Consider the following 144179-nt stretch of genomic DNA (forward strand, 5'->3'; position numbering starts at 1 on the left):
GCCCCAAAGTGCCTCAAAAATGCACATTGAGGTATGTGGATAGGGGGTCTGACAAATTAACTTGCTGGAAGAAAAGATAGGGCTTGAGTTGCTTGTGGAATCGGGATTCACTCCTTTCCATCCTTTAAGAGAAGGGGTGTTGATTCTATTACATGGGGGCTAGCATGGAAAATTGCCTATCACCTCTGGTGTTCATCCTATACCTTGGTACCTCAAGTAAATGGGCATTAGAGGAGCATATACGTATTTTATGCCTGTCTGGACCAGCCTCTTTCTGAGGTAAAGTGGCCCAGTGCCTCTGTAGGCTTTGTGGGCAAGTGTCAAACCCTTAAATCGGATTTCCTTATGGACTAGGAGCCAATACAAGGTCCGGTGAGCTTGCAACCTCGAGCTCCTCCTGTCAAGCTTTAGTACTGTTCTTGCTGCTGTGTTTTGAGTAGTCTGGAGGGGTCTGAAAAGGTATTTTGGCAAACCCAAGAAGAGGAAATTGCTGAAATCCAGACGCGGGCAGATCAGGGCGATGAAGGTAAGAAAGCAAGAAATGTTTTTAAGGTTCTTAGCGCAAAAAGTTGCTGAGACATTAAAAATATGTGGCATGAATGATAGGTCAGAGTCAACCCTTATCCAGAGGTTTTTCACTGTGGTGGTGGGTGGAGAGGGGGCAATGCCCTCAGGCCACAGGTTTATTGGCAAGAAGGTGCTGGATTTACCAAATAGAATAATATCTATTTCTTCTGCATTGCATTTTAGGTGATTTTAGTTCATTGAGTTGAACACCTCTGTGAGACACTTGTGCAACTTGAGCTCAGACCTGGATGAATGTGGCTATAGTGAGAGAATTACCTGGGTATCATCATATAATATGACCGTGATTCCAAAGGATTTCATGAAGTGAGCCAAAGATGTTGTAAAGATATTAAAGAGACTGGGGCTGAGGAATGAACCATGCAACACTCCATATCTGAGGTGGGTGGCTCCAAGTGTAAAATGTGGTGACATGACCATCTGAGCTCTGTCTGTGAGGAAAGAACAAAACCTTCTCAAGGCAGTCTCTCTATGCCCTTTTCCTCTAGGCATCCCAACAAAAGTATGTGGGGGACTTTTCGAATGCCACCAGTAGATCTAGTAGAATCATGACAGCTTTCTTCCCCCGTCCAACATGATCTTGATCATCTAAGAAACCTCTAACAGTGCAGATTTTGTGCTGTGTTGTGGCCTGAAGCGGGATTGTGATGGGTGAAGTAGATTTTCTGAGTTTAGATTGTATGAGAGCTATTTATCATAACCACGTCACTAGGATACTCATTAATTAGCAATTATATTACTTACAGTCACTTCAACTTGTGTTTTTGTAGAACTAGCAACCAAAGCAGGGGCAAGGTAATTAGCAATCTCCAGAATTGTATTTTGTGAAACCTAAGAGCCAGTCAAAATGGTTACTGCACTGGGGTATTATCAGAGCCAAACCCATCCTACAATTGACAATAGACAATTTGACAACAAGAAGGATCATTTGACTACTCAAAGGTTAATATCTAGATCCCTATTTCTTCTTCTTTTCAATTATGACAAAGTCTGATCAGAAAAGGTTTCAGTATACCATATCTCCTGTGAACAACTACATTACATTGTCTGTGTGTCAAAGGTGATTTATACAAATGTACCAGGTTCAGAGTAAATTATCTTGTGAGATTAAACCAGAAAATTATTTAATACTTGCTTCCTAGTCAAGGGAAATGTTGGGTGTCATCATTGATGCTAAAATGTTACTCCTTACTCAAAGTCAGATGTCAGTACAAATAAGCAGGGCAGATGAATTGATCATAGCTTCATCATGAGCAAACATTTCAAGGCCTATTTATTACAGGCAACTCAGGAGAGTGAAAATAAAACAACTGAAGAAGGTCTGTAGTCAATGTTCTAATTTTCCTAAAACACAAATCTGGAAATAAAGTATTTTTTCTTACAATTTGTCTTCCAGGGAAGCTATTACCCTTTTGATTAGTTTACATAATGTGTGTATATATCTATTTGGTATTTCTATAATGCAACCTAGCCAAACTTTAGTGGAGAGCTGTGCAGGGTCAAAGACAACCATAACGCCAGCATATGATAGGAGAGGTATCTGGTTTGTGGACTGTCAATGCATTAGGGTATAGTGTTCTTTATAGAGGTGTATCTTCAATGCTTTCTGTAATTGAAGCTGCATTGGAGTGGTCCTAAGAGTGACAGGGATGTTGTCCAAAATCCTGGGTGCATAGATAGAAAAGGCCCTATTGCCTTCTTTTTTTTTACACTTCTGAATCTGCTATCTGATAATGTCCTGGCTGAGGGTGTGAAGAAAACCACCAGAGAAGTTGAGATTGCCTGCAAGAAAAGCAGGGGTGCTGGTTGTGATGATTTTTTAAATGATGCAGCTTGTTTTGAATATGGTGTGGGCCGTTGGGGGGAACCAAGAAAGTTATGTCAGGATGGAGGTGATGTAATCATATTTCATAGGTCCTGGATGAGATGTGCTTCAGAATGTAGAGTGCTCTTATGGAGTGTCAATGTGGAATCTGGGAGACCATGGAACAGGTTATTACCAGCATCCAGATGTGAGAGTACAAGGTGTTGAACTGCATTTCTGAAGTCACTTTCTTGAAGAAATCGTTTCATTTTCTCTGGAAGAGAGAACTGGAGCGAGGTCATTTTTGGTTTTTAATGTTCCTTGAGGCTGAGGTTGATGTCAGCAGTTAATTCAAGTGACTTGGCATTCAATTAAAGTTAGGGTTCGAAGCCATCAAGATGTATGCCTTTGAGTCTGTTCTTTACTGTTTCTTGTTCTTGGCAAGCTGCAGAAAGGTTGTTTAGATTGTGGTAGGTAATGGACGGGGAACAACCTTTACAACGCAACTTTTACAACGCACTACACTTACAACGCATTTTTTACAACGCAACATCCACTACAACGCATTCCATTACATAGCATGACGCTACAACGCATTTTTAACAACTACCTTTACAACGCATTCCATTACATCGCATACTACCTTTACAACGCATACCATTACAACGCATAATATTACACTACACTATCCAACACTTACCCTACTGTTGCACCCCCTGGAGTTAGAATAGTAATTTTTACCCCTATACTATCCAACACTTACCCTACTGTTGCACCCCCTGGAGTTAGAATATTAATTTTTACCCCTATACTATCCAACACTTACCCTACTGTTGCACCCCCTGGAGTTAGAATAGTAATTTTTACCCCTATAATATCCAACACTTACCCTACTGTTGCACCCCCTGGAGTTAGAATAGTAATTTTTACCCCTATACTATCCAACACTTTCCCTACTGTTGCACCCCCTGGAGTTAGAATAGTAATTTTTACCCCTATACTATCCAACAATTACCCTACTGTTGCACCCCCTGGAGTTAGAATAGCAATTGTTACCCCTATACTATCCAACACTTACCCTACTGTTGCACCCCCTGGAGTTAGAATAGTAATTTTTACCCCTATACTATCCAACACTTACCCTACTGTTGCACCCCCTGGAGTTAGATTAGTAATTTTTACCCCTATACTATCCAACACTTACCCTACTGTTGCACCCCCTGGAGTTAGAATAGTAATTTTTACCCCTATACTATCCAACACTTACCCTACTGTTGCACCCCCTGGAGTTAGAATAGTAATTTTTACCCCTATACTATCCAATACTGCAATTATGCGTTGTAATGATATGCGTTGTAAAGGTAGTATGCGATGTAATGGAATGCGTTGTAAAGGTAGTTTTTTTAAAATGCGTTGTAGTGTCATGCTATGTAATGGAATGCGTTGTAGTGGATGTTGCGTTGTAAAAAATGCATTGTAAGTGCATGCGTTGTAAAAGTGTGCGTTGTAACGACATACATCCGTAATGGACATCCATGAGTGAATGATGTGCAGACAATGATTGAGGTGTTAGATGTCTGAAGCAGAGGTGACTTTCAAATAGAATTGTGTATCCTTGGCATATTGTTGAATTCTGATGGTGTTATCTGTGAGTAGAGCACTCAGTGGCTCCATGTAGACATTGAAGAAGACAGGGAACAGTATGGATCCTGAAGGACTCCACAGGTAATAGGGATCATTTGGGACCTCAAGATACCCACAAGATCAAATTGGAGTTGAATGGAAAGGTAGGAGGAGAACCAGTAAAGGACATTACCGTCGAAACCTTTTCAAGACCTTCAAGCTGCATATGAGAGTGGAATGGTTGACTCTGTCGAAGGCAACTGAAGGATCCAGCAATATCAGGATGCAGGGGCACCTTTATCTGTGATCCTTTGGGCATTACCTACAATGTGTATGATAGTGGTCTTTGTACAGTAGCATGACTTGAAGTTAGACTAATAGTTATGCAGGAGATGGTTAGCATTAATGTGGCCCTGGAACTGAATTTAGATTGTATTTTCAGTTATCTTCCTGATGAATGATAGATGAGTGATGAGTAGGGATGGGCAGAACTCACAGAGTTTTACTCCACGTAATTCCACAGAGTTACGTAAAACTCTGCAAGATTCCACGGAGTTACCTAAAAACTCTGCTAGATTCCATGGAGTTCTGTGAGTGGCAGAATTTTGGTCCCCCACAGGCACTCCATCTTCATTTTGCCATGACTTGTTTCCTGGGGGAGAGGGTGTGGGCAGCGCAGACTCAAATTGTCTTCTCTTGGTTGCCACTACTGTCTGTCGACCTGGGATCCCCACACTCCAGAGACCGGGGGTTCCTCTTCACCTCTGCAGAGAAGTTGCACAATGCTCAGGCGTGAACCAGTAAGCACGCCCATTGCCAACTGGAGTTGCCTTGCTGTGAACAATGCCACTATTGTCCGTGAGCAGAGGGCTCACATGGCAGCGAAGGAAGGAGCCTTAGGTGACTGCCAGATGCCACTAACCACAGCTCTGTGGTAAGGAACAGGGTGTCACCAGCCAGCCCCTCGTGGGCATTCCTGGGAGTCTACACCGTGGGGGCAGTCTGAGGCCATGTTGACTTGCTGCTAAGTATGCCAGCTCATTCCAATCCTCACCTACCACACAACCCACAGCTTGGAGGAATTGCCTGTCTCAGCAGATTCCAAAGCTGCCAGTTCTCTTCAGATAGTGATATGAGTTAATATATCAGCAGCATATTAGATTCACCACCTGTTGTTCACAAGTAGAAATCTGCTTGGTGGAATCTGCCTTTCGCTAGGAGGTCAATAAAAGGGGTACTAACCATTAGGTTTCACTCAACCCTGCTGCTATTAGAATGGGCGGCAGCTAAATAGAAGTGAAACCACACTGCACATCTAAGGCCTGCACTTGAGAATCAAGATAATCCAATGAAAGAAATTATAAGTGTTTGCCCAATGCTGGAAGAATTTAAAGCACATGGGTTGCTGTGTAGGGCTCCCACTGGTGAGGACATGTCTTCGATGCACAGGCAAGTCTTAATTATGAGATGTACTACAACACATAGAAATGGGAAAAATACATTGTTTATAGTTTTTAATACTGGAGGTCCTACTGTTTCTAAATGCACCCTGTGTATAAGGGACCTGTGGTGCAGTAGAAAGTTCAAATAATGTTCTCAGAATCACACAGGTGAACGTGGAAGCCGGGTTTATGATCCTGCTTTTGCACTCAGCTCATTAATCTGCAGATTGCACCAAGACACCTAATACCCTGGCAAAGGATCAACACTCAGCTTGTTTCAGACTGTCTTAGCAGCTATATGCAGTCGAAATGACTCACATGTACAGGCTTAGGTGACAACACATCAGAAGAAGAGCGGACCTGGCTAAGTTAGCCTATGTTAGCACACGCTTTTGCAAACGTTTCTACATGACTTGTTTTTACAAATCCTCTGCTTGTGCTTGTTCACATGAGAACCGTCAACCTTTCACGTTTCTAGCTGTACTCTGTAGGTTTCGTCTTCACATCACAGTCAAGGTCGAAAAACAATGTCCCTTGTTAATCTGCTTTGGTCAGTTCCCCGCATGGTAGACATAATACACACAGCGCTGCACTACTGAAAATCGAGTGCTTTTAATATGGCATTGTATGCATGTTAGGCACTTCAAGAAAACCTTTCCCGAGAGAAGTGCTGTGTTTGAATGGAGATGTAAACTTTTGCATCTAAACCTAGAGGTATGAGGTCCACCCTGACAAAGCCCAGAGGTCTTCTATTTCTATAATAAACTAGTTCCTAGCACGGGGATGGTGGTAAGGCACGTTATTCCTTTTTCTACTATCTTTATAGAATTATATCCCCGTTCATTTTCTATGAAATTGTAACAATGCTTACTATCTTGTGTTTATGCATTTTGCTGCTAATGTTGGCTCGTATACTGCATTATAAAGCACATTAGTTAAAATAAACATTTTAAACTATACAGTGTCTCTGATTATTCACGTTGTGGACAGGTATGAGTGAGTGAACGAAAGAGTGTTCTTGCTCCCGCGATTCCTGGGAGAATCTGAGTTACATGTTCTAGTATGTCTAATCATTGGTAGCTTTGCTGTAGTACGGAGAACAAATGAGACACTCTAGCTAGTCAGATTGGGGTTCCGGGCACTAAGGTGGGATTTTGTTACACCACAATACACTGAGGTCCTGGTTTCCTGCGCATAGTTCTGTATATGTGCAGAATCCCTGCAACATGGCGCACCTAACGTTTGGTCTGGTTTTTATCTGCGAGACGCTTGAGTAGTGCTTGTGCTTGTCCACAATCCCCTCCCATCTGTTTCCGGAAACAGCTGTGACGGTGTAACCTCCTATATTGATGTTTTTATAGGTTTTGTCAAGCTTGATATTGTTAAAAGGTATTTAATTTTCATTGTTAACCCTTAATTTTGCTGCCATGCATTAGGTTGTTGTACGTTCTTTTTCTTCATGGCTGAAGTTGATATTCCGGCACATAGCCGTGCTGCGCCCCGTCGTCATCTGACCCGTTATGGAGTTCCAGATGTGGGTGTCGCCCTTATCTTTGTGGTTGGAGCTGACCAGGCTTACCAATTTGAGGTATTTTATTCCTGGGTCACCTTTCCGGCAGTGGATGGAACCGACAATTAGTTCCATGTATACACTCCTTCGACCCTTCCTAATGTATATCGGCCTTCTAGGACTCTTGAAGTTCCGTTGTCGGCATGGCAACACCACATTTGGTTTAATGGCGCCCTTTATCAATAGATGTGGCCACTTGGCCCATTTTGGCTGGGTACACATCACATCCACGACATCCAACAGTTTCTATAGCGGAGCTCCGCGTCTTGCACACCTCCTTGATACGGGTGCTCAGGGCTGTTATACAATATGTCTCTCGCAATGTTCAGGTGGGACCTCCTGGAATTGCTGTGCAACTAGCTGGACCTGGCGGTGTGACTATCAGTCCCATTATGGTTAATTCGGTAATGAGCAAGCGACCACAGAATAAGGATGATTTACCTTATTGGCTTGCTGAAAAATTTGGCCAGCTGGAGGCGGTATTTCCGAATACCTCTCCTGTGGAAAAACACAAGATCTAGACTATTAGTTTGCAGAAAGACTTAATCCCTGAGTTAACCGTTAGTAACAATTGGGGTAAGGTGTTTGCGGCGGTATATGCGAAGTGTTTCGGCACTCCCTCAATGACCATACTCCCCTCCGTGATTAAGCGTGTTCAAGATGAGCACGGCCCTGAAGCGGCAGTTGAATTGGGGTTGAGGTTGGTGGGGGTGTTCGACGTGGTTGCTGATCTCATCCTTGCCAACGTAGAGGGAGATGCAGTGAACTTTCAAGTTGCAAATGCTTTGTTTCTCGTCCCAGAGGATGAGGAGCTTCGCGAATTGCCAAACATTATTGCACAGGCTTATAAAACCATTGGCCACAATAGATTGGGTGTTAAGCCTTTTGCTAAAATACCACCCCAGATGCAAACGCAACAAAAGTCTCAGTCTTTTTTCTAAGAAAAATTGGAGAACTAAAAAACAAGGAAAGCAACAACAGAAACAGGGGTCGCATGCTGCGTCACCGACACCCGTGTCTTCTGGGCGCACTTATGATTTGCACGCAAGAATTAAGTCTCCTGATAGGTTTCAGGTTCCTGACCAGCGTTCTCCTCATTCTGTGCAGGAAACATCAGACTCTCAAGCTGGTGAAGTGAATGCCAGGACCGCTGCAGAGGACGGGGTGCACCACACGAACGTGAGCAGCCTCGTCAGACTGACGGAAAGGGAAAACAAGACGATTTTCTGCGTCAGTGCCCACAGTTTCAGAAAAAGAAATTGCAGCTTTAACAGCGAGATATGCCACAGACGGTTAGAACCCGGGCTCCTGAATTTAATATGGGCAGTGACTCTGCTCGACAGCGCAGAGGAAGTTACCATAGTGTGGCAAGCACTACGTCTATTTCTGGAGGCGACAGCAACTGAAACTTTCATTACAGTTGAAACCACTGACACTCGAGAGGCTCCCACTGACAGACTATATGACATAGTTCTTTTAATTGAAGGTGGCGTACAACGTGTAATTAAAGGTATTTTTGGGAATATTGTGCACTGTGTTTGTAATTTCTTTGGTTTGTTCATTTGGTATTTATGTTTTATGTACTGTTCTAAATTGTTGTTCTCCTTGGCTTGATCTAAAATATTGAATGTTCATGTTAAAAAAAAAATCAATTTTCAAAAGTGTAATAAATACACGAAACCACTCTATTAATCAAGGTGGCATTTGCAGAATTGTTACTTTTTGAAAGCACACACCTATACATGTGTTATATTATGTTCTGTTAAAAGTGCTTATAAAGCGCACGTACACCAGGCGGTTTCATGGCGCTGAGGTCAAAGGAGAAAGCGGCATTTACAGTACAAAAGGCTGACTGATATGACTGACAAAATAAAAAAGTCTTTAGCAATTTCCTGAACTGCTCATAAGTGGTTGCCAACCTCACTTCCATAGGGAGCGAGTTCCAAAATTGCAGAGCCAGGACCGCAAATCTGAGCCCACCATGTTTTTTGCATTTAACGAGGGGGTAATCAAGCAATTTGATTTGGAGGAGCGGAAATTCCGAGAAGGAGTATAGTGCTGGATCCTCAAGGAGATGAAGTCTGGGCCATTCCCGGCTAAGGCTTTAATGATGGTACATCCTAACTTAAAAACACAGCGTTTGGCCACCGAGAGCCAATGTAGACTCTTCATCAGGGGTTTGACATGATGACGTATAGGCTGACGGACAGTCAGCGTTGCCGATTGATTTTGCACCAACTGTAAGCAATGCAGTTGGTATGCCGGAATGCCGGCATATAATGAGTTAGTGTAGTCAATACGTGAGATTACCAATGCTAAAATGACTAGAGACAGGGCCCCAGCGGTCAAGAATCTACTGAGCTTACGGATTTTTCGAATGTGGTAAAAACAAGAGGAGACCACTTAGCTGACCTGGGCCTTCATGGATGAGTCACTGCTAATCAGGACCCCCAGACTCTTAACAGAGCTACAGGAGAGTGGGGAGCTGCCCAGCATAGAGGGCCAAAAGTTAGAATTCCATGGGTTAGCAGTTCCACCTGTGAGGATAAGCTCAGTTTTATCAGGGTTTAATTTCAAGTGGTTATCATTCATCCAGTCACTGATAAAACTCATAGTAGATTGAAAGTTAAGCACTGAGGAGGAGGAAGAATTCATGTCAAACACTAACTGTAGGTCGTGACCATTTTTCCACGTAAGGACTGAATCAAAGGTAAAAGGTTCAAGTTAAATAGGAGGTGCGAAAGGGAAGACCCTTGGGGAACCCCACAAGTTAATTTATTTTTATGAGAAGAGAAATGAGTGAGGCAAACTGCTTGGAATCGGTCTCTAAGGTAAGAAGAGATCCACTTTAGTGCCAGGCCCTGGAGCCCGGCGCTGCTAACACAGTCGAGTAGGAGACCATGCTCGACCATGTCAAACGCGGCCGATAAGTCCAGGAGTACCAGAGCCTGGGTGAGCCCCTTGTCAGCTCCCCCTCTAAGCTCATCCACGACTGCAAGAATGACTGACTTGGTTGAGTGGGCAGGTCTAAATCCTGCCTGGTGAGATTCAAGAAAGTAAGATTGTTCGATAAAGGCACAGAGGCAGTCTGTCACGTGGGCTTCTGAAATTTTACCTAAGTAAGGCAACAAAGAAATGGGGCGGTAATTGCTGAGTATCAGAGGATCCAAATTGGGTTTCTCCAAAATGGGGACAATTTCAGCAATTTTGAGGGTACTGGGGACAGTACCCAATTTGAGGGAATTGTTAAGAAATAAAAGGGGAGGATCCAGGGAGGTAAGAAAAGCTTCACGTAGAATGTGAGGCGGGCAGCAGTCAGTGGGGGAGCCAGAGCTGACTCTTTTGAGTAAAGTGAAAAAGAATTCCTTTGAGATGAAGGGAATTTGTTCTAGAAGGAGTGGATTTTTGCATGGATCAGGAGATGACAGTGTGGACATGGAAGGCGAGATGTTGGCCTTGATAGTGGCGATTTTCTCAATAAAATAAGAGTTGAGAGAGTCACATAAGGACTGCGATGGAACAAGTTTCATAGTGACTCTGTCTGGATTGGTGAATTCGTCCACTATAGAGAAAATATCTTTGGACTTATTAGCAGAGTTAGTGATTTTTAAGGAAAAATAGTCTACTTTAGTCTGAAGGATGGCTTTTTTGTATTCTTTTAGTTGTATTACATAGAGAGCTTTTTTGTCCAAGGAGTAATCCTGCCTCCACCGGTGTTCAGCTTGCCGTAGTGCCAGTTGTTTTAAATTTCAAATCATTGGAAAACCAACTTTGGGCTTCATGAGGTCGCTTAATTCTGTTTTTCCTAAGGGGAGCGAGATGGTTACTGGCAGATTCAAGTCACATCTCGATATTTTTAGCCTGAATGTCAAGTGATTCCTGTTCCGTAGGAGCAGTGGCAGTTAATAGTGAACAGAAGTCACTAATATTGACACGGTTCCAATTTCTGGCCAAGTGATTTATTTCCTGTGATTTTTTGAGAGGGGAAATACTAGATAACGTGAATGAAATAAGGTGGTGGTCTGACCAAATGCAGAGGGAAATTGTAGGCTTGGAAATTTCCAAGTTAGAGGATCAAACTTGATCTAGAATATGCCCCTTTATGTGGGTAGCTACCTTCATGTGTTGGATACAGGTCATTCCAGAAAGGAGATCAGTGAATTCTAAGGATTCGGTACTTTCCTGTATGTCGCTGGGCCAATAATTGAAATCTCCAATTATGAGAAGTCTGGCATGGTTTATAGCTAAGTGTGAAATCATTTCAACCAGCAATTGAGGGAATGTGGTCATATGATAGGGAGGTCTATAAAATAAACAGCCGATGAAAGAAGATTGGGATGATTCGAATTTCAGTATGAGACTGTCAACTCAAGGGATACCTGTGCTCCCCAGTACAGTAAACTGAAGTTTCTGATGAATAATAGCTGCAACCCCTCCCCCAGCTTTACCCGAGGGCCTGTTTGACTGAAGAATGTAGTGATTATAAGGTACTGCTGCCAAGATGTCAGGGGCAGATTCATCAGAGAGCCACGTTTCTGAGAGTAGGAGGATATCAGGTTTATCAGAGTTGATAAGCTGAAATAATTCGAGCTGATGTTTTACCATTGAACGGGTGTTCAACTAGCTGATAGCAATATCCTTCACCTCAGGAGTACTAGTAACTGAAGGGGCCGTGTTTTTTGTATTGGTTTCCCCACCATGAGTGACTCCTAACATTGTATCCCCAAGTGCCGACATCCCTAACTCGTTAAGAATGGACAGAGTCTCAGGCTCTAAGGTCCAAGTCCTCTAAAATTGTCTTAGTTCAGCTGCTGAGTAAGTAGTAAAACGGGCATCATGGCTGGCCCCAGACATTTTGTTGTTTACAGTCCTTTGGGGTAAAGCTTGGCACTCCTCTATCTCCTTGTAGTTTTGGGCAGATCTGAGTTGCTATTCAGCTCTCACATACTTATCCAGTGGTCTCGGGTGACAAGCAGGGGGGCACCCCTGACCAATGGGGTACAGGGTGCCACCAAAAAACATAACAGCTTCCTCTAACGTGTGGCATATTCTTGTTGCACAAAGCACTGTACTTTAAAATCAAAGATGGAGAAATTCTCTCCTTGGTAGTAATATCTGGCTAAGCCAACCTACTAGTGTGGCTCATTTCCCTTAACACTCCCCTTACAGACCTCCTGCAAATTCCATTCCTGGGGCTCCTATCTGTCTGGGGGGATACAGGAAGAGCGGGTAGGCCTGTCCTGCTCTCTTTGAAGACCAGTTGTTTACCAAGCCCTCTACTTAGCCTGTTTTCTACAGCTCCAGAGCGCCACCATATGCAGGCCACTTATTTCGTCATCAAAGCAGTTTGGCCAAGCCTGTTAAGGGCTGGCCAATCAGAAAAGGCTGCTACAAGGCTGGATGTTGGCTCACAGAAAAGAAAGTTCTATAACTTCTTTTTGATACTAGTTATAATAAATTCAACTGTGGCAAGTTGTTGGAATTATCATTACATATTTTAAGGCCCTGGAATATTATTGTAGCTCACTACTGTCAATAATTACACTGTATTACTCTATTAACGGTAGCCTGTGGAGCTGAAAATACTACAATGAGGAAAAAAGAAAATGGTACTTTTACCCCCACCAGGACATATAAAACATCTTTTACATGGCACCTTACCTTTGGGCACCTAGGGGAGACCTATATGTAAAAATAAGTAGTTTAATACTTTGCAAGTACTTTTACATCCGAAGCCGAACTTGTATATAATTTCAAATTAAAAGCAGCGTGCAAAGCAAGGCTGACTTTAAAAAATGATAGCAGGCAACACAGCAGCTGCTGGGCCTCTAAACCTACATGTCCTACTATATACTAGGGATTTAAATTTAGGATGTCAGTGCCAATTGTAATTGCACCTAATTATCATATACCTTTTTAGTCATAGGTTTGCCCTGGGCCTGCTTAGCAGAGCCCAGGGTGCAGTCAGAGTCAGTTACCACCAGCATCAGTCACAAAAGGGAGTGATCAGGGCAAAAAGGATGACATTCTCACAGTGACCTTGAAAATTAACTTGTAAGACCTAATCTTTGCCTATCTACATTTAGAGGCACTAATGATGTAGGGGCAGATTTACAATCCCCCTGCGCCACCACTACATTACTTTTGGTGACGTACTGGTGGTGCAGGGGGCTCCTCCATATTTACAAGGAGAGAAAAAGCCACCCTGCGTGACTTTTCCTCTCCTCGTAAATATGGCCCCTTCACACATTGTGCGTGGAAGGGGCGTTCCATGGGTGTTGCTGTGGGTGTTAACGAGAAATCGTAAATCTGGAGATGCTTGTGAATGTTACACCACCCTAGAGGTGGCGTAGCGAGGTGCAACCAGGAGATTTCTCCTCGTTTTTTCCTCTTTCAATGTGTGCTGCATTCTACAGCACGCATTGAAAGAGGAAAAAACCTCCTGTGATTGTTTTTGTGCAGGAAGGTGCGCCTTCCTGCACAAAAACAATCTCCCCACGATGCAGGCATCCTTGCACCATGGTGCAAAGGTGCCTGCGCCGGCGCATGGCTGCAGTTTGTGCGCCAGCGCTGGGGAAGCACAGAGATGCGACATATTCTTGAAACTATGTCGCATCTCTGTGCTTTCCAAACTAATGCAGCACGGCGCAGCAAAATGACTTGCTGCACCGTGCTGCGTTATTTTGTTGTAAATCTGCCCCTTAATATTTAAAGATTTAATATTTTTATATTTTTATATTTTATATTTATATTTTTATTTAATATTTTTTCAGCTATCTATTACCACTCATGAGTATTACTCTGAAATTCACGTTTTTGGCACCGTATCCCTCTGTTTTTGCCTCATTGTTTAATCCTCCCTTTTTGGACTTCTCATTGCAGTTTCCCGGAACCACGTGCATCTCCATCATGTAACTTACCTCTGAGAAGCAGTCCCATTTATATAATTCTCTTAGCTAATATTTATGGCGATCTTACTTCTTTTGTTGTCTACTTTACAGTTTTTTTAACAGACAGTTTAATTCTTTTTGTGCTGATAATGACCCTCTATAGAGAACCAGTATTGAAACGCCTTCTTCCTCACCATAGTTGAACCATGGACATAAGATCATACGTGCATATTGTTGCAATTAGTCTTATGACTGTTTTCCCAAGTGGTCAAATGTATTCATGCACTTTCACACACACTTGCACTGACTGTATAGCACTTTGTATTCCAAAACGTGCACGGTGCACTTTGATTTTTTGTTGATGTATATGGATTTAAAACAATAAATCAAATCATAGGACTATGTCATGAACTGCTTCTTAAGCGTGTTTGAATTTTTGAAAGAATGGGTCACTGTAATTTTACAAGTGTCTATTTTTGTCATTCAATTAATCAATTTTTTTTTCCATATTACATTCACCCTTAGCCGGAGGATGGTGATGGGTAAAAAGTAGGCTGTAAATGATAGCGGGAGCGTTAATTTGTTATGAGCTGGCAGCATGGCCCACTAAGTTAAGAACAAAGGGGCAGATTTACAAGCCCCTTGCGCCTCATTTACGCCACCGTTGCGTCACTTTTGTGACCCAGCGGCGGCGCAAATCCTGCGCCATGGTGCGGGGTATTTACAAAGTGACCCATCTGGAAGATGCCTCACGTTGTAAAGCCCTGCGCAACATGTAGGCGTTCCTGCAAAGGCGGGGGCGTTCCGACGCAGGAACGCCTCCTAAAAGTGGCTGAGTGAAATCTACAAGATTTCACTCAGCCACTTTTAGGCCCATGCTGCGTCAAAACCCTGTGCCTGCCTGAAGCAGGCGTGAGGATTTACGCAGCATTAACAAGATAGGGACCTCAGAGCATTGCTGGAGCTGTGTCACGCTTGCGACGCAACTCCAGCAATGCTCCACTTTTACGGCACAGATGCGTCACGCATCTGTGCCGTTTTTGCCCCATGGTGCGCAGCATTGTAAATGCGGCGCATCCATGCCGGTGGTGCACAATAACTAGCGCATCCATGCTAATATGCAGGGATGCGCCAGTTGTTGTAAATATGCCCCAAAATGTGTGCGAAACGTCATGAGTTCAAATCCTGGAAAGGCAGGCCCAGCCTTCCCTGCCGGCCAGTAAATGGAGTGCCATGAGCTGGGTGTCAGAGAGCTAGAGTATACTCAGCGCAGGCAGAAGTATGCTGTGGAGAGCTAAATATACAGAGATTAAAATAATTACTCTTTGTGGAAACGCCCTTCTTTAACAATGTCAACATCTAAAAATCCCCAAAATGCTGCAGCGTAACTCAAAACATGCGTGGTGAGCACATTAGACAAGCAATCCACAAGAAGGCATGGCTCAAACAAATCAATGGGTGAAGTTGGCTGATCCCGACCCAAAATACAAATATTATTCACATACATATGTTATCTCTACAGGATCGTACTCACTTTCAAATATTCAGCAGGCAGGGTAACACCATGCAAGCCACTTACAAGCATACTTTGGGGCATATCAACAAGGGCGTTATCTCTGCTTTTTTGGCTTTGAGGGGCATATCAACAAGGGCTTTATCTCTGCTTTTTTGGCTTTAAAAGCCAAAAAAGCAGAGATAAAACTAGCGCCCTATCAACAACAGGGTGCTAACACGCAAATTTGCATGTTAGCACCCTTTTACTCTACGCTTCCCCTTGCATCTCCAATGAGAAGCAAAGGGGGCGTTCCAGAGTAAAATAATAGGAGAAATGTCGCTAAGCGACATTTCTCCTATTATCAAGAATGTCGCTAACCCTGTTAGAGACAAAAAAAGCAGCGCTAACCGCGGTTAACGCTGCTTTTTTACGTCTGCTAATTTTCAGACTTAGCCATGATATCCTATGGAAGGAGGATATAATGGCTAAGTTTGCCTGTCCCTATCAACAAGGTAACGTGTGATTATCGCTGGGTTTCCATCGATAATCTCACGTTAGCCTGTTAGCGTGTATATTTTTATCGCTATTGAGATAAGCGTTGCTAATAGCACGCTATCTCAGCGATAAAAATTCACGCTAGCCGGCGATAATTATCCTCACGCTAAGAGCGCTGAGCGATAATTATCGCCGGTTGTTGTTGATATGCCCCTAAAAGTCAAAAAAGCAGAGATAAAACTAGCACCCTATCAACAACAGGGTGCTAACATGCAAATTTGCATGTTAGCACCCTTTTACTCTACGCTTCCCCTTGCATCTATAATGAGATGCAAAGGGGGCGTTCCAGAGTAAAATAATAGGAGAAATGTCGCTAAGCGACATTTCTCCTATTATCAAGAATATCGCTAACCCTGTTAGAGACAAAAAAAGCAGCGCTAACCGCGGTTAACGCTGCTTTTTTACGTCTGGTATTTTTCTGACTTTAGCCATGATATCCTATGGAAGGAGGATATCATGGCTAAGTTTGTCTGTCCCTATCAACAAGCTAACATGAGATTATCGCTGGGTTTCCAGCGATAATCTCACGTTAGCCACTTAGCGTGAGTATTTTTATCGCTATTGAGATAAGCGTTGCTAATAGCACGCTATCTCAGCGATAAAAATCAACGCTAGCCGGCGATAATTATCCTAGCGCTAAGTGCGCTTAGAGATAATTATCGCCGGTTGTTGTTGATATGCCCCCAAGTATGCTAACATTCATTCGTTCTCTCTCTGGTTTCTTAAAATACACCGTGCTTTCTAATTCATGAAGGGACAATACTGTTTTAACTGATTACCGTGCTTCATTTGTTTTCAATTTAACATTCCATTTAACATTACGCTTTTAAATTTGATCTGTCATTTTAGCATTCATGAGGAATGGCATACTGAAAATTCTTCGGCTTTGACATTAATGAACACCAATGTGTTTAATTATTGCAGACTTCAAAATGGCATATATCACTTGCAATGGCACCTTATGTATGTGGTTCGTCGAGCGAAAACTGTTATTTGTTTTTTTCCACATATGAGCTTACATAATCAGCGCCCTGCTTTTAATTGGATAACTCTAGATGCATACTAATTTCTTTGGAATGCTTACAATTCAAAGACATACACTTCTCTGTCAAGTTGCTAAACATCTCTCATGTATCCTAGTTAGTCAGAACGAGTGAATACAGGTATTATAGAATTATAGCGTTGTTTTGAAGAGAATTACCAAGAATTGAGAGACTGAGAGAGAAATGCATACATTGATAATTGGCGCCCGTCTGAAGATACTTGTCATTGCATACACATGGAACGCAGTCATGATGCGGCAGGTGGATGCATGTGTGTTGGATGAGGCAGAGAACAACACACATAACTAGTAAACATGATGCGCTGAGTAGCATACCACTCCATTAACAACATGCACAGAATGCCATGGGAACGGGATCGCTGTATGTGCTTCAAGCCAGGCAGCACCTCAGGAAAACTTTATGCCTCACCCTCCAAGAAAACCTAATGTGGGGTTATATTCATCCTCTGAATGCAGCAAAAAAAGAGGATCACAAAAGACTGCTGTAGGACGACCATCTTTTCACCAAATGTATCTTTGTTCTAGAGGTTCCAGTGCATTTTTATAATTTTAAGAGGTCACTTTAACAATTCGACCCACAAACTGCAGATCAGATGCTCCTAATGGACCCACCTCACATGTCAGATTATTTAGGAGACTCCCAAGTAGTCTCTCCCTGGATCCATTTCACCAGGGGTTGCAAATGAGATTCCAGCCTTCCAGCAGCCCTTTTCTGATTGGCTATCCTCTGACGGGCTGAGCCAATCTGACTTAATGGGGTGTGAAGTGGCCTGCTAGAGAGACAAATGATTTCCTGGGGTTTAGAACTGCAGCTGCAGAATAAGAAGGCAGGATGAGGGAGGGGTAGCTAAACTGGTTTTGACAGGAAGAATGACACTTTAGGACAACACAGGCTCACTCCCCATATCACGCACCCCCAGCCGCACAGGAGCCCCTGTAATTAGATTAGTGAGAGGGCTAGAAGAGGAGTGTTAGGGAATCTTAGCCATGCCAGTAAGTTGGCTTAGCCATATACATATAATCTCCAAGGAGAATCTTTCTCTATTTTGGATTTTGTAAAAATTGTGCTTTCTGGATAAAGATATGCCCCACTTTGGAGGAAGGGGTCATACACCTGGGTAGCACCCTGCATCCCATTGGTCAAGGTTGTCTCCCGCTTAATGCCCAGGGATGCTGCAATAAATATGAAAGCGCTGCGTGTCAACTCAGATCTACCTGAGACTACAAGGAGAAGAAGGACTGCCATGCTGGAAACCTTATCTGCACCCCAAAGTTCTGCACATTCTGGGATACATCCCTAAGGATTTTGTCTTGCTTCAAGAAGAATTAAGGTGTGGACTCCCTGCAAGCTACATGTTAACAGTGCCCACCTGCATCATCTCCACCATAAAGTACCCATCCTGGAGTGCTTCCAGTGGACTTTTAAGGATTGGCAGGTGCATTGTGGGAATTGTAGCCCCAACCTCCCAGGGACCATCTCTGAGCATCTAGATTCCTGGAGTGGGGTTGTGAACACTTTAAACCCTCAAGGAATCCTTCTGAGAGAAAATCCAGAAGTTTGGAGAATATTGGAGAATTTTTGGCACAAATCTCCATAAGGTGACCGTCCTGTTGACGAGAATCAGGGCGCCAATATCAAGCTGCGACTCCGCCTAAAATGCAGGTTACCCCACTGAAAGACCTGGTGCCCTTCTTCATCAACAAGATTTCTAGGAGTTGACTGAGGCATCGTGCTGGGCCATGTCGCCGCCGTCAACTTCAAACCCGGCCTGCCAGAGAGGCCTGCTCGAAGACAATAGAAAATCCTTCAGAAAAGTTTCTAATTGCAATTGAGACACTCAACACCCTTAGGCACTCTATCCCTGACAAAAAGTGTCTTTGAATTCAAAGGTACCTCCAGACCCATGGAACTTCCATGGGGAGTATTTTTGCCCCGAGTCTGGCAGGACTCTATGTTAGCAGTTTTGAAGAAAAATGTCATTCTCAACGAGACAAACCCTTATACCGAGATCCTATTCTGTAAGAGGTATATAGACAACATCTTAATGATTTGGTGAGGTACTGAAGATACCCTCCAAGAATTCCACGTCTGGCTCAACTCTTGCGATGAGTTCTTGAGATTTACATACACGGCTCAATAAAACACATTGGATTTCTTAGACGTCACCATCTTTGCAGAAGACAACTGCCTGAAAACTAAGACATACTATAAACCAACTGTAAAAAATAGTCTTCTTTCCTTTCAAAGATTCCATCCCAGATCATTGAGGGAAAACCTGCCTTATAGTCAGTTTCTACATATACGATGAAACTGTAGCGACATAAAAGCAGTTGATCTAACTAACAAGCTAAAATAAAGAAACTCAACGATCAAGATCATTAAAAAATGTCAAAAGAGAGCAGAAAATCAAAACCGCAAAACACTTCTTGAAACAACAGAAAAAAACCATGAAGAAGATATCCTCACATCTGTTACAAGGTACAAATCAGCTTCCAATATGGTTAAAAAGGCTATCAATAAACACTGGCAAACCTTGACCTCTGGGGCACTGAAATGGCCTAAACCCAAATTTGCAAATAAGAGCAGCAACAACATCAGTGACTTCCTGGCACATACAAGACCCACACAAACATCCACAGAAAACAATATAGTGTTAATCACTTGGGGATTTACACCTGTAACAGGACTACACCCTTGTAGTTCATGTACCGTCAGTCACCTCGCCAAAGTAACAAAAACTCTCCAACTGACCGACAATTTCAAACGGACCCTAAAACGACACACAAATTTCAACACCACACATCAATCTATATGATTATGTGCCCTTGCAACTTGAAGTACATTGGCATGACCTGTCAAGAAGTAAAATTAGGTATCCGGGAGCACAGGAATAACATCAGATGTGGAAAATCGTCCACCCGATGAGTAACCACTCCCTGTCCCTAAAACACAATGCAAATGGGCTGAGTGACGTGATCCTTGAAACTTTAGACATCGTCAGTAGTAATGCTGAGCACATTTTACTAAAAAAAGAACAAAGATGGGTGTACCGCCTCAGAACTTACAACGAAGACCTCAATGACAATACACACTGGCTCTCTTTCAACCGCTAAGGCCTTCATAAAAGGATAGTAAATTCTTTAGACAACTTCTTCACGTACCTCAAATTCCGGACATGTGCACATTTCTAACCTGGATGCCTACATTAGAAAAAAAGAAAACTATCTAGAAAATGCTTGCCACAGCTTCCTGTCCTAGTGCCACTATCCTATAAATGTAACCATCTAAGTTCATCATCAGAATAAACACATCAAATAGTCAGAATGCAAAATCAACCTCCTGAGCAATAGTCACATATAACTTAACAACAACTAATTCATGCAGTAGTCTTCTTGAATGTTTCTTCTTTGTGTTTTATTCCAAGTCTTGTATAAATCAGTTCACTCTTCAGTTCTTTTTCACAACACAGAAAGCCATAATTTGAGCCTTTGAGCCAACACGTGTTTCGTCTGATTGGATTTAACCAAAGACTTCCTCATTGCACCAACTTCAATCTGTGGACAAATCAAAAATGATTGCAACACACCGGTGTGGGACTCGGAGTGCTCTTCGTGCCGCTTACAAGAATTATTAGGATGTTAGCTGACCTCATGATAGCAGAAACTTGGTAGAAGACAACACATCTTCATTCCTACTATTTTGCTCTACGTGGATTTACGTTGACTCCAGAACCTATTGAGGTTGATTTTGGCGGAAGCCATAATTTTTGATTTGTCCACAGATTGAAGTTGGTGCCCTGAGGAAGTCTTTGGTTAAATCCAATTAGATGAAACACTTGTTGGCTCAAGGGCTCAAATTGTGGCTTTCTGTGTTGTGAAGAACTGAAGAGTGAACTGATTTATACAAGACATGGAGTAAAACACAAAGAAGAAACATTCAAGAAGACTACTGTGTGAATTAATTGTTGTTAAATTATATGTGACTATTGCTCAGGAGGCAGATTTTGCATTCTGTTAAAAGTGTTGACTGTGTTTACACTGTTCTGACAACGTAGGGTGGCCGTTGTACAATTTCCTTTGAGCATTGTTTCACTAAGATATTGTCCCTAATTACATGACCACTTAACTTTGCGCAACTCATACCCCACTGACCTCCTTTCGTGAAACCACATCAAATTTATCATTTATCAATACATTTATAGAGCGCGCTACTCACCCGTAAGGGTCTCAAGGCGCTGAAGGGTGGGGGGGTGCTGCTACTGCTCGAAGAGCAAGGTCTTGAGGTGTTTCCTGAAGGTGAGGTGGTCCTGGGTCAGTCGTAGGTGGGCGGGGAGGGAGTTCCACGTCTTGGCCGGCTGGTAGGAGAATGATCTCCCTCCGGCGGTGGTTCTGCGGATCCGTGGGACGGTGGCAAGGGCGAGGCTGGCGGAGCGGAGTTTGCGGGTTGGAGTGTGAAACATCAGGCGGTTGTTGAGGTTTTCGGGGCCTATGTCGTGGAGCGCTTTGTGTGCGTGGGTGAGGAGCCTGAACGTGATCCTTTTGCTGACCGGGAGCCAGTGCAGGTCTCTCAGGTGGGCTGATATGTGGCTGTTGCGAGGGATGTCGAGGATGAGTCGTGCGGATGCGTTCTGTATGCGCTGGAGTCTTTTCTGAAGTTTGACTGTGGTTCCTGCATATAGGGCGTTCCCGTAGTCTAGTCGGCTGGTGACGAAGGCCTGGGTGACCGTCTTTCTAGTTCCGGTAGGGATCCACCGGAAGATCTTACGGAGCATGTGCAGGGTGTTGAAACATGAGGATGAGATGGCGTTGACACCAACGCGCTCCTAAAATCCTCAATTTCAGTGCAACATAATACCATATCATACGAACACACCCACGTTTGGGATTAACTGTTACTAAAAACAATGACCATTCCAACCTTTTTTGAATCACAAGTACGTCCATTTGTCAACAACGATCGACACTTTGCAAAAGTGCACCTTCATGACACAATTACACTTTTGAATGTTGTCTTTACGTTCAGTTCTCTTAGGACATCACCAGGTTTCAGTATATTTGCAATTTCATTATTGTCTATTTAAAACATTCAAAACCTGGTTTTGGTAGTCTTTCTTTCAAATTCTTTGCTTACAGAAGATTTCTTTGTGTTTTACTATGCATGTGGAACGGTGTTGCATTAGGTCTAAATGCCCCTAACAAATAGCAGCACTACGTATTTAAATCCAACTTCTTCCCTCACAGCTTCACATTTGGGTTGAGGAAGACTGCAGCAGTGCCTGTGGAGGCGATCAACAGCATGGTAAAAATAAACCCTGTGTGCTCCGAGACAGTACGTCTCCCCCTGCATGCCGGCCTTAGCCGAGATACTATTCTTTCAATAATCTAACTTTCTGCAGGATGGTCTACTTCTTCCCTGCATCCTATGGAGGATCTGTAGTTCTTATTTTAAGATAAAAGCAAACTTGATTTGTCCTTGATTGTTATCATGTTATTAATAAATATGTTGATACCGTTTTTTCAAACCATGTGTTTAATGTATCACTATAACAAGGATAAACGCTGCACCTCTCAGCTAACATCCCATGAGGGGCACACATATGCATATATACATTCTAATTATGCCAATGAGGGGCACATATGTAGATATATACTACGTTATAGAAACCCTCCCTCCTCACTGTGGTCTAACCTATTTATTTTGCCACTGTTTTCTAAAAAATATTTTTCTTGGCAAGTTGAACAAGATCCTCAATTAGCAGATCCCTTGAGCATGGTCTGAAGACATATTGGGAACAGTTCAGCAGAACTGCCAAGCCAGGACCGGAAACAAGCGTCCTGGGACCAGTTTCAGAGTATAACACCTCATCAGCCAGGCTAGCTTGAATCCATTGGCGGTGTGAGCAAGGGACCCACGTGCGGGCATACCTTTAGCCACAAAGGGTGCACAGAGCAACATCACAAAATAAAATTATGGGCAGAGTGTTTAAACTTTTCAAATACTCACCCTCAGTCACAGATGTGGGTTTAATCCATCATTATTTTGCTCGCCACATCACCCCAGTTTGGACCCATCCATGTGCAAATCAGTCTTGACCGTGCTTTCTGTGGAAACAGGCCAGCCCAAACTGCCAAACTAGGTCCTCCCTGGACTGGAAACAAGTATCCTGGGACCAGTTTCGTGATATCACCCCTCATCAGCCTGGCTAGCTTTAATCTAGTGCTGCCGCGAGCAAGGGACCCACATCTGGGCATACCCTTAGCCAATCAGAGAGCACATAGCACTGTCACAAAAACCTTGGATGAGTGAGGAATTGATAATCCTAGTCCGCAAAAGGAGTAGGAGGTGAGTGAACTCATTGAGGAGTTTGTAGATGAGGGGGTCATTGAAGTAGTTAGAGCATTTCAGAAAGGACAGAAGTTAGAGTTGTCATGTTCATCGAAGGTTTGGAAACCTGACCAGGTGGCGTGGTTTTTGGGTGTGTGTTTCATTTTCTCAGCAAAGAAAACAGTAAAATGTTCACATTTAGGAGGGGATTTGCATTCCTAGTGTGGAGCATTATGATTTAGGCTCATTTGGTTTTTGACAATTTTGAATCGTTTTTTGGTCGATTGGTTGTTGTGTTGAGTTGATTTTAAGAGAATGTTGCTTTGGAGTGTCTGATGTGCCTATTGGAGTCATTCCATCTTTGTCTCATTAGTTTGAGGTTCAATAGAGAGGGGATGTGTCGTTATGATCTTTCAGCAAGTCTGAGGCAATGGCATTCCTCATTTAGGATATGGTTCAACCAAGGGTTGGAACTTTTAACTGGGGCTCTCTTCAGTGGTTTGGGGGTAATGGTGTCTGTGATTTTGGCCATGGAGTTGCAGTAGTGACCAGAGAGGTCCTGAGTGTCAACCATGGTGAGGGGGTGGGCAAGTCGCAGGTACCAATAGTTCACATTGAGTGTGGGTTAAGTTTACGGGTGTCTCTGTTCTAGTGTTTGGCCTTCCTAATTTGGTCAATAGTGAAAGATGCCTTTGCAGTAATTAGGAAGGTGATAAAGGGTGGTCAGTCCAGTCTCAGGGTTGGACAGATTCAATTTGTATGGTGTTATCTTTTGCAAATATTAAATTAAAGGTGACCGCCTTGTTGTGTGTCTGGCTGTTGCAGGCTTGGATAAGGTTGAAGTAATGGAGGAGTGATTTAAAACTGTTGACAAGAGGGTCATTAGCGTTGTTCCAGTGGATGATAAAGTCACCGAGAAAAATCTGGGCATTAAAACCATTAATCGTGGAGGAGATAATGTCCAAGACCTGCTCAATAAAAGTGTGGTCATCACCCGGTGGGTGGTAGAACGAGTGAAGGGAGCATGTTGTGTTGCCATTGGTAGTGATATAGATACTGATTTATTCACAGGGGGGGAATTGGAGAGAAAGTGTTTGTTTCATAGCAATGTGGACCTGTATATGCAGGGTACTCCACGCCTGGAGTGGCCAACTCAGTATAGTCTGATAATGTTGTAGCTAGGAGGAACGTAAGTCAAGTACAGAGTAGGAGGATTTGTTTAGCTAAGTTTCACTGAATAGAAAGATGTCAAGGTTAAGTAAAATATTCAATACATCAGCTACATGTCTTACCACTGACCGGGAGTTGAGTAATGAATATTTAAGGGATTATTTGATACTATTGGTTGGAGTATGGGAGATAGGTTCTTGTTTTAGTTTCACTTTGATGATGTGACAAGAACTAGGGAAGGATTCCCTGAGAGGGTGAGTGATATCAGTCTGAATTTTGTTTTCAGAAAGTGCAACATGGTCAGTCGGAGCATGGTTATAAGGGGCGAGGAGAGACAGGATATCATTATTGGATAGCTGTCTGACTAGCCTATTAGGTCAGGAAGAGTGGCATGGTTAGAATTGTAATTAGGCCTGGGCGTAGTTCGCGAAGTTTCGCCACGTGGAACTCTGCGAAGTTACAAAAAAACTCTGTGAATTTCCACGAGTGGTGGAGTGTAGTGCGAACTGCAGTTTGTGCTGGTATTCATGTCGCTCGGGTAGAAATTCTACCCAAGCGGCACCCTGCGAATTTACAATTCACAATCGCAAACTTACCATTTGTGAGGGGGAAAAAAACTCAATTGCACATAGCGAAGCTGGGTTTTCTGCACTCCGCGAGCTCCGCGGACTGCAGAAACCTCCGCAAATGGAGCGAAGTTCACCGCCCAGGTCTAATTGTAATGCCAGTTAGGTTGATCAGCACAGGTCTCCATAGGGCTGGAGACAGGGTGGGATTTGGGAGTTGATGTAGTGTGGTTTTGAGAATGGTTTTGAGAAGGAACCAGTTATGTTCCGGGTTGGAGGTGAGATAAACACTTTTGCGGACCTATTATATCTTTCAAGTACTTTCAATGTGCTTCCTGGATATTCTTTTAGTAACATGAATGTGTACTTTCACAGGGTCCTGAGTCAGTTTTCTATATGTATCGCATGAACTGAGGTAACAAAGGGATCTCTGTGACAAAAGAAGTCATCCACTTAAAATCCAGATCTGTGATCGCCACGGTATGTGTTCTTTGCAGCAGGCAAATTAACCTTCTGCACTGCTTTATTGCAGCAGGATATTAACCATCTGCACTGCTTTATTGCGACTCAAAACTTCTACTAAACAAAACTCTGATCTTTCTATGTGCCATAACATTAATTACAAGATTTATCTCGATATTTTTATTGCTGCCTGAAAGCAAGTGTTTTAATTAGTAAGTTATTGCTAAACACAGCGTCCCTTCCTGAGGTCAGCCCTCCCCCGCTAAGCACCCAGGGCACCGGTCACATTGCCCTAAAGCTGGCACGGCGCTTGAAAGCAATGATAAAGGTTGCAGTATAAACACTAGACAGAACAATAGGGATCAGAACAAAGGAACATCAAACCAACAACTGGGCTCTGGCAAAAGCAGGACTTGAATCAAAGGTCGGTTCAAGTCTGGAATACACTGAACAGAAGGCAAGGAGAAAACAGAAACATGAACTGGTATCAGCAAAGCAGGACAGGATTCAAGGTCAGGTTCCGGGCTGGAACAAGCGGACCAACAGGCAAGGAGTTACATGTAACTGAACTGATGAGGAAGAGAGGAAGGAACACAGGAGAAATAAACTGAGTCAAAAGGAAAACCAGAAACAAAGTAGCATGGGCGTGATAGATCAGGAGGGGACTTAATAACCATGTCACCTGCGAGAAGCTGTACAGTAGGAATATCACACTGAAATAGTTGAAGGCTCTGAAGAAGAGCACAGATGTAGGGAAAAAAGCCAGGTGCAAGGAATAAACCAGATGCAAAGAATCAGAAAACCACCAACGAAGGGAAACCTGAGCTGGGACTTGGAAAGTGAAAGACCAGCAAACCAGGAGACACAAGACACATTACAGGAAAGCCAAAAATGGAGTGTAGATCGGAACCAAGAGAGAGAAAAGTCCAGAATGTAGGTATAAAGAGGTCAAAGTAGCCAAAGGATCCAGGAGCCAAGCTAGTGAAAAGGAAACCACCACCAAAATGTGATCTTGGAAGGGTCTGAAGACAAAGAGAATTACAAAGACCATAATGCATCAAGGAAGTGGACCGGAAACCTGGACTGGAAAGTGAAGAGAAACTAGGGGGCAGATTTACAAGCCCCTTGCATCATATTTGCACCGCTGTTGTGTCACTTTTTGTGGCGCAGCAGCGGCGTAAACAATGAGCCACATTGCAGCCCATTTACAACGTGACACATCTAGGGAGATGTGTCACCTTGTAAAGCCCTGCATCACATTATACCTGTGTCAGCTATAATGTATGCAGGGTGGGCGTTCTCATGCAGGAAAGCCTTGTAGAAATGAGGCAGTGAAATCTACAAGATTTCATTGCGCCACTTCTAGGACACCACTGCGTCAAAACCCTACGTGTGCTTGAGGGGGGGCGTAAGGAGTGATGCAGCACAATAAGTATAGGCCTCCCCATGCATTGCTGTGGTTGTGTCATGCTTGTAACACGTCTCCAGCAATGCATGACTTTTGTGCAAACAGATGTGTCAGAATATCTGATGCATGGATTCGGCAGCAGCGACGATACAAGATGGCTGATCAGTGAAGTCCTCCGAGATACAGAGAGCACTGCTGATCTCGGAGGGTCGATGGTGTGCGGCGGGCTGGGTATGAGAAAGATTGTCAGAAGCTTCTGGGAGTGGAGAGGCACATTTTTGGACTTTAAACAGGTCTAATTTTATGTTTTCTCCTCCACTCCCAGGGCGCTCTGTGTCCCGGCCGCCATTTTGTCAGTTGGGAGCTCTCAGTTGCCTCAGACGGATGGAGCACATACATTGCCTACATGACAGATAAAAAACGAGATTTCGGTGAAGGTTGGGAGCACTTTCATTGTCTGACATTACTGAATGGCTTTTTGCCTTTTTTTATTACTTGGATGCTGTGTAGACCTGGTGGTGAAGAATTTTCCTTTCTTTTCCTGCAGTAAGGTGTCTCAACTGGTAGTGTGCTGCGTATTCATTAAATTGTTGTATCATGGGGTTGTTACTATATCCCTAGAGTGAAAACATTTTTTGTCCGACCCTTATTTGATTTGGGCTGTCAGCTTGTGGATCTTCGTCCTCCACTCCTGGAATTTTCTTGATCCGAAATGGGTGGTACTTGAACACCTGAGTTACACTGAGAATATGGAACACAGACTATTGGAAAAGGAGCTGCGATGGTTGTACAAACTCATGCGATGGGTGTACAAACTCAAAACAGACACAGAGGGATTAAATGACAATATCCCTTAGGGTCTCTTGGTTGGTTAGTGCATGAGGAGTAGACATTTTTCTTCACTGATCCAGCAACTTTCCATATCCTGTAGGGTTGTACTATCAGTATGAGTACCGTATAGAATGGAATATCCCCATATGATTTGTTAAAACCCCCCTAATAATTGGAGTTTAATGTTTTTTTCAACTTGGAGATAGGGGTCAGGTTCGCTTGCTCTAACAACCAGAAGCAACACTGAGTTTGTCAGTGGTCACGCAAATACACCTTAAGCACTCTACCAGGCTTTGGTCCTGTTTCACAGAGGTGTGGCCCCGAACGCAATGAGACACAAACATCTGAGGTACCACAGTAACATCCCAATAGGACATCTCTGCATGTCGGGCTTGCTCCACATGAGTGGTGCCTGCACTCACACCTATGCCGAACCGGTGTGGCACTATCAGCCATGGGTTGATTGTACTCCTAATAACCAGCTGCAAAATGGTGTTTCAAAGTTTTCTGCTAACACATGCCTGAGGGACACCTTTTGACTAGTGCCTGCTTTATTTTTATTTTTATTCTTATGATTTTTATCGCAACTTTCCCTGTGGTCCCAACTGGCATTAATATTCAAAAACATGGTACTGCCCCAGACAACCAAATGTAACATAAAGCTTTAGATAATGTTCTGCAATGCACTTGTAAAGATTTGTGCCTGGTTGATTTCAGCTATTACTTTCCCATTGATCACTTCTGACAAACAAAGCAGAGAACGAGCGTCACCACACAAGGAAAAGATGTTGTACCGATCTGATGCCACCAATTTTGAAAACAGTGAGTTTTTTAGAAAGACTTGAATGCTAATGAGAGAATAGAGCACCACATTATATGGTCTTTGTATCAGATTTCTTCAATCCATTGAAAATTGCGATACTTCCAAAATGCCCCCCCCCCCCGCCGCTGTCCCAACAGCAGCTGCCATTTTGTAGGTGAATCCACGCTCTAGTGGTTGGATGGTTGGGCACAATGACACAGCACTTTCATGCTGACTTCTTCAAATACAAGCCTGGCAGACACACACACCAAGATGCGGTTGACAGGGACAGCAGTAGGTAATTTACTGAGAGGCGTGCTTTGATGAAGTAAGTACAGAAGGGTACCAGCTCTACTCCGGGGTGTAATCGCTATCCTCTGGTCCCATTTTCTTAATCGGCTAATAAAGTATCTTGTCTCCATTCCAGGGTGTGACTACAAGCCCCTCTCCCCCTGTTATTGACCGTGAGGCAATAGCATTGCCCTAATAGAAGTATATGTCACCATATACTTTGTATATGTTTTATGTTGTTCGTTACATGTTGTCTATTCACATGAGTTTCTTTTATGACAGTTTTTTTCACCATCATAGAGTGTGGGACCTACACCACTCTTCGGGAGGAGCACATGATGTAGACCTTAAGTGCACACACAATATAGAAGTGCATCGATCTATGAAAGGAACTGCATGTATCTACAAGCTCTTATGGCCTGCCAGCTATCCTGACAGGCTGCTGTTGTTTTTTATTTATCTTTTTGCTTCCTTTACAGATACAGAGTACCTTTAAAAAACTGTATGGGGCATATCATCAAGGCCCCGTGATAAAATTATTGCCGCTTTAGCGACCGTTTTTGGGCGAAAAGTGGCGATAATTTTATCACCCTATCAGCAAAGACACGCTAGCGTGTGTTTCAATGCCTTTGCGCCTGTTTCTGCAACGCCCATCTTTGCATCGCTAATGAGATGCAAAGTGGGTGTTCCTTCCCAAAAGAACATGAGAAATGTCGCTAACAGACATTGCTCCTATCAGCAAGCTGCACGCTAACCTGCGTAGCGATTAGAAAAGTAGCGCTAATCGCGGTTATCGCTACTTTCCTTATGCCAGCTTTTAGTCTGACTTACCCATTATATCCAATGGAAGGTGGATATAATGGCTAAGTCTGCCCTGCCCTATCATCAAGCTATCGCCAAACGTTGTGCGATTATCACTGGAGTTCCAGCGATAATCGCACATTTGGCAGCTTGCGCTTGAAATTTTATCGCTTTGGAGATAAGCGTTGCTGATAGCATGCTATTTCCGCAATAAAATCCAGAGATAGCTGGCGATAATTATCCTCGCGCTAAGCGCGCTTAGCGATAATTATCGCCGGCCCTTGCTGATATGCCCCTATGTATTGTTGTGTATACACATTAGGTGTGCACATCACAGCATCCTAAAAATAGGATCAATTCGGAGTGGCATACACGGGACTGGACCTGTCTCCATTCCAGGGTGATAAGGATTTTTCTCAGTGTTATAACTAGAGACCTATCTCATTGATTAATGCGGATTGTAAGATTTTGCCAAATTATTGGCTCTCCGCATTAACTCTGTTATTTCTGATTTAGTTGATATGCATCAGTCTAGCTTTGCAAAGGAAAGAACTATTTCAGACAATTTTAGAACCTTCGTTAACATTATTCACTTAGCCGCTAAACTTAGCTCTCCCTTAGCCGCCATAAAGCTGGATACCGAGAAGGCTGTCGATCAAGTGAATTGGGAATTTATGTTAGGTGCACTGAAATGGCATGATTTTAGCCCTCATTTTATCCAATACATTAAGTTATTATACTCCAAACCTTCTACCTCTATTTGGGTCAATGGTAAACAATCCAAAAACTTCCCCCTTCATAGAGGTATTAGGCAAAGTTGCCCATTGTCTCCCTTGTTAATTATTTTATCGTTAGAACCTTTCCTGGAAACAATCCATCGAGCTCCCAAATTTTCTGTTTTTCATTTCAAGAACCTGAATATAAAGTACACTCCGTATGCGGATGATATTTTATTATATATATCTAACCCCATTACATCCTTGCCAGAATTCCTTTCACTATTGAACACTTACTCTGTTGTTTCAGGTAATAAACGGGACATTGATAAGTCAGAAGTCTTACCGCTGAATAAACAGTGTCTTTCTCATATGTTTGAAGATTCTGGTTTCTAATGGCACCCTAAAGGTATTAAGTATCTAGGCATCCTCTATTCTAATGACATTAAAGAAACTATTAAAATTAACCGTAATGAGATTATGACTAAAGTAAATGCATTAATAGATGGTTGGTCTCCTTTATTTCTTTCCTGGTATGGTAGGTTGTCTATAATTAAAATAATGTTGTTACCTATTGTTAATTTTTATTTGTCCATGCTTCCTGTATCTCTTCCGAATAATTTCTTTACAATCATTAATCATTCATTAATTCAGTTTCTATGGAACAAACCCAAACCTCGAATTTCTTTAGCTCGTCTTCAGCAACCTAAAGATTCCGGTGGGTACATTTTCCTAACCTTAGATCATATCACTCGGCTTTTACATTGAAACATATTTGTGTCTCCCTTTCTGGAAAAAACGTAGATTTATTAACGGTTTGGGAGCAACTAGAGCTTTCACAGTTTTCTCCTTTTGCTTTCAAGGATGTGGTCCACAATAATTACCCATTCTATAGCTATCACCAAACCTTTGATCACCTCCTCAAATTCCACTTCTGAAAATATTTTACACTCCGCAATTTGGTATAAAACAAACATTACATTAAATAATAGGGTTCTTGGGTGTAAATAGTGGATTAATAAGGGTATTATTGTCATCGGTCAGATATTCTCCAAGGGCTCCTTGCTGAACTTTTCTGAGATACAAAGAAAATATCACATATATAGCAAATATGCCTCTCATTTTTAACACCTTAAACCTCTTCTTCTATATACTTCTCAACGACCTGCTACAGTTTCAGATAAGCATCCTCCTCCTTTATCGATAGATTTTTACATTCAATTGAGAGCCTCCAATATATACAAATTATTGCTTGGTTCCTCTAATTTGGCTATAAAGTCTAAAGTAGAGCTTGTATGGGAATCAGAATTTCATCAAGAATTTCCAGCCCCTACTTGGAAATTGATATAGACCAAGATTCATAACTCTTCTTGCTCAGCAAGCACACCACTAACATTAAATTATTTTTTATAAGAGATTATATATCACTCCTACAAGCTTACACACATTTAAAATCTCCTCTACTACTAATTGTTGGCCTTGTGCTTATGATAATAGTGATCATTTACACATGTTTTTTGAGTGTCCTCTTGTTAAAAACTTCTGGTTACAAGTTGGGGATAAATTGATTGACATTTTATCTGTATGTTTGCCCTTTGATGTTATACACATCTTTTTGTGTGGTTCTTCCCCCCTTTAGACTTCTCAACGAATGGTTGGGAAATTTGTTGATTTGATATATGCTTTAGCATTTCAAATAATTACATCTAATTGGAAAGATACATCTAAAATATCATATATGGGATGGTGGTACCTGTTGTGTCATCAGCATCATTTAGATAGAGCTCATGCTAAGTCTCTTCCTTTAAAAATAAAAAATTATCACCTCTCACTTCAATACTATCTAAATGCACAACCCGATCCGTAGCTAAAGTTTGTAATTACAAGCCTCCTCAAAATTAGAATCGTTTATTTTTGAAAGAATGAATCTTAAAACAGAGGCACATCATAATTGCAAACATTCTATGGGCTGTGACTCTCCCTCCCCACGATGTACTCACTGTGGTTTTTGAACTGATCGCCGCCAAGGCGAACATGAATCTTTATTGGAGGAATTATTTTTTAAAAAGTTCCTTCTCAATTGCCGCTCCCTTGCCAAACACGCAGTGGAAACCCACATTTTATTGGAAGATGAAAAGCCAGATATTTTATTTCTTACTGAGACTTGGCTAGACAAAGACTCGGATTATGTTATTTCTAAAACTCTTCCTCCTCATTATTTGATTCAGAGGCAAGACCGAGAGAGCGGGCGTGGAGGAGGTATTGCTATTATTTATAAGGAAGAATTTAAATGCCGGTTCTCAAGTAGCCCTATATCGCAGTGTGAGAGCATTTTGTTTTCAATTCAACTATCCCCAATCTCTACCTTCTCAGGTATATTACATTACCGCCCACCTGGCCCGACTGCTCCTTTCTGTCAAGTCTTGATAGATAGTGTAACCAATTTTGCCAGTTCTCTACCCAATTTTACGGTTTTGGGAGATGTTAACATTCATTTTGACAAAATGCAACACCCCCAAATAATAGAGCTTGTTGAGGGGTTAGATACCTTTCAGTTTGTTCAAAAAGTCTCTGGACCCACACACAATAAAAATCATCTGTTGGATCCTATCTTTTCTAACATCCAGTCTTTGACTGTGTCCCAACCCATCCCTCTTCCTTGGACTGATCATTTCCTGATCCCTTTTTTATGGGTTAGGAAGGAATTAAAGCCGTTAGTGCAGAACATTAAGAAGTTTATCCGTACTTGGACAACCCTCTCATGGAATATGTGGGAAAGTGAACTGGAATCCACCCTTCCCCCACCTCATTCTAATCCCATAATTGCCAATGACATCTTTAATAGCTGGCTGGAGTCCTCGTTAAACAAAATTTTGCCCAAAAAAGAGATACAGGTGAAAACGGGTTCTAAGAAGAATCCTTGGAATTCTCCAGAACAGAGTTAAATATAGGAATGCCATTAGATCTTATAAAACAGAGATAAAATCTGCACAAAGCATTTACTACCATGAAAAAATAACATCTGCAGCAAACTCTCCGAGGGAAATCTTTCAGATTGCTAAATCTCTCTTGGCACCTACCTCTTCTTTACCTATTTTGGAGAATGCCCAATCTTGGTGCAATCAGCTGGCAAACTTTTTCTCTGAAAAAATCCAAACCATCTATAAATCCTTTCCTTTGGAGAGAGATCTACAACTGTTCCACCAAACCGAGTCGAGGCTAGAACAGCCCCTCCTGGAAGAACTTCCTCTCGTAGATGAGCTGGTTGTGGATGAAATTTTAACTCATCTTAAATCGGGGTCTCCTTCTGATCCTGTCCCTCCTACTGCTCTTTTTAAAATCAGGAAAACCACCTCATCAGCTTTGGTTGAACTTATCAATGCCTTGTTTTGTACAGGCATTGTACCTCCCCTGTGGAAAAGGGCAATGGTTAGGGCCCTGCTGAAAAAGCCTAACCTGCACCCGGAAGATTGGTCAAACTACAGACCCATATCCCTGTTTCCTGGTGTTTGTAAAATAGCCGAGAAGCATGTTCATTCTGTGTTATCTAGCTTCCTCGAAAAGAACGGCTTGCTGCATTCATCGCAGACCGGCTTTAGGGCGCAACAGGGCACTGAGACCGCGCTCCTGTCGGTGGTGGAGGAATCCAGAAAGATCTTATATAACGGAGGCTGCGCTGCAATTATTTTATTAGACCTCAGCGCAGCCTTGGACACGGTGAACCACTCACTCCTGATTAACCGTCTCCAAGACATTAGGGTTAGGGGTGCTGTACTGAAATGGCTCTGTTCTTTTTTAGAAGACAGAGTCTTCTCCGTTTTTGCAGATGACTGCATCTCTGACCCAGTACCTCTTTCTTGTGGAGTCCCTCAGGGCTCAGCATTAAGCCCCACCCTGTTCAACGTCTACCTGAGTTAATTGGCAAGTATTGTTACCCCATTTGGGGTGCAAATTGTCACCTATGCGGATGATACTCAGCTAGTCGTCTCTTTGAACAATGATGACAACTCAGGAGGGGCTCTCACGGCATGTCTGGAGAGAGTGGCTAGCTGGATGGAGGCCTCCTACCTGAAGCTTAATGGAGCAAAAACTGAGGTTATGCTTCTCGGTAAAGCAACATCTATAACCATTGATTCCTGGTGGCCGGTTAGCCTTGGACCCCCACCCATCTAAAAAAAATCTATAAAAAGCCTAGGAATCGTGTTAGACACCAACCTTGACTTTAAGGAACAGGCGCGAAAAGTTGCAGGTACTTGTTACGGTCTTCTTCGGATGATTAGGAGGATCCTTCCCTTGCTCCCTTTTTTGGCTAGAAGACTGCTGGTACAGGCGCTTATCCTGTCTAGGTTGGACTACGCAAATGCCATATATCTTGGAGCCCTGATGTCTACCACTAAAGTTTTGCAGACGGCACAAAACTGCGCAGCTCGACTCTTGTTGAATATTCCGAAACGCCTATCAGCCAGATTGGCATTATCCTCACTACATTGGCACCCCATTCAGGAGAGGATCTAATTTAAATCCATGTGTATTATACAAAAATCTCTGAAAGGATCCATGCTGATTCAGGCTGTGATGCACCCTTATCAACCACAAAGAACTTTAAGATCTGAGGGCAAATACTTGTTAACAGTTCCTAAAGTAAAACGCACCAGATGTGGAGGCCGTATGTTCTCCTACTGTGGTGCGAAAACTCTGAAATTTGGCCCCCTTGCATATCCGGCCCCAAACCAAAAGCGTAATATCAATAGGATTGGTAAAATTACCGATCCTACACGACGGTGCTTCGTAACTATGTTGACGACTCCAGTGAACTGTTTGATATTACGCTTTTCATGTACTAAGGGTCTGTTCACTGTTGGAACAATACAGCTTGGACTACTCTGAATTACTGTTGCTTTGAATCACTTTCCATCGTCTACGCTTGTCTACCGGCCGTATTATTATAATTCGACTCTTGCATATTGGGAACTTTCTACATTGCTGCAATTGAACAATTCTGCGCCACTAAGTTCGACAGCTTGATTCGTTGCCCTGAAGAAGCCCATGTTTGGGCGAAACGCGTTGGCTGTGGATATGACAACACCATTGCAATAAAGAAGAAATTTGAAAAACTATTCAGCTCTATGTGTATTATGATAACTTTGTAATATCACACTATACTAGCTACTTTATTGTCGCGTTGCCTCTCATACTTTGTGTTTATCATTTTTATTAGATGTAGTTGCCTTTTGTTATTTAATTTTCTTCAATAAAGCATTTTTAAACTTGAAAAAAAAAAAGAATATCTGACGCATCTGTCAATCCTTGAGCCATGGTGTGCCATATTGTAAATACTAGCCATCCATGGTGGTGCAAGGGTTTTGCTGGCAGGCGCAGGGAAACGGACGCATCTTTGCTCTAACGCAGAGATGCGTCAGTTTTTGTAAATGTCCCCCTTGGTTTGCTAAGTGAAGACGTGTCTTACGTCCTTTAATGATGTAAAGGCTTTTTTTCCAAAAGGCCCTCGTGAGTGACACATAGTTACAGGATGGCAGAATCCTGACACTGTCTTTATCTCCTTGCTTTGTATTTCTCTTTCAATCCATCCATTTTCTCTCTGTTCTTCTCTCCTTCTCTCTTCTTCCTCTTTGATTGCTTTCGCTCTCTACCTTCCTCCTCTATTCCTCTCCTTACCCCTTTCTTGAAGCCTCCTCATTTCTGCGGCAATTACCCCCACAAAAGTGAGGAAAGTGACAGAGGCACCAGGAGCGCCCCCAACTTTTTAAATAAACGTCCTGGGGTTCCAGCCCACTGGTGAAGTGTCCAGTGGAATGAAATGCCCGCCTGGTCCTGGCAGAATGGAATGTATTGTGAAGTCATTCCAAATAAGGAAAGAGGAAAGGGCGATAATAGATGTTTGTATTGTGCTCATTCTTAATCAGAAAACATGAATTGCAGGCAGTTGTTTTATGTTTTTCACTTTTCTGAAAAGTTCAGGAGCATATCAGCAAGGGCCGGAGATAATTATCGCGCAGCGCTTTTAGCGTGAGGATAATTATCGCCGGCCAACTCTGAATTTTATCGCGGAGATAGCATGCTATCAGCAACGCTTATTTCCAAAGCGATAAAAATTCAGAGCGCAAGCTGCCAATTGTGAGATTATCGCTGGAAATACAGCGATAATTCCACAAGGTTTGGTGATAGCTTGCTGATAGGGATAGACATACTTAGCCATGATTTCCACCTTACATAGGATATCATGGCTAAGTCAGAAAAATACCAGACGTAAAAAAGCAGCGTTAACCGCGGTTAGCGCTGCTTTTTTTTTATCAGTAACAGGGTTAGCGATATCCTTGATAATAGGAGAAATGTCGCTTATTTTACTCTGGAACGCCCCCTTTGCATCTCATTAGAGATGCAATGGGGAAGCGTAGAGTAAAAGGGTGCTAACATGTGAATTTGCGTGTTAGCACCCTGTTGCTGATAGGGCGCTAGTTTTATATCTGCTTTTTGGGCTTTTAAAGTAAAAAAAGCAGAGATAAAGCCCTTGTTTATATGCCCCCTAGTTTTTACTTGCTTGCCTTGTTAATGGCCTAACGCTAGAGCAGTCGACCTCGAAGCTGTCGAACTGGGTTCGCGTCCCAGCAGGATGCTCAACATCCTGTGATTCTGGGTAAATCACTTAGGGGCATATTATCAAGCACGGCGTTAAAATTATCACCGCTTTAGCGGCAGAAAACTGCCGCTAAAGCGGCGATAGTGGGCTTGATAATATGCCGCAGAGAATTCCCATAGAAGTCCAGGTTGACACCAGAACATGGGTTTCTATGGGAATTCTCAAGGGCATATTATCAAGCCCATTATCGCCACTTTAGCGGCAGTTTTCTGCCGCTAAAGTGACGATAATTTTAACGCCTTGCTTGATAATATGCCCCTTAATCTCCCTGTGCGAAATAAAATGAATGTGTTCGTCTGTACCGCAACTGGTGATCATGTAGAGCTCTCTGGGTCGAGTTTGCAGCCCGCAGCGGCCGGTGCAGGTAAACGCGGTGAGGTGGGGGATGGCGACGGAATAGAGAAAATTGAATAAATCATATTCTGTCATCTGTTGACATCCCCCGCCCCACTGCCTGACCTACAGCGGCCGCTGCTGTATAATCGCAGCTATATAAAACTCCACCAAAAAATTAAAGTCAATTCATGCTGTCCATAGGTATCATTGTTTCAATTTATTTTTTACTTGGAATAATGCTGCACATTGTTCATTCTTAAAATGTAATAACATATCTCAAAATCATTGTCTTTATTCTTGCCATCGGAAGCCGGACCATGCACCATCACTGACGTGAATGTAGTCACATTGGGTAGCAGACCATCTCTGCATGCTGTAAAAGACCATGCAACGCACCATCTTCAGCCAAACTATCTGGAGGAGTGTCGTTCAACGGGTGAAGTGAGGTGAGAAGGCTTCAAACCATCAGTGTCAGTGCTCTTGGTGCAGGGCATGCCTGTTTGGCTTTTTCCTGAGTTTGCATTTAATTTAATAGGAGAAGGCCAATCAAAGACATTGCGCATATCTGGGCTCAGGAAGCTTTTCTCATTTCAAGCACCGCACAGGCAATCATTTTATTCTTATTTTGACTAGCTTGAGTTGTTGCTAGTGGGAGGTAAGCAGACTGTAGATCACTGATCATGCCGCAGTTACCAATTTCATGCTACTCATCAGGCAATATAATTAGGTAATTTCATTTTGATTTGCAGCAGGGTTGAGAAATGTGCCAACTAGGAATGCGAACTGTTTTGATAAAATCCCATCTTTTCGTCTGATTAGAATAACAACAATAAAAAGTCGTACAGGACACACATTCCCCTTGTTTTCTCCTTACCCTTGTAGGAAAACAATGCATTCAAGTCCTTACTTTGTAGTCACAAAACATTACATCTGAAAAATATCTCCTTGCTATATTATATTTTCTTTCAAGATATGTCTGCCCTATTTACATTCCCTTTTAAATATGTATTCATATTTTCTTTCTCCTGAGGAACATCATGCACATGTATTTCAACAGAAAATGTGATTTGCGTTTCTTATGCAGCCATAGCTATCGTAGTGCACACCCCACAATCTATCGTAGTGCACATCCCACAATCTATCGTAGTGCACATCCCACAATCTATCGTAGTGCACACATCCCACAATCTATCGTAGTGCACACCCCACAATCTATCGTAGTGCACATCCCACAATCTATCGTAGTGCACACCCCACAGACAGCAGAGTTGTCAATCAGGGTTGCAGCTGATTCATGCTTGCGTCGATGACGCCTGCTTAATCCCTCACTGCGGATAAATTGTGCACATTTACGTACATGCCAGGTTACATTGCACCTTGATTGCACAGATTATATCAGCTCAGCTTGAAATATCCACGGTATTTACTTAAGGGCACAGATAGGGCATCACCAATACAAGGTGGGTTTAGTGCTGCTATGAATGAAACCCCTAAACTACTTGCAACTGAACATTTTGCTGTGAGGTGACTTAAACCTGTGACTTGGTGTCCCAGAAGAAGACAAGTTGAGCATCACACATTAGCTTAAAATCTTTTATTGAAAGCTGCACCTTGCAAAGGTTTCTACTTTGGAGGACATGGACAAGGCGGCAAGACTACCTAAAAAAGCTGCACCCTCGATGCGACGCTGTCCTGGTTTGTCTTGACTTGAAAAGGACAGACAGAGCACTGAGGATCCTAAGGTAACAAGGTGACCAGGGGTTTCCACGCCACTGGAAACACATGGCCACTGCCTTAGTGGAGACCACCGTTGGGGTCGGCCATTTCTTTTCATAGCACGAAACTCACAAGTTGGAGCTGCCAAAGTAAGGCGCTTGACTGCACATTGGTATGTTGAACCCTGAAACTTCATTTTTTCTTGTCAATTTCACAACATAAATGTGATGAGTGCTCTACTTCATGAATATATATTCTAGGTGTCTTAAGATACACTTATACATTTCTATCAGTGTCATTTGTTTGAATTTATGTGTTCAAACCCTAATCCTAATGCTTATAGGTGGTTCAAGTAGAATTGTTATTCACACTCTATTTATAACACACATACTCACCCACACATGTGCGCACACACCCCTAATTCAATTTCAAGTGTAGATCACAGGTTGCATTTCATTAAAAATGGATATTAATAAAATTGGAAACTGGCAGTGCAATGCTTTTGAATCTTTACTGACTCTTCCATTGTCCACACTTTCTCTAAGGTTTAGTTTCAAATAGAATGTTTACCAGATTCCTCGTTGGTACCAAATTATAGGAACTAATGTAGTTACTAAGCAGGTGAGACGGAAGAAACCTTGCACACCTTTGCACCAGTATATGAGCCACTATGGACTTTTCTGTCCGGCAGGATGAATAATTAACGGGTAAAATAGTGATACCATTCCACATCGCCACCCTTCTTTATCCGCATCTGTCTGACCTGAGCATAGAGGAGGCCAGGGTAAGCTTGCAAGTGAGAACTAGCAGAGAATTAGGCCACACAATATTTGACTTTTCAGAGAAAGGGACTTACAGTTTTAAATCAAAACGGAAGGGTTTCGTTCTTCTTCACAGCAAAACTCAGGGCATCATTCATGAGGTTTTGCCGTAGGGCAGCGCCGCAGGCCTTCCTGTGGCAAAAGAAGAGGGCAGGAACTCACCCTATCTATCAGATATGGCGCTCTCAGCAACACCCATTGCATGCCCCTTTAATGCAGAAAACTGTGTTTAAGGGAACAATATTTACAAGGCAGCATAAAGCCGAAAAATGTGGCTTAGTACTGACTCCTAAATATGGAACGGGCTCCTGCGCCACGGAACGTCACAAAAAAAGTGACGTTCTGGTGGCGCAAGGGGCCTCATAAATGAGGTTCTCTATATAAAGGTGCATTTCATACGGGAAGTCAAAGTGAACTAATATAGATGGCGGGAATGGCCATCATTATAATCCACCTTGAATGGAGTAAAATGAAGATATCCTTCCAGAGGGTTTTAACACTACTTGTGAGTTGTGTGTCCTGTCTGACGTCTAGGGAAGCACACAGCTTTGTCAAAATAACCCTCACCCACCAAAAGGACTCTTGGTGGCATGCTTCATCATCGGGTTATTCCTGCCACGCTACGGAGCTGGGCAGGCTATGAACAACCAAGACCCAAGAGCACTTGGTAGTGGATACACTATGTGTGATGCAGAAGTAGGAGTGGAAGGGTCAAATGTGTGGATAGTGGAATACCGTTAAAATATACCTGGTTATGTGGAAAAATACATTTTAATGTTCCTTCTAGCTGATATTGTTAATAGTGGGGAATGGATGTTCTATGGGCTAACACCTCCTTAGTCGACATGTTTCGAAGCCATCCCCCTGGCTTCTCTTCAGGACCTTTGCGGATCCCTATACCACTCTTATGACAAAACAACAATGTGGTCTGCTACTCAATCGAGTGGAAATAATGCATATAAAATGACACGCACTTAAATAATATACCCTATTACGTATGTTACATTAAACAGGTATTTATCATACCAAACTAAAGCCCCATGAGCTTTTTCACAGGACGGGAGGAGCGCTTGTAGCCACACAGTCGTCAAGGTCGCTCACTCGCTTAAGGTACTGCCTCGCCTTGGCTCCGCTGAACGTCTTTATGACTTATTGAGGAGAACGAGTCCACCTCTTGTTTTTCTCTACCTCTTCACTCCCTCCTTTGTTTTTGTACATCATTATAATCATCATCAGGTGTATAAAGCACTAACATGCCTATCAGGGCTACTAGGCCAGCTTCCTTATCATGTATTTAAAGTCTAAAAAAAGAATATTTTTAAAGAAGATTGCAAAAAGTTTTGATAACTACATTAAAGGTTGTAAGTATAAAATTAACAAAACAATATTTCATAAATAAATACAACATCTTAATGAATTTGAATATGTTGGATATATATAATTTTTGTATAATATAAAGATCAATGGAAAGGCAGGTGGAAGGAAGAATATGAGAAAGATCAGTAAAATCTATTAGAAAGACAAAAGTGTAGAGTGAAAAAGTAAGTATATTAGCATCACATAACTAATAATATATCATCAATAAAAATTCACAAAGGGAATATACACAAAAAGTAATACAGTACATGGAGGTTTGGGGACCTCTTCCAAGAGAGGCTTGTGGCAAGCAGAACTTTAAGGTAAGCAGACAGTTTGGGATACCTTGGTAGGGTACTGCTCACTGCCAGGACACTCGGTCTCAGGAGCCAAGCTCATAGGGTTAAGGTCAGGGCAAAGGGGGTCCCAGGTTAGCACGAGTCCGCACCACCAGCGGCGCAGGGAGACTGGGTGCAGGGTGCTCAGTAAGTGTTGGGATCCCAGTGCGTTTCAATAGAGGATGTTGGTCGAGAAAAAGGACTGCAGTCTGGAGCCAGAAGACTGGACAAAGGGAACCAATGACTGGGGGATGAAGTTGAAGAGTTGCTGCACACCAGGACACCGTTGGTCAGGCACCTCCAGTCACAGGAGCTACAGAAGCAGGGGTGTCCTTTCATGTCAAGTTCTTTTCACCGGTTCCAGTCGTGGTTGGGGGGACCCTTTCGAATTAGGCTGTAGGCATCAAGGAGAAGGTTAGTGGAAGTTGTCCAACTCTGGATCATAGGTCAGGATTGCCGGATGGACCTTGCTGGAGTGTTAGGCCACTTGGACTCGGGCCGTGGGCACCAGGTGCAGAGTGGTAAGTGCTTGTGGATCCGGCCGGATCTGGTGTCCTAACTTGGGTTGGTATTGGCCAAATTTGGTGTCCACAGGAGGTAGGAATTATTTCCCTTTGAAGGCAGGGCAGGTCTCTGAGGTTCTTGGAGGCTGCTGGCTGAAGGACACACAGGGTTCAGCTTGCAGGGGCTCAGAGCATTAGACAGGCCAGTAGTGCTGGGGCCAAAGCAATTGTCGCCATCCTCTTCTTCTGCAGCATGGCTCCATGGTCCTTCTTCTTCTTGTCACATCGAATCTGAAGAGGCAAGGTCAGGGGTGCCCCTAAATACTAGATTTAGGGGCATTACAGGGATGTGCAGGTTGGGACCAATGGGTCACATCCATGGGGTGTTTACACCCCCTAGTTTGCCACCCTCCATTGAGAGGGGAGCATAAGCCTTTTCCCAATTGTAGTGGTCCTCCTATTTAATAGATGGCAGAGGCTGAGATATGTGATTCACCTCGCCTCCCTCACCTGAGTGGCATGATGGCAAAGGTGGGCACATCTCCATCCTCCCCAAGGACCCCATCCTTGGGGAGGAGGCATGGCACCTCTGCTCAGGATGTGCTATGTTGCTGGACACAGATAGCGGAGGGCTCTCTACCCAGGGGCCCAGAAACCTGTCTGGTGGTGGCAAATGGCTGGGATCCAGTCAGGAACCCCACCAGAGTTGGTTGGTTTTCCAAAAGGTATCTCTAAGATGCCCTCTGTGAGTGTTTTTCATTAAATCCAACACTGGTATTAGTGTGGGTTTAATGTGCTGGGCGGTTTGATACCAAACTTCTCAGACTTCAGTAAAGCCATCATTGAGCTGTGGAGTTCATGTTCACAAACTCCCAGCACATGTATCTAAAAATGGCTCCACTACACTTACAATGTCTGTAAACGGCACAGGCACTGTAGGGGCATATTGCTCATTCAACTATGTTCTCACCTGCGGTATGGGGTACCCTGCCTTTAGGACTGTAAGACCTGCTAGAGGGGTAACTCACCCATGCCAAAGGCAGTGTTGGTGGGAATTGCACAAAGGGGTGTGTGCCATGTCAACTCTTTAGTTTGATCTGCACCAAAAGACACAGTCTGCAATGGCATGGTGGGGTTGCTAAGGTGAGGGGGTCTCTGAGGGTGACATAATACATGCTGAAGCCCTCAGAGGCCCTCCCTAGTCACAAGGCCCTTGGTACCAGGGGTGCCTTTTACAAGGGACTTACAGGTGGTCCAGAGGTGTGCCAATTGGGGGTACAAAGGCACAGTTTTGGCAAAGAACACAGGGGCAGAGGCTTGGTTAGCAGGATCAGTACTTGTTGGCATCAGGTATCTGGCTTACAGTTGGTGGGTAACCATGCAAAAAGAGTTACTTTCCTATATCATATATTTCTGAATACAGGAACAGGTGACCAAATACTATACCTCATAATAACCAGTAAAACTGGGTTAACATATGCTCTATCTTATCAGTGGTTGTAACATACATTACACCACCAAGCTTGTGAGGATTGTTTACAGTTCTTAGTAATCTACTGAAAGGCAACTGCAATTAATAAATCTAGCATAACAGTTTTTAGAAGTGCTGTTTTGCCAAATATCGGAAAGAAATATAGTTGAATATGAAAAATGAATATCTGTATAAAAAATAACTTGATTTGAGACCATACTTTCAGCCAAAACTAATGGTTATATGGACATGAAAAAAGCATGTGGTATAATTCTGCAGAGGTAGTGTTGCATGATTAACAATTCCAGAAGGAATCTGGGTAAAATGTATGTAAATGAGATGGAGTAATCATGAGTCTGTTTTAGATTTAAAAGAGAGTTTGAGTAGTGCTGGCAGATCTAGATGTTTTACGTAATTTCAACCAAATTTTATCCCAAAGTGGGATACGCCATGAAACCTGGAAATCCAGATCTCATTGTAACTCAACTTCCCATTTAGCTCTATGTTCTGCAGTTTTGGATATATTTTAAAATGGATGAGGCAGCGGGATGAGTGGATGAAATTGGAAGGAGGTGATTATTATGAGTTGGAGAAGGAGTATGTGATGATAATGATGTTAAAGTGTGAGCATTGTTTTGGTTTAAGGTATAGAATTTATTACAATATGAGGTGGGGAGGTTGTATAATAAATGTGCTTGTGAAAAGGTAATAAAAGAATCATTTGAACAGAGTTGATGTACCCAAAGCAAACCTTAATCTCTCCATGCTTTCCAAACAATTTGACTATCGTTATTTTTTAGAAGGTTAATACACCAAATAGAAGAATGCAGACATTGTTCTCTGTCTGAAAGATGCATTAAGAGCATTGGTTTTAGTAGCTTAGAAATAGTTTTGTGAATAGTGGATGACAACAAGTGTGTTTTTTGAGAAAAAGAGAGAAAGTCTTTAAATGAAAAGGGGGTTAATAATAATAATTCAATATCTTTCCAAAGAGAAGAGAATTGTACAGGTGACTCTGATAAACGTTTGGACGTTTGTTTAAGTAAAAACACAGTATGATAAGATTGAAAACCAGGGACATTTACACCTCCTTGACATTTACTGTCTTTAAGTTTGACAAGAGACATATGGAATTTTGTATTAGTCTATAGAAAGGAGGAATACATAGAGTAAATCTTTTTAAAGAAGTAAGCAGGAATATTAAGTGGAATGGCAGAAATAATTTAAAGAATGATAGATGAAAGCACCATTTTAATAGTGGCGAGCCTACCCCACCATGACAAATAAAGAGGACGTCAACTAGCTGTGGCAGTGGATAAAGTGGTGATAACTGCATTCAGGTTCAAAGATATATTGTACTCTTAATAGAGGGTGAGAACCAAAATCCTAGAGGGCTCATTTATGAGCCCCTGCGTCACTTTTGCGCCACCGGAGCGTCACTTTTTGTGACGCACCAGTGGCGTAAAACATGCGCCATGATGCGCCATATTTCCAAAGAGACGCATCTACCTAGATGCGTCAGTTTGTAAACCCCTGCGCTACATTATACCTGCGTCAGGTATAATGTAGTCGGTGGTCAAACAAAATGGACAAGTTTCATGACTTAAAGCAAATCTTTTTGGCTGTCATTGTGGGAAACAAATTAGAAAGGAGAGAGAGCACAACTGCTGTGTAGGAAACCCCTCACCCACCTACCTAGTAGGTGGCATGCTTCATCATCGGGGCCCAACTGGATTGTCTAGCACAATCCAGTTGTGCTACAACGCCTGAGATACAGCGGAGCAGGGTTATGAGCAGTGAGTGAGGTGCTATGTGAAGTGATATAAGAGTTAAAAAAGTCTCAGGGAGATGCCCTTTTGAAAAAACTTTAATTTTAAGGGTCCCAGGACTAGTGTAAAAGGATAGAAGAGGATATCGTTAGGAATGTAATTTTCCTGGTATCCTTAGAAACTGAGGTCAACTAGTTTCAGCCTTCGTTATAGTTCTAGAGGCTTTCGTCAGGACCAATTGAAATAAAAATAAATTTAAGTGTATGGCCGTCAAAAATATATGTAGGCCAAGTGTAATTATCAGCACACACCCTAAAGTGTGCTGTGAGTGTGGTGAAGAAATACTCACAGTAACTTCGTTCGAGGTTACCTGTAAATGAAGAGTTAATTTAGAGGTGGGGAGCAGTTGTAAACCATGCATATAGACTAGATGCATGCTCCTTTCGATTAAAAGGCTAGTGAAATATGACTAGACTACTAAGGTGAGGGTGTACGAACACTATAGAGGCTTGCGTGGCTACAATGTGCCCCACGGGATCCGTAGGTGAGTGATTATTGTAGTATCGGGGCACATGGTGCACATAATCGTTATTCATTTTTGCGTGTCTATAGCGCGATCATACCCATGTTGTGTATATGGAGTTGTGACTGTGCAAGTATAGAGGACACTAATAGCTGATGTGCTAGAGTAATCATGTGCACGTGCAGTTTTAAAATGAGCTGATAATATGGTGGTAAATATCAACAATATTGTGTCCGCTGTGAGTGTCGTTCAGCAGACAGTCCTTCGTGCTTAACATTAAAAGACAAACAACGTGACAGACAACACGGAACATAAAAGTACAGTCTCACATGAGTAGAGAGGCAGTGAATCCTCTGGAGTTAGAACGCCGTATGATTCTCCGTTTGCCTTAAGTGGAGAATGAAGGGCAAGGAGAGTGTAAGCGCGCCCTTAATGAGAGGCAAAAGAGGTTAAAGCAGCAAGGTATTCAGGGTCTAGCCTGGTCCATGGTGGACCGCTAAATACTCACAGTTTGAAGGAAGAACAGGTCTGAAGTACCTAGGGCGGCGCTCGGATCCGCTTGTTCAGCGCCGATGGACGCGTGGGGCGTGGTTATGAAGGGTAAAGAACAGGAAGTAGCGTACTGACGCTGGGGAGACTAGAGCGTCTACAGTGTGCATGGAAATAGAAGAAAAACTCGGTGTCCCGTGTTGCGGAGCACCGAGTAAGTGAAATTGACATTTTAATTTGTAAAAATGTCAAAGGTATGAAGAGAGCCAACTAAGGGAAATAACCAGCTATGGAAAGTGGAGGGGAATTCTAAACGGCTAAATATGCCTAAGAAATAGGCATATAAAGTATAAGAGATAGACGTCACATACGGTGTCCCGTGTGCGGGGCCACGAGTGAGTGTAAATAGCATTTTAAATTGAAAATGTGAAATAACGAGGAATTCTAACTATGCCCAAGTGATAGGTTGGGGAGTAAAAAGACATTCATGTGGGGCTACAGGCATATATAATGCGTATACTTGACAGGGGGTTGCAGGCTGCCACTTGAAGATGAATGTTAATGTAGGAAGTGGCGGTGATGGTGATAAATCACAAAAAGGCTACAGAGCGATCAATGTCGATGTATGCTGTTCCAGGGGACATTATCGTTAAGTCCTGAAATGTGGGTTGAAAGTCTGTAGACCCAGCGCTGTTCTTTCTCGAAGAGACGTTCTTGGATATCAGTTGGGCTAGGGTCTAGTTGTTCAATGACTACCCATGACATGTCATTGGTGGTGTGTCCCTTGGCCAGGTAGTGATCAGTGAGTTTGGTGGTGCTGCGTTTGCAGCGGATGTTGCTGCGATGCTCGCAGATTCTGGTTTTGACCTTTCTGGTGGTCATACCAACATAGCGCAAGTTACATGGGCATGTGATGAGGTAGATGACGTTAGCCGAATTACAGTTGGTATGTTTCTTGATTGTCCAGACTTTGTCATGTTCAAGGTTGAGTGTTTTAGTGGTTTCAGTAAGATGACAAATACTACAGTTGCCACAAGGATAGTGGCCTGTAATTTCCGGGAGTCCCCATGCATTCAGAACTGTGCTGGGCATGTTCAGTGTTTTTTTTGGCCTGGTCGGTACTAGGCTGTCTCTGAGATTATGCGACCTCTTGTATGAAAATAGAGGTTTTTCCCATTGTAGTTTGCCTGAAGTGACAATTTTCCAATTGCTTTGAATCAATTTAGCAACTTGGTTAGAAATGGTATTGAAGGTGGTTACGCATGTGAGTGGTAAGGTCGTAGATTGATTCTGCTTGGGTTCCAAGAGACCTTCCCGGTTTTGGTTACGGGCTCTTTTTTGTGCTTTTTGGATAACTTTATTTGGGTATCCACGATTTTGAAGCTTTTTAGTTAGATCTTCTGATTGGTGTTTAAAATCTTTTAGATCACTGCAGTTACGGCGCAATCTGAGATATTGGCCGAACGGTAGGTTGTCCCTTAGAGGTCTAGGGTGGAAACTCTGGAATTGTAGAAGAGAGTTTTTTGCTGTTGGTTTGAAGTGGGTTTTAGTCATCAGTACTCCACCTTTTGCTTCAATTTCCAGGTCTAGGAAGGTGATTTTGGTATTGCTTATAGTGTGTGTGAATCGTAGGTTTTGGTCTAATGTGTTAATCCAATTCAGGAAGTCGTTGAGTCTTTGGTTATTACTTGTCCAGATTAAGAGTACATCGTCGATGTATCTTTTATAGAAAGTGATGTCTTGATGGTAAATGGATTGAGGGTTGAGGATGTGTAGTTCTTCAAAGTTTGACACGTAGAGCCCCGCTACACTAGGAGCGAAGGTGCTCCCCATGGAAGTCCCGTACTGTTGTAGGAATATGGTGCCTTCATATTCGAAAAAATTATCTTTGAGGGCTATTTCCGCACATTCCATTATGAATGATTTTGGGGTGTTATACTCCCAGATTGTTTTGTCAAGGGAGGTGCGGAGCACCTCTAGGGTGTCATCTTGAGGTAGGCTAGTATAGAGGCTCTCAACATCCAGACTTACTAGGATGGAAGTAGTAGGGTTGAATTCTAGGTTGTTAATTTGGCTCAGTAAGTCTTTAGTGTCTTTTAGGTATGCAGGAGTCGACTGTACTAGAGGCTGTAGATAGAAATCAACGAAGCGAGACAGGGGTTCAAGTAATGAGCCAATTCCAGAAACAATAGGTCTGCCCGGTGGTGGTGTTTTGTTTTTATGTATTTTAGGGATGGTGTAGAAGTATGGAATGGTTTTACCACCTGAGGTAAGGAATAATGCCTCTTGTTTGCTAATGTAGCCATTAGATTCTGCTTCATGAACCATGATGTCAATTTTGGTCTTGATTCTGGTAGTTGGATCCTCGTTCAGTATTTTGTAGTTCTTTTGATCATCTAGGAGGCGCGTGCATTCTAGATGGTAGGCATCCCGATTTTGGATAACTATCCCCCCTCCTTTGTCCGCCGGTTTGATGATGATGTCTCTGTTGTTTTTGAGACTCCGGATGGCATTAAACTGTTGGGTTGTAGTATTGTTAAATACTTTGTTCTCCTGAGTGTTTTCTATGCCTTTGTATATCGCTTGTTCGAATGCGATGAGTTCGGCTGGTGTGGTGTGAGGAGGAGGAATAAAAGTTGATTTCAATTTAAGGGTGGTGTCTCCTTTTGCTTCTTGTTGTGATTCCTGATTAGGTGAGTTTTCAAAAAAAGCCTTAAGTTTAAGCTTGCGAAAAAATTCTGATAATTCACAGTGTAATTTGAATTTATCGAGTTTCGCTGTGGGTGAAAAACCAAGACCTCTATTGAGGACCTCTTCCTCCGCTGTAGTGAGAGTATGGCTTGAAAGATTGGTTATTAAGTTCTGCTTGTGCTCGGCTGGGGTTCCTTCGTTCTGCTGCGTGTGTTGGCACTTGGGTTCTGGTTGTCTTCCCAATGTACTTGGTTTCCTCGTTGGCGTCTTCCGCGTCCCCTCTGGCCTGATCCTAAAAAAGGAAACCGTTGGTTGGGGTTGCCAAATTGGGGTTGGGGTTGTTGGAATTGTGGGTTCCAGCCGTAGAACATTGGTTGAGTCATGGGAGGGAAAGGAGCCGGGTAATTAGGTACCATTCCTGGGTGCATATTAGGCCATGGTTGTTGCCAGTGTGTGTTTCTTCCTCTGCCTCTTGCCCGTTGTCTATTTGTGTAGTAGTTTTTCTCTGATCCTGAGCTCTCGTTGGTGCCACCACTGTGTATTGAGGAGCCTTCGTCCGAAGACATAGAGTGGTTGGATCTCGTAGGGGTTTTGTAGTCGGCGTCAGAATAAGGGTAAGTTTTAACGTATGAAAATTTTTTTAAATCTTTTTGAAATTGTTGGATCTTGGATTGTGTTAGCTCTTCTTTGTAATCTGCTATTTCTTTATTGACCTCGTCTAATCTTTTCTTGTACGATGTCAACGTGGTTTTGAAGTGTTGTTCAGTTGCCTGGATGTCTATAAGGATCGCATCTGAAAGTCTCTTAGCTGTTTGAATGATCAGGATTATCCAATCTCTTGTGCAGTGCCATGCAATTTGTGCCCAGTCTCTACGAAATGCAGCATCGTCTAGGAAGATGCGTGGCGCATTGGTTACTATTAGACCTTTAGGGGCTGTATTGGAGCGCAGATATTCCGTCAATATAACCCCGTGTAGAATGGTTCTGATACGTGTTCTTTTTTTCTCAGAGAGATTTTCCCAGTCTGCACTCTGAGAGATTGTTTGTGCCACATTGAAGTCTGCTAACAGAGGAGTAGCTGCTAAGATGTTATTAACATCTTCATCAGTGAAAGTGAGTCCTGCATTTTCAGCCATAGTGTGTCTGAAGCTGTAGTTTGTACTTATAAAAAAGAAGGGAGCAAAAAATGATAAAAGATTGGCTCTCACAGCTGTGCGCTGTAATGATAAATAAGAACAACAAGAGAGCGAGGAAAAGACAGACTTGTCCTCTTCCCCAAAACAATATGGTCAAACAAAATGGACAAGTTTCATGACTTAAAGCAAATCTTTTTGGCTGTCATTGTGGGAAACAAATTAGAAAGGAGAGAGAGCACAACTGCTGTGTAGGAAACCCCTCACCCACCTACCTAGTAGGTGGCATGCTTCATCATCGGGGCCCAACTGGATTGTCTAGCACAATCCAGTTGTGCTACAACGCCTGAGATACAGCGGAGCAGGGTTATGAGCAGTGAGTGAGGTGCTATGTGAAGTGATATAAGAGTTAAAAAAGTCTCAGGGAGATGCCCTTTTGAAAAAACTTTAATTTTAAGGGTCCCAGGACTAGTGTAAAAGGATAGAAGAGGATATCGTTAGGAATGTAATTTTCCTGGTATCCTTAGAAACTGAGGTCAACTAGTTTCAGCCTTCGTTATAGTTCTAGAGGCTTTCGTCAGGACCAATTGAAATAAAAATAAATTTAAGTGTATGGCCGTCAAAAATATATGTAGGCCAAGTGTAATTATCAGCACACACCCTAAAGTGTGCTGTGAGTGTGGTGAAGAAATACTCACAGTAACTTCGTTCGAGGTTACCTGTAAATGAAGAGTTAATTTAGAGGTGGGGAGCAGTTGTAAACCATGCATATAGACTAGATGCATGCTCCTTTCGATTAAAAGGCTAGTGAAATATGACTAGACTACTAAGGTGAGGGTGTACGAACACTATAGAGGCTTGCGTGGCTACAATGTGCCCCACGGGATCCGTAGGTGAGTGATTATTGTAGTATCGGGGCACATGGTGCACATAATCGTTATTCATTTTTGCGTGTCTATAGCGCGATCATACCCATGTTGTGTATATGGAGTTGTGACTGTGCAAGTATAGAGGACACTAATAGCTGATGTGCTAGAGTAATCATGTGCACGTGCAGTTTTAAAATGAGCTGATAATATGGTGGTAAATATCAACAATATTGTGTCCGCTGTGAGTGTCGTTCAGCAGACAGTCCTTCGTGCTTAACATTAAAAGACAAACAACGTGACAGACAACACGGAACATAAAAGTACAGTCTCACATGAGTAGAGAGGCAGTGAATCCTCTGGAGTTAGAACGCCGTATGATTCTCCGTTTGCCTTAAGTGGAGAATGAAGGGCAAGGAGAGTGTAAGCGCGCCCTTAATGAGAGGCAAAAGAGTGTCCTCTATACTTGCACAGTCACAACTCCATATACACAACATGGGTATGATCGCGCTATAGACACGCAAAAATGAATAACGATTATGTGCACCATGTGCCCCGATACTACAATAATCACTCACCTACGGATCCCGTGGGGCACATTGTAGCCACGCAAGCCTCTATAGTGTTCGTACACCCTCACCTTAGTAGTCTAGTCATATTTCACTAGCCTTTTAATCGAAAGGAGCATGCATCTAGTCTATATGCATGGTTTACAACTGCTCCCCACCTCTAAATTAACTCTTCATTTACAGGTAACCTCGAACGAAGTTACTGTGAGTATTTCTTCACCACACTCACAGCACACTTTAGGGTGTGTGCTGATAATTACACTTGGCCTACATATATTTTTGACGGCCATACACTTAAATTTATTTTTATTTCAATTGGTCCTGACGAAAGCCTCTAGAACTATAACGAAGGCTGAAACTAGTTGACCTCAGTTTCTAAGGATACCAGGAAAATTACATTCCTAACGATATCCTCTTCTATCCTTTTACACTAGTCCTGGGACCCTTAAAATTAAAGTTTTTTCAAAAGGGCATCTCCCTGAGACTTTTTTAACTCTTATATCACTTCACATAGCACCTCACTCACTGCTCATAACCCTGCTCCGCTGTATCTCAGGCGTTGTAGCACAACTGGATTGTGCTAGACAATCCAGTTGGGCCCCGATGATGAAGCATGCCACCTACTAGGTAGGTGGGTGAGGGGTTTCCTACACAGCAGTTGTGCTCTCTCTCCTTTCTAATTTGTTTCCCACAATGACAGCCAAAAAGATTTGCTTTAAGTCATGAAACTTGTCCATTTTGTTTGACCATATTGTTTTGGGGAAGAGGACAAGTCTGTCTTTTCCTCGCTCTCTTGTTGTTCTTATTTATCATTACAGCGCACAGCTGTGAGAGCCAATCTTTTATCATTTTTTGCTCCCTTCTTTTTTATAAGTACAAACTACAGCTTCAGACACACTATGGCTGAAAATGCAGGACTCACTTTCACTGATGAAGATGTTAATAACATCTTAGCAGCTACTCCTCTGTTAGCAGACTTCAATGTGGCACAAACAATCTCTCAGAGTGCAGACTGGGAAAATCTCTCTGAGAAAAAAAGAACACGTATCAGAACCATTCTACACGGGGTTATATTGACGGAATATCTGCGCTCCAATACAGCCCCTAAAGGTCTAATAGTAACCAATGCGCCACGCATCTTCCTAGACGATGCTGCATTTCGTAGAGACTGGGCACAAATTGCATGGCACTGCACAAGAGATTGGATAATCCTGATCATTCAAACAGCTAAGAGACTTTCAGATGCGATCCTTATAGACATCCAGGCAACTGAACAACACTTCAAAACCACGTTGACATCGTACAAGAAAAGATTAGACGAGGTCAATAAAGAAATAGCAGATTACAAAGAAGAGCTAACACAATCCAAGATCCAACAATTTCAAAAAGATTTAAAAAAATTTTCATACGTTAAAACTTACCCTTATTCTGACGCCGACTACAAAACCCCTACGAGATCCAACCACTCTATGTCTTCGGACGAAGGCTCCTCAATACACAGTGGTGGCACCAACGAGAGCTCAGGATCAGAGAAAAACTACTACACAAATAGACAACGGGCAAGAGGCAGAGGAAGAAACACACACTGGCAACAACCATGGCCTAATATGCACCCAGGAATGGTACCTAATTACCCGGCTCCTTTCCCTCCCATGACTCAACCAATGTTCTACGGCTGGAACCCACAATTCCAACAACCCCAACCCCAATTTGGCAACCCCAACCAACGGTTTCCTTTTTTAGGATCAGGCCAGAGGGGACGCGGAAGACGCCAACGAGGAAACCAAGTACATTGGGAAGACAACCAGAACCCAAGTGCCAACACACGCAGCAGAACGAAGGAACCCCAGCCGAGCACAAGCAGAACTTAATAACCAATCTTTCAAGCCATACTCTCACTACAGCGGAGGAAGAGGTCCTCAATAGAGGTCTTGGTTTTTCACCCACAGCGAAACTCGATAAATTCAAATTACACTGTGAATTATCAGAATTTTTTCGCAAGCTTAAACTTAAGGCTTTTTTTGAAAACTCACCTAATCAGGAATCACAACAAGAAGCAAAAGGAGACACCACCCTTAAATTGAAATCAACTTTTATTCCTCCTCCTCACACCACACCAGCCGAACTCATCGCATTCGAACAAGCGATATACAAAGGCATAGAAAACACTCAGGAGAACAAAGTATTTAACAATACTACAACCCAACAGTTTAATGCCATCCGGAGTCTCAAAAACAACAGAGACATCATCATCAAACCGGCGGACAAAGGAGGGGGGATAGTTATCCAAAATCGGGATGCCTACCATCTAGAATGCACGCGCCTCCTAGATGATCAAAAGAACTACAAAATACTGAACGAGGATCCAACTACCAGAATCAAGACCAAAATTGACATCATGGTTCATGAAGCAGAATCTAATGGCTACATTAGCAAACAAGAGGCATTATTCCTTACCTCAGGTGGTAAAACCATTCCATACTTCTACACCATCCCTAAAATACATAAAAACAAAACACCACCACCGGGCAGACCTATTGTTTCTGGAATTGGCTCATTACTTGAACCCCTGTCTCGCTTCGTTGATTTCTATCTACAGCCTCTAGTACAGTCGACTCCTGCATACCTAAAAGACACTAAAGACTTACTGAGCCAAATTAACAACCTAGAATTCAACCCTACTACTTCCATCCTAGTAAGTCTGGATGTTGAGAGCCTCTATACTAGCCTACCTCAAGATGACACCCTAGAGGTGCTCCGCACCTCCCTTGACAAAACAATCTGGGAGTATAACACCCCAAAATCATTCATAATGGAATGTGCGGAAATAGCCCTCAAAGATAATTTTTTCGAATATGAAGGCACCATATTCCTACAACAGTACGGGACTTCCATGGGGAGCACCTTCGCTCCTAGTGTAGCGGGGCTCTACGTGTCAAACTTTGAAGAACTACACATCCTCAACCCTCAATCCATTTACCATCAAGACATCACTTTCTATAAAAGATACATCGACGATGTACTCTTAATCTGGACAAGTAATAACCAAAGACTCAACGACTTCCTGAATTGGATTAACACATTAGACCAAAACCTACGATTCACACACACTATAAGCAATACCAAAATCACCTTCCTAGACCTGGAAATTGAAGCAAAAGGTGGAGTACTGATGACTAAAACCCACTTCAAACCAACAGCAAAAAACTCTCTTCTACAATTCCAGAGTTTCCACCCTAGACCTCTAAGGGACAACCTACCGTTCGGCCAATATCTCAGATTGCGCCGTAACTGCAGTGATCTAAAAGATTTTAAACACCAATCAGAAGATCTAACTAAAAAGCTTCAAAATCGTGGATACCCAAATAAAGTTATCCAAAAAGCACAAAAAAGAGCCCGTAACCAAAACCGGGAAGGTCTCTTGGAACCCAAGCAGAATCAATCTACGACCTTACCACTCACATGCGTAACCACCTTCAATACCATTTCTAACCAAGTTGCTAAATTGATTCAAAGCAATTGGAAAATTGTCACTTCAGGCAAACTACAATGGGAAAAACCTCTATTTTCATACAAGAGGTCGCATAATCTCAGAGACAGCCTAGTACCGACCAGGCCAAAAAAAACACTGAACATGCCCAGCACAGTTCTGAATGCATGGGGACTCCCGGAAATTACAGGCCACTATCCTTGTGGCAACTGTAGTATTTGTCATCTTACTGAAACCACTAAAACACTCAACCTTGAACATGACAAAGTCTGGACAATCAAGAAACATACCAACTGTAATTCGGCTAACGTCATCTACCTCATCACATGCCCATGTAACTTGCGCTATGTTGGTATGACCACCAGAAAGGTCAAAACCAGAATCTGCGAGCATCGCAGCAACATCCGCTGCAAACGCAGCACCACCAAACTCACTGATCACTACCTGGCCAAGGGACACACCACCAATGACATGTCATGGGTAGTCATTGAACAACTAGACCCTAGCCCAACTGATATCCAAGAACGTCTCTTCGAGAAAGAACAGCGCTGGGTCTACAGACTTTCAACCCACATTTCAGGACTTAACGATAATGTCCCCTGGAACAGCATACATCGACATTGATCGCTCTGTAGCCTTTTTGTGATTTATCACCATCACCGCCACTTCCTACATTAACATTCATCTTCAAGTGGCAGCCTGCAACCCCCTGTCAAGTATACGCATTATATATGCCTGTAGCCCCACATGAATGTCTTTTTACTCCCCAACCTATCACTTGGGCATAGTTAGAATTCCTCGTTATTTCACATTTTCAATTTAAAATGCTATTTACACTCACTCGTGGCCCCGCACACGGGACACCGTATGTGACGTCTATCTCTTATACTTTATATGCCTATTTCTTAGGCATATTTAGCCGTTTAGAATTCCCCTCCACTTTCCATAGCTGGTTATTTCCCTTAGTTGGCTCTCTTCATACCTTTGACATTTTTACAAATTAAAATGTCAATTTCACTTACTCGGTGCTCCGCAACACGGGACACCGAGTTTTTCTTCTATTTCCATGCACACTGTAGACGCTCTAGTCTCCCCAGCGTCAGTACGCTACTTCCTGTTCTTTACCCTTCATAACCACGCCCCACGCGTCCATCGGCGCTGAACAAGCGGATCCGAGCGCCGCCCTAGGTACTTCAGACCTGTTCTTCCTTCAAACTGTGAGTATTTAGCGGTCCACCATGGACCAGGCTAGACCCTGAATACCTTGCTGCTTTAACCTCTTTTGCCTCTCATTAAGGGCGCGCTTACACTCTCCTTGCCCTTCATTCTCCACTTAAGGCAAACGGAGAATCATACGGCGTTCTAACTCCAGAGGATTCACTGCCTCTCTACTCATGTGAGACTGTACTTTTATGTTCCGTGTTGTCTGTCACGTTGTTTGTCTTTTAATGTTAAGCACGAAGGACTGTCTGCTGAACGACACTCACAGCGGACACAATATTGTTGATATTTACCACCATATTATCAGCTCATTTTAAAACTGCACGTGCACATGATTACTCTAGCACATCAGCTATTAGTGTCCTCTATACTTGCACAGTCACAACTCCATATACACAACATGGGTATGATCGCGCTATAGACACGCAAAAATGAATAACGATTATGTGCACCATGTGCCCCGATACTACAATAATCACTCACCTACGGATCCCGTGGGGCACATTGTAGCCACGCAAGCCTCTATAGTGTTCGTACACCCTCACCTTAGTAGTCTAGTCATATTTCACTAGCCTTTTAATCGAAAGGAGCATGCATCTAGTCTATATGCATGGTTTACAACTGCTCCCCACCTCTAAATTAACTCTTCATTTACAGGTAACCTCGAACGAAGTTACTGTGAGTATTTCTTCACCACACTCACAGCACACTTTAGGGTGTGTGCTGATAATTACACTTGGCCTACATATATTTTTGACGGCCATACACTTAAATTTATTTTTATTTCAATTGGTCCTGACGAAAGCCTCTAGAACTATAACGAAGGCTGAAACTAGTTGACCTCAGTTTCTAAGGATACCAGGAAAATTACATTCCTAACGATATCCTCTTCTATCCTTTTACACTAGTCCTGGGACCCTTAAAATTAAAGTTTTTTCAAAAGGGCATCTCCCTGAGACTTTTTTAACTCTTATATCACTTCACATAGCACCTCACTCACTGCTCATAACCCTGCTCCGCTGTATCTCAGGCGTTGTAGCACAACTGGATTGTGCTAGACAATCCAGTTGGGCCCCGATGATGAAGCATGCCACCTACTAGGTAGGTGGGTGAGGGGTTTCCTACACAGCAGTTGTGCTCTCTCTCCTTTCTAATTTGTTTCCCACAATGACAGCCAAAAAGATTTGCTTTAAGTCATGAAACTTGTCCATTTTGTTTGACCATATTGTTTTGGGGAAGAGGACAAGTCTGTCTTTTCCTCGCTCTCTTGTTGTTCTTATTTATTCAGGTATAATGTATGCAGGGTGGGCGTTCCCACGTAAGTAAGCATCGTAGAAGTGACGCAGTGAAATCTACGAGATTTCACTGCGCCACTTCTAGGGTGCAAATGCGTCAATATCTTACGCCTGCCTCACAGCAGGCGTAAGACTGACGCAGGCCCTTTCACATGGGGCTTGCCCCATGTGAAAGGACACATTGCTGGAGTTGCGTCACTTTTGTGACACACTCCAGCAATGCGTCACTTTTGCGCCTACAGATACGTCAGAAATACTGACGTATCTGTGACTCCTTGCGACATGATGCGTCATACTGTAAATATGACGCATCATTGGAATCGCAGGGAGGGCGCAGTGAAAAGTGACGCATGACTGTTTTCACGCAGTGATGCGTCACTTTTCATAAATGAGGCCCTAGATATTTAATTTTGTGGAGGCTCCAGGCAAACTTGGGATGAGAAAAAGCTTGCTTAAAACATAAAATATTGAGGGGAAGGATTTCGCATTGATCATGATTTAATTAATAACCACAAAGATCGGAAAAAGATTCAACCCCTGCAAGAAAGGGTGGGAGAGAATATTCCAGTTTGGATAAGAACAAAAGGATATTGTCACATAGTTTGGTGTGATCATTTCCACTTTGAAAACAAAGAATATAAAAATGTGTCTAATTTTTGCAAGAAAAGGCTCCAGTACAAAAATAAAAAAAAGTGGGGAAGGGGGAAATGTTGTCTTACATCTCTTTTTAAAGGAAAAGAAGAAGAAATGAGGCATTTGCAAAAATGAAAGCTGTTGGTGCAGTGTACAACAAGGATATATAGGACATAAATTTGGAACCACAAAAGGAAAGTGTATGGAAAATAAATGTCCAATCCATTCGATCTAAAGCTATTTCAGCATTAAGGGAAATTGCCTTCCGTGAGGGGATATATTTGTTAGATTTAGTTAATATATTTAAAAAACCATAGTATTTTCAGAAATATATCTTCCTTTGATAAAACCTGATTGTTCTTTACCAATGAGAAGTGATTAAAAGGGATCTAGATGGAGAGCAAGGAGTTTTGCAAATATTTTGAAATCAGAATTGATAAAGGAAATTGGTCCATACTTTTTACAGAAGTGTGGATCCCGTCCATCCTTAGGAATGAGACAGGTAAGTTACTCCTGAAAAGTACCACCAGATACTTTGGAGGAAATAAAATGATTGAATAGGTGATGATGTTTTGGAAGCAAAAGTGTGGAAAACTTTGAATAAAATGTAATAGGAAAGTCACCTTTTAATACTTGAGAAATATCTTTCAATGAGGAACAATCTATTGTAGAATCAAAGTCCTTCTGAATAGATTAAAGATACTGTTGTATGGCATCTGGAATGTATTCAGGGGAATAATGAGTAGCATAATATGTTTTGAATTCATGTACACTCTCTGTCTCCTTGAAAACAGGTTTTGAATCTGCTTTTAAAATGGATTATATTTTTGTTTTTTCTTTCTAAATTTTAAGGTAAGTAGCAAGTAATTTTCCTGCTTTGTTTGGCCTCAATAATATCCAGTGTTTCCCTTAAAGAGATAAGAATCAGCATTTTCTGCAGAGAGTTTATTGTATTTTTTTTTTCTGTAATACAGTTATTGAGAAGAAAGGTCAGGCGCTTGCCGTGGGTGTCATCAGGCAGTGCCTGGGAGTTATTTAATCCTCGTGGGTGCACCGCAGTGCGGGACGCGCCCGGGCGAAGCCCGGGCCAAGGGCGGGCCCGTCCTTGCCCGTCATAGCCCGGAGTAGGCCACGTTATTTGGCCTGTTTCAATCATTACCAGGGATACTGGAGCGGACTAATAAGAACCAAGGTACTGTTACTTGATTTGGTGACATCCTCAGTCTTCTCCCTGTGGGATTTGCGTATTTAGGAAGTCAGGGTTATCGTAACAACTTCCTTCATCCCTGTTAATGAATATGGTCAAGGGTAACTTGGGCAACAGGGTGGTGGGTACCTTGGATGCTTCTCTATCAAGGGCCAACTCTGTATTGACCCAAGAGATTCTGGACACTGAACACAGACTTTCCCTAGATCCCCAAAGCTCTAGGAGCAGGCTATCAGTAACACCGGAATTTCTCTCATTGCCAGAACCAGGTGTTAGTGAAGGTTCACCCATTATTTTATCTACTTCTCTGCCCTCTGAGGAGACGACTGCACCAACTGTTGAGGAACCTAAGGTTGTGGACACTGGGATGAATACCAGGGAGAAACAGGGTAAAAACAAAACAGCCATGGTTATAAACCCCAGAAAGAAGGGAAAAAGGGTTTGTAAGCCAGTGGGAGCACAAGATAGAGAGGCAGGGAAAATAGATAAAGCTCAAAACACAGACACCATTGATAGTGGTAATAGCACCAGGGTGCGACAGGTATCTAAGGGTGCCCTAGTTGAGGACCAGGCACATGTGTGTGACCTAGAAAAGTTTGAAATTCTACTAACAAAACTTTTGGATCCGATCATCAAAAAGCTTTCAAGTATAGAAGATAGACTAGCACTCATAGAAGGGAATAGTGGGTGGAAATTTGATACCAGACAAGTCACCTCACAAAATAACATAGTAGAAACGCCGTTAAGGGGCAATTCTATGGTACATAATGGTGAAACATTAACGAGAAGAAAGGCCCCGGCCAATACAGCTGATCCCTCTGTCACATTAACTGAAACAATCACCACTCAGGGGCCCCAGGAATCTAAAAAGTCCAATAGCACCGTTGATAGACCAATGATCACTCGGGAACGGCTTTCCTCTGACCAACATCCCCAGGAACCCCTTTCGATTGATCCTCCATTGGAGTCCACACCATATACTGTAATCTTGAGTAATGTCCCCCAACTGAAGGACGGGGTCACAGAGGACTTTGGTCAACTTAAAAATAAATTGAATCAATGGTTTACTAATAATTTATACAGGGGACAGGATGTTAATAGATTCATAATAATGGCCCGTAGAACCAACTGGATTGGCAAAAGGACCAAATCCTTTAATGGTGATTGTATCGTTGTGAATTTTGATAACCCACACACTGCCAAGAAAATACTACAGGAATTTGATAAAGGTTATTCGGGTCCGGGTTCTAATATAGTCATTCTGTCCCTTAGTTACTTTTATTCTTACGAACCTTGGATGTACAGAAAGGATATTAGTAGTAAGGACTACACACATCCAAGGGCTTCTACGAGACAGAATTCTTGTAACCATCCACCTACATGTTTCCAACCCCCGATGAACATGGTAAATCCCCCTCTCCCCTCAGGACTAGAGATAAGGAATAGATACCTGCCATTAACAGATATCAATGAGTGTGACTGACTAATCCCTCAGTCATCAAGTGCAACACGTTCCCATACTCCAATACAGGATCTCAGTAAAGACAGTGTTATGGTTAGCCCACTTACCCCTAAATACAACATTTTATCCTGGAACATCGCAGGTTTGGCTAGAAAAAGTAACGATCCACGCTGGATTGCGTTTGTCAACCAGTATATGATTATAAGTCTTCAGGAAACATGGGACATGGAAAACAATTTCTATCTAGATGGCTATAAGGCCTTCTTTGTTCCGGCCTCTCTTTCGACTAGTGGCAGGCCTAAGGGAGGCCTTGTAATTTATGTCTCATTAAATATCAAATGCCAGGTGCGTTTGATCACACACTCTCATCCTGGAATTCTAGCTATTACACTAAGGAAGGGGCATACTGAATGGGGGATAATACATTTTTATAATTCCCCATCTATTCAGGCAGAAGGAGGAAATATAAAGTTATTGGCTACCTTTATAAAACAATATATGGCCAATATTAAGCACAGTTTGATTATCACAGGGGACTTTAATATTCACCCATGTGGTAATCCTTCTACCACATGTTTAGCTAACTTGAGTTGCCCGCTAATATCGGGTTTTCACTTCGAACATACGCTGCATGGAGAGGAACTTAATGATTTCCTGTGTGATTTTGATATGGGGTCAGTCATGGCCTTTATGGGCTCGTCCACACTGTTCCCTATTCCAACTTTTAATGGAAAAGGGAATGGCACTTTTATTGACTACATTTTTATCTCATCATCGTTAGTACCCCTTTTAGGGGATTTTACTATCTTAACCAATGAATTTAGCGACCATAATCCGCGGTCGGTTTATCTTGGAGGTGTATTGTCTGACCCCATCTGCAACAATCCAGTTATAGGAGCTTTAAGACCTACTGATGGGAAAAGGAGGTTAAGGTGGACCCAAATATCACCCGGTGTTTTTAACGAAAATGTGAAGAACCAGTGTACTGGAGAAATAGCTACATGTACATCCGCTGGATAAAATGCAAAATGCGTCTTGGACGCTTTTTTAAATCTAACTGTGAAAATATCCAAACTACTGTTAACAAACTCAGGGCATACTGTCAACCAGGGTCCCAAATGGTTCGATGACAAATGCACAAAGGCGGCTAAAGCCCTAAGAGAAGCCCTGGTTAAAAAACCCAGAGATTCAACGGCAGTACGTACCTTGAGAAGGTCATACAGGGATGCCTTAGCCTCCCGTAAGGCCTCTTTAAAAGAAGCAGCATGGGAAGAATTAGTTGACAGTAGCACTCTGAATAACGTGCCAGGTTTTGGAAATTTGTTAACGGCCCCCTTTTCCATCAGGAGGGAGGCGACGGTTTGGTGGCTCACATTGGCGAAGGTGAATGGGTTCATCATTTTGAAGCAATGTTTGATATCCCGGCTGAATTTAATATTAGCACAGTGAGTCGTGGGGAGGCTCCAGCGATATCCTTTACCGAATCAGAGATATTAGATGGTATTAATGGTCTGACATGCAATAAAGCCCCGGGACCTGATGGGATTCCCCCAGATCTCTTTAAGTCAGACCCCCATTTTTGGGCACCCATCCTTTGCCCGGTTTTCAACGCGGCTGCCACAGAAGGATGTTTGAACAGTTGGGCATTGTCAACTATAGTGCCGGTTTTCAAGAAAGGCAATAGAAACGACACTAGCTGCTATCGACCAATATCACTTATTGATTCGGTTGTGAAGGTAATAGGGCGGGCTATCTTAAACAGGCTGAAGGAATGGGCGGCTGATAATACGTTTTTAACAGATTGTCAGTATGGTTTTCACGCAGGGTGTTCTACCATCACACAGTGCCTAAACCTGTACCTACTACTTAATAAATATACTGTGGTGCATTCTGGCTCAATCCACCTCGCCTTCATGGACCTCTCATCTGCTTTTGATTGTGTCAACAGGTCAAAGCTATGGCAGGCCATGGAGGTGAGTGGTGTAGATGTGGGGTTGATTAACTTTCTACGAGACCTACATTCTTCAACCCGCGCCAATGTTAGGTACGGTAAAGACCTGAGAGTCACGCACGACTTTTCAATTAAGAAATGTGTTAGACAGGGATGTATCATGGCCCCGTTTTTATTTAATTTTTACATTAATGACCTTGAGAAGACCCTGTTAGAGACTGGTGCAGATTTTCCGCGTATAGCTGGACGGGGTATACCCATTCTGCTATATGCGGATGATGCCGTACTACTAGCCAGAACGGAAATTGGGCTTCAGACCCTGCTAAACTCCTTTTATGGATTCATGAATAAGCTAGATTTAAAAATCAATTGTACAAAGTCCTATACTATGAGCTTGGGCAAACGCTCTAGTAAGACATTTATCTTTAAAACAGGAGGAGATCTAATTCCTAGCACCAAGGTGTTCTCTTATTTAGGTGTCTTATTCGACGACAAACTTAAGTGGGATGCCGCGATACACAAAAAAAGGGGGGAGATGGCTCGGGCCAATGCTGCAATCTTTAACTTTGCTTCCAAAATAGGGAAGAAACCTACTTGGGCTATGCTTCAGGTTTATAGAGCAAAGAGTATCGCCATAGCATCTTATGGTAGCGAGTTGTGGGGACGTGGTGCGACCAAACCTATACAGGTCGAGGAAAATAAGTTCTTGAAAAGACTTCTATGTGTTCCGCAGAGTACTCCAAACTTGGTGGCCCATGAAGAACTGGGAGTACCTTACATAGACGACCAGTTAGTGCTGGGCCCCCTGACTCTCTGGCTACAGTGCTGGCTTCACCCGGATATACCCTTCACACAAGGTATACTTAGGGATTGCCTGGCTTTAGAGAACAGGATACGAATCCCTTGGTTTAATCACATCAAAAGGGGATTCGAATTAATCGGTAGGGGTTCTCTATTTTCTAAGCCTGAAACGATCCTCAAAAAGGACATTCTACTGGTTAAAACCCTTTTTTTGAAATTTAGGACGCAAGAAAGGGAAGGGAACGAGCTTAACAAACCCAGTGTCCGGGCATATCTCACCTTAAAAACTACCCCAACTGTTGAGCCTTATTTAATGTCTTCTCTTACAGCCCACAAACATTTTTTACTAACTAGGTTTAGATGTAACATATACCACCTCTTAGTGGCTAGACCCAGAGTGGGTTATTCGGGACAGATGCTACCTGCTTGTGACTGTGACGGCCATTCACCACAAAATTTAGAACACTTCATGTTTTTTTGCAAATTTTATTTAGTTCCAAGGAAAACCTACCTGATACCTATTTTAAAGAAAATGAACTTTACCCAGGTTAAACCCGCCTTAATGTTTTTACAATTACTGCATACGGATTGTATATATTTTATTGTCCGTTTTTTAAAATCTACACTGAAATCAAGAGCGGATATGGATTGTTAAATCTGTCAAGGGAACTTTATTCTCCTTATTGTTTACAAACTTTTGGCTGTGTATCTTAAATTTGTATGTATGTGACTTTTTATGAATTTACACACTAAATTCGAAATAAAGTATCTTTTGATTTGATTTGATTTGAGAAGAAAGGTGGAGCTGGTGGTATTATACAGAGTTTCCAACTGTTTAATGCATTTCAGGATAAAAAGTGCCCTCTGGGAATTTAATTTTTCTTCTTGAAAACATTTGAAATATTGAAATCCCTAGCTGACACTTTAAATGAGTCCCATACGACATGAAAAGGGATATTGGAAGATGAGTTAAGGGTAAGGGGGTCAGTAGTGAAGGACTCGAATGCAGAAGTGAAATCAGGGTCTAGTAACAAAGAGGTATTGAAACACCATCTTCCATTACCAGTATTGATAGGGAGTAATTCTAAGTCTATTGTTACAGTGGCATGGTCTAAAATTAGGATAGAACCAATGTTATGCTAGTGGTTTGGAGATGAACAGATAGTCAATTCGGGATTGGGATTGATTTGTGGGAGAGAAAAAAACATGTGTTCTCAAATTTGTGGGTTACATAATCTCCAGAAGCCAACAAGAGATCTTTGTTCAATAATGCCAGTGAACTGCTGATGTATGGTAGATGGGACAAATGTTGTCTTAGAGATTCGGTCTTTATAGGGATCTAAAACTAAATTGCAGTCACCATCAAATATTACATATTCAGTGAAAATAGACATTAGTTTAACAGAAATAGTAGGCAAAACATGATATCAGTTTTAGTAGGTGCATATATGTTAAACAAAGAGATAGGAACCTTATCAATTTCAAGATGTATGATCACCCCTCGTCCTTCATCATCTGACTCTTGTGAGAGGAGTGTAACTGTGAAGTTTGTTATGACAAAGAATAGTAACACCATTTCTTTTCTCAGAGCTAGGAGAAGAAATGGCATTTCCCACCCATTGAGGCTTACATTTTTGAACTTCTGAAGCAACTACATGAATTTCCTGTCTAAGTACAATATCTGCTTTAAGCCTGGATAAATGAGCGAGTACTCTTTGCCTTTTGATAGGTAAATCTAAACCTTTAACGATCCAAGATATAACATGCAAGAGTCATTTAAGAAAGGTTAATAATTATCAAATATAAATTAGGTTGATGATGATGAATTGAAAATACAGTGGAATATGAAGAAACACTCTCAGAAAACAATGAAAAATGTTAAATAAATAGACATTTTAGAAATATATGAAAGAGTATTGCAAGGAAAAGGAAGAGAGAAAAAAGAAACCAAAGAAAGAGAGATAAATAGTATCCATATAAACAATAAACAGAATGACATACCTAGAACACACACCTAAATAGAGAGTTTTGAAGCCACATTGGGAAGATGACACAACTGTTTTGAACTTCAGGGCAGGTAAGGGAGGAGGACACACTATCCAAATAGACAAGATATGACAATGACCAAAATATGAAGATATTACCTAACAAGATAAAATAAATAACTGTTTTTTATTGAGAACATTTTACAAACTAGTAAGTATTCACAATAGGAGTTTAGTTAGAATTTGTAAAAGATAATCAAGTTGAGGAAAATCTTGCTACTTTCATTTCTTCTTCTTTGCAAGAGTCGAAAAACGTTGTAGTAGAGCTGGATCTTCATACGTCATAGTCTTATTTTTAGATGTAACTTTAAAAAGACAAGAATGAAAGAGTCTGAATCTAGCATTGATATTTCTGAGTGCTGGCTGCAAACATAGAAACTTCTTTCTTTTATCTGCTGTGACTTTTGCGTAGTCTTGAGAAAAGAACAATGGATGACACCTCTTGGTTTTTTAGAGGAAGATGCAGTATGCATATTATGACCTAGTCTGTGTGCCTGTTCAATATTCAATGTTAGTGTTGTAGGAAGGTTAAAAACTTTTGAGAGAAATGATTGAAAAAGGGTGTTGGGTTTGGATCCTTCCAATACTTCCATTAACCCATAAATACATAGATTATTTTACCTATTGCTGTTTTTAAGGTTTTCAACTTGTTTTTTAAGATGAAAAACTTCCATTTGAATAGGAGCAAGTTGTTGAGGAAAGACTTGAAATGCCTCCACCCGCTGTTTCACCTGTACAACTTTGTTTTAAATAGCAGGCCACTGTCATCAAGATTTTTTATGTATGTGGTTGCTTTTTCAACATATGGTTTGAGAGCGTGTGTTTCTTTTAGAAGTAGTTCCACAGAGATTGGTGGAGGAGACTTAGCTGGTGAAGGAGTATTATTCTAACTCTTTGTTTACCAAAAGTGTCACAGAAGCACCTGATTTAGATGTATGTTTGGGAGCTGAAAGAGGAATACTAGAAACTGCCGCTCATGAGGAGGAGGATGAGTTGCCATGTTCTGAGTTCTTCATGTCATCCTGTAATATAGCAAATAGGAGTCCAAAAAAATGGAAGATTTAGCTTGTAATTTTGAAGCTGTGAAATTGTATCTGAAGGACATTATTTACCCCATATAGCAATAACTCCTTGTCGGAATATTGGCACACAATTTTTTTACTACTGACAAGATAATATGAGACAGGTAGTAATAGTCAAATATATGAAAGGCAACATATGAAAGGAAGCACAGTAGTAAATGCTAACGTCTCTCCCTCCACTTGAAAGAAATAAGTATTCTAAGCGAGGAAATTGTCAAGTGATAGTGCTGCAAAGGTCAAAAATACAGTATTTCCATGGATAAGCAAAAAGCAACTGTTATCAGAAACCAGTTAAGTAATGCCATAAAAGTCATGAAAGAGAAGAATGAAGGTCTTCACAAGGTATACTTTTCCGTAAGCTGAGAAGGTAAGTGATAATATAATTTAGTGATAATAAAACATCTTTTCAAAAAATGTAACATTTGAATTTTATATAGACCAAAGGCACAACATTTTGCATGGATGTTGGTTATTCATCTTGCATCAGCAACAAATGATGGATGGAATGCCGAATAAATCAAACATTCACCCCCATTGAGAGATCTGGGTTAAATCCATAATTTTTGCCCACACCGCCACCCCTTTTTGGACACAGCAACATGCAAATGCAACATGCAAATGCAACATGCAAATCAGTCTTGACCCTGCACCTCATGTGAACAGTACAGCCTGAACTGCCAAGCTGGGTCCTCCCTGGACCAGAAACAAGCATCCTGGGACTAGTTTCAGTGTATCACTCTTCATAAGCTAGGATTGCTTGAACCCAGTGGCACAGCGAGCAAGGGATCCACTTTTGGGCATACTGCCAAGCTGGGTCCTCCCTGGCATTTGTGTGTCTTATTCATGTTGCATGCCAGTGAGATGTAGGGGAAAACATATATTATTAAATTGTAGTATTGTTATCCCCACTATACTATTATAGTTAGTTTTGAATGTTAAGGAAATAGTCCAGGTAATGCTGGTATCATTTTGGAAAGAAATGATAATTCTGGAATAAATATTGGCTTCAAATCAGTCTCAGGATATGTATTTGGAAGATTAGCGATGATGCTGGCCTCAGCGCGTTATATTTGACTGATGATAGAGTTTCAAAGTGAGCAGAAACAAAATGGCGAGCAGGATTTCTATGAGGGAAACACGTCGGCTGAAATTTAGGAAATTCCGGTGTTTACCACCTACCGTCGTGATTTAAGATAATTTTCCTAGTCCAAGGACATTCACACACAAAGTACGCCTGACATGGACATTGTATGAAGACTTTGTGGCCCTCCAAAACTGCCACAGAGCTGCGTTAGCAGGCAGCCATCTTCGACAGCGTCAATCCACACCCACACCGTATCAATTATTAATCATAGTCTTTGTAAGATAGTAAAGGATTAGTCTAACAATTTGCCCTGTTTTTTTCCGGGAATGGACTAGGACATTTCTTTTGTGAGTACTGCATGAGATTTATAAGATGTAAATGGCATGTTGTGAGTGGGGTTTGATTCACAAATCTCTTGTCCTACAATTTCTCAATGCACTACCCTCCAATCAGGCTCCAGTTATGGCCCTTCTCACCCAAGAAATGTGTCATACCTTTCTCAGGAAAGCAATGAACCATGCCTCTCTACAAAGAAATAATTCCCAGCAGTTTTTGTCAGATTTGTCATGCCACAATTGTTGTGATTGTGTCCTCTTAACTGGGGTCCATAATCTAGCATATCAATTTAATGTAATCCTCTGATCTTCAGGGTCATTCTATGGACCAAGAGACAAAAGGGGCCCTGCATTAGTCTTCGAAACAAACATGTTTTTAGTATCAGCTCCTACAAGCCTTTACACGGGGTCTTGAAACATGCCAGAAAAGTCATAATTTTGGGGTGTGGCAACTGTACACAAGGGTAATGCCAACTGCCCTACATTTAAATTAAGTTCAGTAACTCCTGGTACGGGGTTTTTGGTGGTAATTTTATTTTAAATGTTTTTAGCATGTAAGTGAATATGTTGCTGGTAATAGACAAGAGCCAATGGTAATCTCCTTCCCATGACACATACTTAACAACAGAGCCACTAATAGCTGATAAGAATTATTTTTTGTTACAATGAAGAGTGGAGATAGGATGCTGCCAACAGGAAATGATAGGTTCATCTCATTTATCTTATCCCTAAATATTGTCTCTTCCATGGACTATCTTGCTGAGATGTGCAATATTTATCACCAGAGTAGTTTAGCTGGGATATCTTGTATTTATTTGGTGGCATGTAGCAAACAGTGTGTGCTGGTAGCAGCCGAAGCCTGCCTCTGCCCAATAATATTTGCCCCTTCTCAGCTGCAAGAAATCATGGCTCAACCTATAAAATGCACTTTAACTGATTGGCAGCAGGCTGCAACCCAAATGCCAAGAACTCCTCACATACTCTGGAGCCTGTCCAGATTTTACCTGCAATTTTTTCACCATTGAGAGACCTGTGTGGACTCTGCCTTAATGCCTTCCTGACACTAACAGGCATATGTATTCAATATTTTTGTGTAGGGCAGCACCGCAAACCTTTTAGCTGTGCTGCCCTACATCAAAAGAAAAGGGCATGAATGTGTTGTCTCTACAAGATATGGTGCATTCCTGACCTTTCTGCTAGTACTGGCACACAAACTGCAGCCGAGAGCAAGGCAGACACCCTTGCAGGATGTATGACGTTACAACGCATACATTTAGATTGCGGTTTTTACAACGCAAGTCGTTACAACGACTTGCGTTGGAGGGCGCTGGACTTAGGAGTAGTATAATTTACTATTCCAACTCCAGTCTACGTACAGTAGGGAAGGTGTTGGATAGTAAATTATACTATTCCTTGTCCTAGAGCGCCATCTAGCGCAAGTCGTTGTAACGACTTGCGTTGTAAAAACCGCGATGTAATGGCATCGCGATGTAATCCCCGCGTTGTAAACGATGTTTCCCCCCTTGCACCATGATGCAAGTGTGTAGGTGTTATTGACATGATATTTTGTGTGCGGGAAGGGATGGCTTTCTGCACAAAAACAATCAAAGGAGGACTTTTCCTCATTCTATATGTGCTGCAGAATGCAGCAAAAGTGCAAAGACGAAAAAGAGAGGTAAAATGTAAACAATTTTTGCGCTACGCATGTTGTGGGAAGGTGTTAGTTTTGGCGTTGTCCCATATTTATGCTATGTTGCAATTCTGAGGCAGTGTCAAAAACCATGGGTGTTGCGTGGGAACACCCACAGCAACACCCTTGGAATGCCCCTTCCCACACATTGCCATTGTCTTACTTCATATTTACAAGGCATGCATGGCCTTATATATATGTATATATGGGCTGGCACACTGCACCTCCAGAGCACCACAAAATTGATGCTCTGGCTGCGTAAAAGTGATGCAGGGTTATTATAAATATGCCCCTAAGACTTCTACTATGCATAACTCCACTGATTTTCATTGCAGCCAAGCTTGGTCCATTTTCCTTGCAGCTGCTTCTGTCCTTGACTAGTGAAGGTGCCCAGGGAGCTCAAAGCATCCAAAGAAATTGTCCTGGAGTGCAGGGAAGTGCTCTCTATTGCTCAACAGGCTATAAAGCAGCGCTTCACAGAAATCAACTTTGTGACTACAGGTGAACATTTGGTGACTCTTCCTGGTGAGTACACACACAGTGTGCCAACTTGTGTTTTGATCATCTTTGTGGCTGCGACCCATCTTGTCTTAATCTGCGTAAGGTCTAGCATCTCCTCTGCATTTTAGAGAATCATCACCAGTTCAGATGACTTGAGTGCTACAGAACTATGCCTTAGCTATCCTTGGGAATTCCTTCATCCTTCCTGGCTCTGCAGCGGTTCAGTGCCCCTATAGCTTTCCTGTTCACGCGTTCCAGAACTTTAAGAATTCCTTATTTAGTCCTTTCCATTTCATTTTGCCAAGTTTACTTCCATCCTAATCCCCCCTAAGGTATCAGCCAATAAAAAGACTTGATGCTCCCAGATTTTGAGAATTGGATCTGATGTCAGGGTCACCTTGAAGTTGTAAGATATACAATTGTTGTGTTACAGGAACACCATAACTTTAAAATGCAAGAAATTCCTGTCTAAATGATCACAAGGAGGATGTAAAAACTGTTATATGAACACTGAGAACTGAGATACACATGTTTAAATGTTGAACATTTTTTTACTCATTGGAACATGTCTGTTATTGCTGTAGTGATCTGCTTGTGGCTGTTACTAGTGCAGCAAGAGTTGATCGTTTTGGTGGGCAGGCCTTTATCTGGATCCCTTATATAGGTGGGCATAGTCTGTTGAATTCTGTGGTAGTGGATTCCAATGTAGACATTGTAAACACTTTTCTACAATCACAGATCGTGATTGTAAATAACACAAAGGTTGAAAGCCTGTTTGGCTGGAGGATTGTTAGGCATATTCCCACCCATAGGATAATAGTGGTCTTTCTTTCTAGGAGAAATGTTTATGATCCTAATTGTTGGAAGGCACCTGATCATCAACATAATAGTGATTGTAATTATTGTGATGCTCGGAAACAGTAAATGTTGAACGTGAAAATGCTAATGCTGTTCATTGCATATGCTTTGTCTATTGTATTGTGTGATTTCGCAATGCTCAGCTTACTTTTCAGTTTTTTTTATAGCTTTGCTCTTTCAACATTTGTAGATTTGTTTAGATTAGATTAATTGTGATATACTGTACCTGGTCTCAGATTTCAGAACACACCCCTTTGAGCTATTTCTTTCTTGTTTGGCCAAGCCTCTTAAAAAGCCACAGGGCATTGGAGCAAAGTTCCCAGCATGCTGGTTATTAGGGAATACCTGCAGTCTAGCACTTATATGTTTAAGTATGTGTGCATGTATCTAATTTGGATTTGTACAAAGGAAGTCAAACCAAAAGCCACAGTGATACTTTTAGGAAACCCCACAACTTTATAAATATGAGAAGTAGTTTAGCACTACCTGTGTACTACATGTAAATCCAGGTTCAAATTGGGACTACGGAGTTACTTAACAAGAAAGTCTATATCATATTAGCCTGATCTCTAAGGATGTACTTCCCTCCATCACATACTGAGCCAACTCTACATAATCTTTCACAGCATTACAGGCAGCCTAACTTCAATCTCTTTCCCAGCTCTTTTCTCTTCCCCTTGTCTGCTCTTTTGTCTTAGTCAGCTTTCTGCTGTTTGTAATCACCATAGTATACACTCTCATCCTCATTTCTTCATTCCATGCAGAAAACATTTCTCACTGCTTTCTTCCTTAAAGACTTTTTAACCCTTTGTATACCTTTCAAATATTCTGATTATTCTTTCATTATGAACCTATCTTCTTCTTCCTTTTGCATTCCATTTATTTTCCACAGCAATTTTAACTAACATCTATTTATCCAATCACCTGGTTGGCTGTTTTTGTAATGTCTTTCCTTGTCTTCTTTTCATGACTTTGGTGTGCCTTCATCCACCATACGCAATTTGTTGGTCTCATTTTGGTGTGCTAGGTTTAGTCAAATCATCTCTTAAGATTCAAATCCACCTCTCCTCCTGTCCCTCTGTCCTTATTCTATGCATCCACCATCCTGCTATCCATGTTTCTAGTGGGCAGTTGCATTTAATTCCAGGGGTAGCATTCCATAGTCAAAAATATCAGCCTCCAGTCTGAACAACATTGAAACAATGTTCTGTTCAGGTTTCAAAGACCAGCTTTTTGTGGCCTACTTCATGGATCATTGTATGGCCCTGTGACTTACTTTTATTCCCTCTCGAAAATTGGAAACATTATTAGGCTATTTGGTTCAAACTGGGCACTCTTCAAGTAAGTACTTATTAAACCAGAAATGTTATGTGCCTAAAACTGTGCCAGTTTGCCTATTCAAACTAGTTATTATACAGTGTATACTGCTCAAGCAAAATACTTTTTGATAATTTTTCATTTCCACTGACATAATCACCTCAAACATATACTCTCCACAACATAAATATTGGATACTGTCACCTTAAAAATCATACTCTATTCTCAACTGCAAAAGCTCCCTTTCAAATCAGGGACCCTTTGTACGAACCTTACTAGCATTTGCAAAAGGACTGCTGATAGACCTGTCATCTCTAGGGTGAGCCTTCCCCAGAATTTGTGCCTTTTGCCTCCTCATTTTGCTGATTATTTTTGTTGGCCTTAGGACTCTGAGCACTTTACCACTGCTAACCAGTGCTAAAGTGCATGTGTCTTTCCCCTAAACATGATGTGTATACCTGATTGGCAGATTTGTTGTACTTGTAAGTCCCTTGTAAAGTGGTATACTATATACCCAGTTCCTCTATTAAAACATAAGTAGCCTTTCAAACCTTTCTCAGTACTGCCACTGCAGTGCCTGTGTGTACAGTTTACTGCCACTTCAACTCGACACTTAAAACTATTTGCCAATCCTCAAACTCCCCTTTTATTACATATGACACCCCTATGATAGCTCCAGAGTAACTCTACGGGTACGGTGCCATCCCAGGCTTGTGTGTTTAATCTTTACATGTCCTAGTAGTGACAAACAGCCTATTCGATTTTTCACTACTGTGAGTGCTACTCGTCTCATGTGCTAGCATTGGGAATTCCTTAATTCACTTTAAAGCTGTAATTACTGATCAGAGAAGAGTAGGTGTTTCATATTTCATATGTTTGGAATGGTAATGATAAAGCCTTCTTACAATGTAGTTTGATTTAACATTACTGGTTTAGGAATGCCACTTTTAGAAAGTGGACATTTCTCTGCACTTACTGCTCTTAGTGCCTGACAGCTTTTCTCTAATACACGTCTGGAGTAGGTGACAGCTACACTTTGTGCATTCCCTCTAGACAGCCACAAAACAGGATAGATAGGTGTGTCTGAGCAGCCGTCTACTTACATCTGCATTCTGATAGCCTTGACTGGGCCGGATGGAAGGTAGGGGCTAACACCTCACTTGAATAGGCAGTGTCCTGTCCTCTCATAGACAGGACTGGGTTGAAGGGCATACTTGTACACTTCAGAGAACTACTTTGAAGTCACACCCCACATCAAAGGCACTTTGGGTCTACGTACTGAGTCTCTGACCCCTTAAAATCAGACACTACAGGACTTGTGACTGAAGAACTGCTGTGCTGCTTAAAGGGCTTGTTGGACTTGGCCCTTCTGGCAAGTTCACCCCCAGAACTTTTGCAATTATCCTAGCCTTTTTCCTATGTGGCATTAGTGGTTTTAGGCCTCTAGGCGCTTTTACACTGAGTCCCAGTGGAATGTGCGTGTGCTCTGTAGATGTTTTAGTGAGACTGACCTGCCCTCCCATAGGAATGCATGGGGGATCTGAGTGACCGTGTTAAGTCCTGATGTGAGAGGAGAGCAGGGTCGAGATTGGTATGTGCAAACTCGTGAGATTGAATGCAGCGCGATGATGTGTGCGGCGTTACTTTGTCTAGTGTAGAAGTGCCACTTCTAGAAGCTGACATGTCTGTGTAATAAATGTGCAGTGACTGTCTGGCTTGTAATTGGCTGGTGTGTCTGGCTCCAGGAGTCAGGATGGGTCTGCCCCGGTAGTGAATGGAGAGATCTGCATGTGATGGCAGGGAGGAATACACCTGGGGCCTGAATAGGGCTGGGTGTTCCCTCCACAATGCTGGCTCCACCCCCTGTGGTGCGTCTGATGTCCCTGGCCTGTCCTGTGAATAGGGAGAGGGGCTGAGCAAAACAAAGTGCTCAAGAACCAGTTGCATCTGGTCCGCCCCTCCCCTGCACCTTTGGATACAAAGGATTCTGTGTATAAAAGTGGGGCTGTGACCCCATGAAAATGTTCTTGTTCTTGGACTAGAAACTACCAGGGGCGTGCTGCTGCTGGGGCTCAGGGGAAGGGTTGCCTCCCTGGGCCCTGCCCTGCCCCTGGATGCCCTGGATGCTGGAGGACTTCTTTTGGACCCTCCTGCCTGGCCTGAGGATGGCTGGGAGACTGTCCTTGCCCTGAAAGCCTAGCCCTGCATGGACCTGCTGCTTTTCCTTTATTGTTTGAAGATGAACTTGTTCTCACAGTGATCTCCAAGGCCCTGGAAGCGAGCTGCCCCCAAGTGCGACCCGTATCGCTGGACTGCCGTAAAGCCGACCTGTGCCTGCCCGCACCGGTGTGACCCGCTCTGACCCCGAGCCATGCCCACACCGTTTCGCTGGGCTGCCCACACCCGCTTCGCCCTCCTCTGAAGGGTGCACTGTTCTGGCTGCCCGCACCGGTGTGACCCGCTCTGACCACGAGCCGTGTCCACACCGTGTCGCTTGTGCCCACCCCGCTTGGTATTGTTCCTCAGAGGGAGCCTACCCCTCATTGTCCGCTTATTCTTAGCTTATTGGCGTGCAGGAGCCCACCCTGCATCTTCATTTTTACTTCATAAATTAAGGCGGGAGCCCACCCAGCATTTTACTGTGTTTCGCGGGTGCCCACCCTGTGACTTTGTCGTTATTTTTGGTGCTTGATTAAGGCGGGTGCCCACCCCGCCGTGTATTTTCGATTTTGAGGGAGCCTACCCCTCGTTTTGCCCCAAGAAGAAATCACCGCCGTGGCAAAACCAAGAAGTCCGGCCCGCGCCACCTGACTGGGGGCGGGGCCTGGTGTGCTTCACTTCCGCTTCCCCCGGCCCGGGGGAGAAAGAGACCAAGGGCAGGATTCCCTGCGGGGCTCCCGTGACGGAGACGGAGCCCCGCATGCTACCCCGAGTGAAGCCCCGGTCCCAAGAGAGAGACCGGGCGAAAAGCAAAAGTCCCGGTCCCAGAAGAGGGACCTGGTGAAGAGGACACCCGAGGGCCCAGGTGAGTGGGGCTCAAAGTTACATGGTGCCTGGCAGAGGCCCAGAGTCAGGGCGGCCCGTCTCGCAGTGGGTCGCCTGCCCCCACCACCAAGAGGAGCATAATTAGTTTAAGAGCCCCGTGTGGCTCTCACATTGGGCATTGTTGTTTTCAGAGCGGCGTTGTGCACAATTATTTCCCGGGCCCGTGATCCCTTCTTTTTCCTTCCTCAGTGCCCCAGTGTGGAGCTGATTTTCACAGCGGCGTCGCCATTGCGGGCCGCTGCAATGACCGGGGACCTGCTAATTTTCAGAGCCAGATGGCTCCAATGCTGGGGGCATATTTACTTTAAAGATGAAGAGGAGCCCGCGTCCTTTCCCATGTTTGCCCCCATCCTTTTTTAGAGCCTAAGTGGCTCCAACGTTTGGTACATTTGTTTTAAGGGCTACTGAAAGCCCATGCCGCAATTGGGTATTTACAGCTGCGCAGCAATTAGTGCCAGCTGCACCGTTTAGGCCCTCATTTAATATTCCCAGCTGCCCAGCAAGTAGTGGGCAGCTGCAACGTTTAGGTCTGCGCAGATTGCGCACCCTTGACTTTCGCTGACTTTGCAGCGCGCCTTGACTTTGGGGGACACAGGGCATTTGAGCCCACCTTCTGAGATAGCCAGTTGGCCAGGGGCACGGTTAAATTTATGGGGCGCCAGGCCCTAATGTGATTTATGTGCTACTGTGATTTTGGGTGCTAGGAAACGTGATTCATGTAGAATGATTTACGCACCCTGTGTGGATACCTCTAGATGGGATTCATGATTATGAGGTTGGTTCGCATCTGATGGTTTATGCTACTGAGAATTATTCCCTAGTGTAATTATACATAGGAGGTAGGGTCTAATGCGTTAGACTTGTGAGAGTTTGCATAATGTGTTTTTGCCCCTGTGATGTATAGGATAGGTTTTATACCTGATTCTATTGTGATAATGCTGAGGTCATTATTGCGCCAGTAGTTACTGGTTGTGCGCTACAGTTATAATTTGTGTTACAGTTGTTATATGTTCTACATTTACAATTGGTGATTTGTGCTAATTCTGACAGGTGTCCATGTGGCCCTGTCTTGTGTAAATAGTCCCCTGTAAGATTCTGCCCAGTGCCAGTTGGCACAGTGTAAATTATGTGATTATCATCTAATGTGTTTATTATAATACAATGGCTATTTTTTATATATAACCTTGTGTGGAGTTTCTTTTGTGGTGGGCCTAGGGTGTTGTTGCTGTGTGCGAGCGCAAACGCTTTACGCCTTGCCTCTGGGATGAGCCTGAATGCTTGTGCCAAGCTACCAAGGGGGTGAGCAGGGGTTATCTTTGGCGTGTAACTCCCCAGCCCTGACTTAGAGTGGTGGTTTCTGCCTGGCTTTGGCGCAAGCCCGAGCCAACCAGAAATCCCATTTCTAACAGGACTCAACCAGATTGCTGATCTGGAAGGTCTGCTTTTTGGTTTGTTGTCCTACTGTCTGCTGCTTTCTGACTCTGCTGAAGGAGAGATGGGCTCTGCCTTCACTCCAAGTAATCTCCAAGGGTTTGTTGGCTTGCCGGCTTGCCTCCTGTTATTTGAGACTCAGGAATATCCATTCCATTCTCCATTGCTGGCTGTACTACTCGGGCACTTCCTCGGGACCTGGTTTGAAAACTCCCGTAGTCCACCCGCCGCCGCTGTTTCATCAGGACGCGGTAGCTGTGTGGAGGACTACATCTCCCAGGGTATCCAGCGGCAGGAGCCGCCCACGCGATCAGCTGAGGCCGAAGGCGCTTTAAATCCAGCGTTCTTCCCGCGTCGCGGGACCGCGCGCGGACTGCACCGGACGAAGCCCGGACAAAGGGCGGACAGTCTGTGACAGTCTGGGACAGTGCTGGGCCAGTAACCTTGATTAACCCTGATTATTGTACATGTTGTACTTATGTGTGTTTTAAATAGGGAGACTTGTATTGTGGTATTTCCGCCCATTGAGTCTTTTATTTTATTTTTTTCTATTAACCAAATTTGTCACATACTGGTTGGTACATACAGCATAGAGTAATAGAGTAATAGTGTGGCATTAGCTAGTTTATTTCGTGGGATATGTCTAAACAAAAGGTTTCCTCTGTGTCTAACACCATGGACAACTATCTGGTGCAGGTTGTAAGCAAAATTAATAATGAGAGAAGGGCGTCATTGGGGTTGAGTTGTTCTTCTATTTCCCCTACGATGAGATCTTTGATAGAACCCTCGCTAGAATCTTCATTGCAGGTTAATAGTAGTTTCGTTCCTGACGTCGAGGTTCTAGCTAGTGACATCTCCGAACAAAGTGCGTCCCCTGTCATCAACCCGCAAATTAATCCCGAAGTAGACGCAGATCCAGACATTGAAGTAGTCATTGAAGCAGAGGAATCCCCGCCTCCCGTCCCCGTGCCTGTAACTAGAGCAGTCAGAGCGTGTAGAAAAGCCCAGTGCAAAAGTGGTGGGTCACGTTTGGGTAGAAAAAGACAACCTCTGCATCCAAATGCTTGGAAAAGGTTGAGGCGAATGGGTTACATGGTGACAAGGAGAACGAGGATGAGCAAATCAAAAACATAACTAGCATGATTGATTCAAAGGTTAAGTGTATTATTAAACCGTTGGTGGCCAAAATTGATCAGCTCATGGCAGAGGTAACAAGACTGAGAGTTGTTCTAAATAAGACAGTGGAGGAGGTGGGTAGTATATCAACCTTGGTGTTAAGTAGAGCAGCACTAAATGTGGAGCACCCTAGGTGTGGGGCAGGGGTTGAAGAAAATGTGACATTGAACTCTACCCTCATTCAACCCATAGTAGGTAAGGATGGTCAGAAAGTTGTTAAAGAAGATCCCCCATTAAGATCTTCTGCATCGCATCAAGAGAGAGACCCATTCCAATGTATCGTCGAGGCTTCCCCCTTGTATTAGTCCTTGCTAACGCACCCACCCTGTCGCCTGGCAAAGTGGAATCTACATCCTCTTTGATTAGTAAATCGTTGCATTGGATATTAAATAATATGAAGATGTCCCCTTGGGGCAAACAACAATTAGCAGGGGAAATTACCATGGCAAGAAGAGTAGCATGGTTGGGGAATAACCTGAAAAAATTTGCGGGAGACTGCATAGTTCTCAATTTCTCAAATTCAGGAGTACTCCCTAACGTCCTGGCAAATATATTCCCCCCACAACGAAGGGGTACCGCTATAATCCCATTAACGCTAGAATATTTCTATCGTAAGGGAGGAAGTGAAGTGAATCCGATGAGATTTAGATCAAAGCGGATTCCTGTCTCTAACAAATGGGGTAGGAGTGACTTAAATAGGGATTAGGGAATCAGCTTGGAAAATAGGTTTGGGGTCTTGTCTGATCTGAATGACTGTGATTGACTTGAAAGGGAAGGCAGACTGGAGAAAAAGAATCAAGCCAAGTTTGATAGACTGTGTGCTCCTATAGTGCAGAGATTAATCTCATTTAATGATGATCTTATTCCTCAACCAGAAATGAAGGGAGTGTCCAACTGCCTAGAGAGACAACCTGAGAAAACTGACCTAGCCCAACCGATTTGCTCTAACCCCTTGGATAAATGCGATAGTCTTGGATCTGAGGTATTAACAATAGAGCCACTCGGCAGCTCATTTACTAATGTTGAGCATGAGTCTGAGACGGAGGGCAAGATTGAAAGTTTATTAACAATACAAGACCCCTCTTGCTTCTCAGCAGTCGAGGCAGGGTTGACTTTTCTTTCTTGGAACCTTGCTGGAATCGGTAATAAGTTAACGTCTCCTGAATGGGGTAGTTTTGTTGACCAGTTCGACATCATCCTTTTTCAGGAATCTTGGTCATTGGTTCCAGTACATCGTTTGGGGTTCCTTCATTTTCAGGTACCTGCTATCAAAAAAACCAAAGGTCGGCCATCAGGGGGCTTGATAATTTGGGTCCGCCAATCACTATGCTGCAAAATTAAGCAACATAGCTCTCTACTAAATGACATTTTGTCAGTGAATATCACATGGTCCTCTGGCCATGGAGTGGCAATTTTTAACATCTATGCTAGAGGGATGGTTGGGGGACAAACATCCGATGTAATCACTGCTCTTGACCTTCAGCTTGAAGCACTTCCAACCCAGCTGTCTATTATTGTGGGAGGTGATGTTAATACTACATTTGAGCCACTTGGACATGAGGACCAATTTCTTGCTCCTGAGGAGGATAGTAAATTGGGCGTCCCTCAGTTGGAACTTCCCGTAGTTAAAAGATGGTCAGCAGTAGCTATTCAACTTAAAGCTTTATGTTTAGAGAGAGGGCTCAGAGCAGCCAATGGGCGTACCCCATCTGATCGCCAGGGAGTAAAAACATTCGATAATGGTAGGTCCTCCAGTCGCATAGATTATTTCCTGGTAGATATTAGAGAATGGCATAGGTTGATCGATATGACCATAAAATCTAGGGTGGAAAGTGACCATAACCCTCTCTGAATGGAATTCCAAGCACTTAAGGGGTTTAGAGAACCTGAATTAGGGGAGGGGAAAATCACCTTGGATATTGTAGCCTCGAATAATATGCGCCACGTTAAATGGGGCAGATTTATTGAGAACTCAGAGAAGCTGGAGGATCTTAAAAAAGTGGTGATAGATGAAGTGGCTAACATAAACATTCAATCTGCCAACCAAAACTTCCCCCAAGCTATGCTTGAGGCTCATACCCACTTCTTTATTAAACTTCAAGGGTTCTTTAAGAAGATCATAAAAGCAGATAAGGCCAATAAAATAAAAATATCTGAGGCGAGATGGTACAATAAAGCTTGTAAAGTTGCCTGCCAGAACCTTAGTGCTGAACTTAGAACTAGAAATATTCCAGGTGTGAGAAAGGCTAGAGAGATATACAGGCACACACAGAAAGTGGCCAAGAAATAGTGGGATGAGGAACAGTGGCGTGATCTGAAATCTGCTTGTGTAGCTAAAGATCAAAAGCAATTTTGGGCCACAGTCAAGTGGGACAGAGGAGGGATAGCCCAACCGCCCCAAAATAATGTTGCCAAACACCAGTGGGTTGATATTTTTAGACCACAATACGCCTGTAATCCATCTGAAGGAGAGTGTTCACTTCCCCCCATTATTTTCTATCAAAGTCAGCTATTACGATTAAAGATTTCAACCTAGCACTAGACTGCGTGACTGGGGGTAGGAGCCCCAGGAATGGATGGCATTCCAGCCGATGTGTTTTTAAGTGATAGATCATCTTGGTGTCAGTATTTTGAATGGTTAGCTAATTCTGTGGCTAAGGGTGCACCTATCCCCACCTCATGGAAAGGTGCGGAAATAATTCCGGTTTTTAAAAAGGGTGACAAATCACTGCCCAGTAATTACAGACCTATCAGTCTTATAGACTCAGCCCAAAAACTCATAGGGCGACTGGTGCAAAATAAACTGCAATCTTGGGTAGAAGAAAACGATATTTTGTCCCGATATCAAGCTGGTTTTCGACCCTGTACTAGTTCTGTTGATCAGGTTTTTTATTTTTTAGCACTTTATTGGAGGAACGTGATCTTGACCAATGGGACACTTTATGCGGTCTTTGTAGACCTGAAATCAGCCTTTGATTTAGTCCCCCGTTCCAAACTTTGGAGGGTTCTCACTGAAGCAGGGATGGCGCCGGAACTGTTAACGCTTCTTTTCCGCTTGCATGAGAACAACTTCGCAAGAATCAGGTGGGGGGCACAGGGTGAGGTGACTGACTCATTTCCTGTCGAGCGTGGTGTCCGACAGGGGTGTGTTTTGGCACCTACGTTGTTTTCTTTATACATCAATGGCATAGTAGATCACCTTAGTTGCTCCCCCATGGATGCCCCGGTATTAGCAGGGGCTCGCGTGCCAGTCCTCATGTTTGCGGACGACACGCTGATAGTATCCCGGACTCCGAGTGGGCTCCAGAAGGCAATAAACGCGTTTGGAGATTTCTGTCAAACGCGTGGACTTGAGATAAACACCTCCAAATCCAAGTTCATGTCCCTGAATCAGCGGAAAACATTCAAAGGTGTAATTAATTTTAATGGTACCCCATTGGAACAGGTTGAGGCATTCACGTACTTAGGAATATCTCTCCAGAGTAACATGAGCTGGAAAAGTCACATTGTTATGGCTGTTTTAAAATTTCATCAGTTGGCGGGTGTAATTGCTTCTAAGCATAAATCTTCTTTAACCAAGCCTATTACTCCTGCCCTAGAAATCTACAACATGAAGGTCATAAGTGCCTCTTTGTATGGTTCGGAACTGTGGGGTTTTACTAACTTGAAACAACTAACATTGGCAGAAAACAAGTTTATACGCTGTTTAGTTGGGGTTCCCCAAAGTACCCCCACTGTTCCGCTTGCACACGACCTTGGCAGGAAAAAAATAGAGGATTTAGCACGGCTACGTCCCCTACTTTACTGGAGACGGATCATGACAACTCCCGAACTAGCCCACTATGCTACTGCCCTGAAGGATATCATCAGGGCAGATCGTTTCCATTCAATTCTATGGCTTAAGGAAATTAGGGGTTTGTTAACAAAGTTGGAACTAGACCACCTATGGGTTGACCCAAATGGTTCAAGTTTCCCATCGAAGTTAACTTTGAAAAAAATGTACTGGGATATGATCTTGATGTCTGCCCATAGTTTTGGTTCAAATGCTAAGCTAACGGATCGCTTTCTTGACATTAAATCCCTACCATCTTGTGAGGCTTATTGGGATATCATAGAAAGGCCCCATGATAGAAAACTGTATTTCCAGTTCAGAATCGGGACTCTTCCTGTAAAAGCGTTCACCCATAAATGGTCATCTACTCGGGACATCAAGTGTCACTGTTGTAAAGATCTGACTGAGGATATAGGCCATCTGCTGTTTGCATGTACCCTGTACACTAGCCCTCGTCGCAAGTGGCTAAAACCAGTGTGTATAAATCTGGGGACACGTAGGTACACAGAGGCTTTAAGAATACTTAAATCAGACTGCACACCCTGTATGGCAATTGCTGTCGCAAAATTTTTAGGGTGGGCCTGGATTATACGCACCTGCACTTTATAGCCTCCAGATACCAGACAATGAACTTTATGACATCGAATAATGTATGATTAATTTTTAAAATTATGTTTTTTTTTTAATTGTTTTAAACCACTGTTGCTTACATTTTTTAATTTTTGTAATCGACAGTACCATGGTTTAATGAGTTTTTAAACAAAAAATGAATTCCATTCTGTAGTATTTATAGTGTTGTGTTAGGATGTACACTCGCTTTTATGACATGCTGTCGAATAAAGCTTTGAAATTTGATTTGACTCAGGAATATCAAAGTCTCTACCCTTGCTCCTGTGCCTGGCTCACTGAAAGTCGTCCAGATACTTGTAACAAGGATTTTGACGCATCTACTTGTAGCAGAACCAGCACATTGACCCATTGGGGATGTAAAAGAAGTGCATTGCATTAGAGCCAGCACTTTGCCTCCAAAGAGTGATGCATCAAACAGCGCATCACTGCTGCTGCAGCTTGGTGAGATTCACACATCCCCTCAGCTGTGTGGCAGAATCCGGTGCATCACTGGATGCCTGTCGACTTTTGCACCTATCTTTGGAACTAATGCATCGCCTTCACTGAGAGTAGAAGTTCGACTCATCCTGCGCCCGCGGGATTCGACATCGCTGTGCCTGTGGTATTAGACACAGGCGCACCTTGTTGTTTGTGATCAGGAAAGGTACTTCGTTCACTGAGACCAGAGTGGGTCCTGTAGCTGGACATTGTTCCATCGTGGTAGGCCAGAACTTTGACTTTGCCCTGGGCCAGCACGACTTAAAGTAACCTTTTTAACGCTAGTTGCTTCCAAGCGCTTTACTGCATTTATTCCTTTAAAATTCAATAGATCAACTTCTATTCCTTGAATTTTTGTCATTTTGGTCTTGTTTTTTATTCAGACTATATTTTATTTGGGTCAGTTTTCATGTCAAGCGGCTTCTCGTAACACAATGTAGTAGGCAGGGCTGACTTTAGAGTTGGAGGTGACTTTTGTGATGATCTTTTTTGCCCCCCATGGCCACCTCCTTCACAGATTCCATCACTTCCACCTTCCAACAATGCCACTCATTTCTCCACAGCCCATCTCTCACATTCTTTTCTTTTGCTTACAGCACTACTCATACCCACCCTCATATACAGAGGCACTGAATCTTAGTGTGTAAACCAGTCTATAGGAAATGTTGCACAAAACAATGAGGTTTACGGTTCTGTGATCTACACGTACACATTCTTTGCAGCAGGCATATTAACACACTGCACTACTTTATGAAGAGTCAGAACTGCCGCTAGACAAAACTATGATCTCTCTCTACTCTAGCAGAAACTTTAATCACCTGTGTTTTGTTGCCATTTTTAGGTCTCGCCTAGGCAGCGCTTGCGCTGTCTCGTTGAGACATGCAGTATACACTATAGTGTGGAAGCTTCGTGAAAGCTCCGCCCACTCTCCACCCCTCATTTCCATTGGCTTGTGTCTTAAATGCTGCCTACAGATTGGTTGTAGGCTTGTTAGTCCCTCCTTTTGATGGACATATCTTCATTTGTTTCCTTCCACGGCTATTGGCCCCTTTACTGCAGACTACTTTCTTCCCTTACCTCCCCCCTCCCATGCCTTCACACTGCCCCTCCCCTCTTGCATTGCCAATGCTTGTTTTATTTGTCTCTCCCCACCCGTGTTCTCCGTTTATTTATTTATAATTAATACAGTCCACACCGAGGCTCGAACCCTCTTCTCCTGCTGTTCTCCAGCTTCAAAGTCGGCAGCGTTATATGTTGAGCCACCTCCTCCCTTCACTTCTGAGCACCGTTTGTTTCAGTTGGTTTCAGATGCTACATTTGACAGAGTTGGAGTTGGTTTTAATTGGATCTGTCGCGCCCCTCCACGTGTTGTGTTTTTTTTATTTGTCTCTCCCCACACCTCTTCAAAATAGCTGCTTATTTATTTATGATTAGATGATACAGCTCCCCCCCATGAGGATCGAACCCTGCTCGCATATGTTGAGCCACCGCCTCACTTCAAGACAAGCCCCTTAAAGGGGTTTCCCTCACCGAGACACCCTCCCACCATGCACCCACCCTAAACCCCTTCCTCCGTCTCGCTTTCTCTGTGCTGTGCACTGATTTTGGAACAGGGAAATTCCTTCCTGCTTGGATTTAACTTTAAAGGCGGCGCTGCTCCTGCAAGCACACAAACGCTCCAGCAGAGAACCGATGCTCCTCCCACGTCTTCATCCGCGGCCTTCCAGCCTCATCTGCAGCAGCTGGATCAGCAGTCCATGTGGCTGCCAGGAACCCGATGCGATGCATGTGCATACTGATTTTGTTAAATTTATTTTTCATTGTTTCGTGTTCATTTTATTTTCTTTGCAATGGTGTTCCAGTGGAGCATTGCAGCCCCGCCCACTTTCGCGTCCCGTTTGCCCGCCCAGTATTTGCTCTTCCCTTCCACGAGTTCTGCCGTTCCCAATCCCCAAGGTTCCATACTGCCCGTTGTCAGAATCATTACATTAATATGTGGGGGCCCATGCCTGGTGTGGAGCTCTGGGGCGGTGAGACCCTGTAACTGGACTGGCCTAGTGGGGGGGTCATCTCACATCGGCTGCCATCACCTCGTCCGTTATGATGAGTGGCTCGAACAGCCCGGCCATGGGGCTCCCCATGGTGCTTCACAGTCTGAAAAGACAAATATCACGCCTGTGAGGAAGATGGAGGACATTGTGCAAGGCCCCCACGCTCTAACAGGTTAGCCAACGTCCCTCTACGCAGCACTTGATGCCAAACATTTCCCACGCACACACCCGTGCGCAGACAACCACTGCTAGCGCAGAGCCCAGCCTCGCACACTTTACATGATTTATTAATAATAATAACACTCTTTCCCAACCAGGATGCGGGTACAATTATTGAACTCCTCACCCAAGCGAGGTCTGCCCTAACTGGAATTAGTCCTTTCATCTGTTTATTTAGAACAAAACGAGCGTCAGACTCGCGGAGCTGTTGTGGTGCAACAATGGGGGGAGGGGGGCTAACAAGTGTACACAGGCCTGGACACTGCCTCCACAGTGGAGATTCTTTGAGGGTACAATGGCAGCCCAGGCAATATAAGACAATCTGGACACAACGGAGAACCATTGCAGTAACCATCCCAGTTGTAACAGCAGTAACAGCACAGGGCACTATGTACCAGCACGCGCACACTACATAGTGTCGGCAGGGAATAACAGCACCGTTCTACACAGTGCGCTAGGCCACACAGGCGGCAGCAGCCCACGGCACACCGTGCAATCACAGGCAAAATACACAGTGACAGCAGCCTGTACAGGCAAACAGAGCCCCACCGTGCACTGCACCGCTCCAGGCACCCAGCACAAGCAAACAGGGCCCCGCCGTGCAGTGTACCGGTCCAGGGAGCGCTGCGAGCACAGGCAAGCAGGGTCCCCCCGTGCACTGTACTACTCCAGCAGCCAGCACAGACCATAAAAGCACCTCTCTCCTAAGACTCCTTACCAGCAGCCAGCACAAGCAAACAGGGCCCCACCGTGCACTGGAGCCAGCACAGACAATAAAAGCGCCCCTCTCCCTAGGACTCAGTACTCTCACGAGCCCATCCGTGGGCACTTATTGCAAGCGATTACTGTTAGCCAGTGCTCTCGGGTGCCCGGTGGTAGCAACCACTGTTCTGAAGGGGTGAAGAGAGTATTAATCACCGCAGACGCCCGCTGCCTGCTTTAAAGAGCCGTTACCCCCTTCATTAAAAGTAATTCATTCCTCCTCAGAGCTGCTGACGGCACATCTTGTCATGTTCGCTCGGTCTGCCCCTTATATAATCAAGAGGGAAAATTCATTTTAAGGAGAGGCTCGGAGTCCACTTAAGACCGTTACACCTACCACTGAAGGAGGAGGAGCTCAGCATGCACGGGTACTTCGTGGCTAACGTAATAATCAGTGAATTGAGATGTGCTAACATATGCGTTATATTTTGTAGTTTTTTCCAATAACTATATTGATAAACGTATATTAAATAAATTCATATATACCTACACAATTGATCACTCTTTTATCTGCAGACGTTTCGAACATGAGAGGTTTGTCCTACGTAGAGCACTAGTTGTATGTCAAAGTCTGTTTCAAAGCGCGATGTTTGAGCCGGCGGTGGCCTCTTGGCGCTGAAGATAGTTTCCTCAATGCGAATCAACATAGAACGAGTGTGTTGCGACTCAGCAAACTAGTGATTTGGCATTGCAAGAGTGCCACGGCCCAAGTGCAAGGAGGGAAAGAGCCCCCCTGTCTTTGTGTAGGAGAAGGCGATAGTTGGACCTGTGGAACCCTCTCACTCCGTCCTACCGAACTAAACATAGCTAAGCTTCCTGTCGATTTTTCACCATTTGTTTAATTTAGGAAGACTCGCAGCTAATCAGCAACCCAGTCTGCGCTCTCAAAATTAAAAGAGAGACCCCTGGACCTCTTGGTCTTTGTAGCTGCCAGTGCCGCTTCCCTGCTTCCTGGGAGTTCAGCTGTGGCAAGGTTCGAGGTGAGAAGATCCCCAGAGACTGGATTTACCCTCTCAAAGTACAGGAGCTTTTAGTGAACTTTATCTACTCTTCTGCAGTATACCAGTCATCTTCCCAGCAGTTGAGGTTGTTTATCAGTGTGCTTGGATGACGTGTAGGCTTGCAGGCCCACTGAGTTAAAAAGCCTTGTGTCATTGCGTCATATGCTGTAGTACGGGCTGCTGCTTCGAGGGCTTACCTCCCTCTTCCCATCTACTATCTGGTTCCTGCCTGCACTCAGCACGGCCGCCTGCATTCCTGAAATAGCAACAACTGGGATGGCTGGCGCAGTTGAGTACCCTGCTTATTTCTGTGTTTTTATTTTTTTATTGTTTTGTGTTTGTTTAATTTTTTCTCCAATGCTGTTTCCATGGAGGGATTGCAGCCCCGCCCACTTTGGCGTCCCGATTGCCTGTCCAGTGTTCGCCCTTAGCGAGTGGCCCTTAGCGAACTTTTTTTATCTGTTCTTCTGCAGTACACCAGTCATCTTTCCAGCAGTTGAGATTGTTTATCAATGTGTTTGGATGTTGTGTCTCTAGATTGTGATTTTTTTACATAGCCTCAATGCACTAGTGGTTAAAACAACACCTATGTCACCCCTTCAGGTATTTCAGTCTTTTTATATGTTCTTCTGCTCTCCATGTCTTCTTTTTCCTTTCATCACTCCTTCTCTCACTTTCTCCACTTCTTTCCTCTGTTCTCTTGTTTTCCTTGGCAATAGGCTTCTCCCTCTTCTTCACTGCCATTCTCTGTTGCTCTCTTTTTTCTCTTGCTGTTTATCCTGCTTTCTCTTTCTTCCTCACTTTGTTCTTAACTTCCCTCACTATATTACCTCTCTCTTCTCCATCACCCTGTCGCTAGGCCACTCCATTGTCCTTTCTCACTCTCTCTACCGTGTTCTTTCCATCACACTTTCGCAGCTATTTAGTCACATCTTCCTTCCAGCTTTCCTCCCATTTCCCTTTTACTTATTCCTCGGTCTCTTCCTTTTCCTCACACCCACTGTTTCTCCTCCTTTACTACTTCTCCCCCTTTCTCCTTTACTACATTCTCGTCTGGCTTGCAGTTCCCTTTTCCCACTCTTTTTCACCTCTGTCTTCTTCTCTATGTATCTCTCGCTCTCTCTCATGCTTTCTCTTTTGCTAGCTTCCTTGGTTTGGTTCTTACCTGCCACAGTGCATACACTCTCGCTTGTTTAGATCTGCCCTAAAATATTTAGCAACAAGGAAAATGCGATAATAAAGCTGCTCTAGCATAATTAATTGGTCCAACACAGAATGCGTGTAAAACTAGTTCAAAATGTTAAGGCAACTACTGCTTATATCTACGCAAATCCAGAAAGTTAGAGGATAGAAGACTGGTGATAAAATCGGGCTTGTGTACACCCTTGTGTCAGAGGTTAGTCTCACCAGAGGTAACATGGCTGCCACAGAGCTATATGGGGGTCAAGGGTTTGCATTTAATGTAAGATAGCTCAGTGGGTTCACAAACTTTTGTTACAAAGATCCTTGTGTTACTCACAGGTCGTATGTTATGAGCCATGTAAACTAGCTGAGTTGGTACAGTCGCAATTTAAAAATTAAACATCTCCATTTAACCTGCGCGGCATGAATTTTAGAGCCAGGGTTTTTTAGCTCTAACTTTCATTACTATAAAGTTGAAAAAGTGGTTTCTAAAGTATAGTAATAATCACATTATTTAGTGAGTACATTAATGCAGTTTGTTCTGTAGTCTATATAAATTATTATTATTAGTGTACATCGCATACACAGGTCTACATATCAGATTTCGACTCAGAGCCTGAGAAACCTCCAGCAAGGTTACACTGCAGTAGTTTTTTTGATTCTCAGCATGACCGCTCGGTGTGGAGGCCAGGGTAGGTGTCTCATTTACCCTCCAAATGTTCCCTGCTTTACAATCACTTCCGTTACATGAATTGCTTCATCCATGTTATTATAACTTTTCAACATGCTGCACAGCAGCCACACAGCTCTACATCATAGCTTAAAAACAATGGCAAAGCCAATTGCCCCCTATATTTTCTTTTCGCCTTAGCTGTCCCCCTTTTTCAGATTCGCTCCATCTCCGTTTCATTTCCCTCCTTTATCTAGCATCCTTTCTGTTTTCATTTTCTTTCCTCTTTCACTCTTTTGGTAGGTAAAAGACATTGTCATTTACAATGCCAATACCTCTAACTCTTACAAATGCGAGACCAATTTGCATAGCAAATGCTTGTTTATTGTTGCCGGAAAACTGCTGGCGGCAAGGAAACAGCAGGTGCTTTTAAAACCAAAAGTTATTTCTGACCACAGCTCCACTCCCGAGGTCAGAGCCAGGTGCGGCTGCACCAGTTGCACCACCCTAAAGCTGGTCCCTGGCTGTAGGGGGGAATTGCTGTCCACAGTTTCTGTTGCAGGTCCAATGTTAAACTTATTCGTTACGGATCGGGCCCTCCGATTTTAGTAGTATCACTATCAGGAATTGTATTTATTATTTAAGAAATTGCCAGTAAAGAGTTACAAACCCCCAAAAATCTATTGTTTATCTAGATTTACCAAAATGCTAGGGGCACCGTGAGTGGCACCACATATCTTTTGACAACCAATAAGGGCAGAGGTTTAATCTTCTTGTCCTGCAGTTTATCTTCAAAAGGACTCCCTTGCTTGGGTATTTGTATCTTGCCCATGTGCTTATTTCTCCTTTCTTTGGAGTACTGGGGACGCACTTGCAAATCTCCATGAAATGGAGATTTACCTTGTGGTTCCGATTTTTTTTAATCGTAAAACCACACAGAACTTATCATGTTTCACAGCATATATTTACAACCATTTCTCAGGTATTGCAATAGGATGTCAAAAGCAGTGGTTGAAGTCGGCGGAATCTGAGAGATAGGATGAGCCCATACCTTTTTAATTTAGGAAAAAGAGTTCCCCTAATTTTAAATGAAAATGTAACTGTCCAGGGAGGGCTAGTTCCGACATTTAAAATGCTTCAGCTGAAGTGTAAGACAGGGAGTCTCTGGTGCTGTGACACTGAAAGATGGGTAGACAGATAAACAAACCTTCTTGCAAGGGGGCCTGCTGCCAGCAAGAAATGTACATGTGCGAAACCGGTTAATCTGCAATTGTAAAGGGTGTGTGGAAGCCGGCATTGGCTTTAATGATTTAATCCATGGAAGCTTCATGATAAATTAGTTTTTTTTATTTTTTAGTGGTATTGCAAGGGAGTTACACCTTGAGCTGTGAAGTGTGTGATTAAAAAAAATATATATAAAACAAAATTGCGCTAAATCTATATTTTGGGACTCTTTTTTGATCCTAAACCTTTTGTGTGCATGTACCAGCAGCTGATCTTCTGTGTAAGTTTGAAATAAAGACTTAAATATTCACAGTGCTTTATGCAACGGACTGGGACCTCCTAGGAATAAACATACTCAAGTCACTATTGTCCACTGCACCAACCATGGTTCAATTCTTAGGCTCTCTGGTTACAGACACGGACCTCTGCAGTGCATGAACTAATAGAGGTTTTATAATGTACAATGGTGCATTTCCCACTGATTAACTTAACTTGCATTTATTTTTCATTTAAGCTCTGCCTTATTTTATACGTAGTTACCAGAAGATGAAAGACCAAAAAAAGTGACAGAATGTTTCGTTTTTTAAGTCATACCTTTAGCACGGCCCCACGCTCACTCATCCGACTCCATTTGAGCCCATTATCGCAGCTCCCATACTCTTTTTAATGCACTTCAACCACTGGTCAAAGGCATCACATTTGTCTGTGATGCACAGCACTGGACTCACCTGAAACAACCAATGGAGAAAATGCTACATCTCCCAAGTATTTACTTGAAAAATCTGAGGACACCAGTGCGTTTTGTTCCTCCTAAATTGCTGAGGATGCGCGCGCCAGAGTACAGGACATTGCTGAATTGCGTCCTGTCAGTGGTACGCTTCATGTAACATACACAACCTTCTGGGCCACCTCTGGAAGCAGAATGGAGCACTTTGAAATGGCTGACTCGGCATCATTCACTGGCACTCTTCCTCGAGACAGCACTTTTACAGAATAAAATATGCAGGTTCTTTATTAGAAAACTGAGGACGAGAAAACTGCATATGAATGCATATATGATTGTGCTATAATGTATGCAGTGTGCATAAATGTTATGCCGTTAGAGGGGCGCTTGGAGAGAGGAAACGAGAGCACGCGAATGAGTGAAGCAGGCCAGAATGAATCTTTAATATCTGCATTTAAGTAAGACTTGATATGCTCTACGGGCCTATCATCGAACAGCCTTTCCTCTCATGGACCATTTTTAAAGCGTCCAGGCGGCGACTAAGATCATGGAATCCTCGCCCCACACTGGTGCCGTGACCTCCGAGCTTCAGGCAACGTCAAGAGCCCCCCATGCATCCCCACCCATTCAGAATGTTTAAACTGTCGAATCCCGACCTCGGATCTCAGAAACATCGCCCCTACACTGCAGGATGTGCGTCACGTTGTATGTCAACATCAGCCAATCCACGTCCCATGTTCTGGACTCCCGAGACGTGCTCAGATAAGGAAAGGCAATCTCGTCTTCCGTCCTGTTGTGGGTGGCTGGGTCAGATATGCAGCCTTATCACCTCAAGGGAAAGAGGCAAGGAATGCCATGTAGGTATGCACTGTTCCCAGAGGACAAAATTAACACCAAACAGCACAGATTTAACAGGGGATCTCATGCACATCCACTAGCCAGTCAGTTTTACCGCGGGACCCACACAAGCTTCTTCTAATTGTGGGGTTCTGCCCCCAAGATTCGTCTGCCACTATTCAGCACATTTCCTTTGGTGCTAATATTTAACAAATGGGAACGAACTATTATTGAGTACTCAGAAATGCATTTTCTTTATGATTTCAGGTTATCAGCAGTTATTTTATGTCTATAGGAGTGCAATTTATATTTACAAGAGGCGCAGTCTCCTGCTGTTATAGCATTTTTGACATACATCAGTTACCCTGCAAGCAGGCCTTGAACTGTAACTGTTGTTTTTATACATTGAGAAAAACCTAAATCAATACATTTAAATAAAAAAATTAAAAAACACCTTATATTATTGTATAATATTTGAAGTCATCTATTCCAGCTCTCCTGTTTTTGTCATGTTTAGTGGTTGACTACATCAAGTCACATTTCTATCTTAATAATATCTGTATCAACTCCATCAAAGTAGCATCACATGCAATATTTATGTTGTCCAAGGTCATATGAATAGGGGACCAATCATATCTCTGTAGCGCCAATTTTCAACTTTTACCAAAATGTGTCCATACACAATTTTCACAACAACTTTAAGTATCAAACACCAACCACAATCATTTGGTGTTAAAAGCAAAAAAAAGGAGATAGCTGTCTACTGGCTGAATTGAACAACGTGTAATGAAGGAGTCTTGTGTCAATCCTGGCTTCCAAACTTGACCAAACTGTGTGATTCTAGGCAATTACTTTTCTTTTCATTGCCACCTTTTTTCATTTTCATTACATTTAAAAGGATCTTGAATACATTCAGTTTAGGGTGTGCGTTGTACAAGGCCTCTCTATTGTATGGTTTAATAGACAACAATGTTGCTTTATCTATACTATCAATCAAGGCCTTATAAGCAGGTACAATACAACAGATGTGTCTCTTTGGTCATTATGTTAATATTGATGTCAATGTGTGTATGTACAAAAACGAAATTTAATCACTATAGTCGCAATCCCCCGACATGATCTCTCCATCAACTCCGAGTCAGAAATACATGTTCAGGTAGGCCCTGCGATCTAGGCCTGATGCTACTGATTAACAGATCACAAGTGGACTGGCACTTAACCAGCAGGACAAACACGTGAACAGGAAAAACCCCGATTAGTCCCACAGATAGGCAGCAGCACCACAATGGTTTTAGGAGATTGGCCCCATTAAAACGCACATTGCTGGTGGGGCGCGCATTCCCAGAACACCATAAAATTAGATGCCACATGAAGTTAGGAATGCTCAGCCAATCAGGACGCAACACTCACTATGCATGCAGTGATCATATGCTCCCCATGCCGGACATCTGAACACGTTACCCACTGGCCCTCATTGTGTCCATATAAGGTCGAGACCCACCTGCATTTGTCATCGGGTGGGAGTAATTTATGACTTCATGAAAAAGACCCACATTCCACTCCTGAAGCAGGATCTATGAATTAGTTTATGATGCCTCAACAAAAGTATAAAAAGATATCAAAAACGATTGTACTTTGAGTCAGTCCTCAGACCCGTTCCTATATGCTGCACTCCTGGCCGCAGTGTTTAATTAAACAAATGGTTCCTATTTTGCCAAACACCTCTTCTTGTTTTTTCAAGGTAAATTCATAATTTTAGCAACATTTTGGCGAGCCACATAAGAGAGATTGGTGCATCAAGCCCGACTGCAGCCAAAAGAAAAAGACCCCGCTCTGACAGATTCACATCAGCACAGCAGGGAAGGTGAGCAGACTCCGCAATTGATTGAAAGCTGTGCTGAATCTGAGGGGCGGAGGTCCATCCTGAAGCAGCCATCAATTGGGTAAGAGACTTCATCTAATCCTTAGTCCCCAGCATTTATCATATGGCAAACTAGGAAGAAGCACAAAAATTTAACATGAGTGCCCTGCCACTGACAGAAACGTGATATATTGCCCACTTCATGTGTCTCTACTGAGCAGCCGCAAGGTGGCCTCAGGTGCGATTCTGCAGAGCTTGCCTTTCTTCTGCAGTCAGCAGGCTAGGAAAGGTGAATATTGTTTGTTGCTTGGACTGCTAGGTGTGACACAGATGGTACATTTGTCCCTGGGTGTGATACAGGGTCACCGTTTGGTCCGCTGTGATTGATATATATAGTACACTTTTCCTCTGGGTGTGATGCAGGGGTGAGGCCTCACCGCTTGATCCGCTCGGCGTGATACAGATGGTACCCATAGGCCCTGAGTGTTATATAGGGCCAGCACCTTGATCTTATTTTTTAGTCTACGTGCTGCTAGTTTCTTAACACTTTTGGCATCTGAAAGCTGTGAGAGGTGTTATTCGCTAGGACCACTGGCTGTGATACGGCTGGAAGTGATACAGGATGTAATTCAGACATTAGAGAAACTTTGGACCTTGAAGATTAGGTGTAGCTTGTGTTTGGGCAAGGAGGGCCTGTGGTTGTCAAGTTTTTCCTTGTTTCCGGGAAATTGTTGTCTCACTTGGTCCCGTGTACCACTCTAAGCTTCCCCTCTCATTCGGGTAGCATGCGCTAAGAGCGTGCTAAAGTATTTTATGACAAAGTCATCATTTTTTTGTCTGTCAATTAAAAATTGTTCTCTCTTATGTCTCTCTTTCTTCATTTTTGGTTATCAATTGATGCATTCTTGATGTTGTGGTGCTAGAGAGGAGGTGGCCTAACGGGTAGGGCAGTCGACCTCGAATCTGGGGAACTGGGTTCGAGTCTTGGCAATGATGCTGAACATCTTGTGATTCTGGGCAAATCACTTAATCTCCCTGTGCCTAACAAAAATGAATGTGTCCTGATGTAATGCAACTGTTGCTATGTAAAGCGCTCTGATACCCGATTCGGGTTGTGCTATATAAAACCCTGAAAGAAAGAAAGCTATTGCATGACTTGTCTTGAGTGCTGTGTTTTGTACATGACTTAATGTGCTTATGAAGGCGCTGCTAATTCGTGCACCCTTTTTTTCATATCTGCTGTTTTTCTGCTGAAATCTCATGTTTTGAACTAAACATTGCACTTTCTTTCAGGTTGTGATTCTTCTTCATAACATAACATGTGTATTTGTAAAGCGCACGTTCACCTAGAGGTATCTTGGTGCTGAATAATAGATGTTCATTGCTACCCAACTCAAAGGTACTCATTTTATCGACCCCAGATGGATAAAAGGCTGAGTGGACCCACTGGGTTTTGAACCTGTGACCATGAGGTTGAACACAGGCTCCTGCAGTGGATGCTTTAGTCCACTAAGCAACCAGACCTGGCCTAGCCTCATATACATTTTTTGTTGTGTTTAATGTCTATCCTAATTCAGCTTGGTCAATAGTATTGTGTGTGGAGGTAGTAGAAACCAGTAATCCTCGTGTATTGTTTTCCCCAATGGTCAGAGTAGAATCAAATATTATTTGATCCCGATAAGCGAGAGCATATCGGTCCCTTAAAAAGTTCCCCAGCTATCAGTGAGTCACCGCTAAAACACATGCAAACAAAATTCCCGACACAGATAAAAAAAGTAACATGTATTGCCGTGAATGGCACGCACACACTAAGGCACACACATTGTCCTGCAAAATACACAAAAGGGACCCCCCCTCTTCTGATTCAGCTATCAAACCAGGCTTAGGGCCGGGGGAAAAGCATCAAAATGAATGATGAAAGAAGTCCCACTAGCCTCAATTACTTATCACATATGAAAACATCCAACTCAAAACAAATCCAGACCAACTTAGAAAATGTATTTCATAAAATTCAGATTTCCCACATTATTGTATACATTCTTTTTATAATTTTTTTATAACATTGTTTACATACATCCTTTAGAGATGATTCTACAATACTGTAGAATATATACATCTATTTGATTAAAAAGACTATATCACTACAGAATTCAACACACAACCCCATAAGCAGTCCTGTATTGCACTCTCATCTAACATACTTTTCATTCCATATCCCACACATTCATCATACATCAATCTGGAACACAGCATCCACCATACACCAGCGGAGTTTAATTTCCTTTCTCCTTCTGTTGTACAGGCCCAGACTGGACACATCAACAGTCAACGCACGTTTCGGTGGATATGTTATTGATCTTCCACCTTCTTCAGGACAGTATTAGCTTTAACTGTATACATAAAACATCAGGAGGATAAACGGGAAAATTCTCATAAGTATATTGTCTGAAATAGGGCTTGCTTCTTTAATGTCTATCCAAGGATCAAAGGTGAGAGTAATCTCAATTACTTAGCATAGTTCAGTGCACTCTCTCAGTTTTTCTGATGATACCCTTCACTTTGGTTTTCAATTTCGAGTCCCGTATGCCAAACGGATAATCTTTCACTTTAATTCAACTGTATTATTTCAACAGCAAGATAAGCTCAATCCAATCGGCAGGCACCCTACTTCTCAAATGTTGTAAATGCCACCTGTATTCTGCTTCATGCCACAGCCGCAGACTTGCACGTCTCAGTCATGTTTAGGCAATTGCTACTGGTAGGACCTCTTTTCTATTCATTTTGTTATACTCGTTCCCTGGCCAGAGGAGGAAACCTTCGACACTAACATAATCAAACACCCAAGAACATACATTCAGACTAAATATGTAGGACATAAGAAGGCCAGGATAGAAGCACCGCTAGAACTAGGGGCCCTCTTTGAGGAGGCCTAGACCAACAATCCTCTCCTAGAACCCACAAGCAAGGCAGCCTCGCCTCCTCCACTGTATCTAGGAATTGAGTTTCGATGGCTGCATTAGGTTATACCAATCCACGGGTCAAGGGAACCTGCTGGTCCCCCACCAAACAACAAACTATACAGTGCTAGAGCTCCGTGAAGCTCAATACCCATTCATCATGCTTGACCCATCGAATCACTACAACACAGAAGACATGCACTCACCTGGTTGAATGAACTCGGGTAACTGTGAGAGTCAAAGCAGTACAAGGCAGCGATAGAAACAGCGGGCATGAAGAGAGGGGCCCTAGTCCTCTGGAATCAGACGATGAATTGGGGGCTGCAGGGTATGTTCAGGCACCCAAGGGGGAAACACAAAGTGAGTTTGAGAGCAAATTTCTACCCAGAAAACCAGAGCCTAGCTCAGAACAAAGGAGACAAACCGGGTGGGAGTTAGAGGAGTGAATTAACGATGGAGAGAGAGAGAGCTCTCACCCTGGGAATTCAATGAGAGAGCAGAGCAGCACACCCTCCACTTGATCTTAACAAACTGACCCCAAGGGAGACAGTTCACAGAGAGGAAGACAAGACCTTTGTGCAGCTAATTTGCCACCTGCTAGCTCACTGGACCAAAAGTGAGGTCCGGTATGATAGGCCCTAGCCAAAGGAGGGATCCTTTGAACCAGAGGACATGGCTATTACTGTATCCGGCATAGTCGGGAAGATCCCAAGTGGAACTTTCCCTACATGCAGAATTGCCTAAGGAAATGGGAGTGCTACATTAGATAATAACCAACAGCACTGCCCTAGCCAAAATATGCCACAACTACAGAAGGTCACGTCAGGGACCATCAATGTGCCTTGAGCCTAGATGATAAGGAAGGGCTCAGAATCAACTAACGGCAATGATATTTGGGGCTGAGAAGTGGATCGTGTGTTTTGAGAAGAGCACCGTTTCACCAGCTGCTGACTTTGGTTAAAATCATTGTGGATTTCCAAACTCCTCTCCTCATGCTTGTACGTTGTGGTGGCAAAGACCTGAGCACATTGACTGGGGTAGGGCTGGAAATCCTAATGAAGGATACCTTTGCAGAACTGAGGAGACGTTTCCCTCAAACTATCTTGGTGTACTCTAATATATGCCAAAGACAAAAATGGAAGTGGTCAAATCAATACTGTCCACAGATTGACAAATTCAGGAAATGTGTTAATAAAACAGTTTCTGCTTTCCTCAGAGATCATAACTTGCGCTCTTTTTACAACAACTACCTATGTTTTGACATGTATGAAATATATAGATGTGATGGAGTTCACTTTACACACGAAGGGAACAGGGTGTTTGTATACAACCTGAAACTTTGCATACAGTCTTATATGTAGCTGTCTTATACGCATTCTCAACACAAAGGCTCTTGTCAGAGCCCGCCAAGGGTACAAAATGTTGTTCATTTTCTTGTTACATTAATTTTGGGGGGAATTTTCGAACTTTGCAATGATTGCGACCACGTCATGATATCGCAAAACAAATGCAAACATTCAACGACCACATTACAAAATGTTAACTTTAAAAAATCATTCTAACTATCACAATATACACATTACTAACTCAAAGAACATGTTTGTACACATATATTTGTAGAAACTTAAAAAAAAAAAAGTTTTTGAACCCTACTTCCTGTTTTCGTGATGATGCAGAGATTTGCCATGACTTTGGTAACTGCAACTATCGTGCCTTTTTTAAGAGGTGTAAAACGCATATATACACCCATTTTACAGTATTTTAGACACTAGTGGGCAGATTTACAAGCCCCTTGCGCCACTTTTGTGTCTTTTTTCCCACGTTAAAAGTGACGCAAAAGTGGTGCAAGGGGCTTGTAAATCTGCCCAAAGGGGTTTATTGCGGCACTTTTTAAAGTCATATTTTTGTAGGGAGTCTGTGTAAAAAAACCCTCATTTAACCCGATTATCCGTTTTCGCCGTGACCGCCACGACTAAGTTGCGAAATGGCAAAACAAATGCAGACATTCAACAGTCGCCACCACATTCAAAACTTATAACTGCAAAATGGATTATAACCAACAGACTAAACATATTATCTAAATTACTGTATAATAGCATGTACAACTTCTTTAATATCTTTATAATACAGTGCATAACCTTTTCGGTGTAATCGATAACTGCATGCATGACTGTATCACTAAGTCTCTCATGCACTGTAAAACGTATTTGAGTGAATCTGTAAGACTGTGAATCAGTCTATCAATGCTTCTGTAGGGAACTGTGTGACTGCCTCCGTACATTTATGAGTGGGTGCTTCAGTGTCGAAATGGGTCCGTGATTGGTTGCATAAGTCTCTCACTCAATCTGTGAGTTGCTTCATGAGTGCATTTGTGCATTTGTCAGTAAGTATATAACTGTGTGAGTGGATCTGTGAGTGGATATATGAGTGGGTATATGAGTGAGTGGCTGCATGACTGTCTGAGTGGGTCTGTGAATGAGTGCATGAGTCTCTCAGTGGGTCTATAACTGGCAGCATGAATGTCTGAGTGGTTCTCGCAGTGGGTGTGTGGGTCTCTGAGTATGACTGTGAGTGGGTACTTGAGTCTCTGAGTGTATAACTGTCTGGGTGCATAAGTCTCTGATGGGGTCTATGAGTGGGTGTGTGCATGAGTGTATGGGTATGTGAGTGTCTGAGTGAGTACATGAGTTGATTTATTAGTGTCTGAGTGGATCTGTGAGTGCGAGCATAAGTCTCTCAGTGGGTGAGTGAATGGGTGCATGCATCAGTGTCTGAGCGGCTCTGTGACTGGGAGGGTTAGTGTCTGAGTAGGTCTGTGAGTAGATGCATGAGACTTGAGAGGGTTAATGAGTGGATGTGTGTATATCTGAGTGAGTTTGAGTGGGTGTGTGAGTTTATGAATGTATGAGTGACTGAGTCCATAAGTCTCTGAGAGGGTCTGTGACTCGGTGTATGAGTGGATCTGTAAGTGGGTGTATGAGTGTCTCAGTTGGTCTGTGAGTACATACATGAGTGTGAGTGGGCCTGTAAGTAGGTCCGTAAGTTTCTGAGTGCGTCTTTACATAGGTACATGACTTTCTGAGTGAGTCTGTAAGTGGTTGCATGAGTATCTAAGTGGGTCTGTGCGTGGGTCCATTAGTGCCTACTTGGGTCTGTGAGTTGTGGGGGCAATTCAGAACTGTGCTCTTGCTGCCCCTTGCTGCCCCTGGAGGGGCCGTGTTTGGTGTTGATGCGACGCTGAGGACGTGAGGGGTTGCTGAACGGGACTCCAGTTCCCAGGAGCCCGTGGCTGCCCGCAGCTGACTCGCGGTCTGCCCACCCGCCCACAAACACTGAAATAACCTCGCGGCACCCGCTGGCGCGGGTCCCGCTTCGCTTCGCTTGTGGGGGCAATTCAGAACTGTGCTCTTGCTGACCCTTGCTGCCCCTGGAGGGGCCGTTTTGGTGTTGCTGCGACGCTGAGGACGTGAGGGGTTGCTGAACGGGACTCCAGTTCCCAGGAGCCCATGGCTGCCCGCAGCTGACTCACGGTCCGCCCACCCGCCTATTGGTTCTAGCTTCCTTTTTAACCATCAGTGGCCACCGCTGCGCGGGACGCGCGCGGGACGCCCGAGACGAAGCCCGGGCAAAGGGCGGGCCGTCTACGGCCATCCAAGGCCGGAAGAGGCTGGGCTGGGCCATACCCCTGAGGTCCCCTTCCCGACGGTAAGATCATCCAGACTTTAGTATTTGAGTTTGACTATGACACTCACTCCTGGAAACGAGGGGAGGCGCCACCTTACTCCGGCTGCTGCAGGGGGAAGACTTACAGGCACTCTTGATGATTTCTTCCTGAGAGCAGCCGATGTCGTGGGCAGGGAGATTGCTTTGACTGAAAAGCGTCTGTCATTGGAACTTTTGAACGTCCGACCCTCCTCTTTAGGTGACTTAATCAAAGCAGTGTCACCGGCTAAGGCGGACTCGAGTATACCACTCCCTTGTAGCCCTATCGATGTGGAAAAACATGATTTACTGAGCGATTATTTGCTAGGGGAGGAAGTCGTGTCTAATACGATTAACCCATCCTGTAGTCTTGATTCGTCTGAGGGTTTTTACCCGATTGAGGCCAGGAAAAGCTTACAGCCTGTAGATTCCGCCGATTTTAATGCCACTCTTGAAGTGGCTCCACCATGTGCTAATTTAAAAGGCAAAAGGAAGAGGGGCGGGGGCTGTCAACCTGGTAGGAAACCAAAAATACTAAAGTTGTCCAATACCCAGAGTGTAGTGTTCCCCAAGAAACCCATCAAGATATCTAAGAGGAACACTAAAGCCTCGATTGACCCGGGATCTCAGTCTGTAGATATACATAATAGAGCCTTATCCAACGGGAAGGACGAGGAAACAGTGATGTCATTATCAAACTTGACTCACCTATTGCGATCCTTTACCCTACCCATAATTCAGAGATTGAGAATCATCAACGGGAAGTTAGACGCCCTGGGTGAACTAGTCAATGACAACACATGCAGGCTTGACACCATAGCACTACCCAAGTTGACCAACAGCACTGGGACAGTGTCCAGTAACAACTCAGACCCCCAAGGTGTAGTCATCTCTGTTGATGCAGCCCCTCCAGGTGATAATCGTATTACTACTACCATACCTCAGAAATCTCTTGCAACTAAACCTGTTGTAACTACTCCACTTACTATTTCATCCCCACAAATTAATGTGAACCCTAAGGGGGAGACAGTGCTAGTTGGCCAGGATGAGCGGGTCTCCTTACCAGTTATTAATCTCCCGCCAGCGTGTTCACCCCTAGTAGTAGTGCTTGCGAATGTCCCTGTATTGAATAAGGGCGCAAGAGAGGATTTTGGTCAATTAAAAAATAAGGCGCTCCACTGGATCATAAAGAACACATCGGTGGGGAATAATATCTGGCAAGATATTATAATGGTACGCAGAGTGTCCTGGATTGGTAAAACTAGGAAGAATAGAGCTGGGGATTGTATCATAATTAATTTTAACAGACCTGATCCAGTTAGACGTATTATCGATGAGTCCAAATTCAATTCTAAGCCCCAAATGATGGGCATTGAGATTCTCCCACTTGACTACTTTTACAGGGAGATGAATAGACCAAACCCAAGTAGGGTTACTGAGTATGGGGGCAGGAAGAGTTATAGCATTCCATCAAGCCAGGGCTGGGAATACCCTAGAAAGTTTTTCCCTAACCGGATGTGGAGAGGGATTGACAGGCAACACCAAAGTTTTGTTGGGGTCAATCGCTTCTCAGTTTTGAGCGGACTAGAAGGAGTCGATTGACGTCCATCTACCGAGGTTGTTGTCATTTCTGACATGAAGGAAAACTTAGTGGTAGCCAGTAAAGGTGATAAACTGAAGCCAACACATATGCCTGATCAACCTGGGATTATTCTAAAGAAAGAGACCAGGATTGCTTTTTGGAATTTAGCAGGTCTCCGTTCCAAAATAAGCAATCCCATATGGATCGATTTTTATCAAGGACATAGATATACTATGCCTGCAAGAGACCTGGTCTCTTGACGCCATCCATATTACTGGGTTTAAAATTTATCATCAACCAGCTAGTTCCTCTCATTTTGGGAGGTGTAAAGGCGGACTGACCATCTATATATCTAATTTGTTGGCGATATTATCACTGAAGATGGTGGGCTCATGTAGTCACTACCAAATTATTTTAATTCATGTGTCCCCCCAGGTGGAGATTATTATTATTAATATGTACAACATTATAGAGAAGGAGCTAGTAAATGGCATGATTACTACCCTCATTAAGGAATTAGGGGTCCTAATAGACAAATCAGTAAGGGATTCAATTATTATTTGGGGAGGGGATTTCAACCACTACCTTTGTAAACTGTACCAGACTGGTTGTGGTGATCAGGAAAATTACAAATCTGAAAATCAACCCCATTTTGCCCACAACAGCGGGGGCGATTCGTTTAACGATATGATGGCCTCATTTGATCTTGGCTTTGTCAATCTGCTTTGCAGGCCCCCGGTGGAGTTTAGCTCAACGTATGTGGGGAGAGGGTTTAGTACATTGATAGATTTTATTACCATCACCAACTCTCATTCATGCTGGTTAACTGATTTTGTTACTCACACAATTGGGGTGAGCGACCATCTCCCACTTAGCTTCTGTATTCAACTTCCTTGCAAAAATGATCGTACTCTGGCTGAGAAGCTGGCCTGGCCTAATAATTGTACCCTAAGCAGTTTGAATGGGTACGATCTTAGATGGTCACAGAGCAACCCAGAGGCTACTAATAGCAATATTATTAAACAGGCGTTAACTTTTATTAATATATGCCTTCAGGATGAGGTACCACAAATAGACGTTTTGGACTCTTTTGCCAATATCACAAAGATTATTAAAGAGAACCTACAAGGCCCTAAGAAAGTTGGGAAATTAAGAAGGAAAGGGTGGTTTGACTCATCTTGTACTAAGGCCCACACACACTTAAAGAACGCCTTAAGAAAAAATCCAAGAAATCAAACTGAAATTAGGCAATTTAGGCATGAGTATAATCAGGCCAGAAAGTCACGTAAACGTAAAATTAAGAGTGATGCGTGGATTAGTCTATATAACGCGTCTTTGAAAAAAGATTGCTCTGCCTTCTGGTTAGCTGTTAAGGCTCCATCTTTAACCTAGGGGATATGGCTAGAATGGAAGTGGCTATTACAGAAGATTCATGGATAGATTTCTTTGCCGAGGTCTACAACCCAGGAGGGGAAGAAAAATTGGTAGAGCTGGGGAGTGATATCCAGGGCCAAATGGAGGGTAACTTCGTCCCGATCAAGCTAGCTGTCACAGTAGCCGAAATTTCAGATGCAATCACTCAGAGCAAGGGCAACAAAGCGCCAGGCGCAAATGGTGTCCCTATAGACCTATTTAAAAATCAGCCTGAGCTCTGGTCACCTCTACTCACGCGTGTGTTGGATGCTAGTTGCGAGTTGGGCTTTATCGACACCTGGGCAGACACTATAATTATACCTATATTTAAAAAAGGGGACCGGGAAAAACCCTCATGTTACCGTCCTATATCCCTACTGGACTCATTTATGAAAGTTACAGGGCGAGTTATTTTGAATCGATTACAACTATGGGCTGCAGAGGTTAACATCTTATCCCCGGTACAATATGGCTTTTGTGAGGGCCGTGGCACCTTGGAACAGGTCCTAAATTTTACACTACTTTCAGGTAAATACACCCAGGCTAAAGAAGGCAAACTTTTTGTAGTGTTTGTCGATCTAAGCGCTGCCTTCGATTGTGTCATTCATAATCGATTGTGGCAGATCTTGAGGGACATGAAGGTGGACGAAGTGCTTATCTCCTTTTTAAGACAATTGTACGTTGGGGCCAGGGCGAAAGTTAGATACGGTACCAAAGGTGAATGCACCAAGCCTTTTTATGTAAAGCGGGGAGTAAGGCAAGTGTGCGTACTCGCCCCATTTTTGTTTAATTTGTACATTAACGACCTAGAAAAAGAGTTAGTTGCTGTGGTACGCGATTCTCCACAGGTTAATCAGCAACAAATCGCGTCCCTTTTATATGCAGATGACGCGGTGATCATGTCTCGGACTCAAAGAGGTCTTCAAACTGCCCTGGATACCTACTTAAATTTTATGAACAACAGGGGGTTAAAACTTAATGTATCTAAAACATTTGCAATGTCCTGAGGTAGATCTAAGAAAAAAGAGTGTCGTTTGTATGTGGGGAAGGAGAAACTTGCCTCAACGAAAACTTTTTCCTACCTGGGTATAGTCCTCGAAGAATCAGGGTCCTGGGGGCCAGCCATCAGAAATAGGACTTTGATATTTAAGAGAGCTACTGCTGCACTTATGTCTTTTTCGAAAAAGCTGGGTAAGAGACCACCAGCGATCTTGTTAAAAATCTATCAGGCAATGTGTATTAGCACAGCCATATACGGGGCAGGTATTTGGGGGATATATAATTCTTCCTCATTACAAAAGGTAGAGAACGCATTCCTTAGATTTATCTTGGCAACCCCTGCTAGCACCCCTGTTTTTAACTGTCATGCAGAGTTGGGAGTGCGCTATGTGAGCGATCTGATTAGTATACAACCAGTATTGCTCTGGTATAGAGTATGGACTTCGCCGGACCTATTGTTAAATAGAAACATTATCAAGGACTGTATGGGGCTGGATAGGGTCTCCAGGATACCATGGTTGAAGTATATATGTAATTTCACTAGGGATCTTGGAAGACCTGAGTTTTACCACCAACCTGAGTCAATGTGCAGGATTACTGGCAAGAACTTGAAGGAGATGTGTTGGTATCATGTAGAATCTCTTAGACTAGGAGTATAACTAAATAAAAAACTTGTACAGCAACATCAACTTACACTAGTCTCTTATACCATACAGCCTTATTTAAATTGGTGTCTGGGGGGATTTGACCGTTATTTATTAACTAGATTTAGGTTTGACTTTTTTTTCGCCTAGTCACTTTTCCCACAGTAAATGACTGGGGTAGAAATCTTTCCAAATGCCCGTGTGATAACTTGTCTACCCAATCAACTCTGCATGTAATCTGTTTTTGTAAATTTTATTCGTTGGAAAGATCAAGATGGATCAAGCCACTCTTAAAAAACACATGGATCATGGAGACAATGTCGCCCAGCTATACTGTTTTTAGCTTCTTTAAATGATGAATATTGTGTGTTATCAATGCTGGGTTTTTTAAAAAGTATTTTAAGGAAAAGGAAAAGTTTAATCAATTTTTAAAAACCCTTGTATATATTTATAATTTTTTTTTTTTTATTGTGGAATACTTTTTCATTGTCATGAACCTGTTGCTTTTATGACTTCATGAATTTTGAACTCGAATAAAGTACATTATCACCTCTCAGTGAGTATGAGACTATATGCATGAGTCTATGAGTGTGTATCTAAGTAGGTCCATGAGTCTCTGATGGGGTCTGTACATAGGTGCATCACTCTCTGAGTGAGTCTGTAAGTGGGTGCATGAGTACCTGAATGGGTATGTGACTGAATGTATAAGTGTGTGAGTGGGTATGTAAACAGGCGTATAAGTGTTTGAGTGATTTTGTGAGTGCATACATGTGTGGGACGGTGACTGGCGAGTATGTACAATATATATAATTTTTTTATATTTTCACCAAAATTTGTGATGACATCACAATAGTCACAACATCCCTGTGATGGTACATGGGGGGTCTGCGCTGGCAGTCGTGACATCAACATGAATATGGTGTGTGATTAAACAGATCTATTTTGTACATATAACTTGTGTCACTAAGATTAATGTTTCACCAACATGGGTTCAGAGTACCTACAACCTGACAACCTCTGTTTGCTTTCACAGAAAACTTTCTGACAGGTTGTGTCCAGCCAATCACAGTATTCCTGTTAGAGTGCGCAGTCATGATTATTGGCGAAATTGTCACAAAATATCTGTGGCCAGGGATATATCTATACATTTCTCAAAAACTGCTGAACGGATTTACACCAAATAACAAAACGCACAATCTCTGTAACAACTTCAACCTTTATGTCAAATTTGGTGTAATTCCGTCCAGCAGTGGCTGTAGGTTTGACAACGCATTCCTATCGGAATTACATTACTAACGTACCTTTATTTTGCACCCCTATTTCTCGGTCCTCACAGCACAGATCACCCCCAAACTTTCCATGACACACAGAACCTACTTTGACACTTTTTGGGGAAAATGTCATGCAGATTGGTCAAATGACATCAAGTTATAGGCAAGTCAAAAAATGCTCTTCCAATGGAAACTAGGTCCTAAGGTGTTTTTTCAGTGAAGTTCTATGGTTTTTTAACTAGTAGTCATGTTTGAAGAGTGGTGGGTAAAGGGGACTGGGCCTCCTACCAGCTCTCAGGAATCCTGCTGTGTAGGACTTACAAGAGGTACCAGGGGGGCTAATTGGCCCCCAAGCTCCCTCAGGAGTAAGGTAGACTTCATGCTCCAAACAGCAGAAAGGGGGCAGGGCCTCTGGCGAGTTGCATGCTTTTAACATTTAAAAAAATTAGGAAGGGGGCCCCCTTCCTTAGACCATGTTGGCCCTGTGGACCCCATCCCGTGGAGTCTACCCCTTTTTAAAATTAGTGTTTCTAAAAAACAAAACAAAGGTAGAGAGGCTACGCCCAGGCCTTTTTCGGCCACAGGGACCCCATCTCCAGGGCCCAGCTTTTTCATTTTTTAAATTGTTATATTTAAAGCAAGGAGTCTGAGTGACCCCCCTTCTGGGGCCCGAAATGTAGTGTGGGTGCCCTGGTCCCAATCCAGGCACCCACTGCCAATGTTGGGGACCGTGAGGAGAGCCTCTAGGCCCCTGTGGTCCCTGCCTGCTCCCTACCTCCCACAGGAGCTACCATTGCTTTGAGACCAAGGGAGCTGCTCCCAGGATCCCAAAGCAATGTGTCTGTTTCCCTGCTCGCTTACCAGCAGACAGGGAAACCAACAATTCCTCTGCTTTTATCAAGCAAGAGCATTAATGTTTACTTGCTGAAGGCAGAGAGATTGCTATGGATGGTGTGAGACAAACTGCATTGTCCCAGGGGTGGGCACCCTCCAATGTTAACTTTAGTCCCAAGGAGGTGGTGGTCCCTGGGGTCCTGGGGTCTGCAACAGATCCCCTTCATTATTGTATTTGTGCCCGGGGTTGGCGGTCCCCGAGGCTTTGGGGGAGGCCAATGTTCCTCCCCTCCTTTTTTTTTATTAATAAAGTATGCACCCTGGAAGCGTGGGAGGCCCTACTGCCTCCCCAGCATTACATAAAAAAATACAGTGTGCCCCGTGGAGGTGGTGGTCCCTGGGTTTGCGGGGGCAGAGCACCCCCACATTCATAACATTTAGCCCCGGGGAGGTGGCGGTCCCAGGGCAGTGGGGGGTCAAAGCTCCCCTGCATTAAAAATATTTAGCCCCAGGGAGGTGGCTGTCTCCAGGGCAGTAGGGGGGACAAGCGGGCCCCCCGCATTTCTATTATGATTAGCACCAGGGAGATGGCATTCCCCGGGACTGCAGGGGGCAGGCAGGCAAGCCTGCACATAAATAAAGAAAGATGCCCTGGAGAGGTGGCAGTCATTCTAGGAGGCCCCATGCGCCCCCTCCTGCTTATTTCCACAATGCCCCGGAAGCCTGCACTTTTTAAACATTTCAGTGGGAGTCGCAGATCAAACGCAACTCCAGCTGAATTATTTTTGAAAATATGCAATTTTGGCCCTCGGGTGTTCTTACAGGACCCCCCCCCCCAAAGAGGCTTTGGATGATCTGGGTGTTTTTACCCTTCCCCCTTTTCTTTTTTTAAAATCTTTTTCTCGTGACTCAGTTCTACCGAGTCACAAGATGTTTCTAACACTTCCTGGATTGAAGTGTTGATAGCAAATCAAATCTCAGCACAAGATCAGGAGGGGTAGCAGGTCCACTGCATCCCTACAAAGACAACTGGGAATATCTTTACATTTCTCAGCAACCACTGAACTGGTTTACACCAAATCACAAAAAGGCACTTCCTTGAACCAACACCTACCTTCCTACCAAATTTGGTGTAATTCCGTCAGCAGTTTGCGCTGTAGCTATGTCTAAAGGTCCTATAAGAATTACCGTGGGAAAAACATGCTTTTAAGCACCCTCTGGTTCTCACCCTCTGCTTGACGATCGCCCCAAAATGTTCAAGGTAGCATCTGAACTGAATGTTGTATTAGTTTGGAAAATGTCATTAAGATTCGTCAAGCTGCCCCAAAGTTATTGCCAAAACAAAAAATGCTTTTCCTATGGAAACTAGGTCCTAAAAATATACTGTATATATATAATGCAGAGTAAAGCTCCACAAGTTCTTCCCATGCCTAATTAGGAGGTGTTTGGTCCTCTGGCAGGGTGACTATTGGGCAATGCCTAGGAACTTCAATAAGACCTCCCTATGACAGGAAAGTTTCATATTACACCTTGACTGGCTGCTTCCTTTACCCCCATGTCAGGAAGGCACTAACCCTAGTGGACAACAGAGGAGAGGTTGCTCATTTTCCTGGCCACAGCTGTGGGGTGGGCATGCAGGCTGTGTACAAAGGGAGAAGGGTTTCATCATCTTGGGTTTAACCAGTGAGGGAGATTGTAGGATTGTCTGCGTTAGGGCACAGGTGAAATGATGCAAGAGTGGGAAGGGTAATCCCTGGTAACTTTCATTCCATTGGTCAGGGAGGAGCCAGAAGCACCCGCAAGCTGGTGACAGGACTTAATGTGGCATATGCAGTACACTCCTTAGAACACTACTGGACCTGAAAAAGATCAGAAGAGGACTGAAGCTGCTGTTTGAGACCTTAGGAGAGCCCTTAAAGACTGGGCCTGCTCTCTTTTTTACCCAGGACAAAGAAGTGGACTCCAAGGGTCATAAGTCTGACCCCGTGTTTGAACTAAAGGGACACAACAAGCTGCAAGAGGTCTTTCCTGAACATTTTAGCTGACCAGTCCCACCTGGAACTGCCCAGGACCTAGCTGGTGGCCTCACCTGGAGTGAGTCCTGTCATTCAAGTTCTTTTCCTGAGGTCCTGAAAACCATGGATGTGTTTGGCTGGCCTTCTCTTATCATCTCTGATAACCTGAGACTTAGAGACATTTTGGCTGCAAAGACGTCCAGAGGACTGGAAACCTGTTAAACCAGACAGATCAGGGTGCCTTGCTTTCTCTATTTAATCTAAATTAGTTTGGGATTTTTATTGGCTTGTGTTTTCACTTTATTACTGTTTTGGTACTGCATAAATACTGTACACATTACAACTAAGTTAAGCCTGTCTTCTCTGTACCATAACTATAAGGGAGTTTAACTCAGGTTAATTTAGTGACTGTAATGCTTCTGACTAGGATTGTGTTTATTATGTAAGGTAGATAGTCACCACCCTTAACTAATAACACACCATCTTACAGTATATTGGAGGGTATACCATTTTAACTCTAATTTAACTGTCTGAAAAGTATATGCTAGAATCCTGGTAAAACAGGAGGGCATTCCTGTACATATCAGCACTTCCTGTTGCCCATTTATGTTTATTACTACTGAAATTCCAGGTAGCTTTGAATATCCGACATTTAAGGGCTGAGAAATACAGCGCTTTTGTGGATGCAGAGAATGACTGCACATGTGGTTTGAGGTTTCAAAATTTTAAAGTTCACTTGTTTAATTTTTATAGGACTCCTCACTTGATTTTAAACCCCATTTTTAATAAATATGATATAATCATCGCAATGAAGCACTTTAGTTGGGCATTGAACTTTTAGATGTTGTGTGTGCCTTGGCTAAATTTTTTAAAACATTCTTGGGTTAGTGATGTAAAGAGCCTTCATCAAAGATTCTTTAGTTGCATACTCCCCAGAGTCCAGGGGCCCAGGTAAGAAGGGATTGTATAGATATTGTGCATACAAGATTTAGGTGTTATCTGGTATGACAAGAAGACTTAGGGCCTGATTAAAATGTTGGGCAGACTGCCATCAACAGGCCTTTGGTGGTGGTCCTCCTGACAGCCAGGCTAGTAATCCGACCGCCACATCATGATGTGGTCGCTCAGAGCGTCGTGATTGGAGGGGCTGACCAACACCTTCAACAGGTTGCTGTCTCTGGACGGAGCGGACATCTGCCTTTCATTGCGCCTTTTGATACTGAATCGGGTATCCTACGATAAGACAAATTTGTTCTTATCATTTGACTACGATCTGTCACTGACGCTATGAGAACACCGTTTTTGAACTTCTGAATTTTAAATGGTACTATCCATTTCCTCTTCTATATAGGATTTTGATCTTATACCATGGATGTACCATATCCAGCTACACTGTGTTAGATTTTCGATTTGAGCCAATCAAAACCATTTGTGTTTATATTTCAACCTACGACCTTAGCCCTGAAGAAGTCCAAAGTTGGACGAAACGCGTCGGCTGTTTTTGCTGTTGTCAAAATATTTACATTTTTAAACTGAACATTAAAGAAGAACTCTTTGGAAAACGTACTACCTTGAAAATTTGGATTTATTTGTATTACATGAATAGAGTGGTGCACTTGGTGCTGTGTTTTGTCATTTGTATATTCCAAGTATTGGAACGGCATTGTGCTGGCGGGTGCTAACCAATAGTGCACACTCCTGGTGAATAAATAATCGGTTCACCTTATTACTATATTGAGTTATTTTTAAATCCGGTGCTGCCTCAGGGGGATTCCGCTAGCATTGTGGATTTTATTTAGGTTAAAGGAGCCCTATGGAGCATCAGTTCAACCATAATCCCTACAATAGGGGTGGAGCTTGCGGAGGTAACGCCGTAGGAATTACGATTTTTCTTTTCCCTCTGCCTTCACATCACAGTCAGACCACCATGTAAAGGCAGATGGAAAGGGAATTTGGGAGCTTCTAGCAGAGCCCCTTTCCCCCGTGGCCTCTGCTATGGGGACTTGGGGCATAATTCTTGCACTGTGTGCTATGCACCACACAGTGCATGGAAGTTTAAAAACATGACTTTTTCAATTGTGACTTGTGCTACACCCCTTTTCCAGGCCACAGAAGCCGCAGTTGTGAAAAAGGCATGTTTCTGACCGCTTTCACGGCTGGATCGTAATAAGGTGGATGGAGCTGTCTCCATCCCGATATGATAGCGGCCGGGCGCACGCCTGACTGCCATCAGGAGGGCCTTAGTTTGCATTAGAGGAAATTGGGAGGATGGTGACCAGGAGAGGGGGTCAAATCAAATGCATGATTGTAACTTTATTTACATATTTATCTTTTAAGGACAAGAGTCTAAACATTAAGAAACTTGAACTGATCTGAACCTATTTTGTCAAAAGCAACTCATGGTGCTTAAAGTTAGATTTGCCCTCTTAGTACAAGGAGTCGAATTTTGACACACGTGCAGGTATTGGCTATGCCTGCCACATCAAATTGTGTCTTTTTTCTATTATAATAATACCATTTTATAACTTAACTCCAATCTAAAAAATATTGGGAAAGTGCATCCATTATTGGGAGGTTAGATATACTATTCGAATTCCAGTTTTACAAATATTGAGTAGAGTGCATGTATTTGGGGTGAGCTATTTCTCTCCACTAAAATAATTACATATTGTTGAAGAAATTAAATTAACACTTTTAGTATACCTAAATATTAATAGGCTACCTTTAAATGTAAAAAAATTAAACATTTAAAAAAAACAATGAAATAATTAACTGCATTGTTAAAAGTGCAACTGTTGAAAAGATTCTTAAATAACCAGTATACTTCAAACTCACACAAAAAATACATAATGACATTGAAAAAGTATTTTCAAAAACAATAATTTCTATTTTTGTATACATAAATCGTTAACTTAATCAACAATGATGCTGTCACATATCTGACGTAGGCGGAGAACCAAGATATACCGCACTACTACCTGTCTACATGAATGAGGGTTATTTTAACCAATGACGGGTAGAACTCCCAGACCCTGGCAACAGGTACAAGTGATCGATTCCCCATTGATTATGAACAAAATGAACAATGTCCATAATCAATTTGTCAAGGTTGTGCTTGAAAACCCAGGATGGAGCACAGTTAGCAAATATGGATGAAACACATATGCATTACAAAACAGACATTTACAAGCAGAAAAAACACATACATTTCTGACGTTGAAATATTATGTCATGTTCTCTCCGGGGGGAGGGTGGCCTGTAGTCACACACTAAAGAAGGAGAAATGAAAAGTTGACTATGTGCTTTGGCGGGCATCCATAGAGCTGGAGATAAAAAGGACTGTCAGAAGGAAGGGGCATTGTGCTCCCTTCCTATATTTAGAATCACTTACTTCGTCAATGGCCGACACTCTGCCTGTGTACCTGTGCTGCTTTCCTGGGGACCGCATCTTACTGATGTGCGTTCTCTTTGGTGCAACTTACAACCTGCATCAAGTCATACGGGAGTCCTAAATACATGATAAAAAGGCTCCAAGTGGCACCAAACACAGTTGCAAGAATCCTGCTCAATATACACAAGCACCAATCAGCAAGACCAGCCCTATGAACCCTACAATGGCTCCCAGTCCAAAGGAGAATTCACTTTAAGGTTCTGTGCATCACTCATCAGAACCACCCATGGAAAAGGCACACTCATCATTTGGAACTTACTCACCGCGCATGTTCCAAGGACGTCTCTCTGAGCTAGCAATCAGGGCCTCGTATCAGTGCTGAAGATCAAAAAAGAGAGAAGCAAAGGTCACTCCTCTGTGTACCTTGTATTCATGCTTTGGAATACCCTCCCCGCCACCCTCAAAAGTCAGCAGTTGGAAGTTTGCTTTAGAAAATCTTTAAAGATACACCTTTTCTGAAGAGCGGATTTTAAACAATTGGTTCATCATGGTAGTTCGGTGAGGTTGTTGCAACAAGCGCTGGGAGGCCCAGTTGAGTAGCCAATCACTATATAAAAACAACTGAATTGAACCATGAGACTCCCACCACCCAATGAGGAAATAAGTGATTCAGATACGGATATCAGTGAAGGTGAAGGCACATCAGAGGAAAGAGATAAAACCACTTTTTTTTAGAGGAAATACAATGTATATTGACCAAAGAACATCAAAAGGAAGGGGTCGAGGCCAACAAATAAACAAACCAAAAAACATTGAAAAATCAGAAGAGGGAGTAGGAAAAAGAACATATCCCCTTTGCAGCTAGCAGAGAACATAAATGCTTCCACCAATACAGATGGGAACTTAGTGGTGACCTTATCAAATTATGACCTAATCATGATGAGATGAAACTATTACACAAAGGATTATCATTCTGTATTCTGTCCAGAACCACACTTTGATTTTGTGGAGACAAATATATATATATATATAAATATAACCTACTGGTGGTTCCCAGTAGGTAGTTATAGTTAGGACCTAGTTACAATAGGAAAATGGCAACATTCTATTCGCATTAACTTTGGCGCCGATTGACAAATCTTCGCGAAATTCTCAAAACTAATTCTTTGTTGAGATCCGCTCCTATTTTGAAAGTTTGGGGGTGATTCATGAAGAGGGGGCCGAGAAAAAAGGGGGGTCCTAAAACATGTTTTTTCAATGTAAATTTCTATAGGAAACTTTAAACAAGGCTAGAGGTCGAACGGGTGAACGGAATTACCCCAAGTATGGAAGGAAGAAGGGACTTGGTCTAGAAAGCACACTTTTGTTTATTTGGTGTAAATCTAATAAGTAGTTTTTGAGAAATATCAAAATTTACAGATATCGATATTTGGGAATTCTGCCATTTGATTGGCTGAGGCATTACGAGCTTGCTGGTGATTGGCTGCAAGCGGTGCGAGCGGTTGCAACTATGAAGTGTTGGCCACCATTTTGTGATTCCGTTGAAGCGAGTAAGGTGAAAAACTGAGAAACTGAGAAAAAAGTAGGAGCGCTGTAAGGTTTGTAGGGTGGGTAGGGTGTGCTATCGAGGGAGTGTGAAGCGAATTATTTATCCCTACTGGTGTGAAAGTGCTGGTTTGCCCACTGTGAGATGGTGCTGAGCTGAGGTGTCGGTACAGGCTGGGATGAAACTGTGCGTCTAAATTGTGAGCTGAGTGCTGTAAGGTGATGTGCTCTGGGCGCTGTAGCATAGTGGGCGCTTTAGCATATCTGTGCAGGTGGTGTTAGTATGCGTTTAGAGTATAGTGGGAGTGGGAAGCAAAGTACTTAGTGGTATCGGTATGAAGACTCGGGGATGAAACTGTGAGTGTAAGTCGTGAGTTTATTGCTGTGAAGTGATGTGCTGTGGGCGCCGTAGGATACTGCCACTGTAGCATACCTGTGTAAGTAGTGTTAGTGAGCGTTTATTCTATACAGGGAGTGTGAAACAAACTACTCATCTTTATTGGTCTGAAGAGTGGAATGTAGTGTTTTAGGAAGCAGGAATAAAGGAATGTTAGAATCCAGGTTCTCTGGTTGGCACAGGTAGGCACTTGTGACAAGCAGGGAACCTTTCCTCTAGTCAGGGTAAGGGGTTACACTACTAAAACAACCCCTGCTCACCCTCTAGGTAGCTTGGCGCGAGCAGACAAGGCTTATCTCAGAGCATTATAGGTTAAGCATTTGTGAACACATACAGTAACCAAGTGACAACACTACAAATGGACACCACACAGGTATTTATATTAAAAATAAGGATTCTTTATATAGGATTATCACAAGACCATTAAACGATTAAAAATACACAATACGGTTGCTTAGTTGGTAGAAGATTGCTTAGTTTCTCTTAAGTTCTTAAATGCGACACTTTAAGTCAATGTACCTCAGATGCGACACGCAGGGCAACGAAAGTGTTGCAGTGATGCAGATGCTTTGAAGTTCTTGGTGCAAAAGAAATAAAGACGGGATCTTCCAGATGCGTTACGCTTCTCCGATGTTGCGAGGAGACTCGACTCAATGCGTCAGCTACAGCGGCGTCACCCTTGACGAGATGCGACGACAGCGGCCTTGGCAGCGGTACTCTTCTCCGACGTTGCGAGACGCTTCCGCTCGATGCGATGCTGCAGCGGCAACACCCCTTCTCCGTGGATGCGAGGCACGCTTCTCCGTGGATGCGAGGCGCTTTTCTGGTTGCTGTGCAATGCGACAACTACGATGGCTGCGATGGCGACACGGTTCCTCCTCAATGCGAGACTCTTCTCTCGATGCGGTGCAATGCGACAGCTACGATGGCTGCGATGGCGACACGCTTCTTCGGCGTTGCGAGACACTTCCGGAATGATGCGAGACGCTTCCACTCGATGCGATGCTGCAGCGGCGACACCCTTTGTGAGATGCGACAACAGCTCCTTGCGACACGCAGTCCCTCAGAAGGCCCAACAACAGCAGCAGGCACTTCCAAAAGAATCTGGGGAGCTGGGGGTGAAGTCCACTGGTCCTGGGACTTCGTTCAGGGGGCAAGCTCAGTTCAAGCCCTTGGAGATCTTTTTAAAGCACAAGTTGAAGCAAAGTCTTTAGTAGTCTTTCTCCTCTCCTTCAGCATAAAGGCAACCACTGCAGGCCAATCCCCCAGGTCAGGGACAGTACTCCTCCTACAGCTTTCCCAGTTCCTTCTCCTCTGGCAGAGGTTCTTCTTGTTTCAGCAGGATCTAATTTCTTGGGAGCAGGGTCCCAATACTTATACCCCTAATTCCTTTGTTCCTCTGGGGTTGAGGGGTCTTTGCCCAGTCCAAACCAGTTCTTGAGCACTCTGTTGACATGACTCTGCCTTTCTTTTCAGGGTGCAGGGCAGAGACATCAGCTGCCCCGCAGGAGGTGGAGCCAGCATTGTGGTAGCAGAGCACAACCCTATTCAGAGCCCAGGTGTACTCCTTCCACCCATCTGACTGCCAATCTTCCTATTCACCAGCAGGCTTCCTAGCCCTGCCCCTCTGGGTTTCCCCAGCCCTGTCACTCACACAACCAGACAGGCAGATACACATCATAGAAGAGTCGGGCTGAAATGGTCAGGCAAGCAAATACCAACTTTCTAAAAGTGGTATTTGCAAACACAGAATATTAAAATTAACTTTACTAAGAGATGTATTTTATTATTCTGAGTTCAGGCATACTAAATTCGAATTTCTACCATGTTCCCTGGGTCTGTTAGGATCATAGAATGTAACAATTCTGACAGTCCATTGTGGCCTATGGAGAACAGGTAGCCTTACAATAGTGAAAAACGAAAATGGCTGTAATTCACTATTAGGACATGCCACACACATCAGGGCTTATCCTACCTTATGCTTACAATGCACCCTGCCCTTGGCCTACCATAGGGGTGACTGATATGAAGTTAAGGGAAGGTTTAGGGACTGGCAAGTGGGTGCACTTGCCCAGTCAGCATGACAGTACCAGACTGCACGCAGGTTCTGCAGTGGCAGACCTTAGATACATTTTACCAGGCCGCTTCTGTGGGTGGCACAACCAGTGCTGCAAGCCCACCAGCAGCATTTGTATTTACAAGCCCTGGGAACTCCTGGTGCACTTTACTGGGGTCTGACAGTAAACCAAATAAGCCAATCATGGAATCCAACCAACATATACATTTTAAATAGGGAGCACTTGCACTGTGGCACTGGTTGGCAGTGGCACAGTGCTCTGAGCAGCTAACACCAGCAAACCACATGAGGCACAGCGACAAAAAAGTGGAAGGGAGACTCACGCCAAGGTGCCAGGTCTAACAAGGAATAATCGTGAAGAATATAATGCAGAATGTTGCAATGCCAGAGAAGGAAAATGGTAAAATGAGTTGTGTCTAAGAAAGTGGTTGTGTGTAATAAAGGGATGGAGTTTGAAAATTATATAGAACGTGTCTTTATTTCAGTGCCGTAATTGGACCCTCTGGTGCAAGAGCTAGGGTATCCAGCTGATGCAAAGTTGAACCACTTCTGCTGCATTCAAACGTAAACTCCGGCATCTGTGAATTGTATATTACATGTTACATTTGCATGTGAAATAAACAATAGCTATTACACTTGAATGACTCTTCATTCTATAAAGAAAATAAAGGTAGGATATGATTAGTACATGTATCATTTAAGAAAAGATAGAAATAAAAAAGAAATTGCAAAATGTAGTCATCAAACTTTATGCACCTTGGCAGTGCTTTTTTGTAGCAGAAAATTAACAACAGTAAAATAGTTAGCAATCTGTTGTACAGTAGATTCAATGTGGTGCGTGTCAGAATTGGTACTAGTTCTGCCCAGATTGGAACTTTGAGGATGAATACAAACATTTCAATTCTGAGAAGCACATTCGTTACCTTTGTAGTCAAACCGTACATTATTGTCTTCAGCTGTTTCAAAAAACATTCTTGTGTAGAGAGCTACGGCATCGAGCTTAGACAAACTCCAATTGCTTTTGTTGACGTCAAATCGAAGCTCCTGCATCATTGAATTGCACATTATATGTTACAGTTCTATGTGACCTACAGAATAGCTATTAGACATGAATAAATACATTGTATAATGAAAATAAAGGTAGTTTACGATTACCACACTGTGCCAACCAGTTCCTAAACAAAGTCGTCTTTTTACATTTTTATCGTAAGGTTCTGAGCAGAGGCTGACTTTGAGTAAAATTGTGTGAAAGGGCTTTGTGAATAACAGGCAGACAGAGAGGTGTGTGCACAAAGAATAGACGTGGTTTCTAAATGGGTGTCGGGTTTAAGTTAATTTTGGAAGTAAATAGCGTATTTGCATAGGCCATACATAACTGATTCCTGGTTAGACTGCAGACGTAAGGGGGAATAATGAGGATAGAGTTCAAATGTCTGAGTATACTTAGAAAGTTATTATATCAAAGTAGGAGGATTGAAGTGTATTATAAAAAAATTAAAGGAAAAATTCTAAAAAGATGGAAAAAAATCCATTCAAGAATAATGTGAGTTTCTTACAGGTCTTGGAGATTCCAGTCCAGAAGTTCTTCAGCTGCTTGAGATGCATAATGTTCCAAGAGGCTATTGTTGCCATCATGTGAGAAAAGCAAAGCGATCCAATTCATATCCTCGAAGGGACCGTAATGTTCCTCGAATGTTGGACCGGTAATTTGAATGGGCAGGCAATCTGCGATGTTGTGAAAGGTCACACGTTGCAGATCTTTCACGGCTGTGCAGAAATCCTATTGCGCTGCGATTCCTTTTTGCATTGCATTCGCCATTGCTTTGCAGAACAATCACGTTCATGGTTTTCAATATACTCCATTACCTGCTGGATATCTGGAGCGATTGTTGAGATGTTGGCAAGGCATACATCCATTCGCCAGTCTAATGGGCAAGTTTTGCAATCAAACGATGGTTGTACGCATATTGCATAAGTGTAGATAAATGTTATGTTGTAGCTAGCTCCGATAATAGATAGAGGCAGGCAGCCGAAAAGTTTTTCTGTTTTTTTACAGTATTGTTGTAGCTTGGCGTAGAGGCATATTCTGTCGGACATAGTTGTTACCATAGAGAGCGTAGCCATTTCTAGAAGTAGAATTAGTAATAGGATGGCCGCAAAGAGGGTGAGAATTATGGGCACTGTTCCTGTTATTCCAGACATGATCGAAAGAATGTCTGAATGTAGTCTGGTATTAAAAGAAGAACAGTTTGCTAGACCTTGAGTGTGACGTGTTGAAAATTGTGTAACAATTCACAAAGTGTACTGGGAGGTTCGTATTTAAAAGGGAGTGTATTTTACTTGAAGTTCATGGTATCTGCAGTCGATAAATTTCTTTTGCAGAAGTGAGGGACACTTCTGTTGTGAACAAAAGCACTTTCAGTTTGGTTTGTCGAATGAAATCTGTTTTCAAAGTAGGGATTAAAGACCAAGTTGAAGTTTGGGAGTTAGTTTATGTGGGTGGGAATAGACATTGCCACAGGAAGTTACTTGGTTTGAAACAACAAGAACATACGGTATGCCAGCTCACATTCCATAGGAGTGCATGTTATTGAGAAGCAGATAACTTCCATTAGAAAGCTGTGTGAATGTTGGTCTGATTGTGGGAGTTTGTGTCCTTTTAAGAAAGGACACAAGATTGGGGGCTGTAAGCATAGAAGCGCCGTATAGTTTGACACTCTTGGATAGTAATGAATGACTGCTATTGTGGTCACACTTTTCTCCTGTGAGAAAAACTTCTGTATGCTCTATAAAACGCGATATGTAAATGGGAGAAACCACTGCTCGTGAATAAACGCGCTACTTCATATAATCACGTACAGCATGACAAACAGCATGTACACCTAGCAGACACAACGACGCTACGTACTGTGGGAACCATGGCTAGCCATGTACACAAAGCAAACATGGCATGGTACCTCTGCCAAACAATGCAGAATGCGGGGAGAGATGGGAGCAAAGTCTGTGCGAAGGTGGCAAGTAATTCTCGATTATCAAAGTATACAATGCAAACTCTTGAGGGGATGTGCCGGACAGACTTGAGTATGCAAAGCACAGACATGTACATGTCAACATACACTGATGGTCTATTGAGTGAAGTGGACAGTGGACGCAACCATGATAGTACAGTCAGTAGTGAAGATTACGGAATGGAAGCGCGTATGTGCCTCCTCCCCCCCCAAATGTTTAGGGAAGTGGGCTGGCTCGCCGTATGCAATGCTAGCGTAGGGGTATGAATAAAAAGCAAGTTTCTTTGGGTGTGGTTCTCTTCTGGATTGGCGAACGTGTCTGCCAGGTCTGCGCAGCTTACACCGCCACGAGGCTGATGCTGTGAGCGAAGGTGGGTGCGTGAATGATGCTGTCAGCCTGCTGGTACTCAGAAACTGTCATGGCCGCTGTTACGCATATATGCCCCACAGTTCACCTTTCGACACCGCTGTATGTGATATAGGGCTGACCACATGCCGGCGGAAGGTTCTGGGCCGAGGTCTGCGAGCTCGGAAGGCTCCTGAGATTAACACTGTCTACCGCGACATAGGCACACAGAGCCCAGTCTGAGGCACAGGAGCGTGGAGTGCTCTGTATATTAGTAACACCGACAGGTACCGACAGTGGAACGGTGTTTTGATACCATAGTGGAGGATGTTAGAACTGTATCTGAGAGTGGAGATGAAGGTACTCCCTTCGACCAGCTGCAACCAGCTGTAGGTCCCAACAGTGGAACGGTGTCTTGATCCCATAATGGATGATGTCCGATATTACCTGCTGCTGAGTTTTCAGAGAACTCCCTCTGTCGAAGTGCATCACACTCTGTGCTTCCGTATCTAACTGCTGTACAGGATTATTGGACCTTGTTGACTGCAGTTGGTGGAGTACACCGCGGTACAGCAGGTCTGAACAATGAAACGGGGTCTTGATTCTATGATTGAGGATGTCAGAAATTAAAGTCTGTGATGATTTCAGTGAACCCCCTCTGATCAGGTGCAATCAACTCTGGGTCCCAACAGTGGAGCGGTGTCTTGATCCCAGAATGGATGATGTGCGATATTACCTGCTAATGAGTTTTCAGGGAACTCCCTCCGTTCAGGTGCATCAGACTCTGTGCTTCCACAGCTAACTGCTGCACATGATTATAGGGGTTGGCTGACTGCAGTCGGTGGAGTACACCGCAGTACAGCAGGTCCGAACAGTGGAACGGTGTCTTGATATCACAATGGACAATGTTAGAACTGCATCTGCGAGTGGAGATGGAGGTACTCCCTTTGACCAGCTGCAACCAACTCTGGGTCCCAAGAGTGGAATGGTGTCTTGATGCCATAATGGATTATGTTAGAACTGCATCTGAGAGTGGAGATGAAGGTACTCCCTTTGACCAGGTGGAACCAACTCTAGGTTGCAACAATGGAATGTTGTCTTGATTCCACAAATGGAAGATGTCTGATATTACATTCTGCTTAATATTTACAGAACTCCTTCCGTTGAGGTGGATTAGACTCTGTGCTTCTGTAGTTAACTGCTGCCCATGATTATTCGGCATGGTTTATTGCAGTTGCTGGAGTACACAGCGGTACAGCATGTTCGAACAGTGAAAAGAGGTCTTAATTCTATGATTGAGGATGTCAGAAGTTAACCCCTTCAGTGCCCATGACGAGATGGTCTCGTCTTGGGCCGCGGTTGCGCTGTGCCCATGACGAGACCATCTCGTCATGAACCCCGCCCGCTAATAGAAAGCCCGGCACAGGGCGGGGAAAGGGCGGGGCACGCAAGAGGTTAAAGTGTGTGATGATTTTTGTGTATAGCTTCTGATGAGGTGCAACCACCTCTAGGTACCAATAGTGGAATGGTGTCTTGATCACACAATGGACGATGTCCGATATTACTTCTTGCTGGTTTTTCACACAACTCCATCTGTGGAGGTGCATCAGATTCTGTGCTTCTGTAGTTAAGTGCTGCACATGGTTATTGGGCTTAGTTGACTGGTATTGCTGGAATACACCGCGGTGCAGCAGGTACAAACAGTGAAATGGGGTCTTGATTCTATGATTGAGGATGTCATAAGTTAAAGTCTGTGATGATTTTTGTGTACCCCGTCTGATCAGGTGCAACCAGCTCCTTGCTTCTGAATCCAACGGTATGTGGCTGTGAGTTGTGAATGAACACTGGATTTGGTGTAGACTGCAGTTCGCAGGGTTCACAATTTTGATTGCGTGGTGATTGTTTAATTACAGAATCCAGTAGTTAAATAGAACGTCTATTGAAACATTCACAATATTGTTTTAGTATACTTGCTTCAAGAAGTTTTTTTATATCAGTTATAGGTTTAGTGAAATGACCAAATTTATCTTGGAAGTCCAAAGGAACAGTGAATAGTGTAGACTGTGGAGAGATGAAATCCTAATTCGAATTGTTTTGATTTATTCATTGTAGAGTTCTCTGTAATTTATGTTGTTTTATTTTGTAAAGAGGGAGTGAGAAAAAGTATTGATGGTTGTGTGTGTGAGTACTGCTTTTAATTAACAATGCAGACAGTAGTGTTCAAAATTCAGATCGAGATGCTATTGTACATGATGCAGTCCTGTGAGATAAGAGATTGCTGTAGTGTGCTCTGTCTGCACCACTCATACGCATCATTGCAGGCTCCGCACGCATTTACTTTGCTTCGTGTATTGCAAACTGTAGAGCTCAAGTCAATGCTACGTGACTGTGGGCCCTTGCTGCACGCTCTCTCTGGCCTATACTGCAGACTTCAGTGTTCACATTTGACATTGAGTCGATATTGTAGATGATGCAGTCCTGTAGGAAAAGACATTGCTCCAGTGTGCTCTGTCTGCACTACTCATAAGCATCATTGCGGGCTCTGCATAGGTTTTTTTGCTTCGTGTATTGCAAACCGTAGAGCTCAAGTCAATGCCACGTGGCTGTGGGTCCTTGCTGACTGCTCTCTCTGACCTACACTGCAGACAGCAGTGTTCAGAATTCAGATGGAGTCGCTATTGTAGATTAGGTAGTTCTGTAGGAAAAGACATTGCTCCAGTGTGCTCTGTCTGCAGCACTCATACGCATCATTGTAGGCTCTGTACATGTTTTTTTGCTTCGTGTATTGCAAACTGTAGAGGTCAAGTCAATGCTGAACACTCTCTCTGGCCTATACTGCAGACTTCTGTGCCCACATTTGACATTGAGTCGGTATTGTAGATGATGCAGTCCTGTAGGAAAAGATATTGCTCCAGTGCGCTCTGTCTGCACCACTCATATGCATCCTTGCAGGCTCTGCACACATTTTGTTTTTGTTTGTGTATTGCAAACTGTAGAGCTTAAGTGAATGCCATGTGGCTGTGGGCTCGTATGACCGCTCACTCTGGCCTACACTGAAAACAGCAGTGTTCACAATTGAGATTGAGTCGCTATTGTAGATGAGGTAGTCCTGTAGAAAAAGACATTGCTCCAGTTTGTACTGTCTGCACCATGCATATGTATCATTGTAGGCTTTGGACACTCTTTTTTGTTGCTTCGCTGACGACAAAATGGGTAGGTGAAGTCACTTTACGTATCTGCGGGTCCTTTGTGACCACTCTCTATGGCCTACACTGGAGACAGCAGTGTTCTTAATTCAGATTGAGTCGGTATTGCAGATGATGCAGTGTTGATGGCAACAGATATTGCTCCTAGTACGGGATGTCTACAGGACGCATTATCGGTGGCTGTGCACATGCTGAATGCTTTTGATGTGGTTATGTGAGTGCACTAGAACTGATGGAGCTTTATGATATAATCTTTTTGTGTATTATTTCAGATCTATTGATTGTGTTTCAGTATACCACAAGTTGTTGTTCTTTTACAATAGAATTATATCTGTATTATTTCACATCTACTGTCCCTACATTACTGCAGCATAAATTATTGATTATTTTAATATTGAATCTCAGTGTGTGATCCAATGATTACTGTAGTAGTTGATGCTAGCAGCAACCATTGTCTGAAGGCTGGTTTAGACTTACCGCACACATCCAGCACAGATGTCACTGGATATGTAACCGTGGTAATGAAAAGGAGTCGAGCATACGTGCCCGTATTCACTTCCACTATATATCTGTGTCCGTGTGTTCATTATCTATGCATGATAATGTCTCTGGGCCGTACTATATTACGTTGTGTTGTGGACAGCGTATTGAACCATGTTACCTGTGGTATTGGAGAACATTTCGGTAATGTAACTTTTAGGTGTATGGGTATCATAGGTGGAAGGCTACTTTACAGAGCATGAAAATTGATGAAAATGATGGTTGCATGTTGTGTGTAGTGTAAGATATGTGTATATTACAAAAAGTTTTGAACAAAGCTCTCTAAGCAGAAGAGGTGTGTCTCATGAAATGCATATTGGCTAAAATGGGTAGCATTTTCGAACTGTTACAATGGGAAATGTTATGAACTAATGAAATGATTTTATTTATGGTTACATGGCAATCGCACAGCCAGTGCGCAATGAGACCGCACCCGATGTGATTTTGAGAAAATATTTATTATAATATAAGTTTATTAGAGTTAGAAATATATAACTGTTTAAAATATTTTTAATTATCGCTTGCTCTCATATACACTTTAAAGTTTTTTAGATATAGTTTTGAGACAAAAAAATGAGGGACTGGCGTATGCGGCACGACATCGTACGTCTATGATGTAACACAGGGCATGGCAGCGTGCACTTGCCGCATACGCAACACGCAGCGGGCGTGGCCATATACGTACATGACGTAGCGCGCAGCTTGGTAGTGCTTACCCATCGCATACCAAAGTAGCAGCTGGCGTGACCTCATATGTACATGTTGTTAGGCGGGATGCCGTGCCACAAACCCGTAGGATATGAAATGCGCATCATTTAAATGTGGTGGATAGGATTTGCGTGTTGATCGAGCTTGGTAGACTACCAGTACGGGACTGTAGTTTTCTAAAAAAAATAAAAATATATATACATATCTTGTGGGGAAGATATAAAAGAGTACATCATTTGTAAAGTTTAAAAAAAAGGATGATAGATTTGCAAACTATTAAAAAACAATTTGAAAAAATATAGGTTTTATAAATATTAAAATATGAAATTAACATTTAAAAAACCTTCGAAATTCACGGAACAAAACATAGATTTTACAGACAATATAGTTAGGAATTAGCATTTAAAAAGCCTTAGAAATTCACTGAAAAAAACATAGGTTTCAGGGACGTTATAGTTAGATGGACATTTGACTCATATAAAACCAGAGAAATTCGCCTGTTATAGTTAGTTGAGCTAACTATAACTTGCGCGCCTGCAATGCACAGCTGATGTCGTCACATATTACATCACTCATGACATGATTAGTGACATCACTCATTACATCACTGATGACATCTCAAATGACATCACTGATGACATCACTAATGACATCATTCACGTGATAGTCTGACACACCTCTTCACACTGTAATATAACCTTTGATAGACGCACTCTAAAATACAGACTACCGTTTTAAAAAGCATAGACACACCAATACCAGATACTAGATATCCATCCACTGATTCTTATCTATATATTGTGAGCCAGATATACACTGATACAGTCACTCATACATGGTGTCACTCATCATTACATCAGTATAATATCCACTCATACACGTATATATATATTTACACAGTGCTACTGATCCATAGAGTTACTCACACATCTATTCAGTCATGCCAAAAATCAATTATATACCTATGTACTCACCTATGCAGATATATACACACCTGCCTTATTTATACACACATCACTTTCCTTATTTATATAGATACTATCATATACTTACTCTCTTATACAATCACTAATACATGTACACATTCGTGTATGTAGACACTCTTGCAATCACTGTCTTTCACGTAGTCAATTATACACCCCAACACTCACATAAAGTGTGTAAAAACATATATAGTTACTCACATATATACAACTGAGACATCAATTCACTAATCAACACACCTGTTCAGCTATTTATACAGCCCTTCTGAGATGCACTTTTGAATCTATAGAACCAGTAATTCGGCCATTCAGACATGTATGCACAGAGTCAGACACCACCCACTCACCCACATAGACAGTCAGATCCCCATACAGATACTCATACAATCAATGAAAAACACATATACACACTGATGTAGCTACTCACCAAGCCATGCACCTGCTTACACACCAAGTGAGAGACTAAGAGAGACATTCACACAGTCTAGTCACTAATCTATGCATTCAGTAACATACATTCAATCAGTGACTTATAGAGTCAGTCATGCATCTACTAAATAATGTATTCAGGCACTTTTACACCAATTTATTCTTGGATAGGCCTTGGCATAGATATATATGAAAAATATTTAAACTTTACAGAAACACACATTCACTGGATGATGTCATCAGTGATGTCATCAGTGATGTCATTTGAGATGTCATGAGTGATGTCATGAGTGATGTCACTGACCATGTCATGAGTGATGTAATATCAGCAATGCATTGCAGGCGCGCGAGTTATAGTTAGCTCAACTAACTATAATTTCTCTGGAGTCAAATGTCCAAGTAACTATAACGTCCCTGAAACTTATGGTTTTTTCAGTGAATATATATATATATATATTCACTGAAAAAACCATAGGTTTCAGGGGTGTTATAGTTAGCTGGACTTTTCACTTGTACAAAACCATTGAAATTCCCCCGTTATAGTTAGTTCAGCTAACTATAACTCGCGCGCCCGCAATGCACTGCTTATGACGTCACATATTACATCACTCATGACATGGTCAGTGACATCACTCATGACATCACTGATGACATCTCAAATGACATCACTGATGACATCACTGATGACATCATCCAGTGAATGTGTGTTTTTCTGAAAATTAAATATGTTTTATATATGTATATCTAAACAATGATGGAAGAATAAATGGGTATATAAGTGTCTAAATGGATGATTTGTTTTTGAAAAATTGATTGTGTAACTGACTGATTAAGTGTATCATAGTGAATACATGGCTTAGTGAGTAATGTTTAAATATGTAAATATCTGTATCAGTGGCTGCATGGGTTGGTGAGTAGCTACATGGGTGTCTATATAGGTTATTAGTTGTTTTTTTGAGTATCAGTCTGAGTGTCTGCATGGTTCGGTGGGGGGGTATTACATGGTGCATAGGTGCATGAATGAGTGACTCACTGTTTGTATGTGTTGAAGACAGCATGTGTGCAGAACTGTATGGGTGGATGAGTGTGTGTATGGGTGTGTTAGTGAGTGAATGACTGTCTCAATAGTGTCTTTATGAGTAACTACATATGTTTTAAACTAGTATATGTGAATATTGGTGTATATAAGTGAGTATATGTGAGAGTGAGAGATTGAAAGAGTTCCTGTATGAATAAGTATGTGTTTCTATAAGTGATTGTTTAAAAGACTAAGTATGTGTAAGTTTCCGTAGAAGTAAGTGTGGTGGTGTGTGTATAACTGTATATGCAAGTAAATGTATGTTTGATTCTTTATTAGCATGAGTGACTATGTGTGTGAGTAAGTCTATGGATGAGTGGCATTGTGTAACAGGATGTATAGGTGTATGAATACATATGATGAGTGAGTACATGTATGAGTGACTGTATAGGACTTTTGGTGAATGAGTGGATGTGTATGTGGATCTTAGAATTACTGAAGAGGTTGTTGTAACTGGTATTGGTATGTCCATTGTTTTGAAAATTTTAGTCTCTATTTTTGAATGTGTGTATCAAAGGTTATATTAGGGTGAGAGGAGGTCTGCCACTCTATCACAAGGATGATGTCATCAGTGATGTCATTTGAGATGTCATCAGTGATGTCATGAGTGATGTCACTGACCATGTCATGAGTGATGTAATATGTGACGTCATCAGCAGTGCATTGCGGGCGCGCGAGTTATAGTTAGCTGAACTAACTATAACGGGGGAATTTCAATGGTTTTGTACAAGTGAAAAGTCCAGCTAACTATAACACCCCTGAAACCCATGTTTTTTACAGTGAATTTCTGAGGTTTTTTAAATGCTAATTCCTAACTATAACGTGCCTGAAACCTATGGTTTTTTCTGTGAATTTCAAAGGTTTTTTAAATGCTAATTTCTAACTATGCCTACAGAGATAGGACATGTGAAGAAAGAAGAAAAAATGCACAGAAAGAAAAAAAAGAAGTGCAGAAAGAAGCAACAGAAGTCCTCAAAGACGAAGAAAAGTGCAGGAAGAAGGATAACGTGCAGAAAGAACAAAAAGAAGAGCAGAAAGAATCCTTGTTGCAAAATCATCCTGTACCCTCAACTTTTTCAGACAGATACTGGTGGTAACTGAGTCTGACTAACCAGTCCTAGAGCCAGTGTTATGTTAAAAGACTCTTAGAATACAGTGAAAACACCTACATACACTAGGGAACATTATGCGTTGGGGTCCCCTTGTGATTAGCATGACCTCCTCTGTAAGCCCCTAGTATATAATAGGGCTGGGGGGTTAAAACTACCTCTTAAAACAGGCCACAGGGCGTTTTTGCACATGTTATCTCAGGCCCCGTCCCCTCCCTTCACCACTGTGTAAACACGCCCTGTGTCCGTTTTTAGTTGGGAGATTAAGTTCATTTGAATCCTGAGGGTCCCTAGGGTCCAACTAGCCCACTAGGTACCTCCAGTAAGTGCCACAGAGCTGCGTTGCAGAGAGGTATAAAAAGTGGCACGGCCTGGACCACCTCTCTGCAATGCAGCTCAATGGCGCTTACTGGAAGCACTTGGTGGGCTATTTAGCCTCCAGGGGCCCTCAGTATTGAAGGGAAATTATATCCCCAATTTAAAATGTGCCATAGTGCGTGTTTGCACACGTCACCTCAGGCCCCGTCACCTCCCTTCACCACTGTGTAAACGCGCCCTGTGGCTGTTCTAAGTTGAGAGATTAAGTCCCCTTGAATCCTAAGGGTCCCTAGGGTCAAACTAGACCACTAGGTACCTCCAGTAAGCACCACAGAGCTGCGTTGCAGAGAGGTGTAAAAAGGGGCTTGGCCTCAGAACACCTGTCTGCAGCGCAGCTCCCTGGCGCATACTGGAGATGCCTGTTGGGCTAGTTGGCCCTCAGGGACCCTCAGTATTGAAGAGGAATTAATTCCCCAACTTACAACTCGCCAGGGGGCGCGTTTGCAGAGTGCTGCAAGGAGGGGGCGTGGCCTCCGGCACGATGCCAGTCTTTTATTTATTTTAATTTTTTAAGAAGGGGGGCTGTGTGGTTCCCCTTCTTATTCTAATTTATTGGCCCTGATGACCTGTAAAGATGAATGATGTCTCATAGACAGGTCACATAGAACAAGTTGTAGGTTTATTAGTTAAGTCACAAAGTCCATGTAATGCTCATATAAAGCCCAACCAGGAGCAGCCTCCCTGCTGCTCAGCCCATCTCTTCCAACTGCCATCTCCTCAAGTCCCACACCCTCAACATTCCAAGTGACATCATTCATGGCTGAGCAGCAAGGGACAGAACAGTAATAAGGAAGATGCACCAACAACAACAATAGGTTATAGCATGACCCCATCCTCCAGGGCCTGTCTCCTAATTATATTTTTTTGACCCCAATCCCTAGGGCCGGCCACTGTTTTTTATTATTTTAAAAAAATATATATTTATAGACACACCTAGGACATGCTGGACAAACTGTACGTACTTATCACCATGACGATTTGCGTGATATTCATTAAAAGGCGACTATGCATACAATGAATCCACGTGGAATGTATTTACACCACTAGTGAAGCTCTGACATGTCTGATGCCCTACCGTGCCTAATCCCGGTAGACACTCTTGTCGTTTATTTATACAAACATAGGTAGCTATTGACGGGCACATTTAATACACATGCACACCAAGCCATTCAAAGGGGATTAAACAAAAATTTGCCAAAACTATGGAAGAAACCCCCCTCACGGTTAATAAAACACACATCCACTGCCGGATGTGTAATACTTTTTATTTTACTCTCTGGAAAGGGGACGAACATCACTTGAGAGTCACAGCGCGCTCCTGGCAGAGCCCAATGCTGTGTTACACTCACCATTGCCTGCCGAGTGCCACACACCTCTGTGTTGTATTCCACCAGCTAGTGCATATGCTATGACACTCTCTAGCCCATGTGCACTGTAACACCACCCCGTGAATATGTCATGCCACACTTGTCTTCGCACGGGTTATATTGCCCCATCTAACGTGCCTTCCTCGATGCCTATGTTATAACGCACAGTGCTATGCCATACATATTACAATCTGGGATCCATATCTTTGTCACAGTGCATATGCAACGTTACACTCCCCAGCACATATTTTATATTACAACTTTAGAAACTAGTTAGGTTACACAACACTGCCCTGTGCATATTACACTCCAAGGCGCATATCGCATAACACGCACTAGTGCCTGTGCTATCTCGCGCTCTCCAATGAATCTGTCATTGCGCACAATGTATTGCATATTATATTTCACGCCCGGTTCATCTTATATCACACTTTTTGGTGCATAGTTTATACCATACACTATATCTAGTTTTCATTTTCAATCGTGCTCTCAGGACTATGTTCTATATAACACTGTCTTCACCTACCCTTTTCACGGGCATTACATTTTGCGATAGGGGGTGGAGGGTCAGGGGGTGTTTCTGCCAAGTGAGCCCGGAGTCACAGTCACAAACATCCTCTTCTTCCTGAATATAAGTGAGATTATGCTGCATACTTGTTCATATTTTAAGTAGTTCGCACAGACACACGTTTTAAAAACAATAAAGTTCCTAATACCCGCCTTCTCTGAACAGTTAGCTTGCTGCCCCATCCCCCTCCTCCCTATCCTCTGTTGTGTGAATCCATGGACTAGCCTCCTCCCTCCTGCCATGCATGGTCTGATGTGCTGCCACTGCCCTCAATTTAGTATGATGTACCAGTCCACTCCCCCTGCCCTCCATTGCCCAATTCTATGCCCCATCATTGACCTCCTGCTTAAACTCTGTGCTTAGCTTGCTGCCCCTATTCTCCTTCCCCCTGCCCTCCGATGTCTTTGTGCATGCCCCTGCTCCATCCTTTTTGCCCACCATGTTCCATGGACCTGCCACTCCTATCTACTCTGAGTGTTCTGTTGAGCTGCCACTCCCCTCCCACCTGCCTAGCATTGTCAGATGACTGTAACCTGTCCCTGCCACCTCCACCCTGCCTGTCCACATGCCATACCCCCATCCTCTTCCTCCTGTCCTACATGGTCCATTGTACTGCCACACCCTTCTGCCCTCCCTGGTCTGTTGTGCTGCAACTGCTCCTCCTGCCTGCCCCGTGCGGTCTGTTGTGAGGCCCCTTCCCCTGAACTTTCTTGTCTGTGCACAGGTCCTGACCCTCCCTTCTATCCTCCATCGTCCTTTGTGCATGCCCCTGCACCCTCCTTCTTGCCCATCATAGCCATTGTGCTGCCACTAACCCTCCCACTTGCCATGCATGGTCTTCTGTGCTGCCATGGCCCCTCCCACCTTCCCTGTGTGGTCAGTTAGCTGCCCCTGACCCCCTCCCACCTTCCCTCCATGGTCTGTGTGTATTCCATCACAGTCTCACTGTTGCTCTTCATGGTGTGTCTTGCTTCTAGTGCCCATCCTGCCTGACCTCCATGGCTATCTTGCTGCTCCTGCCCTGCCCCCTTGCCCCCAGCCCTCTGTTTACATGTGCAGACCCCTACTCCCTCCCTCCTGGCTTGTCTGTTCCATTGTAATGCCCCTGATCCGACCCTCCTGCCCTTTATGGTCTGTTATGCTGCAGCTTTCTCTCCTGTCTGTCCATTATGGTCAGCTAGCTACCATTGCCTCTTGCCCCTCTGTTCTCTGTTGTCCATGTGCATGGTCCTGTCCCCTCCCTCTTGCTTTCTATGGATTGTTGTGCTGCACTCCCGTCCCGCATGCCCTGTGTGGTGTATTGTGCTGCTGCAAACCCTGATGCCTGCCCTGCAGGGTCAGTTTGGTGCACCTCTCCATGTCCCTCCTGTCCTCTGTTATCCAAGTCCATGTCCCTACCCCATTTCCTTCCATGATCCAATGTACCATACTTGCAAACATTTTGAGCTTGGTAAGAGGGAGATTGTGAAAAAAAACTGGGGTATTGATTTTCCCCTTTGAGTTACATTGAAAAAGAGGAGATTGTAAACAGGAGACAGATCAAATAAAGCCCATTTGAGCTTAAAAACATTGGACGTTTCCTGGCTGAATCGGGTCTGTTGGCATGTATGGTTGTACTACCATTGCCTCTTCCTTCTGCCCACAGTGGTCTATTACATTGCCACAGCCTCTCTTGCAAGTCCTGTATTGTTGGTTTTTTGCCCCTGCCCCCCTTTCCACTGCCCTCCATAGTCTGTTGTGCTGCCACGGCCCTTCCTGCCTGCTCAGTGTGGTTAAATTGTTGCCTTTGCACCCTCCTACCTGCCTTCAATTTTCAGAGTCCGTGACCCTGGCCTCTGCCTCTCAACAGTATCCTAATGAACAACTAGATTGCTAACATTCTATATTTATTACAAAAGTGTTGAACGCCTGACGTCATCTTGATGTAATCACAACTGTAATACCTAGAGCATTTCCTTTAGAAATTACATATATGAGAGGGTCTTATTGGCATCAAAATTATGGTTAGTGCTCTAAAAGACTAAAATAAGGACATATTTTCTGAGTTTTCAAATAGCGACAAAGCACTTTTAAATTATTTGTTATCTTTATGTTTTTTTATCCAGTTGACCACTGGATTAAATGTTGCACTAAGGGGAGAGGATGTGGTGTTACTTCCAGAACTGCAGACTTTGCAACCGGGAAACCAGGTTGGAGTTTCTGCTTCAGCTCGACATTCTGTGATTCTGGTCAAATCACTTAGTCTCCCCATGTCTACAACCAAAATTAATTTGTTCTTGTGTGATGTAACCAATGCTCATATAAAGCACTCCAATACCTGACAAGTCTGCACTATATAACACTGCAAAAACACAAAATAATAAGTGTTTTGCACACTTCTGTCATTGGGCTATATTTGGGCTACATCTGGGTGATTTTGGGCTACATTTGGGCTCTTTTGTCTCCGGTGGCCATCTTGGGAGATTTATTTGTTATGAAGTTTCCTAATTTCCTCATGTACTGCAGTCTCCTTAGTAGGAAATGCTTTCAGTTTTTTACTTTGATTCCATCATGAAGGTATTCAGATATGTCACACATTTGCCATAAATTCTGAAAGTTAGCACTCTAGTTGCTCATTAGATCACTGTAGTAAAACTACTGTTCACCATGGAAGTCTGCTTCTGGTATTAAAAGTGCATGTTTCAGTCTGCATGTCAGAATTTTTTAATGAAATAGAAGAGGATTTGAGAAGTCACTCAAAATGTGCCATCATTTTCTTTCTTCAGCATTAATCATAATTTCTATGGCAAAATGAACCCCCTCATTGTGTTCCTTTTTAAATTAAATGTTTTAAGTGTTGGGGGCGTGGCCAACCGGGCAGCGAAATGGCCGCTCTGTGAGCGAGCTCCGCCGGCTGCATTATTAATCCTTCAAGTAATCCTGCACCGCCCGCACTGGGAGTCCCGATCCACACTCCGGGAGGCGCCGCAAAGCTCAGTGAAGCACCTACTGCAATTTGATGCCTGGCCGAGACCGGGGGACTGAGATATGCCCATTGGCGTCCCGCGCGTGAAGATCCTGTGACGCGAGGCTGCCGCTGCGGCTGCCGGGGACGGCTGGAGCGGCTACTGGAGACCGAGGCTGCGTGGGCCTGAGGCGAGCGGGGAAGCTGTGGCCCCCACACTGCAGGTCGCGGTCGGAGCGCAAAACGTCCCGAGTGGAGCGGATCCGCCCGGAGACCTGACCGCTGTTCTACGGGTGCTGCTCTGGGCGCACCGTTGCTGATCCCGGCTGCCGCTGGCGCGGTGAGAGAAGACGCGAGAGGCGGAGCCGCCATTTTGTGGCCTCTGCAGGAGGCGGACACACGGCGCTCCCTGGCTGCGAGCGGCTGGATCCGATCCTTGGTGACCCCGAGCCGCCACACACACGCTGCTGTGGAGCCCAGCGACTGCATGAGGTGAGCTTGAGGGGGCGGCTGGCGCCGGGATCCCGAGGCGAAGCTGTGAGGGCACATACGGGGCGCGCACCTGGCCTCATTGTGAAGGAACGGCCACACTAGCGAACTTGGGGCTCTGATCTGCTCGCCGACGGATGCATGCAGAATTGTGCGTGCGGCGCCCTGCGGTGGATGGGCTGGAGCGGCCCGACTGGCGGCCGTGACGGATGAGCTGCGGCGAGGCCTAGAGATCCTGCCCTCCTGTCCCGCTTCGACAGCGCTTGTGGCATCGCCTGTGCCCCTGTGGACCCGAGATCGGTGGAGCGACAGCCCTGGGAGAGGGTGACTGGCCTGCCTGGATAGCGGCCGGGGCCTCTGGAGCCGTCCTCTGGCCGTGAGGCCGCCTTGCTGTACTCGACTGGCACTGTCCCATAGTCATGGGAGGGAAGAACGAGGCGAAGCAGTCCAGGCTCACGTTTGAGCATAAGCGTCAGGCCAAGCAGCAGGCGGCGGACCTGGAGGCGGCGGAGTCCTCCGCACGCGGGGCAGAGCCGGAGGTAGACTACCGAGCGCTGATGCTGGAGGTCCGCTCGAGTCTCAAGAGCATCGATACCAAGCTAGATGCCATGGCTACCCAGTTGGACTCCGTCAAACAACGGGTTGACTCGCACGAAACTAGATTGGACAGCCTGGAAAGTGGGCACGCTGACTGCTGCGAGTTCAGACATGACACCAAGAAACAACTCACGGCAGTGGAAAAAGAACTGGAATTCCTCCGGGCCAAAACAGATGATTTAGAGGCGAGGTCCCGAAGATCCAACATCCGAATCACGGGCATACCAGAGACGACGAACATTGGAAAGATGGAACTGTATGTCACAGAACTACTCCATGAGCTCTTTGATCCGGCGCTCTCCCCGGTGTTCACAGTAGAAAGGGCGCACAGATCGCTCGGTAAGAAGCCACCGGTGGGGGCGGCGCCGCGTCCTATCCTGGCGAAGATCCTGAATTTCCAGGACAGGGACCTCATCTTACGCCTTGCTCGCGAAAAGGGGAAAATTATACACAAAGGGAATAACATCTCCTTCTATCCGGACTTCACTCCCTTGGTACAGGCGGCCCGGAAGGAATTTTTACCTGCTAAGAAGCTGCTGCTGCAGGCTGCCATCCCTTATGCACTGTTGTACCCAGCGAAACTGAGGGTGACGCACGAGGGTACCACACACTACTTCACAGAGGCGAAGGCAGCGCTGAAGTACGCCAAGCAACTTGGGGGGGCTGCGTCTAGGCGCAAGCCGCCACAGGCGGAGGTGGACGAAGGGCGCTTAAGTGACAATGATTGACCCTGGAGGGAGGGGGTGTTGTGTAAGATCCGTGTGGGGTGTTCTACCTGGCTGGTGGGATGCCAGCCCCGCTCCGCCTATGGTTGTTCCTGGTACACAGCTTTTGGTTGCTAAGGGGGTGTGAGAGGCCTGCAAATGTTAAAGGTGCTGCACTTGCTGAATTGTTCCTTCTTGGCAAGGTCTCCCGATTAGGTATAAGCTTGGATCCGTGTGGGGCGGGCTCAGCTGGTGTGAAGCGGTGGGTTACATTGTGCAGCCACCCTGTGCAGACGGGGGAGTACGCTTGGTGCACCACGCCCCATGGGGTGCATCCCAATGTTGGAAAGTTTGAGTTGCAATCACGCGTTGCGTGATCCACGGGGGGATTTGTCACAACCTGATTGGGGGGTTGGTGAGGGAGGGGGGTGGGGGGGGAAAGCGGGTTGGTTTGAGTTATGTTGGTTCTGGTACGATGGAAGTGTATGTTCGCAGATCACTAGGATGCTCCCTTATGCATGGCCCTGTTTGAACACTAGGAGAGAGATGCAGTTTGTAGATGGGTGTGGAGGAAACTTACAAGCAACATGGCTGGAGTTATAGCAGGCGTTAGGATATTAACATGGAACATTAGGGGACTCGGGGACTATAAAAAAGCTCGGCTCATGCAAGGGTACCTCTCCCGACACAAAATAGATATCTGCTTCCTGCAGGAGACGCATGTGCGGTCCACCCCCTCCCCTAGACTGAAGCGCTCACGCTAGGCGTGGGTACATTCCACCGCTTATTCTAATTATGCTAGAGGGGTGGCAATCCTCATAAGAGCAGGGCTGGATTGGAAGGAACACCGCACTCATTTGGACGCAGAGGGGCGCTACGTTATCACTCACGGAGTGTTGCAGGGGAAGGAGATGGTGCTGGCGGCGGTGTACGGACCCAATGTAGATGATCCTGACTTCTTCCGGGATCTATGGGCACGGATACTGTTAATGGACTGCTCCACGATTATCCTCGGAGGGGATTTTAATGTACCACTGGTAGATGCGGTGGACCGTAGGGGGGCGGGAGGTCCAACACACACCAGAGCGAGACAGGCAGTCCTTGACATCATGGAGGAGGGGTTGCTGTCGGACATATGGAGAGTCAGGCACCCGGATGATATTGTAGGGACGTGTATTACGAGCCAACACGCGGCCTGGTCCCGGCTGGACTACTGGCTGGTCTCGCAGGATGTGGCAACCTGGGCGGAGGGAGTGGATATTCAGGCCCGGTCACTTTCTGATCACGCTCCATGCCTGTTGGTGGTGAGGATGCCTGATGCCCCTGCTCGCGCGTTCTCCTGGCGGCTGCCCCCGTACGTGTTTACCGACTCTGTATTTACGGAGGAAATTAGAGAGGATATTGTGCGCTATTTCGATATCAACGCGGGTACGGTGGAAACAGAGGCGGCCCTTTGGGATGCATTTAAGGCAGTGATCCGGGGCCAGTGCATCTCTAGGGGAGCGGGGGTCCTCGGGGCAATCTGCGGCACACTGCGCAGGTTGGAGGGAGAATTGCGGGACTTAGATGCAAGTTTCTGTACTGACCCGTCGCCCGCACTGGCGGTTCAGATGAAAGCTAAGCTGTTGGAGTTCGGCGAGGAGGCGCAGCGCGAAGTGAAGTTCCTGGGACGGCAGGCGGAGGCCCGTCGATATGGGGAAGGTGATAGACCTAGCAGAACCCTGGCGAAGCTCATCTCCCCGCGTGCGCGATCGGATTTCATAGCGTCCATAAGAGATGGGTCAGGTGAACTCCGGTTAGGACATGATGCAGTTCTGACTGCTTTCGCTCAGTTCTACTCGACCCTCTATACGTCCAGGCAAACTACAGCCCCGGAATCACTGGACGTCTTCCTAGACTCCATTGCCATTGTCTGGTTCAATGACCATCACCGTCGCTATATGGATGTCCCGTTCACTGTTCAGGATGTCGCGCAGGTGATTAAGAGCATGCCGGCGCACAAAGCCCCCGGCCCCGATGGGTTGACCACTAGTTTTTATAAGACCTATGTTGAGGAACTGGCCCCTAGGCTCCTCTCGGTCTTCGCTGAGGCCCAGGAGACGGGCTCCCTGCCAGACTCGATGCGGGAGGCGCTGATAATCACGTTGCTGAAGCCGGACAAAGATAGCCAGCTGCTCGACTCGTACCGCCCACTATCCCTCATCAACGTAGACGTTAAAATCTACGCTAAACTGATTGCGGACAGGCTTCAGCCCCTGTTGCCCATGGTGGCGTTGCCTGATCAATCGGGGTTTGTCCCCGGCCGCGCCACGTCGCACAATCTAAGAACGATATTCTCAGTGCTGCACTACCTACACCCCTCCATCCGGGCGGCGGTTATTTTTCTCGACGCCACAAAGGCGTTTGACTCGCTTGAATGGCCCTACCTGTTTCGGATCCTAGGCAGAATGGGTTTTAGCCCTCTCTTCATAAACTTAATACGGCCCTTATACGCAGCCCCACGGGCGAGAGTGCGAGTGAACGGGCTGATATCCAAGCCATTTGGCATATCTCGCGGGACTAGGCAGGGGTGCCCCCTGTCCCCGCTGCTATTTGCCATCGCCATGGAGCCTCTGGCGGCTCGGGTCCGTCAGCACCACACTGCCCTGGGTATTGGCTTTAGCTCTCGCAGCCTGTTGATATCCTTGTATGCGGATGATGTAACGTTATATGTTGCTGACCCCGCTGAAAACCTAGATCCACTGCTGAGGGAGTTTGTCAGATTCGAGGGTCTGGCCGGAATAGCTATCAATTGGTCCAAGTCTGTTGCGTTCCCTCTGACGGATGCCACCCCGGAGGTAACTTCGGATTATCCCTTGCGCTGGGAAACGGACTCGGTCAAATACCTGGGGGTCTGGATTAGTCGCAACCTGAGTGATTTGTGGACAATGAACTATGGGAGAGCGGTAGACTGGCTGGAGGGGAAGATCGAGATCTGGAATAAGCTCCCCCTATCTTTAGTTGTGAGGATAGCCCTGGCAAAGATGGTAGTCCTCCCGAAATTCCTATATCTCTTTGTGAATCTGCCGTTGCCCTTGACTGCGCATTTCCATGCTCGGGTGCGCTCACTGCTGTTGACGCTGGTCTGGGCCGGAGGCCAGGCGAGATCGTCCTGGGCACTGCTCACCCTCCCGTTGAGGCAGGGTGGACTGGGGGCTCCAGACATGGCGCTGTACGCGCTATGTGCGCAGGCACAATTCCTACACTTCTGGGTTTTCCCCACCCCCTGCCAGCCGCATGTGGCGGTGGAGAGGGCGGTGGCAGCTCCATTGCCCCTTAGCGTGGCATTATACGTGAAGGCGCCCTGCCCGTCTGGAGACGTTGACACGGTGGCCTTGCTCCGCTGGTCGTGGCGGGAGTTGCGGAGGAGGGCACGTCTCCCTCTCCTGTATGCGCCTGCTGTGCCCCTGAGGGGCAACCCATTGATTCCCTGCCTGCAGGACAGCGGGGGGGAGGTCGTGATTAGAGGAAAAGTTCTGCGCACTTTCGCGGACATCTACCCCGACGGCACCTTTGGGGTTCCTGTAGAGGAGGACTCTGAGATACCGGAGACTTTTGCGGACACGTTCGCGCTTCATAAGCTTAAAGAATCCTGCAAGGCGCTCTGGCCTCTGTTCCCAGAGGAGCCCCCGCATTTTCAGGCGTTGCAAAATTTACTGTCAAGGGCTTCCCCCAAAAAACTTGTGTCCCGGTTATACAACTGTATGCAGGAGCAAGCTCCCATTATGGTGCCGTCCTCGCTGCACGCGTGGAACGCGGAATTGGAGTCCCCTCTTTCGGACGAACAGTGGACCTTCTGTTGTGGGCAACTGAAGGAATTGTCGCCTAACTATAGGTTGCGCCTAATACATTTTAAGTTCCTACACAGATACTACTGTACACCTCGGCTGCTGCACCGTATGGGCCTCAGGGAAGACGACACTTGTTGGAAGTGTGGGGCTGAAAATGCCACTTTTCTGCATGTGGCGTGGAGCTGTCCCCGCCTGGAGGAATACTGGTCGAGCATTTTTGTAGCTATTAACCAAATCCTCCATAGAGCCGACACGCCGTCTCCACATCTGGGGCTACTAGGTTATGTCAAAAATACTCTACCAAAAGCTAGGAAACTGCATGCGATGTTGCTCCTTTATGCTAAGCGACAGGTGGCGGTACGTTGGGGACGCAGGTGCTTGCCTAAATTTGAGGACTGGGTGGCAGACGTTACATATGGCAACACACAACTCGAATGCTACTGGGAATCTATGCCGGTCACTTCCCGACCTAGGGACATCTGGGAGCCCTTTCTGCACTGGTCCCGTGAGAGGGCGGAATCCCCACGAGCCACAGGTTCACTGTCTGGTGAAATATCTGATGATATGGGTTAAGGTTGATCGGAGGTGTGTGAGGGGTCGCATGTGCCGCTGAGCTCTGGATGACACTGTAAGCGGTGGGGGGTGGTCAGATGGCGGGGTGGTGCAGCTGGGCCTCGCGGACTGCGGGGTGGAGCGACAGGGTGGATAGCTCCCCGGGTCGGCGGGAGGCGGGAAGGAAGCCCACCAAGGTCCCGTCTCGTTGGGGTGTGTGTCCAAACGTGATTACTCTAGCTGTGATCTTCTCCGAACGTGCTGTCCCCTCTGCAGGAGTCGTGCATCATTCGATAGTGCGAACTGTTAGGGTGTTGATGCCTTCCATCTGTACCATTGTTTGTTTTTGTTATGGTTTATTTGTTGGCGACTTTAGGTGTAAAAAAAAAACACTGATTGGTATTTATATGCTACGTTACAGTGCTAAATTGTATCAGTAATTTGCCTGCTCTTGCCATGGCTCTGCATATATTTAACTGTAATGTTCGGTATTTGCTGACCTGAATAAACAAAAATTAAAAAAAAAATGTTTTAAGTGTTACCAGTTTATTCCAATCAATATGGCTTCAGGTGTGCCATACTTTTGTCATAATGAAGACAGTAAGCGCTCTAGTTGTTTTTAAGAACACTCTGGGACATTCTGTCATTGGGCTATACTTGGGCTACATCTGGGTGATATTTGGGCTACACTTGGGCTCTTTTGTCTCTGGTGGCCATCTTGGGAGACTTATTTGTTATGAAGTTTCCTAATTTCCTCATTTACTGAAGTCTCCTCAGTAGGAAATACTTTCCGTTTTTTTACTTTGATTCCATCAAGAAGGCATTCAGATGTGTCACACATTTGCCATAAATTCAGAATGTTAGCACTCTTTTTGCTCATTAGATCACTGTAGTAAAGCTACTGCTCACCAGGGAAAACTGCTGCTGGTATTGAAAGTGCATGTTTCAGTCTGCATGTCAGAATTTTTTAATGAAATAGAAGAGGATTTGAGAAGTCACTCAAAATGTGCCCTAATTTTTCTTTCTGCAGCACTAATCATACTTTTTATGGAAAAATGAACCCCCTCAGTTTGTTCCTTTTTAAATTAAATGTTTTAAGAGTTACCACTTTAATCCAAGCAAGATGGCTTCAGGTGTGCCATACGTTTATCATAAGTAGGACTGTTAGCGCTCTAGTTGTTCTTTGGAACACTCTGGGAAGCTGCAGTAGAACACAAAGGAATCAACTGACAGTCTCTGCCCTTGTTGGATGTACATGTTTTACTGAGAATGTCAGACTTAATTCTCACATGACTGAGAAAGATAATGTGAATTTACAGAAAATAAGCTCTCAGTTTAGCTTATAGATCACCTTCCAAACCTCTGTGGGAAAAGCATGAGAAAATATTTTTCTCTCAATCATGATATCCCAGCAGAAGGTTTTTTCACATGGTGAAATCACCTTAGAACATACCACAATTCCTAAAATGAGTATGGTACCATCAACAAATGATTTATAATGTAACTAAAGTCTTTAAACCTTCTATTAACTGCAATGCTTTTTAATGATGTGCTATCATGTATATTGGTCCCAAGATGGCTGCCAACACTTCTTGGATGAAGTGCTGACAGCCAATCAGATCTCAGGATGAGATGTGTGGTTAGGCTCCGCCCACATATATATATGATTTTACTTTTGATTTTCTCAGGAACTACTGAACAGATTGACACCAGGCCTGCAAAAGGCACTTCCCTGAGCTGAAGACTACCTCCCTGCCAAATTTCAAGTAATTCTGTTCAGCCGTCCGGGCTGTACCTTGGACTAAAGGTCCCTATGGAAAATTGCATGGGAAAAACGCGTTTTGGGACCCCCCTTTTTTCTCAGCCCCCGCTTGACGAATCCCCCCGAGACTTTCAGGTTAGGAGCGGAGCGGAGCGCCCCACCTATTTTGAATATTTCGCGAGGATTCGTCAACCGGCGCCAAAGTTATACTAAATAGAATGTTGCGGATTTCCTATGGAAACACGGTCCTAACTATAACTATCTACTGGCGACCGCCAGTAGATAATATATATATATATAGATATATATATATATATATAGATAGATATATATATAGATATATTTTTTTTGTTTTGTTTTGTTTATACAAAAGTACAAATTAGTGACACAGTTCTTCAAACAGAAACTTGAAAAGGAGAAAGTGGAAATACACCACAGAATACCAACCTTTCTATAGAACAGACATCAGATTTAAAAACTCTATTTGCCCTCATGTACAATCTAGAAGACACAGATTTCACGGAGGTAGAAATATTGAAACATCTTGATATCGATACTAATGAACATAGATACAGTAATGTTAAACCCAAATCGAAGTTCTGCCCTGCACTAACACCCAAAAATAAAACTGACAATTTTTATGAATTAGTGTTAATAGATTTGGACGAACTAAAAAAGGGAAAGGAATAAAAACTAAAATCTGACAGTAGGAGAATGACATACTCCAAAACACCTTGCCTATGAAAACCCCCTGATAATCAAACCGGCAGATAAAGGAGGGAGCATGATGATTATGAACAGACAAGACAATGTCAATGAGGCTTACCGCCAATTATCAGAAGGAAAAAGTGAAAGCAAATCCCCTTAACAAAATTATACTGGCACGAAATGAAAAAGTGAAGATGTGGTATGATGAATCTCTGCTGAATGCTATTTGTTTGTCAAATTGACAATCCAATAATCCCAACCATCTACTTCCTACCTAAGATCCACAAAACATTGGAGAACCCACCTTGTAGAACTATATCATCAGGATATGTATCATTATATGAAAATGTCTCCATATATGTTGATCATTAAATAGCTCCAATGGTAAGTAACCACACTCAGCTCATACATGAAAGACACTGGTGACTTTCTAAGAATCATAGCTGAGGCAGAATATCAACAGGACTGTCTTTTAGTCATCACTGAGGTAGTCTCACTATAGACATCAATCCAACATGAGAGTGCCTTAAGGCGGTTTAATATTTCCTGAGACAAAGAAACATCAACGAGACACAATATTCTAGGCTGTTACTTGAAATGATGGAACTCTGTCTCAAAAACAAAATATTTATTTTCTATCATCATATATTCCATCGAATGTGAGGTATCACCATGGGAGTTTCATTTTTATCAAGTTATGCTAATTTGACAATGGGCCGGTGGGAACGAGAAGTTGCTTGGAATGAACAGTGTGATTCACATTTAGAAAATAGTAGTATGGTTGAGATACATAGATAATCTGTTTCTGTTCTAGAATGGCTCCAAGGATGAGTTCCCCATTTAGTCCCATCAAATTAGTGGCAATGAATGTGGTCTCGAATTTACATACAATGTTAAGCCAACTCAAATTCATTAACTTAATGCACGAGTATACATTCAAAATAATCAAATAGAAATGACACTTTACAGGAAGCCAACAGCAACAAAGAGTGTAATACATGGGACGATTTTTCATTGCAAAACCCTTATCAAGAGCATGCTTTACGGAGAATTCCTTAGAACAAGACAAAACTGCTCAGATGTTTCAGATAAGGAACAACGGTTTAAAAAGGAGAAACAAAGATTTTACAAAAGAGGATATCCTCAGCCATAAATATAGCAGGGTTCAGAAAGAGCAGAGTTAAATACATGTCTACAATCTTTGGCACAAAGAAGTCATGTTGACTACACTGGTAAGAATGACAAGATCAGACTAATATTATCAAACAGCAAGGAATGTCAAGACAATATCAAGATATTTAACAAACACTGACATTTTATCAGCAATAATTCAGATATTTAAAAAAAAATGGTTTGAGACTGCAAGTTCCATACAGAAAAGTGTCAAGTACCTGTCCCAAAATGGCTAGACTTCCGCAGGAGCCGATGACAATTCCACAATTCCCAGCTTAGTTATCCGAGCACAGCACACACATGATATTTATATGTATACTCGGACAACCCAAGGGGGGAAAGGGGAGTTGTAAGAAAAGAGATACGCCACGTCTTGCTTCACCAGACAGGACTGCTTCAATTCGGTAGGATCCTTCCTGCAAGACAGATCTACATTAATATTTCTCATACAGTCTTTTCCTACATTCTAGTCTTAACTAAACCCCACTGCAATTACCTGTCTCAACTACGTGGCTGTCTATTCTCTTGAAGGTTTCCTCCTAACGGTTTCTGATTTTCAATGACTCTGTTAATGTAAGACACTTGATTACTCAATAATGCTATCATGTGTTTTCTCCAATACTCTTTACCATTACTTAGTGATCATTTTTGGTGTTACCTTGCAACCTTATGTGGAAAAAGATGTATTTAAGTCTTTTATCTTTTATTTACAGTTATAGTTCCAGTTCCGGCAAGCTTCAGGTGTTTTCCAGAAGAGGAAGAGGACTTCAGCAAGTTGGTAAGTATTTTTATACATTTATATATATATACATAACTACACCTACTTGTAGATATTAGTTGGACTAATTTTCATTCTTTAATTCTTTACTGTCTCTTAGGGCTAATGTTCTCTCCAATCCTTGAAGATTTGGCAACACTGAAAAGATGTAGCTTTAACTAGAAAAATAACTTTGACGAAGCGCTAAGGTAAGTTGACTGAGATTCAAGGCGCTGTGCGCTTCCTGGAAATGAGACTGCTACTCTTAAATTGTCTCCAGTCTGAAGTCTGAATCTGTAGCTTCTCTCAATTCAATTCTCAAGTTCATGAATTAGAAGGAGATAACTGTCTTACCTTCCGCAGCCGCGGAAGCCGAATACTCAG

The sequence above is a fragment of the Triturus cristatus genome, chromosome 5_2, assembly GCF_964204655.1.
Source record: "Triturus cristatus chromosome 5_2, aTriCri1.1, whole genome shotgun sequence".
Taxonomy (NCBI): domain Eukaryota; kingdom Metazoa; phylum Chordata; class Amphibia; order Caudata; family Salamandridae; genus Triturus; species Triturus cristatus.